This window comes from Oncorhynchus gorbuscha, linkage group LG09, assembly GCF_021184085.1.
Source record: "Oncorhynchus gorbuscha isolate QuinsamMale2020 ecotype Even-year linkage group LG09, OgorEven_v1.0, whole genome shotgun sequence".
In the NCBI taxonomy this organism is placed as follows: domain Eukaryota; kingdom Metazoa; phylum Chordata; class Actinopteri; order Salmoniformes; family Salmonidae; genus Oncorhynchus; species Oncorhynchus gorbuscha.
The window spans coordinates 86,861,980-87,006,158 of NC_060181.1; the positions used below are offsets into that span (position 1 = coordinate 86,861,980).

The 144,179-nt window shown below is 44.1% G+C and overlaps 2 protein-coding genes across 2 annotated transcripts; both read right to left on the reverse strand.

Moving 5' to 3' along the window:
• Positions 1-7,137: 7,137 nt before the first annotated feature.
• On the reverse strand, positions 7,138-8,783 carry LOC124043007 (gamma-crystallin M3-like). The gene is made up of 3 exons (XM_046361184.1): positions 8,654-8,783; positions 7,709-7,954; positions 7,138-7,483 (listed from the first exon to the last, which is right to left on the reverse strand). The coding sequence occupies exons 1-3, from the start codon at positions 8,663-8,665 to the stop codon at positions 7,190-7,192; spliced, it is 552 nt and encodes a 183-aa protein (XP_046217140.1). The 5' UTR covers positions 8,666-8,783; the 3' UTR covers positions 7,138-7,189.
• A 21,359-nt stretch (positions 8,784-30,142) lies between these two features.
• On the reverse strand, positions 30,143-112,453 carry LOC124044229 (amine oxidase [flavin-containing]). Its single transcript, XM_046363819.1, has 15 exons — positions 112,288-112,453; positions 66,560-66,654; positions 66,251-66,388; positions 55,384-55,488; positions 54,209-54,300; positions 53,809-53,950; positions 40,344-40,493; positions 38,707-38,866; positions 37,835-37,931; positions 37,667-37,720; positions 37,452-37,509; positions 35,577-35,674; positions 32,629-32,740; positions 32,463-32,525; positions 30,143-32,321 (listed from the first exon to the last, which is right to left on the reverse strand). The coding sequence occupies exons 1-15, from the start codon at positions 112,337-112,339 to the stop codon at positions 32,166-32,168; spliced, it is 1,572 nt and encodes a 523-aa protein (XP_046219775.1). The 5' UTR covers positions 112,340-112,453; the 3' UTR covers positions 30,143-32,165.
• Positions 112,454-144,179: the final 31,726 nt, after the last annotated feature.

Here is a 144,179-nt window from a genome sequence, read left to right on the forward strand (position 1 = left end):
CCACTCCCTGTCACTCTCATCTCCCTCTTCCTCTCCTCTCCCCTCCTCTTCCTCTCTCCTCTCCTCTCCTCCTCCTCCCCCTCGCTCCACATCGCTTCCCTCCAATCATCTCTAACTCCTCTTCCTCCCTGCCTTTTGCTGCTGAGCCCTGACTCTCCACATCACTTCCCTCCAATCATCTCTAACTCCTCTTCCTCCCTGCCGTTTGCTGCTGAGCCCTGACTCTCCACATCACTTCCCTCCAATCATCTCTAACTCCTCTTCCTCCCTGCCTTTTGCTGCTGAGCCCTGACTCTCCACATCACTTCCCTCCAATCATCTCTAACTCCTCTTCCTCCCTGCCGTTTGCTGCTGAGCCCTGACTCTCCACATCACTTCCCTCCAATCATCTCTAACTCCTCTTCCTCCCTGCCTTTTGCTGCTGAGCCCTGACTCTCCACATCACTTCCCTCCAATCATCTCTAACTCCTCTTCCTCCCTGCCGTTTGCTGCTGAGCCCTGACTCTCCACATCACTTCCCTCCAATCATCTCTAACTCCTCTTCCTCCCTGCCTTTTGCTGCTGAGCCCGGACTCTCCACATCACTTCCCTCCAATCATCTCTAACTCCTCTTCCTCCCTGCCTTTTGATGCTGAGCCCTGACTCTCCACATCACTTCCCTCCAATCATCTCTAACTCCTCTTCCTCCCTGCCTTTTGCTGCTGAGCCCTGACTCTCCACATCACTTCCCTCGCTTCACTGACCAAGAGGAATAGAGTAACAGAGGAAGCGGAGCAACAAATAATACAATTGTGGTCGGGGACATAATCTCTCCCTCTCACAATGTCCCCCTCTTCCTTCCTCTTTCTTTTTCTCATTCAATCACAATAAGGGGTTTCCATAATATAATGTGTGATACCGTTACAGCTTCCCATTCCACATAATATATTGTGTGATACGTTACAGCTTCCCATTCCACATAATATATTGTGTGATACGTTACAGCTTCCCATTCCACATAATATATTGTGTGATACGTTACAGCTTCCCATTCCACATAATATATTGTGTGATACCGTTACAGCTTCCCATTCCACATAATATATTGTGTGATACCGTTAAAGCTTCCCATTCCACATAATATATTGTGTGATACCGTTACAGCTTCCCATTCCACATAATATATTGTGTGATACCGTTATTCCACATAATATATTGTGTGATACCGTTAAAGCTTCCCATTCAACATAATATATTGTGTGATACCGTTAAAGCTTCCCATTCCACATAATATATTGTGTGATACCGTTAAAGCTTCCCATTCCACATAATATATTGTGTGATACCGTTACAGCTTCCCATTCCACATAATATATTGTGTGATACCGTTAAAGCTTCCCATTCCACATAATATATTGTGTGATACCGTTACAGCTTCCCATTCCACATAATATATTGTGTGATACCGTTACAGCTTCCCATTCCACATAATATATTGTGTGATACCGTTACAGTTATTCCACATAATATATTGTGTGATACCCAGCTTTCCACATAATATATTGTGTGATACCGTTACAGCTTCCCATTCCACATAATATATTGTGTGATACCGTTAAAGCTTCCCATTCCACATAATATAATGTGTGATACGTTACAGCTTCCCATTCCACATAATATATTGTGTGATACGTTACAGCTTCCCATTCCACATAATATATTGTGTGATACCGTTACAGCTTCCCATTCCACATAATATATTGTTTGATACCGTTACAGCTTCCCATTCCACATAATATATTGTGTGATACCGTTAAAGCTTCCCATTCCACATAATATATTGTGTGATACTTCCCCCATTCCACATAATATATTGTGTGATACCGTTAAAGCTTCCCATTCCACATAATATATTGTGTGATACCGTTACAGCTTCCCATTCCACATAATATATTGTGTGATACCGTTACAGCTTCCCATTCCACATAATATATTGTGTGATACGTTACAGCTTCCCATTCCACATAATATATTGTGTGATACCGTTACAGCTTCCCATTCCACATAATATATTGTGTGATACCGTTACAGCTTCCCATTCCACATAATATATTGTGTGATACCGTTACAGCTTCCCATTCCACATAATATATTGTGTGATACCGTTAAAGCTTCCCATTCCACATAATATATTGTGTGATACCGTTAAGCTTCCCATTCCACATAATATATTGTGTGATACGTTACAGCTTCCCATTCCACATAATATATTGTGTGATACCGATTCCCATTCCACATAATATATTGTGTGATACCGTTAGCTTCCCATTCCACATAATATATTGTGTGATACCGTTACAAGCTTCCCATTCCACATAATATATTGTGTGATACCGTTACAGCTTCCCATTCCACATAATATATTGTGTGATACCGTTACAGCTTCCCATTCCACATAATATATTGTGTGATACCGTTAAAGCTTCCCATTCCACATAATATATTGTGTGATACCGTTACAGCTTCCCATTCCACATAATATATTGTGTGATACCGTTACAGCTTCCCATTCCACATAATATATTGTGTGATACCGTTACAGCTTCCCATTCCACATAATATATTGTGTGATACCGTTAAAGCTTCCCATTCCACATAATATATTGTGTGATACCGTTAATTCCACATAATATATTGTGTGATATTCCATAATATATTGTGTGATACCATTCCCATTCCACATAATATATTGTGTGATACGTATTCCCATTCCACATAATATATTGTGTGATACGTTACAGCTTCCCATTCCACATAATATATTGTGTGATATATTGTGTGATACCGTTAAAGCTTCCCATTCCACATAATATATTGTGTGATACCGTTACAGCTTCCCATTCCACATAATATATTGTGTGATATATTGTGTGATACCGTTAAAGCTTCCCATTCCACATAATATATTGTGTGATATATTGTGTGATACCGTTAAAGCTTCCCATTCCACATAATATATTGTGTGATACCGTTACAGCTTCCCATTCCACATAATATATTGTGTGATACGTTACAGCTTCCCATTCCACATAATATATTGTGTGATACGTTACAGCTTCCCATTCCACATAATATATTGTGTGATACGTTACAGCTTCCCATTCCACATAATATATTGTGTGATATATTGTGTGATACCGTTAAAGCTTCCCATTCCACAGTGGTCCTGTGTAGCTCAGTTGGTAGAGCATGGCGCTTGTAACGCCAGGGTAGTGGGTTCGATCCCCGGGACCACCCATACGTAGAATGTATGCACACATGACTGTAAGTCGCTTTGGATAAAAGCGTCTGCTAAATGGCATATATTATTATTATTATATTAATATATTGTGTGATACGTTACAGCTTCCCATTACACATAATATATTGTGTGATACCGTTAAAGCTTCCCATATCTGCACCTAGCAAACATGAAAAACCATAACCTAAGCCCAACAGACAAACAAAATGGACTCTAACCTTAATTTCGGTGGCTAGTTAGCTGGTTGTCTGTATGGCTAGCTAGTGAATGTGACTGCAGAGTTTGACGCTTCGTGAGCGCAGCCCAAATTCACCGCTATACACAACTCAACCTGTCTTCATCATAAGGGAGGTTTCTGAGTCAATGGTGAACAAGGTGATTAGCTCACTAAAGAACTCTAAAGCCAAAGATGTGTTTGGGATGGACTCTACCTTTCTTAAAAACTACAAAGAGTCACTCATTGGCCCCATTACTAAGGTCACCAACACATCTATTGGTCTCGGTGTGTTTCCAAGGGTATGGAAGTCGGCCATAATAACGGCCATCTTTAAATCAGGCGACCCTGCTGACGTGAGTAACTACAGGCCCATTAGTATACTACCTGTGGTGTCAAAGGTTGTTGAAAAGTGTGTAGCAGAACAACTGATTGCCCACCTCAACAACAGCCCCTTCACATTACACTCCATGCAGTTTGGCTTCAGAGCGAAACACTCCACAGAAACGGCCAACTGCTTTCTTCTGGAAAATGTGAAGTCCAAGATGGACAAAGGGGGTGCTGTTGGGGCTGTGTTTCTGGACCTAAGGAAGGCTTATGATACTGTTAACCATGAGATTCTCATCACAAAATTGTCCAAGTTCAACTTTTCCCCTGATGCCTTGAGATGGATGAAATCATACCTTGAAGGCAGAACTCAGTGTGTCAGAGTGAGCAATGAGCTGTCGCCCACTCGTAGCTATGAAGTGGGCGTGCCCCAAGGGTCAATACTGGGGCCCCTCCTGTTCAGCCTGTACATTAATGATCTGCCTTCTGTATGTACTGGGTCTAAAGTTCAAATGTATGCAGATGATACATTGAATATATGTGCATGCAAAGAGCAAACAACAAGCTGCACAAGAACTCACTACTGTAATGGTCCAGGTTACAAAGTGGCTCAGTGACTCGTGTTTGCATCTCAATGTGAAAAAAACTGTTTGCATGTTCTTCACAAAGAGGGCAACAGATGCTACTGAGCCAGATGTCTATGTGTCAGGGGAGAAGCTCAAGGTGGTATCCGATTTTAAGTACCTTGGCATCATACTTGATTCCAACCTCTCTTTTAAAAAGCATGTGAAAAAGGTATGTTACGAATCCCTTTTGGCCCGACAGTCTAGGTAATGGTAATGAGACCCGTAACATAACTCATGCAAATTACTATTGTGACAAAGTAAAAGTGTGCACGAAATAACCGCGACAACAGAAATCTACCGTCAAACTCTAGGTTTATTTATAAACACACTGTAATGGGGGGAGCAGGAAAAGGGGCTGAGCTGGACCCAAGGAAAGAAACAATAAATATACAAAAACACACCCCTAAGCTAGACTAGCCTACTTTAACAACAACTAACTAACTAACCAAAAATACAGTGGGTGGTCCGCCCAGTTCTAACTAGTGTATTTAACAAAGTTCACCTACGGGTAGTGTATGCCCATGGGCGACTTGTCTTGGTTTCCCCACCAGCAAACAAACAAACACCATAACCAAAAACAATACTCACAGGTGATGACAAGTGCTATGGAGGTGCTTTAAACAAAAGAGAGGTTAAGACACAAAGCGAGAGTGAAACACATAGACCTAAAGACATGGCATTTACAGAGAGATTGAGCTAGAGATTGAGCTGAGCTGAGCTTTAGAACAAACAAATGATGGGGTTTTTAAACCATGGGGAAGGAACTGTGATAGGTCAGGAAATAGGAGGAGGTGTGTCTTCTGATTGATGATTGATTGTTGACTGATTGGGGAGTGATGGTTTTCACCTGTGAGGGGAGAAGGAGAGAAAAGAAACACACACACAGGATAACTGTATCCGTAACAAGGTAATTCAAATAACTAAATCCAATCTAGCTAATTTTCGATATATACGAAATTGTTTGACTACAGAGGTAGCAAAACTGTACTTCAAATCTATGATACTCCCCCACTTAACATACTGCTTGACTAGTTGGGCCCAAGCTTGCTGTACAACATTAAAACCTATTCAGTCAGTCTACAAACAGGCTCTCAAAGTGCTTGATAGGAAGCCCAATAGCCATCATCATTGTCACATCCTTAGAAAACATGAGCTCTTGAGTTGGGAAAATCTTGTGCAATACACCGACGCATGTCTTGTATTCAAGATCCTTAATGGCCTGGCTCCCCCTCCACTAAATATTTTTGTTAAACAGAAAACCCAGACATATGGCAGCAAATCCACAAGGTCTGCCATGAGAGGTGACTGTATAGTTCCCCTAAGGAAAAGCACCTTTAGTAAATCTGCATTCTCTGTGAGAGCTTCCCATGTCTGGAATACACTGCCATCAGACACACATAACTGCACCACCTATCACACTTTCACAAAATGCTTGAAGACATGGCTAAAGGTCAATCAGATTTGTGAACATGGTCCCTAGCTGTGTGTTGCCGCTTTCCATGTTGTCTGTTGTCTGTAGCTTGTGAGGTGTGGAAACACTTTGTTGCTTTTATGAATTTTGTCTTGCTGCTTTTTGTTCTATGTTGCTCTGTCTGTATGCTATGTCTTGCTTGTCCTATGTTGCTATGTTGCTATGTCTATGGTGCTATTGTCTATATTGTAATTGTTTTTAATAACCTGCCCAGGGACAGGCAGCTGGCTAAAACCGGCACTTTTACTGAAACGTTGATTAATGTACACTGTCCCTGTAAAAATAAAATAAAATAAAATAAAAACTAAACTAAACTTTTCTTTCCTGACAGACTAACATTAACTGGCTAGCTAGCTATAGCAAGCAGCTTGGGTCTTTACCATATGAATTACATTGGTAGAAAGAAGACAAAGCAGTTAATTCTGCGATATTGACGCAAATTATTGCTAGAAAAACAAGGCCGTTCGTGGCCGCAATAGTAATTTAAAGAAAGCTCAGTCAGTTAATATATTAAAGACAACTTTCATTCAACTACAATATTACTGTACATACAGCACATACACATATTGTTATGAAGCCAACTAGCCAGAATCCCCAAACACCTAGGAGCAATCATTCACTTGTCAAGCATACCGGCACTCTCAGTACCTGACCCAGTTTAAAAAAAATGTATTTTACCTTTATTTAACTAGGCAAGTCAGTTAAGAACAAATTCTTATTTTCAATGACAGTCTAGGAACAGTGGGTTAACTAACTGCCTGTTCAGGGGCAGAACGACAGATTTGTACCTTGTAAGGTCAGAGATTTGAACTTGCAACCTTTTGGTTACTAGTCCAACACTCTAACCACTAGGCTACCCTGCCATATATGCACAAACGGTTTCAACTGGTAAGCATGGGACAGGCTTTACCTTCCAGAAGAGGCTGGTGGGAGGAGCTATGAGGATGGGCTTATTGTAATGGATGGAATGGAATAAATGGACACAGACAAACAAGTGGTTTCCATATGATTGAAACCATTCCATTAATTCCTTTCCAGCCACTACCTCCTATAGCTCCAACTCCCCAGCCTCCTCTGTTACCTACCTATTCCTAACAATTATCCTAAACTTTAAAATGTTAAAGTTGTGAGGGTGAAATAGTGAAATGATTAATCAATTATCTACCAGGAAGTGTTCTGAGTAAACGCACCACAAAAACAAGACAATTATGCAAAAATGTAGAATTGAGAACATTATTTTATTCACCATTTTAGTACAACATCTGAGCATATTACATGGACATGTTATCCATGATACGCCTCATGCTCATGAACCTCATGCTGCCGCTCATGCCTCCCATGCCCATCTGACTGAAGTTCCTGTACTCTCCAGGCTTCATGTACATCTGCCTGCCTCTGTAGTGGGGCTGCTCGTACATCAGCCAGTGGCCGTCCATGACGTTGCAGGACTGGCAGTCGGACATACGGTAACGGACCTGGATGGAGTCACAGTCGTCCGTCATCTCGTGCATCTGACCTCCGAAGTTCTCCCTCTCGTAGATCCTCATCCTGAAGTTTCCTTTGTGCTGTCAGGAGCAAAGCAATGATTCAACGAGTCAGAATTATATGTAAATGTGTAAAATACGAGAATACAACCATTAAAACGCCCTACTGTAATGTACTGGCTATTACTACAGGCAGGGAGAGGCCAGCAGGGCCTCTTAGGGGGGCAATGGGCCTCTTGTGGAATGGGGAAATAAAGCATCATTGTTAACTCCCACTATTGAGTGGCGTCCGCTCTCTCCACCTACCATGGGGATCATGCGGCAGGACCTGATGCAGTCATTCATTCCCATTCCCATGCGCTGGTAGTCAGGGTACTCGCCCCTCCTCATGAAGTACTGGTTTCCCATGTAGTTGTTGTGATCGTAGACCATGAAGCAACCGCTGTCAACCCTGCAGGAGTGACACCTGCTCAGGAAGGAGGACATGTCAGCGCAGTCCTGGCTGGTCTCATAGGAACGACCCTGGAAGTTCCTGTCCTCGTAGAAGGTGATCTGTAAGCACAAAAGTAATATATACTATATTATGGAAAATGTATAAAAATATATTTGAATTTGCAGATACAAGCTCCTTTATAACTAGAATTGCTACATGCTCCTAAAATGGCAGCTCCCAAATGCTAGATTATTTATTATAGGTGATGCTAAATAATCGGTTAACAATTAAAACCAAAAAAAACTGTTTTCGCAAAAACAATTAAAACCAAAAAAAACTGTTTTCGCAAAAAACAACACTATAATAAAGTTGAAAAGAAGCTTCACTTTATAAAAGTGAACTATCAGTTAAAAATTGTGATTCACCAGCCACTATACTGGTGAATTAAAGCAGTGTGTGGGATGAAACATTCACTTAACCAGCCACTATACTGGTGAATTAAAGCAGTGTGTGGGATGTAACATTCACTTAACCAGCCACTATACTGGTGAATTAAAGCAGTGTGTGGGATGAAACATTCACTTAACCAGCCACTATACTGGTGAATTAAAACACTTAGTGTGTGGGATGAAACATTCACTTAACCAGCCACTATACTGGTGAATTAAAACACTTAGTGTGTGGGATGAAACATTCACTTAACCAGCCACTATACTGGTGAATTAAAACACTTAGTGTGTGGGATGAAACATTCACTTAACCAGCCACTATACTGGTGAATTAAAACACTTAGTGTGTGGGATGAAACATTCACTTACTTTGCCCATCATGATTGCGGTTGTTCCTGAGAGCTGTGCTGCTGCTACACTGAGGTCCTGCCTGTTTTAGCCTTTACCTTTATACCTGACTATAGTCAAAGGATCTGTGGCATCCCATTGTGTAAAGCCCTGACCTAGCAACATGATATAGAGGCCTGCAGAGTGCTAGAAGACTTTAGAATGGGTTGTTCCACTGAGAAGTCAATACAAATGATCTTTTTGAAGAAGAATACAATAGTCTCTTTGACATGTTTCAAACCACACTAGGTAGTATTCACTGTACAGTAAAAGGTCTCTTTTGGTTTAGTTTGTTTTAATGTGATGATTACACCACCAGTGTATAGAAACAACAACGAGTTTGATTTCACGTTTGGCAACTGTCTATATAGGGTTAATAATATGATAAGAAGTAGGTGTACTTGTCTGCAGGTATCAAGTAAAGGTTTATCCAGATTGTTACTCTTCTGGCAGTTCAGTGAGTCCACTTCAGCAGTACTTCATTCGTGGCAATACATTTACATTTACATTTAAGTCATTTAGCAGACGCTCTTATCCAGAGCGACTTACAAATTGGTGCATTCACCTTATGACATCCAGTGGGACAGTCACTTAATAGTAAGCTGTCATTTCAAACATTACCATGGCAACACACTGACACACATTATTACTATGAGAGGCCATCATTCATCCTGGCCCTGATTATTCACTGTCTGACCTTCTGTCCCTAGCAAAAACAAGATACACACACACACACACACACACACACACACACACACACACACACACACACACACACACACACACACACACACACACACACACACACACACACACACACACACACACACACACACACACACACACACGCTTACCAGCATTTCACTATATTCACAATAACATCTGCTAATGTGACCAATAAAATTTGATTTGATTTGATTTATTGTATTCTACTTAGACATTTACTGTCATTATTGAAAGAGATTGTGATATCTCACATCTCAAAATAGGGCTACTTAATGTTAGATCCCTCACTTCCAAGGCAGTTATAGTCAATGAACTAATTACTGATCATAATCTTGATGTGATTGGCCTGACAGGTTACACTAGTGACCATATCCCCCGTGCATCCAGCAAAAGTGAAGGTGTTGCTAACATTTACGATAGCCAAACGTCGATTTACAACAACAAAAAACGACTGAGCTTTCATCTTTTGAGCTTCTACAGTAGTCATGAAGTCTATGCACCCTACTCAATCACTTTTTATTGCTACTATTTACAGGCCTGAAGTCAGGACCTTGTAGTCATGGCAGAAAAAATTCAGATTTTTGGCAAATTTAATATTCACATGGAAAAGTCCACAGACCCACTCCAAAAGGCTTTCGGAGCCATCATTGACTCTGGACCTAGTCACTGTCACAGTCATACTCTGGACCTAGTTTTGTCCCGTGGAATGAATGTTCTGGATCTTAATATTTTTCCTCATTCCTGGACTACCGGACCACCATTTTATTATGTTTGCAATCGCAACAAATAATCTGCTCAGACCCCAACCAAGGATCATCAAAAGCCATGCTATAAATTCTCAGGCAACCCAAAGATTCCTAGACGCCCTTCCAGATTCCTTCCACCTACCCAAGGACGTCAGAGTACAAAAATCAGTTAACGCCAGAGTACAAATATCAGTTAACCATCTTAGATGCAGATGCAGTCACACCCCTAAAAACAAAAAACACTTGTCATAAGATACTAGCTCCCTGGTATACAGAAAATAGCTTCCAGAAAATTAGAACGGAAATGTCGCTACACTAAACTGGAAGTCTTCCGACTAGCTTGGAAAGACAGTACCGTGCAGTATCGAAGAGCTCTCACTGCTGCTTGATCATCCTATTTTTACAACTTAATTGAGGAAAATAAGAACAAATCTCAAATGTATTTTTGATACTGTCGCAAAGATCATTAAAAAGCAGCATTCCCCAAGAGAGGATGGCTTTCAGTTCAGCATTGATAATTTCATTAACTTCTTTGACGAAAGATCATGATCATTAGAAAGCAAATTACAGACTCCTCTTTAAATCTGCGTATTCCTCCAAAGCTTAGTTGTCCTGAGTCTGCACAACACTGCCAGGACCGAGGATCAAGGGAGACACAAGTTTTTTAATACTATATCTCTTGAAACATTGATGAAAACAATCATGGCCTCTAAACTTTCAAGCTGCATACTGGACCCTATTCCAACTAAACTACTGAAAGAGCTGCTTGCTGTGCTTGTCCCTCCTATGTCCCTCCTAACATAATAAATGGCTCTCTATCCACCGGATGTGTACCAAACTCACGAAAAGTGGCAGTAATAAAGCCTCTCTTGAAAAAGCCAAACCTTGACCCAGAAAATATAAAAAACTATTGACCAATATCGAATCTCTCATTCCTCTCAAAAATTTTGGAAAAAGCTGTTGCGCAGCAACTCATGCCTTCCTGAAGAGAAAAAATGAATATAAAATGCTTCAGTCTGGTTTTAGACCCCATCATAGCACTGAGACTGAACTTGTGAAGGTGGTAAATTACCTTTTAATGGCGTCAGACCAGGGCTCTGCATCTGTCCTCGTGCTCCTTGACCTTAGTGCTGCTTTTAATACCATCAATCACCACATTCTTTTGGAGAGATTGGAAACCCAATTTGGTCTACATGGACAAGTTATCTGTCGGAAAGATATCAGTTTGTCTCTGTAGATGTCCTCTGACAAATCAACTGTAAATTGTGGTGTTTCTCAAGTTTCCGTTTTAGGACCACTATTGTCTTCAAGATATATTTTACCTCTTGGTGAGGTTATTCGGAAACAAAATGTTAACTTTCACTGCTATGCGGATGACACACAGCTGTCCATTTCAATGAAACATGGGGAAACTCCAAAATTGCCCTCACTGGAAGCCTGTGTTGCAGACATAAGGAGTGGATTTTGATAAATTGTCAAATGCTTAACTCAAAACAGAGGTACAGAGGAAGTGGATGGCTGCAAACTTTCTACTTTTAAACTCGGACAAAACAGAGATGCTTGTTCTAGGTCCCAAGAAACAAAGAGATCTTCTGTCAAATCTGACAATTCATCTTGATGGTTGTACAGTCGTCTCAAATAAAACTGTGAAGGACCTCGGCGTTACTCTGGACCCTGATCTCTCTTTTGATGAACATATCAAGACTGTTTCAAGGACAGCTTTTTTCCATCTATGTAACATTGCAAAAATCAGAAACCTTCTGTCCAAAAATTATGCAGAAAAATGAATCCATGCTTTTGTCACTTCTAGGTTAGACTACTGCAATGCTCTACTTCCAAGCTACCCGGATAAAGCACAAAATAATCTTTAGTTGGTGCTAAACACAGCTGCTACAATCTTGACTAGATCTTGACTAGAACAATTGATTATATTACTCCAGTGCTAGCCTCTCTACACTGACTTCCTGTTAAGGCGAGTGCTGATTTCAAGGTTTCTACTACAAAGCATTACATCGGCTTGCTCCTATCTATCTTTCCGATCATACCTACACATACACTACGGTCACAAGATGCAGGCCTACTTACTGTCCTTAGAACATCTAAGCAAACAGCTGCAGGCAGGGCTTTCTCCTATAGAGCTCCGTTCTTATGGAATGGTCTGCCTATCCATGTGAGAGACGCAGACTCGGTCTCAACCTTTAGGTCTTTATTGAAGACTCATCTCTTCAGTAGGTCCTATGATTGAGTGTAGTCTGGCCCAGGAGTGTGAAGATGAATGGAAAGGCACTGGAGAAACGAACCGCTCTTGCTGTTTCTGCCTGGCCAGTTCCGCTCGCTCCACTGGGATTCTCTGCCTCTAACGCTATTACAGGGTCTGAGTCACTGGCTTGCTGGTGCTCTTCCATGCCGTCCCTAGGAGGGGTGTGCGACTTGAGTGGGTTGAGTCACTGATGTGATCTTCCTGTCCGGGTTGGTGCCTCCCCCCCTTGCGTTCGTGCCGTGGGGGAGATCTTCGTGGGCTATACTCTGCCTTGTCTCAGGATAGTAAGTTGGTGGTTGAAGATATCCCTCTAGTGGTGTGGGGGCTGTGCTTTGGCAAAGTGGGTGGGGTTACATCCTGTCTGTTTGGCCCTGTCCGGGGGTATCGTTGGACAGGGCCACAGTGTCTCCAAACCCCTCCTGTCTCAGCATCCAGTATTTATGCTGCAATAGTTTATCTGTCGGGGGGCTAGGGTCAGTCTGTTATATCTGGAGTATTTCTCCTGTCTTATTTTTTATTTGTATTTTTTATTTCACCTTTATTTAAACAGGTAGGCTAGTTGAGAACAAGTTCTCATTTGCAACTGCGACCTGGCCAAGATAAAGCAAAGCAATGTGACACAGACAACAACACAGAGTTACACATGGAATAAACAATAAACAAGCCAATAATACAATAAACAAGTCAATGACACAGTAGAAAAAAAGAAAGTCTGTATACAGTGTGTGCAAAAGGCATGAGGAGGTAGGCAATAAATAGGCCATAGGAGCGAAAAATTACAATTTAGCAGATTAACACTGGAGTGATAAATGAGCAGATGATGATGTGCAAGTATCTCATCCAGTCTTTTTTTGTTGTTGTTGTAAACTAACATGGTTAGTTTGTAAGTCGCTCTGGATAAGAGCGTCTGCTAAATGACTGACTTAAATGTAAAATGTAAATGTAGAGATACTGGTGTGCAGAAAAGCAGAAAAGTAAACAAAATAAAAACAGTATGGGGATGAGGTAGGTAGATTGGGTGGGCTATTTACAGATGGACTATTTACAGCTGCAGCGATCGGTTAGCTGCTCAGATAGTTGATGTTCAAAGTTGGTGAGGAAAATAACAGTCCCCAACTTTTTGCAATTCGTTCCAGTCACTGGCAGCAGAGAACTGGAAGGAAAGGCGGCCAAATGAGGTGTTGGCTTTGGGGATGATAAGTGAAATATACCTGCTGGAACGTGTGCTACGGGTGGGTGTTGTTATCGTGACCAGTTAACTCAGATAAGGTGGAGCTTTACTTAGCATAAACTTGTAGATGACCTGGAACCAGTGGTTCTGGCGACGAATATGTAGCGAGGGCCAGCCGACTAGAGCATACAGGTCGCAGTGGTGGGTAGAATATGGGGCTTTGGTGACAAAAACGGATGGCACTGTGATAGACTGCATGCAGTTTGCTGAGTAGAGTGTTGGAAGCTATTTTGTAGATGACATCACCGAAGTCGAGGATCGGTAGGATAGTCAGTTTTACTAGGGTAAGTTTGGCGACGTGAGTGAAGGAGGCTTTGTTGCGAAATAGAAAGCCGATTCTAGATTTGATTTTGGATGAGTCTGGAAAATGAGTCTGGAAGGGGAGTTTACAGTCTAGCCAGACACCTAGGTATTTATAGTTGTCCACATATTCTAGGTCGGAACTGTCCAGGTTGGTGATGCTAGTCGGGCAGGCGCGTGCATGCAGCGAACGGTTGAAAAGCATGTATTTGGTTTTACTAGCGTTTAAGAGCAGTTGGAGGCCACGGAAGGAGTGTTGTATGGCATTGAAGCTCGTTTGGAGGTTAGTTAGCACAGTGTCCAAGGAATGGCCCGAAGTATACAGAATGGTGTAGTCTGCATAGAGGTGGATCAGGGAATATCCCGCAGCAAGAGTGACATCATTGATATTTACAGAGAAAATTGTCGGCCCGAGAATTGAACCCTGTGGCACCCCCATAGAGACTGCCAGAGATCCAGACAACATGCCCTCCGATTTGACACACTGAACTCTGTCTGCAAAGTAATTGGTGAACCAGGCAAGGCAGTCATTAGAAAAAACAAGACTATTGAGTCTGCTGATAAGAATACGGTGATCGACAGAGTCGAAAGCCTTGGCCAGGTCGATGAAGACGGCTGCACAGTACTGTCTCTTATCGATGGCGGTTATGATATCGTTTAGTACCTTGAGCGTAGTTGAGGTGCACCCGTGACCGGCTCGGAAGCCGGATTACACAGCGGAGAAAGTACGGTGGGATTCGAAATGGTCAGTGATCTGTTTATTAACTTAGCTTTCGAAGACTTTAGATAGGCAGAGCAGGATGGATATCGGTCTGTAACAGTTTGGGTCTAGGGTGCCACCCCCTTTGAAGAGGGGGATGACCGCGGCAGCTTTCCAATCTTTAGGGATCTCGGACGATACGAAAGAGAGTTTGAACAGGTTGGCAATAGGGGTTGCAACAATGGCAGTGGATAATTTTAGAAAGAGAGGGTCCAGATTGTTTAGCCCAGCTGATTTGTATGGGTCCCGGTTTTGCAGCTCTTTCAGAACATCTGCTTTCTGGATTTGGGTGAAGGAGAAGCTGGGGAGGCTTGGGCAAGTAGCTGCGAGGGAGGCGGAGCTGTTGGCCGGGGTAGGAGTAGCCAGGAGGAAGGCATGGCCAGCCGTTGAGAAATGCTTATTGAAATTTTTGATTATCATGGATTTATCAGTGGTGACCGTGATACTTATCCTCAGTGCAGTGGGAAGCTGGGAGGAGGTGCTCTTGTTCTCCATGGAAATTACTTTTAAAGAATGACCAGGCATCCTCGACTGACGGGATGAGGTCAATATCCTTCCAGGACACCCGGGCCAGGTCGATTAGAAAGGCCTGCTCGCAGAAGTGTACCAAAACTTTTTTGAGTTAGAGCTACATGATGCAAATTTCTGCTTGAAAAAGCTAGCCCTTGCTTTCCTGACTGACTGCGTGTATTGGTTCCTGACTTCCCTGAACAGTTGTATATCGTGGGGACTATTGCAGTCCGCCACAGGATGTTTTTGTGCTGGTTAAGGGCAGGCAGGTCTGGAGTGAACCAAAGGCTATATCTGTTCTTAGTTCTGCATTTTCTGAACGGGGCATGCTTATCTACGATGGTGAGGAAATTACTTTTAAAGAATGACCAGGCATCCTCGACTGACGGGATGAGGTCAATATCCTTCCAGGATACCCGGGCCAGGTCGATTAGAAAGGCCTGCTCGCAGAAGTGTTTTAGGTAGCGTTTGACAGAGATGAGGGGTGGTCGTTTGACCGCGGACCCATAGCGGATGCAGGCAATGAAGCAGTGATCGCTGAGATCCTGATTGAAAACAGCAGAGGTGTATTTGGAGGGCAAGTTGGTCAGGATAATGTGTATGAGGGTGCCCGTGTTTTTCGAATTTAGGGTTGTACCTGGTGGGTTCCTTGATGATTTGTGTGAGGTTGAGGGCATCTAGCTTAGATTGTCGAACTGCCGGGGTGTTAAGCATATCCCAGTTTAGGTCACATAACAGAACGAACTCTGAAGCAAGATGGGGGGCGATCAATTCACAAATGGTGTCCAGGGCACAGCTGGGAGTTGAGGGGGGTCGGTAAGCAGGCGGCAACAGTGAGAGACTTATTTCTGGAGAGGCTCATTTTTAAATTAGAAGTGTTTGGGTATAGACCTGAAAAGTATGACATAACTTTGCAGGCTATCTCTGCAGTAGATTGCTACCCCTCCCCCTTTGGCAGTTCTATCTTGACGGAAAATGTTGTAGCTGGGTATGGAAATCTCACAATTGTTGGTGGCCTTCCTAAGCCAGGATTCAGACACAGCAAGGACATCAGGGTTGGCAGAGTGTGCTAAAGCATTGAGTAAAACAAACTTAGGGAGGAGGCTTCTGATGTAGACATGCATGAAACCAAGGTTTTTTCAATCACAGAAGTCAACAAATGAGGATGCCTGGGGACATGCAGGGCCTGGGTTTACCTCCACATCACCCGAGGAACAGAGGAGGAGTAGGATGAGGGTGCGCTTAAAGGCAAGCAAAACTGGTCGCCTAGAGCATTGGGGACAAAGAATAAAAGGAACAGATTTCTGGGTGTGGTAGAATAGATTCAGGGCATTATGTGCCCAGGCACTGAGTGGTGATAAGAGAGGTTGTATCTCTGGATATGCTGTTTATAATGGGTGAGGTCACTTCATGTGTGGGAGGTGGGACAAAGAAGGTATCAGAGGTATAATGAGTGGAACTAGGGGCTCCATTGTAAACTAAAACAATGATAACTAACCTAAACAACAGTACAGAAGGCATATTGACATATGAGAGAGACATACATCGAGGCATAAATTAATCACAGGTGTTGATTTGGAGAGCTAACGAAGCTAACGAAGACAACAACGGATGAAACAACAACAGCTAATCAGCTTAAACAACAACAGGTAAAATGGCGATGACTGGGCAGAGAGGGTCAGTTAACTACACATAGCGTCTGAGTTCGCGGCTGGGGCCGACAAATGAAAATAAATAAATAAATAAACAGAATGGAGTACCGTGATTAATGGACAGTCCAGCAACATCAGCTATGTAGCCAAGTGATCAGGGAGCAGCAATAGAAGGAACAGGGAAGCCGCGGAGTAGTCGCTACCATGCTAGCACGTGGGCGACACTGCGTTTAAAGTTAGTAGCCCGGGGATAGTAGACGCGTCAGCTCCAACATCCGACAGAGGGCGGTTGAAGACACAGCGGATGGAGTATTTGTCAGCAGACCAGTCGTGGTTGTGCGGCGGGGCGCCGTGTTGACTAAGGATCCAAGCCAGATGGCGAGAGCTGTATTGTAGTTGTAGTAAGTCCGTTTTCTATCCGGGAGATGCGCCTGGCTCACGGTTAACTGGTGCTAGCTTCGGGGCAGGGGCATTGGCCACTATAGCCACTCGGTAGCAGCGGTGATCCGGTGCCAAGGTCCAGAGATTACAGCAAGATTCTGGTGGAGTTGTGTGTTCTAGTCGTGTTTGGGTGGAGTCCAGGTGAACAACTGAGTAGGCCGGGAGGTGGGCCTCAGGGATAGCTTCGGTGCTGGGTAACTCGGTGGGTGCTAGCTAGCTGTGAAGATCAGGAGAATGGTCCAGGGATTGGGGCAGGAATCCCCCGTTGTAGTGGAGAGACAGTCTGGTAGGCTGGCGAGTATTATCCAAGCTAAAAAAGGGGCTGGTACCTGTGCAGAAGGTAAAGGCCACTAGCAGTGGTTAACAATGACTAAATAGCTTGTAGCTAATTAGCTGATTAGCTTCTGATGGCTAGGTGGTTCTTGCTATAAGGTTTAAAAATTAAAAATAATAGCGGTTCCGTATCACATTGGGTGAGGCAGGTTACCGGAAGGTATAATTGAACTAAAATAGAGAAGAGATTGAAATAAAATTGAAAAAATACAAAAGTACAAAGAGGACAAACAAAACACGTCTGCACTGCTACGCCATCTTGGAAACGATAATCTGGTCTTATCTGGTGTCCTGTGTGAATTTAAGTATGCTAATTCTCTTTCTATCATTCTTTCTTTCTTCTTTCTCTCTTTTTTGGTTGACCTGAGGTCTAGGACCATGCCTCAGGACTATCTGACCTGAGGACTCCTTGCTGCCCCCAGTCTACCTGATTGTGCTGCTGCTCCAGTTTGAACTGTTCTGCCTGTGGCTATGGAACCCTGACCTGTTCACTGGATGTGCTACCTTGTCCCAGACCTACAGTTTTCAACTCTCTAGAGACAGTAGGAGTGGTACAGATACTCTGAATGATCGGCTATGAAAAACCAACTGACAATTACTCCTGAGGTGCTGACCTTTTGCACCCTCTACAACATTTGAACATCTTGGCCATGTTCTGTTATAATCTCTACCCGGCACAGCCAGAAGAGGACTGGCCACCCCTCATAGCCTGGTTCCTCTCTAGGTTTCTTCCTGGGTTCAGGCCTTTCTAGGGAGTTTTTCCTAGCTAACGTGCTTCTACACCTTCATTGCTTGTTGTTTTAGGCTGGGTTTCTGTACAGCACTTTGTGACATCAGCTGATGTAAGAATTACTTTATAAATACATTGGATTGATTGATTGATTGACTGACTTTGTGTTCGTATTCTTATCTTTCATTATTTATTCTTGTTGTTGCATTGTCGAGAAGAAACCTGCAAGTAAGCATTTCATTGGACGATGTATACCATGCCCCCCACACACACGCACGCACGCACGCACGCACGCACACACGCACACACACACACACACACACACACACACACACACACACACACACACACACACACACACACACACACACATACAAGAGTAGCAGGAGGATTACCCAGAGGTAACTGTGCCCGAGATAATCAGCGAATCAGCTCTCTGCGTTCAGCGTTATTGCACAGCACTGCTGGGACCTCCAAAGGATTTCACGTTAGCCTTCAATTGAATTAGAATGTCTTGATTTGTCACACTTGGAATGTGCATCCCTTCTCGGAGCAATCCGACCGGAAACTCAACTGTTTTCTTTTCATTCATTTTAAGAATTAATTATTCACTGTGGGAACCAAAGGAATATGACATTCTAGCGAATGAGGGGTGTAGTCAGAGTGACACTTGAACCTGCTCAGGTCAGAACTTGCAAAGATAGTCTATATCCTGCATGACCTAAGATGTTAGAGATATGAAAATATTTATATTTTTGTGGGTAACTCGCTCATGATGCAGACAGTCCTGTATGGATACTGTATTGAGAAATAAAGAATAAAAATGTCAGAAAGGAAATCTCTGTTTCAGTATACTGGATGTGTTATTTCCATCCAGTTTTACCAGTGAGATGCGTAGTATGTTCAGTGGTGTGTATTCATGGATGCCAAGGAAAGCCAGGCTTCCCCCCAAAAAATGACCAAAAACAAACAAACAAAAATACATATAAAATAATCGGTGTTTCATAATTTTCCGTCAATTCGCAAAAGGCTGAATGTTTCTCATAATGGAGATGCAAAACAGCGCCCTCTGTCTCTCTACTTGTACGCCGTCTATCTGATGCTGTCTGGTCCAAACAAGTATGACATTGTTGCCGCCCATAGCATTGAATGGGAATGCAAGGGAAGCCAGCAAGCATTTGGCATCCCTTGACAAACAAAGACCGGTTCAGTCCACAAAGTATATACTGTACTCTACATCATCGACTGCATCCTTATGTAACACATGTATCACTAGCCACTTTAACTATGCCACTTTGTTTACTTTGTCTACACACTCATCTCATATGTATATACTGTACTCGATACCATCTACTGTATGCTGCTCTGTACCATCACTCATTCATATATCCTTATGTACATATTCCTTATCCCCTTACACTGTGTATAAGACAGTAGTTTTGGAATTGTTAGTTAGATTACTTGTTGGTTATCACTGCATTGTCGGAACTAGAAGCACAAGCATTTCGCTACACTGGCATTAACATCTGCTAACCATGTGTATGTGACAAATAAAATTTGATTTGATTTGGGGGAAAAGCAAATGAGCAAATCTGCATTGAGCTAAACTGAACAAGCTCAACTGTGAATAGTCCTGGCGCACCAACAAAAAAGTGTAAAGGGAAGCCAGCTTGGATTTCGGTGTCACTCCCAGCAAATCACATTGAGAGGATACGTCATTGACAAAAACAACTTGAATTGTTGCATTTCGTTGTGTTGTTGTCCTCCGGTGGCTAGCTAGCCAGCTACAATTGTCCCTTTCCAAAATTAGCCATGGGTGGAGATAGGGATTTTAACTTGTGGTTGTACTTAATTCTCTGTACTGGCTGATGGTTATAACTGCTATTTTGATCCAATCATTAAGTCATACATTGTTGTGCCCCTGGCCTGACAAGATGTAAATTCAATATGTAGCTAAATGTAGAAGGCTAATGTTAACTAGCTAACGTCGTCCATGAAAAGAAGTTAGTTTCTCTACAAGTATGGTGAGTCAACATATTTTTATACTTGCATGAATGCGCACACACACACACGCGGACACACACAGAAATGAAACCCATTTACATTCACATCCTATTTAGCTTACGTTGATTGGACTAAATTGTTTTTGGTATCTTTTAGTTGTCACTGTATTAGACTAAGCAGAGGTGATTCGATGTTTAAGTTGAAATGGTGCTGGAATATTGAAGGCAGCTCCTGTTTTCTTTGCGTCTTGAGGTAACTCTCTGTGGTTCTAAAACAATAGTTGTTTTGCTTGACCATGCAACTGTCTATTACATGCAATATATTTTTATTTTTTTACCTTTATTTAACTAGGCAAGTCAGTTAAGAACAAATGTTTATTTTCAATAACGGCCTAGGAACAGTGGATTAACTGCCTGTTCAGGGGCAGAACAACAGATTTGTACCTTGTCAGCTCAGGGGTTTGAACTTGGATTAACTGCCTGTTCAGGGGCAGAACGACAGATTATAACCACCATTATAACCACTAGACTACCCTGCTTTGTGGACTGAACCGGACAGCGGTTGCTTTCCAGTTTGTGATGAAACAAATGTGTGGTTGAATTTATTCTGTTCCTGTGTTTTATTTTGCCAGCCTTTAGATGAAGGTTGCAAGGCATATGAACTACCAGGTTATAGACAAAACAACCAATTATCACAACACATAAGTTCTAATATGTTTTTTTTTTTTTTTTTACCCACGCAGTGCTACTGAGTGTGTCTGCTTCTTTAGCTACACAGCTGTGTGGTGACACAGCTCTGATAAAGAACAGAGAGGATCTCTTCTGATCACAGCTTCTTAACGATTCACATCACTCACACTGACACACCTGTCACACACACCAGACAGTTAGAAGACAGGAGAGGAGAAGAGGAAACAAGATATAGAGAAGAGGAAGAAGGTCAAGGAGACTAGGAGAATAGGAGAGAGAGGTACAGCATGCTGAGAGGAGAGTAGGGGAGAGATTAAACTAAAGAAGCAAAGAGAGATTTGCTTAGTCATACTGATGTATTGGTCTGAGACAGACTGCAATAGGACTCTCTATGGCCATGGCCCCTTGGTTTCACCTGGGGAGACCCTAGAGGACATGCAGCTGTTCGAAGGAGCTGATGTTATGCCAGGATACGAGATTGCAAGAGAGCAAGATGGGTAAAACTGAACAGTAACTATGTAGTACTGGGTGAAATGGGGACTGCAGACTGAAACACTAGCAAACAGACAGCATGTCCTTGGAAGACTAGCATCTGTGTCTTTTTGGCCTACAGACCATATATCTGACTGTGTCTTTTTGGTCTACCAACCATCTGACTTCTAACATCTATATTTTCACCTTAAAGAACAAGGAGTCATCTAAGCAGAGAGAAGAAAAGGATTTTCCCCTGACCTCGCAGGAAGTAATTAAAGTGAATTACGCCAGGCTCCTAGTTTTAATTTCAGCCTGGCACTTTGTCACTCTCTCCATCCCTCCATCCTTTCGTAAGAGGCAGAGCAGTAAATAAATAGACGGAGGGAGTAAATCTGTCGCTGGACAGAGAGAGTGAAGTGAGTGAGAGTCCCAGAGTTTAATCCCCTGGGTGGGGAAATTACTGCGGTAAAGTCAAAGAGTCGGGCTTCTAACTGAGAGATATACAGTATGCACAGTATAGTGAAGATTGAAGGGGAAGAGGGAGAGAGAGAGAAAGGGAGAGTGGGGAGAGGGAGAGGAGGAGGTGAGAGAGAGAAAGAGGAGAGAGAGAGAAAGAGGAGAGAGAGAGAAAGTTGTGACGTATGCCCTAGTATCTGTTTTTTTCTGTATCCCTGCTAACTCTCTCTCTCTATTTCTCTTGCTCCCTTCCTCTCTCTCTCTCTCTCTCTCGATCTCGCTTTCTGATATTTGAGACCTAAATACCTAAAGATAAATATTATTTGAGCCCAGATGAACACATAGCCAATATTGCATTGTCATTTACATTACATTTAAGTCATTTAGCAGACGCTCTTATTGTCCCTCCTCATGATACCCCTCTCCTCCTGCGAACCATTTCCTCCTGCTAACCATGTCTTCCTGCTAACTCTCTCCTCCTGCTAACCCCATCCTCCAGCTAACCCTGTCCTCCTGCTCACCCTCTCTTCCTGCTAACCGCCTCCTCCTGTTAAGCATCTCTTCCTGCTTACTTTTTCCTCCTGCTAATCCTCTCCTCCTGCCAACCCTATCTTCCTCCTAACCCTCTCCTCCTCCTAACCCTCTCCTCATGCTAACCCTCTCCTCCGGCTAACCCTCTCCTCCTCATAACCCTCTCCTCCGGCTAACCCTCTCTTCCTCCAAACCCTCTCCTCCGGCTAACCCTCTCTTCCTCCAAACCCTCTCCTCCGGCTAACCCTCTCTTCCTCCAAACCCTCTCCTCCGGCTAACCCTCTCATCCTCCAAACCCTCTCTTCCTCCTAACCCTCTCCTCCGGCTAACCCTCTCTTCCTCCTAACCCTCTTTTCCTCCAAACCCTCTCTTCCTCCTAACCCTCTCCTCCGGCTAACCCTCTCTTCCTCCTAACCCTCTCTTCCTCCAAACCCTCTCTTCCTCCTAACCCTCTCCTCCGGCTAACCCTCTCTTCCTCCTAACCCTCTCTTCCTCCTAACCCTCCAAACCCTCTCTTCCTCCCTAAACCCTCTCTTCCTCCTAACCCTCTCCTCCGGCTAACCCTCTCCTCCTCCTAACCCTCTCTTCCTCCAAACCCTCTCTTCCTCCTAACCCTCTCCTCATGGACTATAACCTCTAAACTCCAGGAGGGGGCTGATGCGCTAGCTTTAGATAGGGAAACAAGTCAATCTACTTTCATCTCACTTAAATGCAATCTCCTGCTTTGGTTATGGTGAGAACTTCCTGTAAATCAACCAAACTCTTTAGGTGTGTGGTGTGTGTGCGTGCCTGCCTGCACGTATAGTGTGTGTGGTGTGTGTGTGCGTCCCTGCCTGCATGTATAGTGGTGCGTGCGTGCATGTACGTTTGTTACAGTATGTGTGGTGTGTTTGGTGTGTTTGGGTGTGCTTAAACATTCCTCTTTTCTGTCTCTTCCACATCTCTTTCATTCCTTTGTTTTTCAGTCCTTTCATCACGAACTCACTGTGCTCCTGGACCCCTACTGGCTTTACCGTAACCATGGTGATTCTAATGTTGCCAACAGTATGTGCTAAGTAAGTGCTAATTGTTCATTTGTATTTACAATGGTGAGCTTCAGAATAGATGAACTTAACACACTCCATCTGATACTCAAACTTTTATATAACTTCCATTTTAGTCAAAATAAACCCCTACTACTACTACTTCTACTACTATTTTTTATTTTTTTATTTTTTTATCTCACCTTTATTTAACCAGTTAGGCCAAGATAAAGCAAAGCAGTGAGACACAAACAACAACACAGAGTTACACATGGAATAAACAAACATACAATCAATAACGCAATAGAAAAAGTCTATATACAGTGTGTGCAAATGGCATGAGGAGGTAAGGCAATAAATAGGCCATAGTAGCAAAGTAATTACAACTTAGCAAATTAACACTGGAGTGATAATGTGCAGATGATGATGTGCAAGTAGAAATATTGGTGTGCAAAAGAGCAAAAAAGTAAATTAAAAACAATATAGGGATGAGGTAGGTAGATTGGATGGGCAATTTACAGATGGGTGTGTACAGCTGCAGGGATCTGTAAGCTTCTCAGATAGCTGATGCTTAAAGTTAGTGAGGGAGATATAAGTCTCCAGCTTCAGCGATTTTTGCAATTCGTTCCAGTCATTGGAAGCAGAAAACTGGAAGGAAAGGCGGACAATGGAGGTGTTGGCTTTGGTGATGACCAGTGAGATATACCTGCTGGAGCGCGTGCTACGGGTGGGTGTTGTTATGGTGACCAGTGAGCTGAGATATGGTGGAGCTTTACCTAGCAAGACTTATAAATGACCTGGAACCAGTGGGCCTGGCAACGAATATGAAGTGAGGGCCAGCCGACGAGAGAATACAGGTCGCAGTGGCGGGTGGTATATGGGGCTTTGGTGAAAAATAAATATTTGGCCTTCCTAAGCCAGGATTCAGACATGGCAAGGACATCAGGGTTGGCTGAGTGTGCTAAAGTGGTGATTAAAACAAACTTAGGGAGGAGGCTTCTGATGTTAACATGCATGTAACCAAGGGTTAGAGAAGTCAACAAATGAGAGCCCCTGGGGACACGCAGGGCCTGGGTTAACCTCCACATCACCCGAGGAACAGAGGAGGAGTAGGATGAGGATGAGGGTACGGCTAAAGGCTGTCAAAACTGGTTGTCTTGTGCGTTGGGGACAGAGAACATAAGGAGCAGATTTCTGGGCGTGGTGGGATAAATTCAGGGCATAATGTACAGACAGGGGTATGGTAGGGTGTGGGTACAGTGGAGATAAACCTAGGCATTGAGTGACGATAAAAGAGGTTGCATCTCTGGACGCACTAGTTATGCTGAGTGAGGTCACTGCATGTGTGGGAGGTGGGAAAAAAGAGGAGGCATGTTGAGTGGGACTAGGGGCTCCGCAGTGAACTAAAACAATGATAACAATCCTAAACAACAATATTCAAGGCATATTGACATTAGAGAGAGACAAAAAGCGAGGCATAAAGCAAACACAGGTGTTGATTGGGAGAGCTAGCTAAGACAACAACGGGTAAGACAAACAACAGTTAATCAGCTAAGACAACAACGGGTAAGACAAACAACAGTTAATCAGCTAAGACAACAACGAGTAAGACAAACAACAGTTAATCAGCTAAGACAACAACGGGTAAGACAAACAACAGTTAATCAGCTAAGACAACAACGGGTAAGACAAACAACAGTTAATCAGCTAAGACAACAACGGGTAAGACAAACAACAGTTAATCAGCTAAGACAACAACGGGTAAGACAAACAACAGTTAATCAGCTAAGACTGCAACAACATGTAAAATGGTGATGAATGGGCAGAGAGGGTCAGTTAACTATACCAGGCCCTGAGTTCGAGGCTGGGGCCGACAGACAAACAAAAAAATGGAGTACCGTGATTAATGAACAGTCCAGCAGGCATCAGCTATGTAGCCAAGTGGTCGTCATTCCAGTTATGATGTGCCTTTTCTGTCCCCAGGAAATAGCACCTTTTGACCATTTTGTTTTCAGTGGATTTAGGCGTGGTCCCCGGATGCTATTCATTGACTTCTATGAGAAATATAAGCCATTAAATAATTCAATAATCAATATATTTATGAATTATTTTATAGTGCTACTTAAAATATCTGACAAAAAAATATGATTGCATTTATTGTTACTGTATTTAAGATTTTCTGTGTGTCCCTGACTTCACTCTCCACGCTGTTAGTTTGTAGTAATACCCCTTCAAAAAACAGTCCCTTCCCACAATGACATCACATTCAGGAAGTGTCAATCATTATTTGGGCGGGAAAACAACAGCGTAATGCTAACTCTGTATCAACACTCAGTTTTATCTATATTTTCATGTTTCAGGATGTTAGTCAGTATTTCTGAATCGTACATTTTCAACATGTTAGGCTACATTAGATGAACATGTTATAACAGTTTATAATATCAAAATATGTTTGACAGAAAAGATTCAATTCTCTTCAAGTGTTCACCATTATGCTAGCTGGATCTTGATCGCTAACATAATCTCCACATTACCACCATGTTAGGCATATATACATAACGGTGGAACATGCAACTAACATGGTGAAACCTCAGAAAATATTTACTTATGGAAATATTTATTACAATTTATATAATGAATTTATATTTTATGTGTATATATATTTGTTTCTAATTACATTATAATTATTAGGCCTAATTTCTTTCCTTCTTAATGCGTTTGAGCCAATCAGTTGTGTTGTGACAAGGTAGGGGTGATGTATAGAAGATCGCTCTATTTGGTAAAATACCAAATCTATATTATGGCAAGAACAGCTCATATAAACAAAGAGAAACGACAGTCCATCATTACTTCAAGACATGAAGGTCAGTCAATACAGAACATTTCAAGAACTTAGACAATGTTTTCAAGTGCAGTCAAAAAACACATCAAGCGCTATGATGAAACTGGCTCTCATGAGGACCAGCACAGGAAAGGAAGACCCAGAATTACCTCTGCTGCAGAGTATAAGTTCATTAGAGTTACCAGGCTCAGAAATTGCAGCCCAGATAAATGCTTCACAGAGTTCGTAACAGACTCATCTCAACATCAACTGTTCAGAGGAGACTGTGTGAATTTTTAATTTAACCTTTATTTAACTAGGCAATCCCTCTTGGCCTTCATAAATCAGGCCTTCATGGTCGAATTGCTGAAAATAAACCACTACTAAAGGACACCAATAATAAGAAGAGACTTGCTTGGGCCCAAAAACACGAGCAATGGACATTAGACTGTTAGAAATCTATCCTTTGGTCTGATGAGTCCAAATTTGAGATTTTTGGTTCCAATTTAAGTGCCTTTGTGAGACGCAGAGAAGGTGAACGGATGGTCTCTGCATGTGTGGTTCCCACCATGAAGCACGCCATCCCATCTGGTTTGCGCTTAGTGGGGAAATCATTTGTTTTTCAACAGGACAATGACACAAAACTCACCTGTCTGTGTAAGGGCTATATAACCAAGAAGGAGAGTGATGGACTGCTGCATCAGATGACCTGGCCACCACAATCACCCGACCTCAACCCAATTGAGATGGTTTGGGATGAGTTGTAGCGCAGATTGAAGGAAAAGCAGCCGACAAGTGCCCAGCATATGTGGGAACTCCTTCAAGACTGTTGGAAAAGCATTCCAGGTGAAGCTGGTTGAGAGAATTCCAAGAGTGTGCAAAGCTGAAGCATCTAAAATATATTTTGTTTTCTATATATTTGTTTAACACTTTTTGGGTTAGTACATGAATCCATGAGTTATTTCATAGTTTTGATGTCTTCAGCATTATTCCACAGTGTAGAAAATAGTAAAAAATAAAGAAAAACCCTTGAATGAGTAGGTATGTCCAAACTTTTGACTGGTACTGTATATGTACATAACCAGACCATATCTATACCGTCTCAGTTATCACGTCAACTATCTTCTTATTAGGCCATATCTCACCATGTGGAAGTATAAACAACCACGTCAACTATCTTCTTATTAGGCCATATCTCACCATGTGGAAGTATAAACAACCACGTCAACTATCTTCTTATTAGGCCATATCTCACCATGTGGAAGTATAAACAACCACATCAACTATCTTCTTATTAGGCCATATCTCACCATGTGGAAGTATAAACAACCACGTCAACTATCTTCTTATTAGACCATATCTCACCATGTGGAAGTATAAACAACCACATCAACTATCTTCTTATTAGGCCATATCTCACCATGTGGAAGTATAAACAACCACATCAACTATCTTCTTATTAGGCCATATCTCACTATGGGATATTTCAGCTGTGAGTGTTGTCATAATTAAATGAATCTGTTAAGATGATATGAATCTTCCAGGTGAGGTATAGAAAAGCTTCATCAACTACAGATGATGTCACATCTAAAAGACTCTGGGAGCAACTAAGGATAAACTACAAGGAGATAAGTGACTAGAAATGATGCAAAAGGGATACAAAAACAAAATAAACCTAAATACAAAATAAAATAAAAACTATTTTTTTGTTTTCGCATTTGTCAGTATAGAAAAAAAGCTGTGATGTCAGTGACATCGACTTGAACATCCATGGATCGGAGCCAAGATGCTTGGAGAAAAAATAAATATACACACACACACAGTCTTGTAAAACTAACCTTGTGGGACACACACAATTCAGTTCCATTCAAAATTCTATTTCAACTATCCTAACCCATAAATAAACCCTTCTTATTAGGCCATATCTCACCATAAATAAACAACCATCAACTATCTTCTTATTAGCTATCACAACCACATCAACTGTCTTCTTATTAGACCATATCTCAACCTAATTCTAACCCTAACACTAATTCTAAGCTTAATCCTAGAAATAGCATTTGACCTAACAAAAATGTCCCCAGTTGGTCAACCACATGTTTGTATCTCACCATGTGGACTATTCTATTAGTATCTCACCATGGGAAGTACTCAACTCTGGTCCCCTCACCAGTAAGTTAAACAACGTCCATCTTCTTATTAGGCACTCACACACCACATCACACACACACATCTCACCACACAACACATCACACACTTACATATCTCACACACAACACACACACTTCTTACATATCTCACCATGTGGAAGTATAAACAACACATCACTATCTTATTAGCCATATCTCACACACAAACAACACACACTATCTTACACTCACCACAACACATCAACTATCTTATTAGGCACATCACACACACACACACACACACACACACACACACTATCTTACACACCATGTGGAAGTATAAACAACCACAACTATCTTCTTACCATATCTCACCATGTGGAAGTATAAACAACCACAACTATCTTCTTATTAGACCATATCTCACCATGTGGAAGTATAAACAACCACATCACTTCTTATTAGACCACACCATGTGGAAGTATAAACAACACATCAACTATTTTCTTACCATATCTCACTATGGGATATTTCAGCTAGACAAATTAAATGACCCAGAGAGAGACCAGTAGGAGGTAAATTCAATGTTTTTATCACCATCTTTGAGGAAGGAGAGGAATCATATAAAGACATCAAAGAATGCAATTAGCCGATTAGAAGGTACAACATTTCACACACAGCCAGCCATTGAGAGAGGGACAGAATAGAACAGACAGTGTCAGGCCTAGATTCAAAATTCTATTTCAGTCTCAACCCTAGCTCCTAAACCTAATTAGACACTGATGATGTTTGACACAAAAATGTCCCCAGGGAACCAGGACACTGATGATGTCACACAGGGAACCAGGACACTGATGATGTTTTTATCACATCTTTGAGGAAGAACCAGGACACTGGTGATGTCACACAGCCAGCCATTGAACCAGGACACTGATGATGTCACACAGGGAACCAGGACACTGATGATGTCACACAGGGAACCAGGACACTGATGATGTCACACAGGGAACCAGGACACTGATGATGTCACACAGGGAACCAGGACACTGATGATGTCACACAGGGAACCAGGACACTGATGATGTCACACAGGGAACCAGGACACTGATGATGTCACACAGGGAACCAGGACACTGGTGATGTCATCCAGGACACCAGGGAGCAGCTGTTTTCAGTTGGTTCCTGTTGTTCCGTTCACTAGTTTTCCCATCAGAACAAACAGACTGTTCTTCTACTATACTTCTTTGAGAATGTTGAGATCTTTCTTGACATCATGGTCCAATCCCTACTCATCTGATTCTGGTTACAACCAGGCCTCTGGGCAAAAGTTACTTTGAGGTGAATCAAATGCAAAAAAGAGAGAAATGCTTGGAGCCTGGGGGTAGGGGTTCAAGTTTAGTGTCACGGTAGAATGTAAGCTAAGCTAAGGGATAGATAGCATATCTGAGGAGTACAGCAATAACAACATTTCAGAACATATAGATAGATAGTTTAGCTAGAGATGTATGGGCGGATTTACACAGTTCACAGTTGGCCATTTTAAGATTCACACATACACAACTGGTGCCAGAAAGCTAACTGTAGCATCATGGATGTTAGCATGATTGTTTGTTCAGCCTCAGACGCTCGCCTGCCGGAAACAGAGCTCAGCCAATGGCCTAAGAAGGTGTCAAAATCAAATGACATTTTATTGGTCACGTACACATTTTTGCAGATGTTATCGCAGGTGCAGCATGAAGCTTATGTTTCTAGCTCCAACAGTGCCGCAATATCTAGCAAAACAGTAACAATACACAAATGTAAAAAAAAATCAAGAACAAGACATTAAGACATATCAGAATGAGCACTCAATCCAAAAGTGACCAATGAGCTCCAGTTAACGCCAAATGAACCAGACAGGGGGGTACAGCGGAAGGGGGGATGGGAAATGAGTGTGAGTTACACAGGCACTTGCAAAAATGTTAAAACACCACAACTTATATTAAGGCAAGATGGACTACACTCACGGCGTACGCACACGTCTTTAGGGACAACATCACAATGTTCCACCACTCACTGTAAGACCGACCGTACAGTATGCTTCAGAACGGATGCTCTCACAGGTTGATCCTCTTATCTACTCAGAGCAGTAATTCTGTTCGTCTATAGATCTAGATATTCATGTTATTTCACTCACATTTGATTTTCTTCCACTGTTTTATTTTTATTTTTAGAGGGATCTTTATTATTGGATAGAAATCTGTTTCATACATATTTGTTAGGAGAAGAGAGGAATATCTGCTGAAAATACTGTGAAACTGGACTTATTCAGTATCATGGGCAAATTAGCTGTAGTTAGAAGCAAGCTCAATACCCTCTGAAAGTATCCACACCTCCTGCTTTACTTCGAGGTGATGTCCCCTAATCTTTTCAATGGGCTTGATATATAATATATAATAATATAATATATATAATATATGCCATTTAGCAGACGCTTTTATCCAAAGCAACTTACAGTCATGTGTGCATACATTCTACGTATGGGTGGTCCCGGGAATCGAACCCACTACCCTGGCGTTACAAGCGCCATGCTCTACCAACTGAGCTACAGAAGGACCTAAAATCAGCAGAGGTAATTAACACACAGTCTCAAACAGTCAATGCAGATTTGTGAATGATAACTTCATTGGGAAAGCTACTGTTTCAATAACTCTGATTTAGTTGTCGTCCTTCATTGGTTTGAGAGTCTGAATCACAGACTTATTGTTAGCTAGGGATTCTCTCTCATCTCCCATCTCAGGTATCAAAGAGCAATCTTAGCAGAACAGACAATATTATTGTGAGCTGGTCTTGATAGATCCTGTGTTGGGACACTGTGGAGGATGGAGGTTTTTAGAACAATGGACGGTACAGTAGTGAATGACAGAGCTGAACAGTCTTTACCAAGGCCTATGACACAGAGTGGTAACGTCTCACATGGCAACCTGTTTCCTATAAAGTGCATTACTTTAGACCAGAACTCTATGTGGTTAAAAGTGGAGCACTACTCTAGCTGTGGTCAAAAGTGGAGCACTACTCTAGCTGTGGTCAAAAGTGGAGCACTACTCTATCTGTGGTCAAAAGTGGAGCACTACTCTAGCTGTGGTTAAAAGTGGAGCACTACTCTAGCTGTGGTCAAAAGTGGAGCACTACTCTAGCTGTGGTCAAAAGTGGAGCACTACTCTAGCTGTGGTCAAAAGTGGAGCACTACTCTAGCTGTGGTCAAAAGAAGTGCACTACTCTAGCTGTGGTCAAAAGTGGAGCACTACTCTAGCTGTGGTCAAAAGTGGAGCACTACTCTAGCTGTGGTCAAAAGTGGAGCACTACTCTAGCTGTGGTCAAAAGTGGAGCACTACTCTAGCTGTGGTCAAAAGTGGAGCACTACTCTAGCTGTGGTCAAAAGTGGAGCACTACTCTAGCTGTGGTCAAAAGTGGAGCACTACTCTAGCTGTGGTCAAAAGTGGAGCACTACTCTAGCTGTGGTCAAAAGTGGAGCACTACTCTAGCTGTGGTCAAAAGTGGAGCACTACTCTAGCTGTGGTCAAAAGTGGAGCACTACTCTAGCTGTGGTCAAAAGAAGTGCACTGTAAAGGGAATAGTGTGCCGTCAGAGAATTGCCCTCTGGAGATGCAGGAGAGGAGGTGGTGGGAGGGGTTTAGGTTTAGCACCGGGTGAGAAGCCCCTTCTGATAGGCCAACATGCCTGCTGCAGTGGCAACAGACAGGACCGAGGCTACGCCCAGGAAGTTGATGAACCCGCCCACAGATGGAAGGTTTCGCTCCCAGAAGGTGGTGACAAACGGGATTGCTGGGACTTCCTGTTAGAGCGAGAGAGGAGATGGGGGAGAGAGTTAGGGGGGAAACTAAGTTAGGTCTACTTTCTATAATGTCCTTTAGATACTTTACATTTGAACCCAAATGAGTTTGGTATGTGACTTAAGTATCCATTGAATCCTTACCACTGACTCAGGCTCTGTCTGCCAGATCTGACTCTGTGGAATCCTGCCCATTTCATACATGACCTGGAACAACAATGAATTCATGTATAATACTAAAACAATACACACGAGGGAGGAGGGTATATGAAATAAATACATGTATTATGATGATGATGGAGGCTCTCACCTCTCTGGCAGCCCTCTCCCCTGCCTGAACAGCCCCCTCCATGTAGCCACTCCACTCAGTAGCTGTCTCTGTTCCTGCAAAGTACAGCCTGCCTACTGGCTCCCTGAGAACCCTACACAGAGTGGAAAGGAGAGGAGGGAGAAGGAGAGATATAAAGGTTAGATAAGGTCACACAGTGTGTATTTGTATTTATTATGAATCCCCATTAGCTGCTTGTTCCATAAGGTCTTTGTGTATATGTTTTTTAAATCTAATTTTACTGCTTTTGCGTCAGTTACTTGATGTGGAATAAAGTTCCATGTAGTCATGGCTCTATGTAGTACTGTGTGCCTCCCGTAGTCTGTTCTGGACTTGGGGACTGTGACTTGGGGACCTCTTGTGGCATGTCTTGTGGGGTATGCATGGGTGTCTGAGCTGTGTGCCAGTAGTTTAGACAGACAGCTCTGTGCATTCTACATAAATAAAAGTAGTGATGAAGTCAATCTCTCCTCCACGTTCAGCCAGGAGAGATTGACATGCATATTATTAATATTAGCTCTCTGTGTACATCCAAGGGCCAGCCGTGCTGCCCTGTTCTGAGCCAATTGCAATTTTCCTAAGTCATTTTTTTGGCAGCTGACCACACGACTGAACAGTGGTCAAGGTGCGACAAAACTAGGGACTGTAGGACCTACTTTGTTGATAGTGTTGTTAATCAGGTAGAAACTAGGGCCTGTAGGACCTACTTTGTTGATAGTGTTGTTAAGAAGACAGAGACTAGGGCCTGTAGGACCTACCTTGTTGATAGTGTTGTTAAGAAGGTAGAAACTAGGGCCTGTAGGACCTACCTTGTTGATAGTGTTGTTAAGAAGGTAGAAACTAGGGCCTGTAGGACCTACCTTGTTGATAGTGTTGTTAAGAAGACAGAGCATTTCTGTATTATAGACAGACTTCTCCCCATCTTAGCTACTACTGCATCAATATGTTTTGACCATGACAGTTTACAGTCTAGTGTTACTCCAAGCAGTTTAGTCATGTCAACTTACTCAATTTCCACATTATTTATTACAAGATTTAGTTGAGGTTTAGGGTTTAGTGAGTGTTTTGTTACAAATACAATACTTTTAGATATATTTAGGGCTAACTTATTCCTTGCCACCCACTCTGAAACTAACTGCAGCTCTTTGTTGAGTGTTGCAGTCATTTCAGTCACTGTGGTAGCGGATGTGTACAGTGTTGAGTCATCTGCATGCACAGAAACTCTGGCTTTACTCAAAGTCAGTGGCACGTCGTTAGAATTTGTTTTTAAAGCAAGGGGCCTAGACAGCTACCCTGATTTTAACTGGATTATATTTGATAGGCTTCCATTAAAGAACATCCTCTGTGTTGTGTTCTATTTGACAAGTAACTCTTTATCCACACTATAGCAGGGGGTGTAAAGCCATAACACATACATTTTTACAGCAGTAGACTATGATCAATAATGTCAAAAGCTGCACTGAAGTCTAACAAGACAGCCCCCACAATCATTTTATCATACATTTCTCTCAGTCAATTGTCAGTCAGTGTAAGTGCTGTGCTTGTTGAGTGTCCTTCCCTATAAGCATGCTGAAATTCTGCTGTCAATTTGTTTACTGTAAAATAGCATTTTATCTGGTCAAACATTTTTTTTCCCAGAAGTTTACTAAGGGTTGGTAACAGGCTAACAAATCGGCTATTTGAGTCAGTAAAAGGGGCTTTACTATTTTTTTATTAAGAACAAATTCTTATTTTCAATGACGGCCTAGGAACAGTGGGTTAACTGCCTGTTCAGGGGCAGAATAACAGATTGACCTTGTCAGCTCAGGGGTTTGAACTGGCAACCTTCTGGTTACTAGTCCAACGCTCTAAACACTAGGTACCCTGCCGCCCCAGGGGCCCTTGGGGAATGACTATAGCTTCCCTCCAGGCCTGAGGGCACATGCTCTCTAGTAGGCCTAGATTGAAGATGTGGCAAATAGGAGTGGCAATATCGTCTGCTATTATCCTCAGTAATTTTCTATATTGTCAGACAGACCTGGTGGCTTTTCATTGTTGATAGACAATCATTTTTTCATCTCTTCCACACTGACTTTACGTAATTCAAAAGTACAATTCTTGTCTTTCATAATTTGATCCAATACACTTGGATGTGTAGTGTCAGCGTTTGTTGCTGGCATGACATCCCTAAGTTTGCTTATCTTGCCAATGAAAAAGTAATTAAAGTACTTTGCAATAACAGTGGACTTTTGATGAATAAGCCATCTGATTCTGAAGGAGCCAAGTTGGCTTTTTTCCCCAAAATTTAATTTAAGGTGCCCCAAAGCTTTTTACTATCATTCTTTATATAATTTATCTTTGTTACATAGTGTAGTTTATTTTTATTTAGTTTAGTCACATGATTTCTTAATTTGCCGTACATTCGCCATTCAGTTGGGCTGCAAGACTTGGTGTGGCAGGTAGCCTAGTGGTTAAAGTGTTGGACTGGGAAATGAAAGGTTGCAAGTTCAAATCCCAAGCTGACAAAATAAAAATAAAATGTCATTCTGCCCCTGAACAAGGCTGTTAACACACTGTTCCTTGGACTTAATTGAAAATAAGAGTTTGTTCTTAAGTGACTTGGCTAGTAAAATTTAAAAAACTAAATTGCCCTACCTTTGGCCTCAACCATACAATTTTTAAATTCCTCATCAATCCAAGGGGATTTAACAGTTTATACAGTCATTTTCTTAATGGGTGCGTGCGTATTAGTGAAATAAAAAGTACATAAAGGTGAAATAAAATCAAATAAATAAATTAATCAACTGGAATAAGTAGTTACATAAATGTGTCAAGTGCAGCATCTGGTTGCTCCTCATTACACACCACAGACCAGCAAATATTCTTTATATCATCAACATATGAATCACTGTGTGTGTGTGTGTGTGTGCCTGGGTGTGTCTGTTACTTACTTGCCGTACTGGGTGAGTATACCAGGGGGGAAGTAAGCAGTGTAGCAGCCTCCAGAATACTCCTCCTCACACCAGTTCTTCTCCTCATAGTGCACAGGCTGGGACAGAGAGGGCTGGGGGTTAGTACTCGTATCGGGCTGGGGGTTGGTACTCGTATCGGGCTGGGGTTGGTACTCGTATCGGGCTGGGGGTTGGTACTCGTATCGGGCTGGGGGTTGGTACTCGTATCGGGCTGGGGGTTAGTACTCGTATCGGGCTGGGGGTTGGTACTCGTATCGGGCTGGGGGTTGGTACTCGTATCGGGCTGGGGGTTGGTACTCGTATCGGGCTGGGGGTTGGTACTCGTATCGGGCTGGGGGTTGGTACTCGTATCGGGCTGGGGGTTAGTACTCGTATCGGGCTGGGGGTTGGTACTCGTATCGGGCTGGGGGTTGGTACTTGTATCGGGCTGGGGGTTGGTACTCGTATCGGGCTGGGGGTTGGTACTCGTATCGGGCTGGGGGTTAGTACTCGTATCGGGCTGGGGGTTAGTACTCGTATCGGGCTGGGGGTTGGTACTCGTATCGGGCTGGGGGTTGGTACTCGTATCGGGCTGGGGGTTGGTACTCGTATCGGGCTGGGGGTTGGTACTCGTATCGGGCTGGGGGTTGGTACTCGTATTGGTTGGGGGTTGTTTTACTCTAATGTTTGTAGACAATGTAAATGTAAGCAAACACAGTATAGCCACAAAACGTGGTTGAAACTGTATAATGGATGGTCAGTCCTTTGAGAGTGGTTATATTTCTCCAGTCCCATCCTTTGGCTTTTTAGCAGAACAGAACAGTTTCAATTAAGCTTTCCAGTTCCAAGCAGTAGTGGTGGTATTACACTGTTAGAAAGGGGTTCCAAACGAGTTCTTTGGGTATTCCCATAGGAGAAACCTTTTTGGATCCATGTAGAACCCTTTCGAGTTCTATGTAAAACCATAAAGGGTTATCCTATGGGGACAGCCAAAGAACCCTTTTAGGTTCTATAAAGCACCTTTTTTTCTAAGAGCGTAGCAGTACTAGTAGTAATAGTAGTACTAATAGCAGTAGTAGCAGCAGAAGCAGCAGCAGCAGTAGCAGCAGCATTAGCAGCAGTAGTAACAGCAGTAATAGCAGTAGTAGTAGTAGTAGCAGTAGTAGCAGTAGCAGCAACAGCAGTAGAAAAAGCAGCAGCAGTAGTAGCAGAAGTAGTAGTAGTAGCAGCAGTAGTAGTAGTAGTAGTAGCAGCAGCAGTAGTAGTAGTAGCAGCAGTAATAGCGGTAGTAGCAGCAGTAATAGTAGTAGTAGCAGCAGTAATAGTAGTAGTAGCAGCAGTAATAGTAGTAGTAGCAGCAGTAGTAGTAGTAGTAGCAGCAGTAGCAGTAGTAGTAGCAGCAGTAGCAGTAGCAGTAGCAGCAGAAGCAGTAGTAGCAGTAATAGTAGTAGCAGCAGCAGTAGCAGTAGCAGCAGTAGCAGCAGTAGTAGAAGCAGTAGTAGCAGTAGTGGTAGTAGCAGCAGTAGCAGCAGTAGCAGCAGTAGTAGAAGCAGTAGTAGCAGTAGTGGTAGTAGCAGCAGTAGCAGCAGTAGCAGCAGTAGTAGAAGCAGTAGTAATAGTAGTGGTAGTAGCAGCAGTATTAGTAATAGCGGAAGTAGCAGTAGTAGTAGTAGTGGCAGTAGCAGCAGTAGCAGCAGTAGCAGCAGTAGTAGAAGCAGTAGTAATAGTAGTGGTAGTAGCAGCAGTATTAGTAATAGCGGTAGTAGCAGTAGTAGTAGTAGTGGCAGTAGCAGCAGTATTAGTAATAGCGGTAGTAGCAGTAGTAGTAGTAGTGGCAGCAGCAGTAGTAGTGGCAGCAGTAGTGGTTCCACTCACATGCAGAGCCTCCTCTGAGCCTAGCACTCTGGAGTAGATCTCACAGATCCTCTTCTTCCTACAGGGGGCAACAACCATCTTTAAGGGTTAAGGAAGGGATAGGGTTAAACTATTAATGCTGATACACATGCGTACTAGCATAGTATACACATGAGGAAGTGATGTAAAACACACTGTAGGGACTGAACATGAGAAACAGCCAGACAGATGTTTACCTCTCCTCTTTCGTCAGTCCACATAGCTTCCTGCACTTGCGGGCCAGGATGAAGCTAAGGCATAGGAACAGGAGAAATAAAGTTACAGTAATACCACTAAGTAAACCACAGTTTCTCATTCTCTATGGGTAATCATGTTGGGATACAGGAAACTAGTTATGTGTTTACCCCATAATGGCGGGCACAGTCCCATCGGGCTTTGTGTCATCCAGAGTCAAGCCAATGGGGGCCTCTTCCTCCTCAATCACCATAGTGCCACAGTACCCTGAGAGAGAGAGAGAGAGAGAGAGAGAGAGAGAGAGAGAGAGAGAGAGAGAGAGAGAGAGAGAGAGAGAGAGAGAGAGAGAGAGAGAGAGAGAGAGAGAGAGAAGAGGGGAAGGATGCAGGAGAGGAGGACAGGAAGAGAGGAGAAAGAGGATCAGGGATGAGGAGAAGAGGGGAGAGGAGAGAGAGGATCAGGGATGCGGAGGAGAGAGAGGATCAGGGATGAGGAGAAGAGAAGAGGAGAGAGAAGATCAGGGATGAGGAGAGAGAGGATCAGGGATGAGGAGGAGCGGAGAGGAGAGAGAGGATCAGGGATGCGGAGGAGAGAGAGGATCAGGGATGAGGAGAAGAGGGGAGAGGAGAGAGAGGATCAGGGATGCAGAGGAGAGAGAGGATCAGGGATGAGGAGAAGAGGGGAGAGGAGAGAGAGGATCAGGGATGCGGAGGAGAGAGAGGATCAGTGATGAGGAGAAGAGAAGAGGAGAGAGAAGATCAGGGATGAGGAGAGAGAGGATCAGGGATGAGGAGGAGCGGAGAGGAGAGAGAGGATCAGGGATGCGGAGGAGAGAGAGGATCAGGGATGAAGAGAAGAGAGGAGGAGAGAGAAGATCAGGGATGAAGAGAAGAGAGGAGGAGAGAGAAGATCAGGGATGCGGAGGAGGAGAGAGAGGATCAGGGATGAGGAGAAGAGGAGATTATCACTCAAGTTCTCTCCATAGTAGACCATGCATTTGATGACAGAGCCCATGGACCTTCCCTCCCTCCTCCCTTGTTACCTTTCTTCCTCCAGAAGTTCTCTCTGTAGTAGACAATACATTTGATGACAGAGCCCATGGGGACCCTGTGGATCAGCTGGTTTCTGAGAGGGGGCAGCTCGGGGTTGAAGTGCATCTTCAAGTTCAGACCAGGAGGGGTTGCCACAATCACATACTTGGCCTGGGAGAAACAAAACACGAGTTGAGGCCTGTGTAGTGTGTAGTGTGTAGTTTCTAACCCACTGGGCACCCACTGTATGAATCGACACTGTTTCCACGTCATTTCAATGAAATTACACTGAACCAATGTGGAATAGGAGTTGAATTGAGGTCTGTGCCCAGTGGGTAGTGTGTACATCTCCAGTCCACCCCGGTGGCTAAGCAGCTCTATGCTACTGCTTAATGGGTTTTATCTGGGGGAGAGGATGTCGCCTGGACAGAGAGATGAAGACCAGCTTACTGACAACAATCCATCTGGCTTACACATATGTGCACGCGCATGCACACAAACACACACACACAAACAGGAAAATAACCTCACACTCAACGTCAACAAAACAAAGGAGATGATCGTGGACTTCAGGAAACAGCAGAGGGAGCACCCCACTATTCACATCGACGGGACAGTAGTGGAGAGGGTAGTAAGTTTTAAGTTCCTCGGCGTACACATGACGGACAAACTTGATTGGTCCACCCACACAGACAGAGTGGTGAAGGAGGCTGAAGAAATTTGGCTTGTCACCAAAAGCACTCACAAACTTTTACAGATGCACCATCGAAGCATCCTGCCTGGTACGGCAACTGCTCCACCCACAACCGGCTCTCCAGAGGGTAGTGAGGTCTGAGGCCAACATAATGACTCAACTACAGCCACTTTAATAATGTAAAAATCGATCTAATAAATGTATCACTAGCCATTTTAAACAATGCCACTTCATATAATGTTTACATACCTTACATTACTCATCTCATATGTATATACTGTACGCTATACCATCTACTGCATCTTGCCATCTTGATGTAATACATGTATCACTAGCCACTTTAAACAATGCCACTTATGTTTACATACCCTACATTACTCATCTCATATGTATATACTGTACTCGATACCGTCTACTGCATTTTGCCTATGCCGTTCTGTACCATCACTCATTCATATATCTTTATGTACATATTCTTCATTCCTTTACACTTGTATAAGGTAGTTGTTGTGGAATTGTTAGGTTAGATTACTCGTTGGTTATTACTACATTGTTGGAACTAGAAGCACAAGCATTTCGCTACACTTGCATTAACATCTGCTAACCATGTGTATGTGACAAACAACATTTGATTTGAACACACACGAACACACACACTGTCAAAAGCTATAGGAATTTACTGACAGGCAAACATGAATGTCTAAGGGGCTTTGTAAGCTCAGTGAGTTGTATGGTTGAATGAATGATTCCTAGAATGTTCCTGGAGTTCTAGAATGCAAATGTACAGCAGTCATAACATGGGCCACATCATGAGGTGCCACGTATTATGAACAAACAAGCTCTAGATGGCAGCATAGGCACAAGCTGAAATCAGTAGGCTCCTACTCAGTGGAATGTGCTCTGACGAGATTGTAATTATGTTGATGGATTGGAGATGGTTGCTCTCTCACTCACCTTGTATGTTTCCTTGTTGAGCGTCTCGACCTCGACCATGTCCCCTGTCTGGTCGATCTTGTAGACAGGAGACTCCATCTTGACCCGCTCACCCAGTTTTTTGGCCATACACTCACTGATCTGGCTGGAACCTCCCAAAAACTTCCTCTCCTGAAATGCAAATACAGTATCATCAGTCATATCAATCAGATACAGGCTAATAAGACCTGTTCCAGGAGGGTGCTACTCTGTGGCTGACCCTGTGCTGCTTCTAGTCTCATCTGTGGCTGACCCTGTGCTGCTTCTAGTCTCATCTGTGGCTGACCCTGTGCTGCTTCTAGTCTCATCTGTGGATGACCCTGTGCTGCTTCTAGTCTCATCGGTGGCTGACCCTGTGCTGCTTCTAGTCTCATCTGTGGATGACCCTGTGCTGCTTCTAGTCTCATCTGTGGATGACCCTGTGCTGCTTCTAGTCTCATCGGTGGCTGACCCTGTGCTGCTTCTAGTCTCATCTGTGGCTCACCCTGTGCTGCTTCTAGTCTCATCTGTGGCTGACCCTGTGCTGCTTCTAGTCTCTCATTTGTGGCTGACCCTGTGCTGCTTCTAGTCTCATCTGTGGCTGACCCTGTGCTGCTTCTAGTCTCTCATCTGTGTGATTTCCAGGGGATTAGCAAAAACACAAGACAGCAGAAGACACATTTCTCACAGTGGACAATAAAGTTGTAACGCTAGGATAAACATCAAATTATACTCTATTCATTATCAGTGTAGTGCATTACTTTTGACAAGATTTTGACAGTGTAAGACTTAGTATTCTCTACGGGCTGAGTGTGTGAAACTTTTTGCATCAGTGCCAGATTTACACCCTATGAGACATAAACTAGCTATTCTGGTCCTTCTTCTGCCTCCACAAAAATACCTCAAACTCATTCTAAGACAGCCAGCCCCCTGGGAGAGTTGATTGATGCAGCTGAGGTGAACAGTAGTTGTACATTTGGGTGGTGGCCCTTTTCTAATATCGGCTGGCTTTAGGATACTTCAGTAGAACAACACGCAGGAAGTGTTTTGGAACCAGTCAGGTAGAGGGGTGGATTGGACTGGAACCAATCAGGTAGAGGGGGTCGATTGGACTGGAACCAGTCAGGTAGAGGGGTGGATTGGACTGGAACCAGTCAGGTAGAGGGGGTGGATTGGACTGGAACCAGTCAGGTAGAGGGGTGGATTGGACTGGAACCAGTCAGGTAGAGGGGTGGATTGGACTGGAACCAGTCAGGTAGAGGGGTGGATTGGACTGGAACCAATCAGGTAGAGGGGTGGATTGGACTGGAACCAATCAGGTAGAGGGGAGGATTGGACTGGAACCAGTCAGGTAGAGGGGGTGGATTGGACTGGAACCAGTCAGGTAGAGGGGGTGGATTGGACTGGAACCAGTAAGGTAGAGGGGTGGATTGGACTGGAACCAATCAGGTAGAGGGGGTGGATTGGACTGGAACCAATCAGGTAGAGGGGGTGGATTGGACTGGAACTAGTCAGGTAGAGGGGGAGGATTGGACTGGAACCAGTCAGGTAGAGGGGTGGATTGGACTGGAACCAGTCAGGTAGAGGGGTGGATTGGACTGGAACCAGTCAGGTAGAGGGGTGGATTGGACTGGAACAAATCAGGTAGAGGGGGTGGATTGGACTGGAACCAGTCAGGTAGAGGGGTGGATTGGACTGGAACCAGTCAGGTAGAGGGGTGGATTGGAAAGTGAGCGTGGGTCTTGGCAAGGCCACATTACAATGTAAACAAAGCTTAGTCCTGGTTAGTGTAAACTTTCCTCAGTTAACTTTATAGACCCGTCATTTCTGATAAATTGACTTGGCTGGAGAGGGAGGAGACTCGAGGCCATATTGTGGCCGAAGTAACACATTTAATACAGAATTCTTCTGGGTACATGCATTTACATTCAATATGCAAGAAGCGAGAGCAAGTTACATCTCAGATGGAAGGACATAATACAACATGAATAGCAGGGCATTTCCTCCTACAGTTTGGTGTCAAAAGCTAATGGTTCAAAGACCTAATGGCTCAAAGACCTAATGGCTCAAAGACCTAATGGCTCAAAGACCTAATGGCTCAAAGACCTAATGGCTCAAAGGCCTAATGGCTCAAAGACCTAATGGCTCAAAGACCTAATGGCTCAAAGACATAATGGCTCAAAGACCTAATGGCACAAAGGCCTAATGGCTCAAAGACCTAATGGCTCAAAGACCTAATGGCTCAAAGACCTAATGGCTCAAAGACCTAATGGCTCAAAGGCCTAATGGCTCAAAGTCATAATGGCTCAAAGTCATAATGGCTCGAATATAAGCCTGGTATATCAACAACTCAAAGCTGGCCAAAGTGGGAGTGACCTACTGAGTAAAGTATTTGTCATCATTTCATTTTAGGGAATCACATAACTGTGAGACGTGGCTCTGTGCTTGTGGTGTGCTAGTGTATGGGATGGGTTAGGGGAAAGGTGTTGCTAGATTAAGCCAATGCCTATGCCCCGGGAGTTTGGTCATAGAGCTCTATTTTCATGTCATCCGACCAAAGCACCGGTTCCAATCCAAGTGCCAATGCTGTTTAACAAACTCCAGGCATTTACATTGGTTGGATGACATGAACATAGAGTTCTTTGGCCACGGACACCAGTGGTGGGTTTGGTGTCGAAATGAGAATGTATGAGCAGAAAATAACCCAATATCTACTGTAAAATATGGTGGTGGATTGTTTATGTTATTTTGCTTCCACTGGTCCTGGGGCCCTTGTTAAGGACATTTTAGCCCAGAATCTGGTTGCCTCTGCCAGGAGGCTGAAACTTGGCTGCAAGTGGCTCTTCCAGCAAAATAACCCCAAGCATCAAAATCCACAATTGGCCACAAAATCAAGAAGACAGTTCATAAGCGCAGACAAAGGATATTACATTTACATTTACATTTAAGTCATTTAGCAGACGCTCTTATCCAGAGCGACTTACAAATTGGTGCATTCACCTTAAGACATCCAGTGGAACAGTCACTTTACAATAGTGCATCTAAATCTTAAAGGGGGGGGGTGAGAGGGATTACTTATCCTATCCTAGGTATTCCTTAAAGAGGTGGGGTTTCAGGTGTCTGGAGGTGGGGTTTCAGGTGTCTGGAAGGATTCTATATGGAGGAATGGTCTAATGTCCCTCTCAGGCTCAGAAAAAGGCTCAGTGCCGTTATCCTCGCAAGGTAAGGTACTGAAAACAGGGTGTCAATCATTTTGCCTCCTACTTTTTGAGAAAAATTGGTTTACTTGTTAAACAATATCTCTTTCTCTGAGCAATTTCATTAGTATAAAATCATATATTTCCAAATGTTTTGAGCATGCAATATAGCTCAGTATTTGAATTGTTTATTTTATACATCATTTGTGCTCATCTTTATCAATGGTATACATTTTTTAAAACCTTTATTTAACCAGGTAGGCTAGTTGAGAACACCTTTATTTAACTAGGCTTGTCAGTTAAGAACAAATTCTTATTTACAATGACGTTCTACCGAGGAACAGGGGCAGAATGACAGATTTTTACCTTGTCAGCTCTGGGATTTGATCCAGCAACCTTCAGTTACTAGTCTAACGCTTTAACCACTAGAATACCTAGAAAGCGCTCCAGTAGGTATATCTCACGGGTCATCCCCAAAGCCAACACCACATTTGGCCGCCTTTCCTTCCAGTTCGCTGCTGCCAATGACTGGAACGAATTGCAAAAATCGCTGATGCTGGAAACTTATATTTCCCTCACTAACTTTAAACATCAGCTATCTGAGCAGCTAACCGATCGCTGCAGCTGTACATAGTCCATCTGTAAATAGCCCATCCAATCTACCTACCTCATCCCCATACTGTTTTTATGTACTTTTCTGCTCTTTTGCACCCCAGTATCTCTACTTGCACATCATCATCTGCACATCTATCACTCCAGTGTTAATCTGCTAAATTGTAATTACTTCGCTACTATGGCCTGTTTACTGCCTTACCTCCTCACGCCATTTGCACACACTGAATATAGACTTTCTTTTTTCTATTGTGTTATTGACTGTAGGCTTGTTTGTTCCATGTGTAACTCTGTGTCGTTGTATGTCTCGAACTGCTTTGCTTTATCTTGGCCAGGTCGCTGTTGTAAATGAGAACTCGTTCTCAACTAGCCTACCTGGTTAAATAAAAGTGTTCTCAACTAGCCTACCTGGTTAAATAAAGGTGTTCTCAACTAGCCTACCTGGTTAAATAAAGGTGTTCTCAACTAGCCTACCTGGTTAAATAAAGGTGTTCTCAACTAGCCTACCTGGTTAAATAAAGGTGTTCTCAACTAGCCTACCTGGTTAAATAAAGGTGTTCTCAACTAGCCTACCTGGTTAAATAAAGGTGTTCTCAACTAGCCTACCTGGTTAAATAAAGGTGTTCTCAACTAGCCTACCTGGTTAAATAAAGGTGAAATAAAAAATAAAACCTGCCGTGCGAAAAACTTTCAATACTTTCAGACCCTACTCTATATGCAGTGCAACCTCATATGCAACTACGCTATGCATAGCATGCATTAAAATCGACTTCAAAAGGGGGAAGCACACTCTTGAGAGCTAACTTTAGCACTCACATCCTTTTCTATTGCTCAACCTTCTATTGCTCTACCACACTGAATCAATACATTAAAAATAGCGAGTCTGGACTCTTGAACACAGAACTGGAGCTTCTGTCAAAACCGGAGCCAGAGAACAGGCAGACCAAACCGGAAATGAAAGTGGGTGACCTCACAACAACATCCTCTAATTACCCCAATGTGTCACAATCCTCCGTCACCTAGGCAATGGGGCCATCCCAAAGTAAACAAGAAGAATGGTGTCTCCCTGGGATCTGAATAACAGCCATGTGGAGGGAGGGATTATGCCTCTAAATGAAGGTGGAAGGAATGCCCTGGAACAGCCATGTGGATGGAGGGATTATGTTCCTAAATGAAGGAGCAGGAACAGCCATGTGGAGGGAGAAATTATGGTCCTGAATGAAGGAGCAGCCACATGGAGGGAGGGATTATGTTCCTGAATGAAGGAACAGCCACATGGAGGGAGGGATTATGTTCCTGAATGAAGGAGCAGGAACAGCCATGTGGAGGGAGGGATTATGGTCCTGAATGAAGGAGCAGGAACAGCCACGTGGAGGGAGGGATTATGTTCCTAAATGAAGGAGCAGGAACAGCCATGTGGAGGGAGGGATTATGGTCCTAAATGAAGGAGCAGGAACAGCCACGTGGAGGGAGGGATTATGGTCCTGAAGGAAGGAGCAGGAACAGTCATGTGGAGGGAGGGATTATGTTCCTGAATGAAGGAGCAGGAACAGTCATGTGGAGGGAGGGATTATGTTCCTGAATGAAGGAGCAGGAACAGTCATGTGGAGGGAGGGATTATGTTCCTAAATGAAGGAGCAGGAACAGTCACGTGGAGGGAGGGATTATGTTCCTGAATGAAGGAGCAGGAACAGCCACATGGAGGGAGGGATTATGTTCCTGAATGAAGGAGCAGGAACAGCCATGGGGAGGGAGGGATTATGTTCCTAAATGAAGGAGCAGGAACAGTCATGTGGAGGGAGGGATTATGTTCCTGAATGAAGGAGCAGGAACAGCCACATGGAGGGAGGGATTATGTTCCTAAATGAAGGAGCAGGAACAGTCATGTGGAGGGAGGGATTATGTTCCTAAATGAAGGAGCAGGAACAGTCATGTGGAGGGAGGGATTATGTTCCTAAATGAAGGAGCAGGAACAGTCATGTGGAGGGAGGGATTATGTTCCTAAATGAAGGAGCAGGAACAGCCATGTGGAGGGAGGGATTATGGTCCTAAATGAAGGAGCAGGAACAGCCATGTGGAGGGAGGGATTATGTTCCTAAATGAGGGAGCAGGAACAGCCATGTGGAGGGAGGGATTACGGTCCTGAATGAAGGAGCAGCCACATGGAGGGAGGGATTATGTTCCTGAATGAAGGAGCAGGAACAGCCATGTGGAGGGAGGAATTATGTTCCTGAATGAAGGAGCAGGAACAGCCACGTGGAGTGATGGATTATGTTCCTGAATGAAGGAGCAGGAACAGCCACATGGAGGGAGGGATTATGTTCCTAAATGAAGGAGCAGGAACAGTCATGTGGAGGGAGGGATTATGGTCCTGAATAAAGGAGCTGGAACAGCCATGTGGAGGGAGGGATTATGGTCATGAATGAAGGAGCAGGAACAGTCATGTGGAGGGAGGGATTATGGTCCTGAATGAAGGAGCAGGAACAGCCATGTGGAGGGAGGGATTATGGTCCTAAATGAAGGAGCAGGAACAGCCATGTGGAGGGAGGGATTATGTTCCTAAATGAAGGAGCAGGAACAGTCATGTGGAGGGAGGGATTATGTTCCTAAATGAAGGAGCAGGAACAGTCATGTGGAGGGAGGGATTATGGTCCTGAATGAAGGAGCAGGAACAGCCACATGGAGGGAGGGATTATGTTCCTAAATGAAGGAGCAGGATCAGCCATGTGGAGGGAGGGATTATAGTCCTGAAATGTGGAGGGAGGGATTATGGTCCTGAATGAAGGAGCAGGAACAGCCATGTGGAGGGAGGGATTATGGTCCTAAATGAAGGAGCAGGAACAGCCATGTGGAGGGAGGGATTATGGTCCTAAATGAAGGAGCAGGAACAGCCACGTGGAGGGAGGGATTATGGTCCTGAATGAAGGAGCAGGAACAGTCATGTGGAGGGAGGTATTATGTTCCTAAATGAAGGAGCAGGAACAGCCATGTGGAGGGAGGTATTATGTTCCTAAATGAAGGAGCAGGAACAGCCACGTGGAGGGAGGGATTATGGTAATAAATGAAGGAGCAGGAACAGTCATGTGGAGGGAGGGATTATGGTCCTGAATGAAGGAGCAGGAACAACCATGTGGAGGGAGGGATTATGGTCCTAAATGGGGGAGCAGGGAATGACCAGGGTCAGCCATATGGAGGGATTATGGTAATAAATGAAGGAGCAGGAACAGCCATGTGGAGGGAGGTATTATGTTCCTAAATGAAGGAGCAGGAACAGCCACGTGGAGGGAGGGATTATGGTCCTGAATGAAGGAGCAGGAACAGTCATGTGGAGGGAGGTATTATGTTCCTAAATGAAGGAGCAGGAACAGCCATGTGGAGGGAGGTATTATGTTCCTAAATGAAGGAGCAGGAACAGCCACGTGGAGGGAGGGATTATGTTCCTAAATGAAGGAGCAGGTACAGCCACGTGGAGGGAGGGATTATGTTCCTGAATGAAGGAGCAGGAACAGCCACTTGGAGGAAGGGATTATGTTCCTGAATGAAGGAGCAGGAACAACCATGTGGAGGGAGGGATTATGGTAATAAATGAAGGAGCAGGAACAACCATGTGGAGGGAGGGATTATGGTCCTAAATGGGGGAGCAGGGAATGACCAGGGTCAGCCATATGGAGGGATTATGGTAATAAATGAAGGAGCAGGAACAGTCATGTGGAGGGAGGGATTATGGTCCTGAATGAAGGAGCAGGAACAGTCATGTGGAGGGAGGGATTATGTTCCTGAATGAAGGAGCAGGAACAGCCACGTGGAGGGAGGGATTATGTTCCTGAATGAAGGAGCAGGAACAACCATGTGGAGGGAGGGATTATGTTCCTGAATGAAGGAGCAGGAACAACCATGTGGAGGGAGGGATTATGGTCCTAAATGGGGGAGCAGGAAATGACCAGGGTTAGCCATATGGAGGGATTATGGTAATAAATGAAGGAGCAGGAACAGTCATGTGGAGGGAGGGATTATGGTCCTAAATGGGGGAGCAGGGAATGACCAGGGTCAGCCATATGGTGGGATTATGGTAATAAATGAAGGAGCAGGAACAGTCATGTGGAGGGAGGGATTATGGTTTTAAATGGGGGAGCAGGAACAGCCATGTGGAGGGAGGGATTATGGTTTTAAATGAAGGAGCAGGAACAGCCACGTGGAGGGAGGGATTATGGTCCTGAAGGAAGGAGCAGGAACAGTCATGTGGAGGGAGGGATTATGTTCCTGAATGAAGGAGCAGGAACAGTCATGTGGAGGGAGGGATTATGTTCCTGAATGAAGGAGCAGGAACAGTCATGTGGAGGGAGGGATTATGGTCCTGAATGAAGGAGCAGGAACAACCATGTGGAGGGAGGGATTATGGTCCTAAATGGGGGAGCAGGGAATGACCAGGGTCAGCCATATGGAGGGATTATGGTAATAAATGAAGGAGCAGGAACAGCCATGTGGAGGGAGGTATTATGTTCCTAAATGAAGGAGCAGGAACAGCCACGTGGAGGGAGGGATTATGGTCCTGAATGAAGGAGCAGGAACAGTCATGTGGAGGGAGGTATTATGTTCCTAAATGAAGGAGCAGGAACAGCCATGTGGAGGGAGGTATTATGTTCCTAAATGAAGGAGCAGGAACAGCCACGTGGAGGGAGGGATTATGTTCCTAAATGAAGGAGCAGGAACAGCCATGTGGAGGGAGGGATTATGTTCCTGAATGAAGGAGCAGGAACAGCCACTTGGAGGAAGGGATTATGTTCCTGAATGAAGGAGCAGGAACAACCATGTGGAGGGAGGGATTATGGTAATAAATGAAGGAGCAGGAACAACCATGTGGAGGGAGGGATTATGGTCCTAAATGGGGGAGCAGGGAATGACCAGGGTCAGCCATATGGAGGGATTATGGTAATAAATGAAGGAGCAGGAACAGTCATGTGGAGGGAGGGATTATGGTCCTGAATGAAGGAGCAGGAACAGTCATGTGGAGGGAGGGATTATGTTCCTGAATGAAGGAGCAGGAACAGCCACGTGGAGGGAGGGATTATGTTCCTGAATGAAGGAGCAGGAACAACCATGTGGAGGGAGGGATTATGTTCCTGAATGAAGGAGCAGGAACAACCATGTGGAGGGAGGGATTATGGTCCTAAATGGGGGAGCAGGAAATGACCAGGGTTAGCCATATGGAGGGATTATGGTAATAAATGAAGGAGCAGGAACAGTCATGTGGAGGGAGGGATTATGGTCCTAAATGGGGGAGCAGGGAATGACCAGGGTCAGCCATATGGTGGGATTATGGTAATAAATGAAGGAGCAGGAACAGTCATGTGGAGGGAGGGATTATGGTTTTAAATGGGGGAGCAGGAACAGCCATGTGGAGGGAGGGATTATGGTTTTAAATGAAGGAGCAGGAACAGCCACGTGGAGGGAGGGATTATGGTCCTGAAGGAAGGAGCAGGAACAGTCATGTGGAGGGAGGGATTATGTTCCTGAATGAAGGAGCAGGAACAGTCATGTGGAGGGAGGGATTATGTTCCTGAATGAAGGAGCAGGAACAGTCATGTGGAGGGAGGGATTATGTTCCTAAATGAAGGAGCAGGAACAGTCACGTGGAGGGAGGGATTATGTTCCTGAATGAAGGAGCAGGAACAGCCACATGGAGGGAGGGATTATGTTCCTGAATGAAGGAGCAGGAACAGCCATGGGGAGGGAGGGATTATGTTCCTAAATGAAGGAGCAGGAACAGTCATGTGGAGGGAGGGATTATGTTCCTGAATGAAGGAGCAGGAACAGCCACATGGAGGGAGGGATTATGTTCCTAAATGAAGGAGCAGGAACAGTCATGTGGAGGGAGGGATTATGTTCCTAAATGAAGGAGCAGGAACAGTCATGTGGAGGGAGGGATTATGTTCCTAAATGAAGGAGCAGGAACAGTCATTTGGAGGGAGGGATTATGTTCCTAAATGAAGGAGCAGGAACAGCCATGTGGAGGGAGGGATTATGGTCCTAAATGAAGGAGCAGGAACAGCCATGTGGAGGGAGGGATTATGTTCCTAAATGAGGGAGCAGGAACAGCCATGTGGAGGGAGGGATTACGGTCCTGAATGAAGGAGCAGCCACATGGAGGGAGGGATTATGTTCCTGAATGAAGGAGCAGGAACAGTCATGTGGAGGGAGGAATTATGTTCCTGAATGAAGGAGCAGGAACAGCCACGTGGAGTGATGGATTATGTTCCTGAATGAAGGAGCAGGAACAGCCACATGGAGGGAGGGATTATGTTCCTAAATGAAGGAGCAGGAACAGTCATGTGGAGGGAGGGATTATGGTCCTGAATAAAGGAGCTGGAACAGCCATGTGGAGGGAGGGATTATGGTCATGAATGAAGGAGCAGGAACAGTCATGTGGAGGGAGGGATTATGGTCCTGAATGAAGGAGCAGGAACAGCCATGTGGAGGGAGGGATTATGGTCCTAAATGAAGGAGCAGGAACAGCCATGTGGAGGGAGGGATTATGTTCCTAAATGAAGGAGCAGGAACAGTCATGTGGAGGGAGGGATTATGTTCCTAAATGAAGGAGCAGGAACAGTCATGTGGAGGGAGGGATTATGGTCCTGAATGAAGGAGCAGGAACAGCCACATGGAGGGAGGGATTATGTTCCTAAATGAAGGAGCAGGAACAGCCATGTGGAGGGAGGGATTATAGTCCTGACATGTGGAGGGAGGGATTATGGTCCTGAATGAAGGAGCAGGAACAGCCATGTGGAGGGAGGGATTATGGTCCTAAATGAAGGAGCAGGAACAGCCATGTGGAGGGAGGGATTATGGTCCTAAATGAAGGAGCAGGAACAGCCACGTGGAGGGAGGGATTATGGTCCTGAATGAAGGAGCAGGAACAGTCATGTGGAGGGAGGTATTATGTTCCTAAATGAAGGAGCAGGAACAGCCATGTGGAGGGAGGTATTATGTTCCTAAATGAAGGAGCAGGAACAGCCACGTGGAGGGAGGGATTATGGTAATAAATGAAGGAGCAGGAACAGTCATGTGGAGGGAGGGATTATGGTCCTGAATGAAGGAGCAGGAACAACCATGTGGAGGGAGGGATTATGGTAATAAATGAAGGAGCAGGAACAGTCATGTGGAGGGAGGGATTATGGTCCTAAATGAAGGAGCAGGAACAGTCATGTGGAGGGAGGGATTATGGTCCTGAATGAAGGAGCAGGAACAACCATGTGGAGGGAGGGATTATGGTCCTAAATGGGGGAGCAGGGAATGACCAGGGTCAGCCATATGGAGGGATTATGGTAATAAATGAAGGAGCAGGAACAGCCATGTGGAGGGAGGTATTATGTTCCTAAATGAAGGAGCAGGAACAGCCACGTGGAGGGAGGGATTATGGTCCTGAATGAAGGAGCAGGAACAGTCATGTGGAGGGAGGTATTATGTTCCTAAATGAAGGAGCAGGAACAGCCATGTGGAGGGAGGTATTATGTTCCTAAATGAAGGAGCAGGAACAGCCACGTGGAGGGAGGGATTATGTTCCTAAATGAAGGAGCAGGAACAGCCACGTGGAGGGAGGGATTATGTTCCTGAATGAAGGAGCAGGAACAGCCACTTGGAGGAAGGGATTATGTTCCTGAATGAAGGAGCAGGAACAACCATGTGGAGGGAGGGATTATGGTAATAAATGAAGGAGCAGGAACAACCATGTGGAGGGAGGGATTATGGTCCTAAATGGGGGAGCAGGAAATGACCAGGGTTAGCCATATGGAGGGATTATGGTAATAAATGAAGGAGCAGGAACAGTCATGTGGAGGGAGGGATTATGGTCCTAAATGGGGGAGCAGGGAATGACCAGGGTCAGCCATATGGTGGGATTATGGTAATAAATGAAGGAGCAGGAACAGTCATGTGGAGGGAGGGATTATGGTTTTAAATGGGGGAGCAGGAACAGCCATGTGGAGGGAGGGATTATGGTCCTAAATGGGGGAGCAGGGAATGACCAGGGTCAGCCATATGGAGGGATTATGGTAATAAATGAAGGAGCAGGAACAGTCATGTGGAGGGAGGGATTATGGTCCTAAATGAAGGAGCAGGAACAGCCACGTGGAGGGAGGGATTATGGTCCTGAATGAAGGAGCAGGAACAGTCATGTGGAGGGAGGTATTATGTTCCTAAATGAAGGAGCAGGAACAGCCATGTGGAGGGAGGTATTATGTTCCTAAATGAAGGAGCAGGAACAGCCACGTGGAGGGAGGGATTATGTTCCTAAATGAAGGAGCAGGAACAGCCACGTGGAGGGAGGGATTATGTTCCTGAATGAAGGAGCAGGAACAGCCACTTGGAGGAAGGGATTATGGTAATAAATGAAGGAGCAGGAACAACCATGTGGAGGGAGGGATTATGGTCCTAAATGGGGGAGCAGGGAATGACCAGGGTCAGCCATATGGAGGGATTATGGTAATAAATGAAGGAGCAGGAACAGTCATGTGGAGGGAGGGATTATGGTCCTGAATGAAGGAGCAGGAACAGTCATGTGGAGGGAGGGATTATGTTCCTGAATGAAGGAGCAGGAACAGCCACGTGGAGGGAGGGATTATGTTCCTGAATGAAGGAGCAGGAACAACCATGTGGAGGGAGGGATTATGTTCCTGAATGAAGGAGCAGGAACAACCATGTGGAGGGAGGGATTATGGTCCTAAATGGGGGAGCAGGAAATGACCAGGGTTAGCCATATGGAGGGATTATGGTAATAAATGAAGGAGCAGGAACAGTCATGTGGAGGGAGGGATTATGGTCCTAAATGGGGGAGCAGGGAATGACCAGGGTCAGCCATATGGTGGGATTATGGTAATAAATGAAGGAGCAGGAACAGTCATGTGGAGGGAGGGATTATGGTTTTAAATGGGGGAGCAGGAACAGCCATGTGGAGGGAGGGATTATGGTTTTAAATGGGGGAGCAGGAACAGTCATGTGGAGGGAGGGATTATGGTCCTAAATGGGGGAGCAGGGAATGACCAGGGTCAGCCATATGGAGGGATTATGGTAATAAATGAAGGAGCAGGAACAGTCATGTGGAAAGAGGGATTATGGTAATAAATGAAGGAGCAGGAACAGTCATGTGGAGGGAGGGATTATTATGGTTTTAAATGGGGGAGCAGGGAATGACCAGGGTCAGCCATATGGAGGGATTATGTTCCCTAATGAAGGAGCAGGGAACTGAAAATCCTACTTTGGAGGGTTGAAGGACAGACCAGAGGTTTAATGGTTCCAATCTAAGTAGGATCCATATGAGAATGTAATCGTTGTGGAATGGTTTGTTTTAACATGGAGGAGAGTTTACTGAGCTCAGTTGAAATGGCTCTTGGATCAGCTCAGTAAACCTAGAACCAAAGCAAAAAATAGGGTTTACCTTATTTCATCGCAATCTTGTCCTCATTATGATTTCCATACACATACACATATTCAGAGAGACATGCTAGGACCCCGTATGGATATGAAAGAGCCATTCCCCAGAGTTAGAGAGACAGCCAGACAGACAGGCAGGCAGGAAGACAGAAAGTCCATCAGTCAGCCAGAAATATAGACAGAGACAGCTAGCCAGGCAGCCAGCCAGTCAGCCAGCAAAGTGTGTACAGTACCTGTCCTCCGTTGGTGGTGGAGAAGATCCTCATGGTCCCTCCACACTGCTTGACGTACCAGAGGAACCACAGGGCAGACACCTCGTGGGGTTCAGAGGTCACATTCACGTTCACAAACAGAGTGGCGAACCGCCTCGCAGAACTGTGGGGAGAGGGAGTCGCACAGACACAGACACACACACACACACACACACACACACACACACACACACACACACACACACACACACACACACACACACACACACACACACACACACACACACACACACACACACACACACACACACACACACACACACACACACAAGAACTCAATTACAAAATTGTACATTACTAAAACATGCTGCATTGAGTTGAATGGTCCTGAGTGTATTGTAAAATGAGTGTAGTACAGCACCTGGTCCAGCAGATCTTATCAAAGAGCTGCTTCATGGTCATCTTGTCCCACTCCTCAGCATGTGGAGCCTTCCATGGAGCCTCTCTGGGGATCTAGAACACATAGTACGAGGGAGGGAGCATCAACAAATTCTCAGAATTAGTGGTTGGTTTGGGATTGGACAAGGGGTTGTGGAGGGGGTGGCTGCCCGGCTTAGACAGAGATAAAGATGCTCAATGTGTTACGAGAGAAACAAACCAAACCAAAAAACCAAAGGCAAAGTCTTCCCATGCTTTGTTGATTTCAAAAAAGCTTTAGACTCAATTTGGCACGAGGGTCTGCTATACAAAATGATGGAAACTGGTGTTGGGGGAAAAACATACATTATAAAGTCCATGTTCACAAACAACAAGTGTGCGGTTAAAAAAGGTCCGGGAGGTGAGACAGGGATGCAGCTTAAGCCCCACCCTCTTCAACATATATATCAACAAATTGGCGAGGGCACTAGAACAGTCTGCAGCACCAGGCCTCACCCTACTTGAATGTGAAGTCAAATGTCTACTGTTTGTTGATGATCTGGTGCTTCTGTCCACAACCAAGAAGGGCCTACAGTAGCACCTAGATCTTCCGCACAGATTCTGTCAGACTTGGGTCCCGACAGTAAACCTCAGTAAGACTAATATAACGGTGTTCCAAAAAAGGTCCAGTTCCCAGGACCACGAATACAAATTCCATCTAGAGCAAACAAAACAAAAACAGTACATACCTCGACCTAAACATCAGCGCCACAGGTAACTTCCACAAAGCTGTGAATGATCTGAGAGACAAGGCAAGAAGGGCCTTCTATGTCCATCAAAAGGAACATAAAATTTGACATACCAATTAGGATCTGGCTAAAACATATTTGCATCAGTTATAACCCATTGCCCTCTGTGGTTGTTAGGTCTGGGGTCTGCTCACCAATCAAGAATTCCCAAAATGGGACAAACACCCAATTGAGACTGCATGAGGAATTTTGCAAAAATATCCTCCGTGTACAATGTAAAACACCAAATAATGAATGCAGAGCAGAATTAGGCCGATACCCGCTAAATATCAAAATCCAGAAAAATAGCAGTTCAATTCTAGAACCACCTAAAAGAAAGAAAGAAAAGAAAGGAAGAAATAAGAGAAAGAGAGATGATGGGTGTGTTTACCTCGCAGCCCATCTCATCCATCTTCCTCCACAGGTTGTTGTAGTCCATCAGGGCGAATGGGTTCCACATGGGGGGGAAGGAGCCTTTGAATGGGTAGGACTTCCCCTGTACGACACAACATGGGACAACATAATGTTGTGTAAAATTGAATTCAAAGATTAAGGCAGAGACTATTTAATTGTATAATATATCAATATTTAATCAAGCAGCTGCAGGAGAGATCTCTCTCTTCACAGGGAAGAAGTCAAAGAGTGAATGGTTCCATGCCCCTTACATTTACACATTGTTTTCATTTTATCTTTATTTAACCAGGCAAGTCAGTTAAGAACACATTCTTACTTTCAATGACGGCCTAGGAACAGTGGGTACTGCCTTGTTCTGGGGCAGAACGACAGATTTTTACTTTGTCAGCTACTAGTCCAACGCCCTAACTACTAGGCTTCCTGCTGGTTACTAGCCCAACGCACTAACTACTGGGCTACCTGCTGGTTACTAGTCCAACGCCCTAACTACTAGGATACCTGCTGGTTACTAGTCCAACGCTCTAACTACTAGGCTACCAGCTGGTTACTAGTCCAACGCTCTAACTACTAGGCTACCTGCTGGTTACTAGTCCAACGCCCTAACTACTAGGCTACCTGCTGGTTACTAGTCCAACGCTCTAACTACTAGGCTACCTGCTGGTTACTAGTCCAACGCTCTAACTACTAGGCTACCTGCTGGTTACTAGTCCAACGCTCTAACTACTAGGCTACCTGCTGGTTACTAGTCCAACGCTCTAACTACTAGGCTACCTGCTGGTTACTAGTCCAACGCCCTAACTACTAGGCTACCTGCTGGTTACTAGTCCAACGCTCTAACTACTAGGCTACCTGCTGGTTACTAGTCCAACGCCCTAACTACTAGGCTACCTGCTGGTTACTAGTCCAACGCTCTAACTACTAGGCTACCTGCTGGTTACTAGTCCAACGCTCTAACTACTAGGCTACCTGCTGCCACATAGTGAGAGGACATAATAAAATTACATTGTTTACACAAGTTATTTTATACGAGCAACAAGTTACAACAGCTCACCCCAAATTCTGCCACTACAACATGGAAGGGGTAGTTATCATCATCACCAACGTATACACGCATGGGACTTCAAAGAGACAATGTCGGCCTCAGTGGGCGTGACCATGGCGTTTTATATTTGTCATCATTTAATTTGAGCCAATCACATGACTGAGGCGTGGCTCTGTGCTTGTGGTGTGCTAGCGTACGGGGGGAGGGTTAGGGGGAAGGTGTGGGAGATGATTGGTTGGTAAAGGATTCCAATCAAGCCAATACCTATGCGCTGGGAGGTTCTCCTGGTCTTTCTGTATGAGTTAATGAAGGCCACGTCTGATGCGTTGGTCCTCCAGACTCTTCAGTTTTTACGCATTAAGGTGGAAGTGACTTGGAATGAAATCACAGCAGCAGTAACAGCATCACCTTCATCATCATCAACCATAGATTGAAGACTCCTAATAGTGAACTGAGAATGCAATCTTTTTCAAACGTCTCAGTTCTACTGACATTCAGGTCAAGTCTACTTTTGAATTGAAATAGACATTATTCTCCTGCCAGCTCCCTGACAGAGGGGACGATGAAGCAACCCCTCTCCTGCAGCTAGCTCCCAAGGACGATAATAACCATACGCCTGCTTGCGTAATGGTCCCCCACAGATGAAGGATTGCAACTGATTGCACATTCAGCAAGGCAGATAACATTCTCACACTCTCAATCTCACACTATTTCTCAACCCCTACAGGGTTATGAATGTGGTCACGGGTAGTGGGAGGTGTCAAAGGTATTAAGGTCATGTCCCCTCCCTTCTAGCTTGGCATCCAACTGATTTCCCTGTGTTTGACTGTTGTTGAAGTGAATGGTGAGTGCAGAATTCGGTGTGGTTTATCCAGGCTAGCCTTGTATACTGGTAATCGTGTAGGATGTCACACTACACCTCTAATAACCCCACAGAGAGAGTTTAGCATCACTGACACTTTCACTGTGAATGAAAAAGCTGTATTTGGCGTTAAGGATCCTAAACGGCTCTATTCAATCCGTATCGTAGGAGTTCAGCGTTATGGCGTGATTGAAATTGAAAGACAATGTTCCCATCCTTAGCGCAGAATGCATTCATGGTGAACGCTGCATGTGTCGGCTCATTCTGAAATGACCTTTACATTTCTATCACGCCTCAGTGATACAGATTGAATACCTTATCTGTGCTTCATTTCCAAGGGGGCGTGTGGCTTTAGAAAAAAGGCTGGGGAAGCCATATCAGTTCATTTAACTGCAAGTGCACTGGGGGATAGTTTGTGTGTGTGTGTTACTCTTACATAACTTGTGTAAAGCACAAAGGTTGACAGTTAAATGGGTCGGTCTGATGGCCCTGACAGCGGTTATTTCATACCCTGGATGACAGATGTGTCACACACACACGCATGCATGAAATACAGGGGGAGAGAGAGAGTCTGAAAATGCATTGCCAAGCGCTGTGGAGAGAGCAACAGGTCTGTTACCATGGAAACGGGGAAAAGAGAGGAGGAGGATATATCACAGCATCTGTTGTGAATTTGCTACAGAGCAGAAAGTGAAACCACATAGAATAGAAAACACAAGGGAAGGGAAAGGGGATGCCAAGTCAGTCAACTGAATGCATTCAACTGAAATATGTCTTCCGCATTCCACCCAACCCCTCTGGATCAAGGAGGTGCAGAGGGCTGCCTTAATAATGTATGCAGTACAGTACATTGTGTTATGTTAAAGTATACTTTTAAAACCGGTGCGACGGCTGTAAACAGGTGTGACGGCTGTAAACCGGTGCGACGGCTGTAAACAGGTGTGACGGCTGTAAACAGGTGCGACGGCTGTAAGCAGGTGCGACGGCTGTAAACAGGTGCGACGGCTGTAAGCAGGTGCGACGGCTGTAAGCAGGTGCGACGGCTGTAAACAGGTGCGACGGCTGTAAACAGGTGCGACGGCTGTAAACAGGTGCGACGGCTGTAAGCAGGTGCGACGGCTGTAAACAGGTGCGACGGCTGTAAACAGGTGCGACGGCTGTAAACAGGTGCGACGGCTGTAAACAGGTGCGACGGCTGTAAGCAGGTGCGACGGCTGTAAGCAGGTGCGACGGCTGTAAGCAGGTGCGACGGCTGTAAGCAGGTGCGACGGCTGTAAACAGGTGCGACGGCTGTAAGCAGGTGCGACGGCTGTAAGCAGGTGCGACGGCTGTAAACAGGTGCGACGGCTGTAAACAGGTGCGACGGCTGTAAGCAGGTGCGACGGCTGTAAACAGGTGCGACGGCTGTAAACAGGTGCGACGGCTGTAAACAGGTGCGACGGCTGTAAACAGGTGCGACGGCTGTAAACAGGTGCGACGGCTGTAAGCAGGTGCGACGGCTGTAAGCAGGTGCGACGGCTGTAAGCAGGTGCGACGGCTGTAAGCAGGTGCGACGGCTGTAAGCAGGTGCGACGGCTGTAAACAAATGCGGCAGCTGTAAACAAATGCGGCAGCTGTAAACACGTGTTGTAGTGTTTTACGTCTCCCAGTGTGTTAGGAACTCTTTTATTAGTCCAATGAATACAGGTCACCATGACTACACTGAAAATGATGATGAAAGACATGACATCAAAGCCGTTCACTGTTTCTCAAAATCTGATCGTGATTTATCATTAGCCAATTAGCAACTGTACTTCAAAAAGTTCCGCATATCAATTTAATAATTACTGCCCACTGGGGGAAAACATATTAAATCAACAATGTTTACACATCATTTCAACAAAAATGTTGATGTAATGACGTTGTGAATCAACTTGGAAAAAACTGATTGGATTAGCAAAGTCATCAACATAAGGGAATTTCTTTTTTTTTTCTCTACCCAACTTTTAACCATAAATCAAACGACATGTTTTCTTGATATCGCGTTGAATTCACGTTAGTTGACACCTCAACCAAATGTAAATCAAAACTAGACGTTGAAATGACGTCTGTGCCCAGTGGGTGGCCTCTTTCTCAATTTCTGATAGCGATTCCTCAGGCATTAACCAAAGCAGTGCTGAGGTTGCAGCAGGCAGCTGATAGACAGTGTAAGGCAGTAGTTTGCTGATATGAGGAACCAGGATTGGCCTTTTGGATTAGTATTAGCACTCGCTAGTAGTAAAGCTGATTAGCAGCTAGTGTGGACGCTATCCCTAATTACACAATGGGTTGGCAAGCAGCTGGATGGATGGACCTTGATTGGCTAATTCTGGCTAATGTGCAGTGTAATATAGTGTAGTTTAGTGGAGTGGAGTGTAGTACAGAGTGGAGTATAGTGTGGTGTAGTGTCCAAGGTTGTGCTATAAAGCCTTGATCAATGACTGAAGGGGTTGAGCCAGGTGCATCCTGTTTCCGTTGATCATCCCTGAGAGGTTTTTACAACTTGATTGGAGTCCACCTGTAGTAAATTCAATTGATTGGACATGATTTGGAAAGGCACACACACCTGTCTATATAAGGTCCCACAGTTGACCGTGAATGTCATAGCAAAAACCAAGCCACGGGGTCGAAGAAACTTTCTGTAGAGCTGGGGAAGGGTAACAAAGGTCCCCAAGAACACAATGGCCTCCATCATTCTTAAATGGTAGAAGTTTGGAACCATCAAGACTCTTCCTAGAGCTGGCCGCATAGCCAAACTGAGAAATTGGGCGAGAAAGGCCTTGGTCATTGAGGTGACCAAGAACCTGATGGTCTGACAGATCTCCAGAGTACCTCTGGGAGATGGGAGAACCTTCCAGAAGGACAACCATCTCTGCAGCACTCCATCAATCAGGCCTTTATGGTAGAGTGGCCAGATGGAAGCCACTCTTTAGTAAAAGGCACATGACAGCCTGCTTGGAGTTTGCCAAAAGGCACCTAAAGGACTCTCATACCATAAGAAACAAGATTCTGTGGTCTGAAACCAAGATTGAATTCTTTGGCCTGAATGCCAAGCGTCACGTCTGCAGGAAACCTGGCACCATACCTACGGTGAAGCACGGTGGTGGCAGTATCATGCTGTGGGGATGTTTTTCAGTGACAGGGACACTAGTCAGCATCGAGGGAAAGATGAACGGAGCAAAGTACAGAGAGATCCTTGATGAAAACCTGCGCAGGACCTCAGATGGGGTGAATATTCACCTTCCAACAGGACAATTTAATTTTACCTTTATTTAACTAGGCAAGTCAGTTAAGAACAAATTCTTATTTTCAATGACGGCCTAGGAACAGTGGGTTAACTGCCTGTTCAGGGGCAGAACGACAGATTTGTACCTTGTCAGCTCGGGGTTTGAACTTGCAACCTTCCGGTTACTAGTCCAATGCTCTAACCACTAGGCTACCCTGTCACCCCAATGACAATGACCCTAAGGACACAGCCAAGACAACACAGTCTTTGGGACAAGTCTCTGAATGTCCTTGAGTGGCCCAGCCAGAGCCCGGACTTGAACCCGATAAAACATCGCTGGAGAGACATGAAAAAAGCTGTGCAGCGACGCTCCCCATCCAACCTGACAGAGCTTGAGAGGATCTACAAAGAAGAATGGAAGAAACTCCCCAAATACAGGTGATTCAAGCTTGATATTTCAGATGTTATTTTTAATACATTTGAAACATTTCTACAAACCTGTTTTTGCTTTGTCATTATGGGGTATTGTGCGTCGATTGATGAGGGGAAAACAATATTTTATCCATTTTTGAATAAGGATGTAACGTAACAAAATATGGAAAATGTCTGAATACTTTCCGAATGCACTGTAGTAATACGTACTGAGTTAACCTTGTATCTTTATTGACCTAATATTTAAATCTTTGCACTGTATCTATGCACACTCCCTGGTCAACCCAAACCCTAGCTTTATCTCCACATCCCTGTTCAACCCTCATTCATTTCCACATCCCGGTTCATCCCTAACCATAGCTTCATGTCCACATCCCTGTTCAACTCTAACCCTAGCTTCATGTCCACATCCCTGTTCAACTCTAACCCTAGCTTCATGTCCACATCCCCGTTCAACTCTAACCCTAGCTTCATGTCCACATCCCTGTTCAACTCTAACCCTAGCTTCATGTCCATATCCCCGTTCAACTCTCACCCTAGCTTCATGTCCACATCCCCGTTCAACTCTAACCCTAGCTTCATGTCCACATCCACGTTCAACTCTAACCCTAGCTTCATGTCCACATCCCTGTTCAACTCTAACCCTAGCTTCATGTCCACATCCCCGTTCAACTCTAATCCTAGCTTCATGTCCACATCCCCGTTCAACTCTAACCCTAGAGTCCTATACACAACCATGCCTCTTTTCTCTGTAACACGTGTCCTTTCCCAAGACATCACATATGAGAAATTAGATGAAAGATGTTGTAATCGCTAGCTAACAGATGTTAGCTGTGCGTTTGGACAATGCATAGGCTAATGACAGTGGGCAGCTGGCATTGACCTAGCATTAGCGGCTATGGTATATTTAGCGCTCTCTCTGTCACTGTGATGGGATAAATGAAGTGACAGGATTTTACGAAGAAACCGGTTGTCTGCCAGAAAAGCATTTAGAACAAATTAGATAGAATGAGAGCCAGAGAGAAGGACAGCGCAAGAGAAGGAGGGAGAGGGAAAGAGAAGAAGTTTCAAATGTTTTATTACATTATCCACAAGTAGAGTGAAATGACTTTCTTGCAAACTCAAACCCCAACAATGCAATAATCAATAACAATGTAATATATAATATATTATATAAAAAACTAAACTTTTAACCTAAAAACACACCTAAGAATAGGAAATACGAAATAAAGGAAGTAAGCATACTATATACACAGGAAATATATATATTATTTTGTTCCAATATCATATTTACATGTGGAGGTACACTATATATACAAAAGTATGTGGACGCCCCTTCAAATTAGTGGACTCGGCTATTTCAGCCACACCTGTTGCTGACAGGTGTATAAAATCAAGCACACAGCCATGCAATCTCCATAGACAAACATTGGCAGTAAAATGGCCTTACTGAACAGCTCAGTGACTTTCAAACGTGACAACGTCATAGGATGCCAGCTTTCCAACAAGTCAGTTCGTCCCGGTCAACTGTAAGTGCTTTTATTGTGAAGTGAAAACGTCTAGGACTAACGGCACAGCCGCGAAGTGGTAAACCTTACAAGCTCACAGAACTGGACTGCCAAGTGCTCTAAGATAAAACTAGGGTTAGGATTGAACAGGGAGATAAAGCTAGGGTTAAGGTTGAACAGGGAGATAAAGCTAGGGTTAGGGTTGAACAGGGAGATAAAGCTAGGGTTGGGGTTGAACAGGGAGATAAAACTAGGGTTAGATGAAAAGGGAGATAAAGCTAGGGTTAGGGTTGAACAGGGAGATAAAGCTAGGGTTAAGGTTGAACAGGGAGATAAAGCTAGGGTTAGGATTGAACAGGGAGATAAAGCTAGGGTTAGGCTTGAACAGGGAGATAAAGCTAGGGTTAGGATTGAACAGGGAGATTAAGGTTGAACAGGGAGATAAAACTAAGGTTAGGATTGAACAGGGAGATAAAGCTAGGGTTAAGGTTGAACAGGGAGATAAATCTAGGGTTAAGGTTGAACAGGGAGATAAAGCTAGGGTTGAGGTTAAACAGGGAGATACAGCTAGGGTTAACGTTGAACAGGGAGATAAAGCTAGGGTTAGGGTTGAACAGGGAGATAAAGCTAGGGTTAAGGTTAAACAGGGAGATACAGCTAGGGTTAGGATTGAACAGGGAGATAAAGCTAGGGTTAAGGTTAAACAGGGAGATACAGCTAGGGTTAGGATTGAACAGGGAGATAAAGCTAGGGTTAAGGTTAAACAGGGATGTAGAGATAAAGCTAGGGTTAGGGTTGAGATCTGAGTCTACTGAAGCTAGGCATACTGTTATTTAACAGCAGTAGACATGTCATAGCCTGGTCCCAGATCTATGTAGCATGGGACCAGGCCACTGTCCCTAAACACACTGTTCTCTGGTTCAATTGCCATAATAAATACACAAATATTATACAGTACAAGACTAATGAAATACATTTCCTTATAACAAAAGGAAGGAGATGAGGAAAGAAGCAAACTATTGAGATGTAGGGGTGGTTCTGGGCATGCCTAGTAGAGCAGGGTTGAATGATGTCATGTGCCAGAGGGCTCTTCCACGAGAAAACCCACGGAACCCTGTGACATCATCCACATGACCACTCTACTGCATTCTACTTTACTGCTGTGTGTGTGTGTGTATGTGTGTGTAGTGGAGGGGGGGGGTCGCACTAGTGTGTGTGTGTACATAGGCTACGTGCGCATGACTGGTCATGTGTGTGTGATTGATAGTGAATGACTCCAAAGTCCATGTTTTTATGGTTTCAGCGTTTGCTAACATCCTCCCTCAACATGCCCCATCACACAGGAAGGGTATTGAGATCAGCCCCATACAGTAGAAACCAGTTCAGAGAGCCCACTGATTTACAGTGGAGGGAGTAGGTTAACCTGGGTGTAAGGCTGAAGCCAGAGGGACCAATCTAATATGGAGGTAGACAATACTGCGTGTTAAGAATAATGCTGCTACTAGTGTAATAATATATGAGGGATATATTGGAGAGAGAGGATAGAGAGGGAGGGGGACAGTTGGAGGGGGGAGAGAAAAAGAAAGAAAGGAGAGAGGGGGGATAAAGAAAGAAAAAAGGGGGTGGCTGCAGGGCTTTCTTTTTTCTCTCACTGTTCTCTCTTTCCTCCCTCTCTCCGGGCCACTCTGGGGAGGAGAAACCACATTAGAAAACTCCTTCAGGCACAGATTAGCATCTCCAGTTGCTAACGCTCACTGCTAATGCTCACTGCTAATGCTCCAGAGAGGCTGGGCACACGGGCGGATGGTCACTAGATGGCCATGCTGGAAATGACCATATTGTCATCAGAACTTATGAGCAACTATGTGGAGTAGAGGTTGTGGTTGAGGCTAAGGGGTAAGGGGGAAAAGGGATACCTAGTCCAGGGTTCTGATACTAGGGATCTGGTACCAGTGCTCCTAGGGCTGTGACAGTCGGTCGGTCTCACGGTAATTGACTGTTATTTAACAATTAACCCATCTCATGGCTTCCACATATAGCATACAGGTCATTTTAAAAAGTCTAATAAATCCATGTAATATAGCCTACACCTTCACAATGAATCCATTATTTGTGTTTTAGACAAGTCTAAAGATGCATGAAATTTAAAAAATTGTCCATTTCAGAAGAGAAGAATATCATCCTCTGTATTGAGCGGTTAGCAAATGCTTAATTTTAGAGTTAATTAATGTAACTTTAGTTGTTCTACATTTACATTTACATTTAAGTCATTTCTACAAACGTTGGGCTATATGTTTAGATTTTTAATACATTGTAAGGCTGCATGATGCGACTCTAATGATGATTTGTTAAAAGGCGTGAGCTCTGCTTAGTTTTTTGTGCAGGCTGTTTACACTCAGATAGTCTCTCATTCACAATTTGACAAGCACGTGATCATGCCTTGAATTTCACGGCAGCATCCCCTTTTTGGCCGTAATGCACCCTAAAACATACATGCCTTTTGCGGCCCGGAATGCTGCGATGTGCCCTTCTCCCTGAGTGTGCTGTGCAATTGGAAGTCCTCTCACTCACATGGCTCTCCGTCCCAGGTCTTTATTAAAGGCTTCAAGTGAAGACAGACACATTGGGGACGCAACTGAATGCGTTCTAATGCAACTCCGAGGTGCATATTGAAGATATTGGAAGAACTGTCCACATTTACTTCTCGTCAGCCAACAAAAAGAGTCGACCTAATGAACAGCAAAAGCAATAGCCCATGTCAATCTACTATCCCCCATAGTACAAAAGTCCACCTATTCTGTGTGAGAAATATTCAAAAGAGTCTGGGACAGTTGTGGGATGCGATAGATCCCAAATTAATACAACCCCTAGCATAAAACAAAATGTTTTATGCAATGTGGCTGATGCAACAGATCAGAACGTTTAGCTTAAAATGTTGATAACCTATTAGGCTATTTCTTCACATTATAAGCACAGCAATGTCCACATGGTAATAGGCTGAAAGCTTGAATCTTCCATTAGCAGAAAAAAACATTATCAAGTGACCGCAAATGCAATTATGCATATAATGTTTTTATTATAAAGGTGCATTTTTATATATATATAAATATATATATTCTGCAGCACCTCACAAGCTGTGCTGCAGTACGCCGCAACTTTTAAAGGAAGAACCACTTCCCCAGGCAGGTAGCAAGTTTGGTACGCTACTAATGACCAGCAGCAGCATCAGATCTTGGAGAAATCTAATTACCGTGACTAAACAGTCATTTAGAATTTGACTGCCTTCGTGACTCTTAACCACTGGTGTGGCAGTAAAATGGTCACCGTAATTGCCCTAGGTGCTGTCTGTATATAGCTTAATTCATTTTTTACTCTGCATTGTTGGGAAGGGCTCGTAAGCAAGCATTTCATGTTAATGTCTACACCCGTTGTTTCCGGTGCATGTGACAAATAACATTTGATTTAGTATTCTGTTCTTTCAAAACATAGTCATGACTGAAAGAGAGACGTGCATTTCCTGTGCATTAGAGTGTGAGATGGCCAGAGCAGGACGTTATCTGTTATCTAATGGAAGTGGTCAATACTGGCCGAAGCAAAGCCCTGCGGCCACAGTGTTTCAGAGAAACCAATGGATCTATGATGGATCTGTCTGTTCAGGCCTCCCTGGATAACAATTGCCACTGTTTTTGAGGGACAGATGTGGCTAATACTGGTCCTACACTGGTTTTCAGCAAACAGGCACACGCGCACACACACCTTTACATAATGCACCAGTCTCTCCTCCTCGTTGACTTTGTAGGTCTTGACTCCACACTCTTTAGCCAATCGGAGGATACGATTCTGAGTAGGCCCGACGTAGGCCCCGCCCAGGTCAACATACTTAGTCTGCTCATTCTGGGGAAGGGGGGGGGGAGAGAGAGAGAGTGCACAATCCTAATCCCATAGATCAATTGTATTTGAATCTATAACCAAATCAGTTGCTTAAAAATGTTTTTGCTATGAACATGTAAAGCTGATTCTTATAGGGATTACACATTGACTGGCCTTTGGTCTGACAGGTCTTACCTGTACGGTGAAGGTCCGTCCACCAACCCGGTCTCTAGCTTCCAAAACCACAGGACTCAGCCCTTTCTCCTTCAACAGTTTAGCTGCACTCAGCCCTGGGAAAGAGACAAACAGCCAGAGAGCGAGAAACAGACAGAGAGAGAGGAGGAGAGGTAAGTGTAAACATGATGCTGATTATATGAAACATTTTGTATATAAACTATCCAACGATCCCCTCTGATAGAGCGAGAGAGAGACATGATGCTGAATATATGATAAAAATATTTTGTATATAAACTATCCCCACTTTTCACATCTGTTTACCTTCCCCTTTCATCCTTCCCCCTCTCATCATTCCCCCCTCTCATCCCTTCCCCCTATCAACCTCTCCCCCTATCAACCTTCTCCCCCTATCAACCTTCTCCCCCTATCAACCTTCCCCCTATCAACCTTCCCCCTATCAACCTTCTCCCTCTATCAACCTTTTCCCCCTATCAACCTTTCCCCCTATCAACCTTTTCCCCCTATCAACCTTTCCCCCTATCAACCTTTCCCCCTATCAACCTTTTCCCCCTATCAACCTTTTCCCCTATCAACCTTTTCCCCCTATCAACCTTCTCCCCTATCAACCTTCTTCCCCTATCAACCTTTCCCCCTATCAACCTTTTCCCCCTATCAACCTTCTCCCCTATCAACCTTTCCCCCTATCAACCTTTTCCCCCTATCAACCTTTCCCCTATCAACCTTTTCCCCCTATCAACCTTTTCCCTATCAACCTTTCCCCCTATCAACCTTTCCCCCTATCAACCTTCTCCCCTATCAACCTTCTCCCCCTCTCAACCTTCTCCCCTATCAACCTTCTCCCCCTATCAACCTTCTCCCCCTATCAACCTTCTCCCCTATCAACCTTCTATATATATTGGCATAGGAAACATTGGTTAACATTGCCAAAGCAAGTGAAATAGATAATAAACAAAAGTGAAATAAACAATACAAAAATTAACAGTAAACATTACACTCCCAGAAGTTCCAAAGGAATAAAGACATTTCAAATGTCAAACCAGGCCAAAGACCCCTCAGTGACACCAATACTCCTTAGCCGACCCACAAGAATGGAATGGTCTACCGTATCAGAAGCTTTGGCCAAGTCAGTAAGAATAGTAGAACAACATTGGTAAGAATCGAGGAGAATGGTGTCATAATTTAGGAACTTTAAATCAAATCATTATTGGTCACATGTATTTAGCAGATGTTATTGCTGGTGTAGCGAAATACTTGTGTTCCTAGCGCCAACAGTGCAGTAGTATTTTACAATTCACAACAATACACACAAATCTAGTAAAAGAATGGAATTAAGAAATATATAAATATTATATTGAGCAATGTCGGAGAGGCATTGAGTAAAATACAGTAGAATAGAATACAGTATATACACACACAGATGAGATGAGTAAAGCAGTATGTAAACATTATTTTAAAAATTATTAAAGTGGCTAGTGTTCCATTATTAAAGTGGCCAGGGATACCAAAGTCTCGGGCAGCAGACTCTAAGGTGCAGGGTTAGGTAACGGGGTGGAAGCCGGGTAGTGATGGCTATTTAAAAGTGATGGCCTTGAGATAGAAGCTGTTTTTCAGTCTCTCAGCCCCAGCTTCGATAAACCTGTACTGACCTCGCCTTCTGGATGATAGTGGGGTGAACAGGCCGTAGCTCGGGTGGTTGATGTCCTTGATGATTTTTGTTGGCCTTCCTGTGACATCGGGTGCTATAGGTGTCCTGGAGGGCAGGTAGTTTGACCCCGATGATGTGTTGGGCAGACTGCACATTCTCTGGAGAGCCCTGCAGTTGTGGGCGGTGTAGGTGCCGTACTAGGCGGTGATACAGCCCGACAGATGCGCTCAACTGTACAAGTTTGTGAGGGTTTTAGGGGCCAAGACAAATTTCTTCAGTCTCCTGAGGTCGAAGAGGCGCTGTTGCGCCTTCTTCACCACTGTCTGTGTGGGTGGACCATTTCAGATCGTCAGTGACGTGTACTCTGCGGAACTTGAAGCTTTCTACCTTCTCCACTGTGATCCAGTCGATGTGGATAGAGGCGTCTCCTCCTCCGTTTCCTGAAGTCCACGATCAGCTCCTTTGTTTTGTTTTAATTAATTAATTAATTTCACCTTTATTTAACCAGGTAGGCTAGTTGAGAACAAGTTCTCATTTACAATTGTGACCTGGCCAAGATAAAGCAAAGCAGTGCGACACAAACAACAACACAGAGTTACACATGGAATAAACAAACATACAATCAATAATGCAGTAGATTTTTTTTTATTCAGTATGTGCAAATGAGGTAGGATGAGGGAGAAAAGGCAATAAATAGGCCATGGTGGCAAAGTAATTACAATATAGCAATTAAACATTTGAATGGTAGAGGTGCAGAACATGAATGTGCAAGTAGAGATACTAGGGTGCAAAGGAGCATGTTAAATAAATGAATACAGTATGGGGATGAGTTAGATTGGATGAGCTATTTACAGATGAGCTATGTACAGGTGCAGTGATCGGTGAGCTGCTAGTGAGGGAGTTATGAGTCTCCAGCTTCAGAGAATTTTGAAGTTCGTTCCAGTCACTGGCAGCAGAGAACTGGATGGAGAGGCGGCCAAAGGAAGAATTGTCTTTGGGGGTGACCAGTGAGATATACCTGCTGGAGCGCTTGCTACGAGTGGGTGCTGCTATGGTGACCAGTGAGCTGAGATAAGGCGGGGCTTTAGCAGAGACTTGTAGATGACCTGGAGCCAGTGGGTTTGGCGACAAGTGTGAATCGAGAGCCAGCCAAAGAGAGCATACAGGTCGCAATGGTGGGTAGTATATGGGGCTTTGGTGACAAAACGGATGGCACTGTGATAGACTACATTCAATTTGTTGAGTAGAGTGTTGGAGGCTATTTTGTAAATGACATTACCGAAGTGGAGAATCGGTAGGATGGGCAATTTTATGAGGGTATGTTGTTCGCAAAATAGGAAGACAATTCTAGATTTAATTTTGGTTTGGAGATGTTTAACGTGAGTCTGGCATGAGAGTTTACAGTCTAACCAGACACATAGGTATTTTTAGTTGTCCACATATTCTAAGTCAGAACCGTCCAGAGTAGTGATGCTGGACGGGCGGGCAGGTGTGGGTAGCGATCAGTTGAAGAGCATGCATTTGGTTTTACTTGCATTTAAGAGCAGTTGGAGGCCACGGAAGGAGTTATGGCATTGATGCTCATCTGGAGGTTTGTTAACACAGTGTCCAAAGAAAGGCCAGAGGTATACAGAATGGTGTCGTCTGTGTAGAGGTGGATCAAATAATCCTCAGCAGCGAGAGCAACATCATTGATGTATACAGAGAAGAGAGAGGTCCCGGGAATTGAACCCTGAGGCACCCCAATAGACTGCCAGAGGTCCGGACAACAGTACCTCCGATTTGACATACTGAACTCTATCGGAGAAGTAGTTGGTGAACCAGGCGAGGCAATCATTTGAGAAACCAACGCTGTTGAGTCTGCCAATAAGAATGTTGTGATTGACAGAGTCGAAAGCCTTGGCCAGGTCGATGAATACGCCTGCACAGTACTGTCTCTTATCGATGGCGATTATGATATCGTTTAGGACCTTGAGCGTGGCTGAGGTGCACCCATGACCAGCTCTGAAACCAGATTGCATACCGGAGAAGGTACGGTGAGATTCGAAATGGTTGGTAATCTGTTTGTTAACTTGGCTTTCAAAGACCTTAGAAAGACAGGGTAGGATAGATATAGGTCTGTAGCAGTTTGGGTCTAGAGTGTCTCCCCCTTTGAAGAGGAGGATGTGACCGTGGCAGCTTTCCAATCTATGGGAATCTCAGACAATACGAGGTTGAGAGAGGTTGAACAGGCTAGCAATAGGGGTTGAAACAATTTTGGCAGATAAATTTAGAAAGAGAGGGTCCAGATTGTCTAGCCCGGCTGATTTATAGGGGTCCAGATTTTGCAGCTCTTTCAGAACATCAGCTATCTGGATTTGGGGAAAGGAGAAGTGGGGGAGGTTTGGGCGAGTTGCTGTGGGGAGCGCAGGGCTGTTGACCAGGGTCGGGGTAGCCAGGTGGAAAGCATGGCCAGCCGTAGAAAAATGCTTATTGAATTTCTCAATTATTGTGGATTTATCGGTGCTAACAGTGTTTCCAAGATTCAGTGCAGTGGGTAGCTGGGAAGAAGTGCTCTTATTCTCCATGAACTTTACAGTGTCCCAGAACGTTTTGGAGCTTGTGCTACAGGATACAAATTTCTGCTTGAAAAAGCTAGCCTTAGCTTTCCTAACTGTCTGTGTATACTTGTTCCTAACTTCCCTGAAAAGTTGCATATCAAGGGGGCTGTTCAATGCTAATGCAGAATGCCACAGGATGTTTTTGTGCTGTTCAAGGGCAGTCAGGTCTGAAGTGAACCAAGGGCTATATCTGTTCCTGGTTCATTTTTTTTTGAATGGGGCATGCTTATTTAAGATGGTGAGGAAGGCACTTTTAAAGAATAACCAGGCATCCTCTACTGACGGGATGAGGTCAATATCCTTCCAGGATACCCAGGCCTGGTCGATTAGAAAGGCCTGTTCGCTGAAGTGTTTTAGAGAGCATTTGACAGTGATGAGGGGTGGTCGTTTGACCGCAGACCCATTATGGATGCAGGCAATGAGGCAGTGATCGCTGAGATCTTGGTTGAAAACAGCAGAGGTGTATTTGCAGGGCAAGTTGGTAAGGATGATATCTATGAGGGTGCCCGTGTTGTACTTGGTGGGTTCATTGATAATTTGTATGAGATTGAGGGCATCAAGCTTAGATTGTAGGATGGCAAGCATGTCACAGTTTAGGTCACCTAGCAGCACGAGCTCTGAAGATAGATGGGGGCCAATCAATTCACATATGGTGTCCAGGGCACAGCTGGGGGCAGAGGGTGGTCTATAGCAAGCGTTAACAGTTTCTGGAAAAATGTATTTTTAGAAGTAGAAGTTTGATTTGTTTGGGTACAGACCTGGATAGTAAGACAGAACTGTAGGCTATGTCTGTAGTAGATTGCAACACCGCCCCCTTTGGCAGTTCTATCTTGTCGGGAAAATGTTATAGTTAGGGATGGAAATTTCAGGGTTTTTGTTGGACTTCCTAAGCCAGGACTCAGACACGGCTAGGACATCCGGGTTGGCAGAGGGTGCTAAAGCAGTGAATAAAACAAACTTAGGGAGGAGGCTTCTAATGTTAACATGCATGAGCTTTTACGGTTACATAAGTGAACAAGTGAGAGCACCTGGGGAGTAGGAGTGGAGCTAGGCACTGCAGGGCCTGAGTTAACTGCTACATCACCAGAGGAACAGAGGAGGAGTAGGATGAGGGTGCGGCTAAAGGCTAACAGGACTGGTCTTTTAGTGCGTTCAGAGCAGAGAGTAAAAGGAGCAGGTTCCAGGGTGTGAGAGAATAGATTCAAGGTGTAATGTACAGACAGAGGTATGGTAGGAGTACATTGGAGGCATTGAGAAATGATGAGAGAGATATTGTCTCCAGAAACATTTAAGCCAGGTGATGTCACCGCTTATGTCAGAGGTGGAACTAAATGGTAGGTTATGGAATATTGAGCAGGGCTAGAAGCTTTACAGTGAAATAAGACAATAATTACTAACCAGGACAGTAATGGACAAGGCATATTGATGTTAGGGAGAGGCATGCATGGCCGGGTGATCAATGGGGGTCCAGTGAGTGGTTGGGCTGGCTGGAGACATGGCGATTCAGACAGCTAGCAGGCCGGGGCTACAAGCTAGCAGACTGGGGCTAGCAAGCTAGCAGAAGGGCCTTAGAGGGACGTTGACGGAGTAAAGTCTGCTTTAGCCTCTGCGTTGGTGATGTCAATAGACCAGTCGTGATTAGTTCCGAGTAGCAGAGGGGTCCAAGTCCAATTGGCAAAATAGGTATAGTGGCACAAGAAATCGCCCAATGGATCTATACAGCTAACAGTCCAATATGCTCTAGACAGCTAGCGGGATGCGGCTTGAGGATGGGCATTCAGGGGTGGTCACGATGTAGAGGCCAGTTGAGTACCCCCTCGAGTAGAATAAGTCGTAGTCGAGTCGTGAATGATCGGCGGGGTTCCGTGCCCCGTACCGGCAGTAGAAGGGGCCTGGGTATTGACGTTGAGTGAGTTTAATTTCCTGACACCACACTCCCTGGGCCCTCACCTCCTCCCTATAGGCTGTCTCGTTATTGTTGGTAATCAGGCCTACTACTGTTGTGTCATCTGCAAACTAGATTGAGTTGGAGGCGTGCGTGGCCACGCAGTCATCGGTGAACAGGGAGTACAGGAGGGGGCTGAGCATGCACCCTTGCTGGGCCCCTGTGTTAAGGATCAGTAAAGTGGAGGTGTTGTTTCCTACCTTTAACCCTTCAGGAAGTCCAGGACGGGTAAGCACATTAAAGTGGGACTAAGGTGTCAGGTAAGCTAGAGGTGATATGAAGCACTTTATGATGACAGAAGTGAGTGCTACGGGGTGATAGTCATTTAGTTACCTTTGCTTTCTTGTGTACAGGAACAATGGTGGACGGAAAACCATTCGCCCGTATTGGGGGGGTCTCTCTCTCTCTCTCTCTCTCTCTCTCTCTCTCTCTCTCTCTCTCTTGTATATGCCACCCTTGACCTCTGTACTCAGTGACCACCTGCTCACCTCAATATCATGTGAGTAAAGAAAGCAGAATAGGAAAGAGCAAAAGACTTCCACACACATCTGAGGAATCGTAGTTCCCTACATGTGCAATAGGGTGTAATTTAAGAGACAACATCCTTTCTCCACAGATAAGACGAGTCTGGTTTTCCTCTGCTGCTCAACAGTCATACTACTCCCATTCATAATCTGGCGGTCTTGTTTCCGGCTTTTCAATATTGTTGTGGACAGATGAGTTGATATTAGGGTCTCCAGCATGGGTGTCCACTGTCCCTCCAGCAGGCTCACTTAGCCAATGGCTGCCTGTTGCATTGACTTCAGACCAGTTTGTCATTGCAGTGTGAGTGCATTATATTCTTTCACAGTTACCATAGTGACCCTAAGGCCATCTCTGTCTATAGCGTGATTCAATAAGACATCACATTTCACACGTGTAATTACAGTTGAAGCTAGGCAAGGTCACAATGGCACACGTACGTACACACACACACACACACACACACACACACACACACACACACACACACACACACACACACACACACACACACACACACACACACACACACACACACACACACACACACACACACACACACACACACACACACACACACACAGTGGATTATCTGTCCTTTGTCAGTCAAGTGGTCATTCAGACAGAAGACGCACAGGCAGCATGTCCCAGAGAGAAAGAGATAGAAAGTACGCAAGAGACAAGAGACAGAGGAACAAAATGAGAGAGAGAGAGATGGACTTGATAAAGAAATACATACTGTATTCCTCTTCACAGTCCATGTTGCAATCTCTCAACAGGTGCTCACATCTGTCTAAATGTTTTTATGGCCCCCATCCCTCTCCATCTCTCCAGAGCACACTTAAGTCTGGAAAGCTACCAGGGTATAAGTAAGTAAGTATACTTTTACCAAGCTTCTACACCCCCCCCACCCCACATACACACACACACACACCACTCTGAGGGAGTACTATTTATTTGAAGTAAATTGATACTATTAGATGTTCTCTATCCAAAGGTCAGACAAGCTCAATTGATACTATTAGGTGTTCTCTATCCAAAGGTCAGACAAGCTCAATTGATACTATTAGATGTTCTCTATCCAAAGGTCAGACAAGCTCAATTGATACTATTAGATGTTCTCTATCCAAAGGTCAGACAAGCTCAATTGATACTATTAGATGTTCTCTATCCAAAGGTCAGACAAGCTCAATTGATACTATTAGATGTTCTCTATCCAAAGGTCAGACAAGCTCAATTGATACTATTAGGTGTTCTCTATCCAAAGGTCAGACAAGCTCAATTGATACTATTAGGTGTTCTCTATCCAAAGGTCAGACAAGCTAGACATCTACAAGGCCATGCTAGGCAAAGCTCCGCCTTATCTCAGCTCACTGGTCACGATGGCAACACCCATCCGTAGCACGCGCTCCAGAAGGTGTATCTCATTGATCATCCCTAAAGCCAACACCTCATTCGGCCGCTTTTCGTTCCAGTACTCTGCTGCCTGTGACTGGAACGAATTGCAAAAATCGCTGAAGTTGGAGACTGTTAATCTGCAATATTGTAATTATTCGCCTACCTCCTCATGCCTTTTGCACACATTGTATATAGATAATTGTTTACTCCATGTGTAACTCTGTTGTCTGTTCACACTGCTATGCTTTATCTTGGCCAGGTCGCAGTTGCAAATGAGAACCTGTTCTCAACTAGCCTACCTGGTTAAATAAAGGTGAAATAAAAAAAAAAAAAATAAAAAGCTCAATTGATGCTATTAGGTGTTCTCTATCCAAAGGTCAGACAAGCTCAATTGTTCAAAACAAAAACAAGCTCTGACCGTTTCACTTTGTTGTTTATGCCAACAGCACTCTGGAAAAATAAGATAACTTCACTCTGAGTATTGCCTTGATAAACAACATTTTGAGGGGGGGGGGTGATGGTGAATCCTTCCTAACATCAAAGGATTTCTTTGTTGCTCAGTTCCATTTGGAGAGAGGTAATTTGTCTGAATTGGACAAACAACAATGATTGTGTGATAAAAGACATGAAATGAGCCTGATGCCATATGCTCTCACACACACAAACACAGACAAAGAGAGACAGAGAAAGAATCGTTTGCAGCTCTGTTGAAGCCTGGGTCTGTACTTTGTCAATGGTAGGTTACGGGGGGACTCTTTGGGGAGATTCACCTACTGCTCATCTCTTGGCCACAGTATAGTAGACTATATGATCACAGACATGAACCCTTTCTCTCTCAAGTCATTCACTGTCAAGTGACTAACACCTCTGTCTGATCAGAGCCAAATTACGTTGTTCCTCAAAAGAACAGACATAGAAACAACCAGACGTACACAGCCCAGTAAGCTGTACAACATCAGACATTCACAGCCCAGTAAGCTGTACCACATCAGACATTCACAGCCCAGTAAGCTGTACAACATCAGACATTCACAGCCCAGTAAGCTGTACAACATCAGACATTCACAGCCCAGTAAGCTGTACAACATCAGACATTCACAGCCCAGTAAGCTGTACAACATCAGACATTCACAGCCCAGTAAGCTGTACAACATCAGACATTCACAGCCCAGTAAGCTGTACAACATCAGACATTCACAGCCCAGTAAGCTGTACAACATCAGACATTCACAGCCCAGTAAGCTGTACAACATCAGACATTCACAGCCCAGTAAGCTGTACAACATCAGACATTCACAGCCCAGTAAGCTGTACAACATCAGACATTCACAGCCCAGTAAGCTGTACAACATCAGACATTCACAGCCCAGTAAGCTGTACAACATCAGACATTCACAGCCCAGTAAGCTGTACAACATCAGAAATTCATACAGATGGGCCCCAAACAGCACAGAAGAATACCAGAAAGCAACCTGGAACCAAAATATCCAAACACTCTAAGATAACTCTCTGGAGACCACTTTCACTCACAGTAAAGAAGGCATCAATCTAGCAGTACAAACATCAACTATATATTCAGGCAAATGGCAAAAATTGATTTAAAAAAATGTTTTAAGATCACAGATGACAAATGGTTTGATGCAGATTGTAAAATTATAATGAATAAACGTAGAACACTATCCAACAAAAGCACAGAGAATTACGCCTTCATAACTGTGAGACTTTAAAACTCTATAAACGTACCACTCAGAACCAAAAAATCACAGTACAACAGCAAGCAGCTGACATTAATTGAGGAGTCCATAAACACAAACAACGTCTGGCAAAATTGGAAGAAAAAATAATCGAAAGAAGAGGAATTAGCAATACAAAATGGTGACATATGGAGCCATGTTAAAACCCTCTACAACACCGTTCAAACAGACACAAACGCAGAAAACGACAAATTCACGAGAAGCTGAATGGATTAGAAAAAGCTACAAAGGACAATCAAAATCCATTGGACTCCCCAATTACTGACCAGGAGCTCTATATGAAACTTCAGGCCATCAAATGTAAAACAAGCATGCGGACCTGATGGCATCCTAAATGAGATGCTCAAACTCACTAGTGCAACATTTCAATTGGCTAAACTGTGTAATTTGATCCTGAGTGTAGGTTATTTCCCTGACATCAAGGACTCATAACCCCAATCTTTAAGAACGGAGACAAATTTGACCCTAACAATTACAGAGGCATTGGTGTGAACAGTAACCGGGGGAAGGTTTTCTGTAGTATTATAAATGTATGAGTTCTAAACTTACTTAATAAGCACAATGCCAAATTGGATTAAAATACCAAAACATCGTACAACTGATCATATTTACACCCTACACAACCTGAGAGATAAACATGTACACCAAAATAATACCAAATACTTATCGACTTCCAAAAAGCGTTTTGATTCGATTTGATTCATACAGGACTGTTCTACAAAGTTATTGAAAGGGGTGTAGGGGGTAAAACATGACATAATTAAATCAATGTATACTGGCAATACGTGCAGCATTAAAATTGGCAAGAAAATAACCAAATTCTTTAACCAGGGGCGGGGCCTTCTTCAGGGTTGCAATCTGAGCCCTGCACTCTTTTAAATGTACATCAACTAATTGGCCACTATTCTAGAAAAATCCTCATTCCCTTGTGTTCGTCTCCACAATTCAGTGGAGTAGGCATTCAGTTAAATGGCTGCTCTTCGCAGATGACCTATGTCTGCTGTCACCCACAGCACATAGCCTACAGCAGAGCCTGGACCTGCTAGAGCAGTACTGCTAGACCTGGGCCCTGGACCTGCTAGAGCCGTACTGCTAGACCTGGGCCCTGGACCTGCTAGAGCAGTACTGCCAGATATGGGCCCTGGCAGTAAACCCCCACAGCACATAGCCTACAGCAGAGCCTGGACCTGCTAGAGCAGTACTGCCAGATGTGGGCCCTGGCAGTAAACCCCCACAGCACATAGCCTACAGCAGAGCCTGGACCTGCTAGAGCAGTATTGCCAGATGTGGGCCCTGGCAGTAAACCCCCACAGCACATAGCCTACAGCAGAGCCTGGACCTGCTAGAGCAGTACTGCCAGATGTGGGCCCTGGCAGTAAACCCCCACAGCACATGGCCTACAGCAGAGCCTGGACCTGCTAGAGCAGTACTGCCAGATGTGGGCCCTGGCAGTAAACCCCAAAAATACTAAAATAATGATTTTCCAGAGAAGATCCAGATCTCAGGGAATTAGACCAAATGTCACGGCTCTCCTCGTAATGAGGATCAGACCAAAGCGCAGCGGGGTAAGCGTTCATGATTTTATTTGATCACAAAACACTCGAACAAAATAAACAAGAGGGAATACCGAAACAGTTCTGTCAGATGCATAAACTATACAGACAACAGAAAATAATATAAAATAACTACCCACAAAACACATGTGGGAAAAAGGCTGCATAAGTATGATTCCCAATCAGAGATAATGATAGACAGCTGTCCCTGATTGAGAACCATACCAAAACATAGAAATAAAGAAGCTAGAATGCCCACCCTAGTCACGTGACACCAAAGTTTTCAATTGGTACAAAATATATAGAGTACTGCACACACTACAACTACTTAGGTTTAAAAATAAGCTCAACTGGACACCTTAATGGGGCAGTGAATGAACTGAGAGGGAAATTACGCAGGGAATTCTACGCCATTAAAAAGCTAATTCAAATTGAAATACCTATTAAAATGTGGCTAAAACTAATTGAATATGTCATTGAACCAATTGCACTTTATGGCAGCGAGGTGTGGGGTCCACTTGCAAAACAAGATTTCATCAAATGGGACAAACACCCCATTGAAACCCTGCATGCAGACTTCTGTAAGATTCTCCTACACGTTCAGAGGAACACTACAAACAATGCATGCAGGGCAGAATTAGGCCAATATCCACTAATAATAAAAACTTTAAAAAGAGCCATTAAGTTTTGGAAACATCTAAAATACAGTGACCCCCTCTCATATCATTACCAAGCCCTGCAATGCCAAGAGCTGAGCAAAGAAAAGAGTCCCCTCACCCAGCTGGTCCTGGGGCTGAGTTCACAAACCTGTTCTACTAACACACAGAAGCCTCAGGACCAGAACATCCAATCAATCAGAATAAACCAAATTACAACACAGTCAAAACAAAACTACATTACTTTTTGGGAAACACAAGCACAAACACAAAGCAAAATGCAGTGCTATCTGGCCCTAAATCAACAGTACACCGTGGCTAAATATTTGACCATGGTCACTGATCAAAACCTTAGAAAAACTTTGACAAAGTACAGGCTGAGTGAGCACAGCCTTGCCATTGAGAAGGGTAGACACAGGAAAACCTGGCTCCCTGTAGAGGAAAGGCTGTGCAACCACTGCACAGCAGCAGAACCTGAGACGGAGCTGCATTTCCTGACAAAATGTCAAAAATATAAAACAATTAGAGTGTAATTTCCCCAGATTTGAAACCCTTATTCAAGGTTTCAAAGACCTCTCTGATGAGGGTAGGCTACCTGTCCTGATGGGGGAGGACGCAGAGAGCTGTGGGTTGGCAGCGCACTACATTGCTGCCTGCCATAAGTTGAGGGACAGTGTCTGACAGACCAATCAACCAGCACATGTACTCTACTGTATGCTTATTGTTATTGTTGAATGTACAGTTATTTTGACCCTTGGTTATTGTTGTTACTGATGTTGACCATTTTGATTCTAATTTTTTTATATTGTAAATATCCAAAATAAACTTTGGCAATATGTACATTGTTACGTCATGCCAATAAAGCAAATTGAATTGAATTGAGAGAGAGGCACATTCTCTGAAAGAGCCTTTTACATTCAATGGGTGTTTTCCCTTTCACTTGGAAGTAGAGACATATCAAGAAGCTGATTAAACAGCATGATCATTACACAGGTGCACCTTGTGCTGGGGACATTAAAAGGCCACTTTAAAATGTGTAGTTTTGTCACACAACACAATGCCACAGATGTCTCAAGGTGAGGCTGCAGGAATGTCCACTGTTACTAGAGAATTTAATGTTAATGTCTCTACTATAAGCCCCCTTCAACATCATTTTAGAGAATTTGTCAGTATGTCCAACATGCCTCACAACCGCAGACCGCATGTAACCATGCCAGCCCAGGACCTCCAGATCCGGCTTCTTCACCAGCTGGATTGTGTGAGACCAGCCACCTAGACAGCTGATGAAACTGAGGAGTATTTCTGTCTGCAATAAGACCTTTTTGTGGGGAAAAACTCATTCTAATTGGCAGGTCTGGACCCCCAGGGGGTGGGCCTATAGCCTTCCAGGCCCACTCATGCCTTTGCCCCTGCCCAGTCATGTGAAATCCATAGATTAGGCCCAATGAATTTATTTCAATTGACTGATTTCCGTATATGAACTGTAACTCAATAAAATCATTGAAATTCTTGCTTTTAAAATTGTTGTTCAGTATACAATGCAGTGAATACTGTATAAAGGTACAAAAGAGACTATTTTGAAGTCTTGATTACAGGAAAGGGTTATAGGGCTAGTGTTTGCAGTAGAACGTGGAGTGGTGCTGGGTTGTTTACTCTCCACTATGGAGTAAGGCATGGAGAATATGGCTGGGTGAACCACGGAGAATATGGCTGGGTGAACGATGGAGAATATGGCTGGGTGAACGATGGAGAATGGCCCTAAAGGGATTACTACCATTGAGGAAAAGGTCAGTGAGTTTTTGAATGAAATGCTAGAAGATAATGACTTCTCTGGGAGAATGAAGGTCTCTGCTTCCCTCTCAATTCCTGTTTCTCTCTCTCTCTTAATAACATTTGAATTTAAGGGCTTTATTGGCATGGGAAACATATGTTTACATTGCTAAAGCAAGTGAAATAGATAAAGAACAATGTAAGGGATTTCCTCCTCTTCTTCCGAATGAATACTCTAATTCTCACAAGGAAGCCCGACCTCCACACCCTTTTTCTCCGTCTTTTTTCTTCATGCAAAGGACAGGGATTTGGGCCTGTTCCCGAGAAAGCAGTATGTACTTCGCTTCGGTCTCATTAAAAGGAAAAAGCTTCTTCCAGTTCGAGGTGAATAATCACTGTTCTGATGTCCAGAATTTATTTTCAGTCATAAGTGACAGTAGAAGCAACATTATGGACAAAATTAGTTTAAAAAAATAAGTTAAACAACTCAAAAAATAAAATAAAAAGATAGCACAATTATTTAGGAGCACGTAAAACGGTCAGACATCCTCTCCGGTGCCATATGGTTCAGTACTACACAAATTGGTTTAATTATATATTTACAAGCTACTTTAAAATGGGAACATACACACTTAATACTTTAAAAACAGGTCCCTAGCGGACTGACAACAATATGGCTGCTTGTTAAAAAAGACATGGAGGGCGAGAGAGAGATGGACAGAAACATATAACATTGGTACACTTAGAAACTACTCTCACATACAGTAATCCTATATTTTGCACACGAACCATCGCCTGCTTGGAGTAAGAAATCATGGATGAAATGCCTTGGTTCACCGTGTATCTCTCTCGGAACCGGGCCAACGTCGAAAGGGGGTTGGGCCTTTTTGCGGCACGCTTGTAAGGCTCTGATTGTCCAAAAAGGTTCCAACAAGTCTTCTGTTGTTCTCCTCTGCAGTTGTCCGGTGACTTGTCGTGTAGTCCTGAACAGAACTACAGAGTTTCTCCCTCCATTCGCACTGGAAGATGCTTCTTTGAAGAAAGGCTAGCCAGCCGTGCCGATGGTTCTCAGTGGGGTGATGAGAGTAACGTAATATGATGGTTTGAACAGAGTAGTAGTATGGTCCCACTTAATATCACTTTCAAAGATAGTTTACTTAAGACAGCTAATCAGCTGTACCAGCGATTGTCCGGGAGGTAAGTTTATCGTCTCTACCTCGTGTTGAGATTCAGAGTTCAGACCACTTTAAACGTAAGCTGCAGCTTTATGGCCATCTGGTCTGATGTGTATTTTCTTAACCCATCATTATATTCAGTTTGTTCAAAAAGGGTGGTTCCATCAGACTGACACACTCAAACCTTATTCAGGAGCGTGACTTGTCACTGTGCAAAGCTTACACTACCGTTCAAAAGTTTGGGGTCACTTAGAAATGCCCTTGTTTTTGCAAGAAAAGCACATTTTTTTGTCAATTTTAAAATAGCCTTTTAAAATGATAATGATCCATTTGTTGTTAACTTGTTGATAACTGATCATTAAACAACCCTTTTGCAAATATGTTAGCACAGCTGAAAACTGAAGGTTATTCCATGTGAGAAATTGTCAAGAAAATATAGATCTCGTGCAACGCAATGTGTGCTACTCCATTCACAGAACAGCGCAAACATAATAGAAAGAGTGGGAGGCCCTGGTGCACAACTGAGCAAGAGGACAAGTGTCTAGTTTGAGAAACAGACGTCTCACAAGTCCTCAACTGGCAGCTTCATTAAATAGTACCCACAAAACACCAGTCTCAACGTCAACAGTTAAGAGGCGACTCCGGGATGCTGGCCATCTAGGTAGAGTTCCTCTGTCCAGTGTCTGTGTTCTTTTGCCCATCTTAATCTTTTATTGGCCAGCCTGAGATACAGTATGGCTTTTTCTTTGCAACTCTGTGTTCACATGAGTTCTCCATCACTACAGTGACTTGCAAAAGTATTCCTCCCCCTTTGCATGTTTCCTATTTTGTTCCATTACAACCTGTCATGTTTATTTGGATATCATGTAATGGACACAAAATAGTCCAAATTGGTGAAGTGAAATGAAAAAAATAACTTGTTTATAAAAAATCGAAATCCAAAACGGAATGTCGTGCGGTTCATATGTATTCACTATGAAGCCCCTAAATAAGATCTGGTGCAACCAATAACCTTCAGAAGTCACAGAATTTGTTAAATAAAGTCCACCTGTGTGCAATCTAAGTGTCACATGATCTCAGTATATATATATATATATATATATATACACCTGTTCTAAAAGGCCCCAGAGTCTGCAACACCACTAAGCAAGGGGCACCACCAAGCAAGCGGCACTATGAAGACCAAGGAGCTCTCCAAACTGGTCAGGGACAACGTTGTGGAGAAGTACAGATCAGGATTGGGTTATAAGAAAATATCATAAACTTTGAACATCCCACGAAGAATAGAAAGAATATGGCACCACAACAAACCTACCAAGAGAGAGCCGCCAACCAAAACTCACGGACCAGCCAAGGAGGGCATTAATCAGAGAGCAACAACAAGACCAAAGATAACACTGAAGGAGCTGCAAAGCTCCACAGCGGAGATTGGAGTATCGGTCCACAGGACCACTTTAAGCCGCACACTCCACAGAACTGGGCTTTACAGAAGAGTGGACAGAAAAAAGATTCACTGCTGAACGTATTATTTTTCTTATATAATAATAATAATAATAATATATGCCATTTAGCAGACGCTTTTATCCAAAGCGACTTACAGTCATGTGTGCTTTGTTTGCTCTTTTTCATATTATATATATATGTTTGTCTCTCTGATAAGCTACTCAGGAAAGGGCTGAAAACAGCCCATATTAATATATGTAGCTTAAGAAATAAAGGTTCATGAAATCAAAAACTTCCATCAGATAACATTCATATATTAGCCAATTCTAATTCTGAGACTCACTTAGATAATTTGTTTTATGATACAGCAGTAGCAAAATAAGGATAATACATCTATAGCAGAGACTGAAATGCTTATGGGAGAGGTGTTGCTGTATATATATATATAAACAAATGAAGTCGGAAGTTTACATACACCTTAGTCAAATACATTTGAACGGTGTTTTCACAATTCCTGACATTTAATCCTAGTACAAAATAACCTGTCTTTTTAAAATTTTAACTTTATTTAACTAGGCAAGTCAGTTAAGAACAAATTCTTATTTTCAATGATGGCCTAGGAACAGTGGGTTGACTGCCTGTTCAGGGGCAGAAGGACAGATTTGTACCTTGTCAGCTCGGGGGTTTGAACTTGTTACTAGTCCAACGCTCTAAACACTAGGCTACCCTGCCGCCCCAAGGTCAGTTAGGATCACCACTTTAATGTAAGAATGTGAAATGTCAATACTAGTAGATGATGATTTATTTCAGCTTTTATTTCATTCATCACATTCCCAGTGGGTCAGACGTTTACATACACTCAATTAGTATTTGGTAGCATTGCCTTTAAATTGTTTAACTTGGGTCAAACATTTTGGGTAGCCTTCCACAAGCTTCCCACAATACGTTGGGTGAATGTTGGCCCATTCCTCCTGACAGAGCTAGAGTAACTGAGTCAGGTTTGTAGGCCTCCTTGCTCGCACACGCTTTTTCATTTCTGCCCACACATTTTCTAGCGGATTGAGAACAGGGCATTGTGATGGCCACTCCAATGCCTTGACTTTGTTGTCCTTAAGCCAGTTTGCCCCAACTTTGGAAGTATGCTTGGGGTCATCGTCCATTTAGAAGACCCATTTGGGACCAAGCTTTAACTTCCTGACTAATGTCTTGAGATGCATCTTCAATATATCCACATAATTTTCCTGCCTCATGAAGCCATCTATTTTGTGAAGTGCACCAGTCCCTCCTGCAGAAGAGCACCCCCACAACATGATGCTGCCAACCCCGTGCTTCACAGTTGGGATGGTGTTCTTCAGCTTTTAAGCCTCCCTCCTTTTTCCTCCAAACATAACAATGGTCATTATGGCCAAACAGTTCTATTTTTGTTTCAATAGACCAGAGGACATTTCTCCAGAAAGTACAATCTTTGTCCCCATGTGCAGTTGCAAACCGTAGTCTGGCTTTTGTCTGGTGGTTTTGCAGTAGTGGCTTCTTCCTTGCTGAGCGGCCTTTCAGTTTATGGCAATATAGGACTCGTTTTACTGTGGATATAGATACCTTGGTCCCGTTTCCTACAGCATCTTCACAAGGTCCTTTGCTGTTGTTCTGGGATTGATTTGCACTTTTCACACCAAAGTACCTTCATCTCTAGGAGACCTGAGCGGGATGACGGCTGCGTGGTCCCATGGTGTTTATGCTTGCATACTATTGTTTGTACAGATGAACATGGTACCTTCAGGAGTTTGGAAATTGCTCCCAAGGATGAACCAGACTTGTGGAGGGCTGCCAAAAAAATTCTGAGGTCTTTATTTGGATTTTCCCATGATGTCAAGCAAAGAGGCACTGAGTTTGAAATTGGGCCTTGAAATACATCCACAGGTACACCTCCAATTGACTCAAATGATGTAAATGATGTAAATCAGCCTATCAGTAGCTTCTAAAGCCATGACATAATTTTCTGGAATTTTCCAAACTGTTTAAAGGCACAGTCAACTTAGGATATGAAACATGAGTTTTAATGATTCCAACCTAAGTGTATGTAAACTTCCGAACTCAGCTGTACGTACGGTCACTGTGGGGACGGGGAACAGTGGGTTAACTGCCTTGTTCAGGGGCAGAACGACAGATATTTTTTACCTTGTCAGCTCAGGGATTCAATCCAGCAACCTTTCAGTTACTGGCCAACGCTCTAACCACTAGGCTACCTTCAGCTCCAATACATGGTAACCCACTTCTCATTTAGCCTAGGGCTCTGCATGGCACTCTGGTCAGAAGTAGTGTGCTATACAGGGAATAGTGTGTCATTTCACTAACTCTTTCATCATGCAGTGGTAGAGAAATCATTTGAACACATACTGTGGCAAGACAAAGTATGTGAACCCTTTGGAGTTACATTTACATTTAAGTCATTTAGCAGACGCTCTTATCCAGAGCGACTTACAAATTGGTGCATTCACCTTATGACATCCAGTGGAACAGTGACTTTACAATAGTGCATTTAAATCTTAAAGGGGGGAGGGTGAGAAGGATTACTTATCCAATCCTAGGTATTCCTTAAAGAGGTGGGGTTTCAGGTGTCTCCGGAAGGTGGTGATTGACTCCGCTGTCCTGGCGTCGTGAGGGAGTTTGTTCCACCATTGGGGGGCCAGAGCAGCTAACAGTTTTGACTGGGCTGAGCGGGAGCTGTACTTCCTCAGTGGTAGGGAGGCGAGCAGGCCAGAGGTGGATGAACGCAGTGCCCTTGTTTGGGTGTAGGGCCTGATCAGAGCCTGGAGGTACTGAGGTGCCGTTCCCCTCACAGCTCCGTAGGCAAGCACCATGGTCTTGTAGCGGATGCGAGCTTCAACTGGAAGCCAGTGGAGAGAGCGGAGGAGCGGGGTGACGTGAGAGAACTTGGGAAGGTTGAACACCAGACGGGCTGCGGCGTTCTGGATGAGTTGTAGGGGTTTAATGGCACAGGCAGGGAGCCCAGCCAACAGCGAGTTGCAGTAATCCAGACGGGAGATGACAAGTGCCTGGATTAGGACCTGCGCCGCTTCCTGTATGAGGCAGGGTCGTACTCTGCGGATGTTGTAGAGCATGAACCTACAGGAACGGGCCACCGCCTTGATGTTAGTTGAGAACGACAGGGTGTTGTCCAGGATCACGCCAAGGTTCTTAGCGCTCTGGGAGGAGGACACAATGGAGTTGTCAACCGTGATGGCGAGATCATGGAACGGGCAGTCCTTCCCCGGGAGGAAGAGCAGCTCCGTCTTGCCGAGGTTCAGCTTGAGGTGGTGATCCGTCATCCACACTGATATGTCTGCCAGACATGCAGAGATGCGATTCGCCACCTGGTCATCAGAAGGGGTAAAGGAGAAGATTAATTGTGTGTCGTCTGCATAGCAATGATAGGAGAGACCATGTGAGGTTATGACAGAGCCAAGTGACTTGGTGTATAGCGAGAATAGGAGAGGGCCTAGAACAGAGCCCTGGGGGACACCAGTGGTGAGAGCGCGTGGTGAGGAGACAGATTCTCACCACGCCACCTGGTAGGAGCAACCTGTCAGGTAGGACGCAATCCAAGCGTGGGCCGCGCCGGAGATGCCCAACTCGGAGAGGGTGGAGAGGAGGATCTGATGGTTCACAGTATCGAAGGCAGCCGATAGGTCTAGAAGGATGAGAGCAGAGGAGAGAGAGTTAGCTTTAGCAGTGCGGAGCGCCTCCGTGATACAGAGAAGAGCAGTCTCAGTTGAATGACTAGTCTTGAAACCTGACTGACTTGGATCAAGAAGGTCATTCTGAGAGAGATAGCGGGAGAGCTGGCCAAGGACGGCACGTTCAAGAGTTTTGGAGAGAAAAGAAAGAAGGGATACTGGTCTGTAGTTGTTGACATCGGAGGGATCGAGTGTAGGTTTTTTCAGAAGGGGTGCAACTCTCGCTCTCTTGAAGACGGAAGGGACGTAGCCAGCGTTCAGGGATGAGTTGATGAGCGAGGTGAGGTAAGGGAGAAGGTCTCCGGAAATGGTCTGGAGAAGAGAGGAGGGGATAGGGTCAAGCGGGCAGGTTGTTGGGCGGCCGGCCATCACAAGACGCGAGGTTTCATCTGGAGAGAGAGGGGAGAAAGAGGTCAGAGCACAGGGTAGGGCAGTGTGAGCAGAACCAGCGGTGTCGTTTGACTTAGCAAACGAGGATCGGATGTCGTCGACCTTCTTTTCAAAATGGTTGACGAAGTCATCTGCAGAGAGGGAGGAGGGGGGAGGGGGAGGAGGATTCAGGAGGGAGGAGAAGGTGGCAAAGAGCTTCCTAGGGTTAGAGGCAGATGCTTGGAATTTAGAGTGGTAGAAAGTGGCTTTAGCAGCAGAGACAGAGGAGGAAAATGTAGAGAGGAGGGAGTGAAAGGATGCCAGGTCCGCAGGGAGGCGAGTTTTCCTCCATTTCCGCTCGGCTGCCCGGAGCCCTGTTCTGAGAGCTCGCAATGAGTCGTCGAGGGGAGGACCGAGCCGGCCTGGAGGATAGGGGACATAGAGAGTCAAAGGATGCAGAAAGGGAGGAGAGGAGGGTTGAGGAGGCAGAATCAGGAGATAGGTTGGAGAAGGTTTGAGCAGAGGGAAGAGATGATAGGATGGAAGAGGAGAGAGTAGCGGGGGAGAGAGAGCGAAGGTTGGGACGGCGCGATACCATCCGAGTAGGGGCAGTGTGGGAAGTGTTGGATGAGAGCGAGAGGGAAAAGGATACAAGGTAGTGGTCGAAGACTTGGAGGGGAGTTGCAATGAGGTTAGTGGAAGAACAGCATCTAGTAAAGATGAGGTTGAGCGTATTGCCTGCCTTGTGAGTAGGGGGGGGGAAGGTGAGAGGGTGAGGTCAAAAGAGGAGAGGAGTGGAAAGAAGGAGGCAGAGAGGAATGAGTCAAAGGTAGACGTGGGGAGGTTAAAGTCGCCCAGAACTGTGAGAGGTGAGCCGTCCTCAGGATAGGAGCTTATCAAGGCATCAAGCTCATTGATGAACTCTCCGAGGGAATCTGGAGGGCGATAAATGATAAGGATGTTAAGCTTGAAAGGGCTGGTAACTGTGACAGCATGGAATTCAAAGGAGGCGATAGACAGATGGGTAAGGGGAGAAAGAGAGAATGACCACTTGGGAGAGATGAGGATCCCGGTGCCACCACCCCGCTGACCAGAAGCTCTCGGGGTGTGCGAGAGCACGTGGGCGGACGAAGAGAGAGCAGTAGGAGTAGCAGTGTTGTCTGTGGTGATCCATGTTTCCGTCAGTGCCAAGAAGTCGATGGACTGGAGGGAGGCATAGGCTGAGATGAACTCTGCCTTGTTGGCCGCAGATCGGCAGTTCCAGAGGCTACCGGAGACCTGGAACTCCACGTGGGTCGTGTGCGCTGGGACCACCAGATTAGGGTGGCCGCGGCCACGCGGTGTGGAGCGTTTGTATGGTCTGTGCAGAGAGGAGAGAACAGGGATAGACAGACACATAGTTGACAGGCTACAGAAGAGGCTACGCTAATGCAAAGGAGATTGGAATGACAAGTGGACTACACGTCTCGAATGTTCAGAAAGTTAAGCTTACGTAGCAAGAATCTTATTGACTAAAATGATTAAAATGATACAGTACTGCTGAAGTAGGCTAGCTGGCAGTGGCTGCGTTGTTGACTTTGTAGGCTAGCTGGCAGTGGCTGCGTTGTTGACACTACACTAATCAAGTCGTTCCGTTGAGTGTAATAGTTTCTACAGTGCTGCTATTCGGGGGCTAGCTGGCTAGCTAGCAGTGTTGATTACGTTACGTTGCGTTAAAAGAACGACAATAGCTGGCTAGCTAACCTAGAAAGTCGCTCTACACTACACAATTATATTTGATACAAAGACGGCTATGTAGCTAGCTATGTAGCTAGCTACGATCAAACAAATCAAACCGTTGTACTGTAATGAAATAAAGTGAAAATGTGATACTACCTGTGGAGCGAAGCGGAATGCGACCGGGTTGTTGAGTGTTGTTGAGTGCGTAAGTTCTATTCGGAAGACGTTGGCTAGCTGTTGGCTAGCTAGCAGTGTCTCCTACGTTAAGGACGACAAATAGCTGGCTAGCTAACCTCGGTAAATTAAGATAATGACTCTAAGACTACACACTCTAAACTACACAATTATCTTGGATACGTAGACAGCAAAGACAGCTATGTAGCTAGCTAACACTACACTAATCGAGTCGTTCAGTTGAGTGTAATAGTTTCTACAGTGCTGCTAATCGGTGGACGTTTGCTAGCTGGCTAGCTGCTGGGCAGAGCAGTGAAGACTACGTTAGGACGACGAAATACGATAATTACGCAATTATCTTTGATACAAAGACGGCTATGTAGCTAGCTAAGAAGAAATTGCTAAGATTAGACAAATCAAACCGTTGTACTATAATGAAATGTAATGAAATGTAATGAAAATGTTATACTACCTGCGGAGCGAAATGCGGATGCGACCGCTCGACCGCTCCCCCCCTACCTGGACTTCTGCATAAATTGGTCAACAAATCTGGTCTGATCTTCATCTCAGTCACAACAATATATAAACACAGTCTGCTTAAACTAATAACACACAAACAAACAATTATACAAACAATTATTCATGTCATTATTGAACACACTGTTCACAGTGCAGGGTGGGAAAAGTATGTGAACCCTTGGATTTAATCACTGGTTGACCCTCCTTTGACAGCAATAACCTCAACCAAACATTTTCTGTAGTTGCGGATCCGACCTGCACAACGGTCAGGAGGAATTTTGGACCATTCCTCTTTACAAACCGGTTTCAGTTCAGCAATATTCCTAGTATGTCTGGTGTGAACCGCTCTCTTGAGGTCATGCCACAGCATCTCAATCTGCTTGAGGTCAGGACTCTGACTGGGCCACTCAGGTTGAGGTCAGGACTCTGACTGGGCCACTCCAGAAGGCGTATTTTCCTCTGTGGAAGGCATTCTGTTGTTGATTTACTTCTGTGTTTTGGGTCGTTGTCCTGTTGCATCACCCAACTTCTGTTGAGCTTCAATTGGTGGACAGATAGCCTAACATTCTCCTGCAAAATGTCTTGATAAACTTTGGAATTAATTTTTCCATCGATGACCACAAGCTGTCCTGGTCCTGAGGCAGCAAAGCAGCCCCAAACCATGATGCTCCCTCCACCATACTTTACAGTTGAGGTTTTGATTTTGTGTCTTTTTTCTCCACACATAGTGTTGTGTGTTCCTTCAAACAACTCAACTTTAGTTCTTGCCTTTTTTCTCCACACATAGTGTTGTGTGTTCCTTCAAACAACTCAACTTTAGTTTCATCTGTCCACAGAATATTTTGCCAGTAGCACTGTGGAACACCCAGATACTCTTTTGCAAACTTCAGGACATGCAGTAATGTTTTTTTGGACAGCAGTGGCTTCTGTAGGGCCCTCCCATGAACACCATTATTGTTTTACGTATCGTAGACTAGTCAACAGAGATGTTAGCATGTTCCAGAGATGTCTGTAGGTCTTTAGCTGACACTCTAGGATTCTTCTTAATCTCATTGAGAATTCAGCGCTGTGCTCTTGCAGTCATCTTTGCAGGACGGCCACTCCTAGAGAGAGTAGCAACAGTGCTGATCTTTCTCGATTTATAGATATATATGCCATTTAGCAGATGCTTTTATCCAAAGCGACTTACAGTCATGTGTGCATACATTCTACGTATGGGTGGTCCCAGGAATCGAACCCACTACCCTGGCGTTACAAGCGCCATGCTCTACCAACTGAGCTACAGAAGGACCATGTCTTACTGTGGACTGATGGACATCAAGGCTTTTAGAGATAATTTTGAAACCCTTTCCAGCTTATTGCAAGTCAACAATTCTTAATCTTGGGTCTTCTGAGATCTCTTTTGTTCGAGGCATGGTTCACATCAGACAATGCTTCTTGTGAATAGCTAACTCTAATTTTGTGAGTGTTTTTTATAGAGGAGGGCAGCTCTAACCAGCATCTCCAATCTCATCTCAATGATTGTACTCCAGGTTAGCTGACTCCTGACTCCAATTAGCAATTAGGGGCGGCAGGGTAGCCTAGTGGTTAGAGTGTTGGACTAGTAACCGGAAGGTTGCAAGTTAATAACCCCCATATGCTTTACAAGGTTTTACAAATCTGTGTGCATACATTCTACGTACCCCCAAGCTGAACAGAACAGGCAGTTAACCCACAGTTCCTAGGCCGTCATTGAAAATAAGAATTTGTTCTTAACTCCTGACTTGCCTAGTTAAATAAAGTTAACATTTGGAGAAGTCATTAGCCTCAGGGTTCACATAAATTTTCCAACCTACACTGTGAATGTTTAAATAATGTGTTCACTGTGTTCAATATAGACAAAGAAAAATACAAGTAAGTAGACTGTGTTTGTCTGTAAGATGTAATTTTAAGACCAATTCATGCAGAAATCCAGATAATTCCAAAGTGTTCACATACTTTTTCTTGCCACTGTACATCTGTTGTCATAGCTACAGACAGTGACCGACATGGGGAAACTCTTTTTGGTGTGAGCCCTATTTTGTTAGTGCCATATATTTGGTCTGTGGTCTGTGAGTGCACCGTCACCCACTCCCTACTGGGTGTGGTGTGTTAAATGTCTGTCAGACTGTGTGTGTGTATGGACAGACAGGGTGACACGTCTCTGAGCCAGGTAACAGTGTGTTGCTCTGCAGAATCAAAATATTTTTTCCCCTTCTCATTTTACATTTGGCTAGAAATTCAAAAGGAAATGATCTTAACAGAGAAATGTCATGTCCCTAGTATGGTTAAATGAGATGACGTGCTATTTTCAAATAGATTACCTAACGTTCATTATTTGATTAAATGAATCAGGCAATAACTACTCATTAGGAATCCGGGCCACCACAGAAGTATGAGCTTACATAGAGTGGCTATCTCCCGAATCCACTCTGTAATAGATCTGAAGATCTTTTATATTAATAGCAGTCAATCATTAATTATTCTTTACCTTCTATCAGTTTCATCTGAACGTCATAGAATTCTTGGTTATCTGCACGAAACCTGGCATAAATTATGAATCAGCCATATACAAACTGGCTTCATTATTTATTTACTAACTAACTAAATAATCACAGAAATACATCACAAACAGTAGATACTGGTTACTAACAATGATAGGAAAGTCCCTAGTGGGCTAAGCTGATATGACGGCTTGGTAGACAAAGGGAATGGGCTGTGGACTGAGAAAGAGCGGGAAAGACACATGGATTCATCACACACAGTCTATAACTATATTAATTGAAATGCTAATCCTTTGCCCCTGAATGGCAACTCATTCAAAAATACATTTCCAATCATATTTACGCCTGGATGTCGTTGTTGTCTTCTCTGTTGGAATCCGGTCCGTCTGCTGGGGAGTTCATCAGTGTCTCTCTGGTTGGTTCATCAGTGTCTCTCTGGTTGTGTTTCCCCTAAGATCAAAGTCTTTTGTGGTTGTTAGAATGGATACTTCAGAGTACCCTTTGGAAATATTCTCATAGAATAGATGTTCTGCGGATGTCTGTATTCTCGTCCTATCTTTACATCATTTCTAGCTACAGACTAGTAATTAGTGTCTAAGATTTTCCTCTTATTCTGTAGGGATCAATAGTCTCAGAGTTTAACCAATTGCAGCTGTGTAGCCAATGTTCCATGTGGAATAGTCTTTTGGTAGAGTTGTAGTTCAACCTTGTGACTAGGGGGCAGTATTTTCATTTTTGGAAAAAAAAAACGTTCCCGTGGTAAACAGGATATTTTGTCAGGACAAGATGCTAAAATATGCATATAATTGACAGAATCCATACTCTCATTTCGAAGGTTAATATCACATTACATATTTTCACAAATAGTTTCATGTTTAATCACATACTTTTCACATTATTTACATGTAAACCTGACAGCTGGGAAATGTACACTTTAAGAGATAACGTTATGTGTGTTTCCTGTACGTCATGAGATCACCAAATGAAAACACACTCGTCGCAACTGTCCCTTAAGTGTCCAAGGACTATTCCCACATTCTCAAAAGTAGCAATAGTGTTTCATCTCCCATTTTGGGGATTTAGGAGTTTGGGCCTGTGAAGTTCTTCATTCTCTCTGTTCTCTCTCCCACTCTTTTTGCATGACCATGGGGTGAGAGTCTCCACCAGGAATTTATGACCTGAGATAACAAAACCTGGGTGTAGGAGAGAGAGTGAAAGAGAGGGGGAGGAGCCACGATCTACACCCAGAAAGGGCAACTTCATGACAGAAAAATGTCCTCCTGTGTGCTACCTATATCCCCCCACTTTAATGAAGACAGCTTCTCCACCCTGGAGGGGGAAACCAATCATTTCCAGGCCCAGTACTAGTCTGTGGTGACCTAAATGCCTGGACAAGAACCTAACACCCTCAGCACACAGGGGGACAAACACCTGCCTGAAGGTGACAGCATTCCCTCCCCCATATGCCACCCTAGGCACAACTAACCAACAACTCCTGCAGCTCTGTCGCACGCTGGGCATGTACATAGTCAATGGTAGGCTTTGAGGGGACTCCTACGGTAGGTACACCTATAGCTCACCTCTTGGCAGTAGTACTGTAGACTACTTTATCACAGACCTCAACCCAGAGGCTTTCAAAGTGTTCACAGTCAGGCCACTGACACCCCTGTCAGATCGCAGAGGCATCAAAGCCAAAGGAACTGAATAATATTAAGAAATGCTACAGATGAAACTACAGAGTTTGTATGATAAATACACAGTCACACACACATACACAGCACCAACACCCATGCACACATGTGCACACCCAAGGAACTAAACCACAGGAGTGCACCGTCATCCCAGCGTTTAAACATGAAAGATCTTGGGTTACAAAACATCCACCGCAACACACAAACATATGCTCATCTGGCTTCTACCAGTGGCAATACACACAGCGCTTATTACTGGGCAACAAGATTGTGAGGACAGCCTCGTTACCATGACAACGGTAAATGTAGAAATGGAGCCACTTGTGTGTGTGTGTGTGTGTGTGTGTGTGTGTGTGTGTGTGTGTGTGTGTGTGTGTGTGTGTGTGTGTGTGTGTGTGTGTGTGTGTGTGTGTGTGTGTGTGTGTGTGTGTGTGTGTGTGTGTGTGTGTGTGTGTGTGTGTGTGTGTGTGTGTGTGTGTGTGTGTGTGTGTGTGTGTGTGCGCAGAGGTAAATGTTTTCATTGTTGTCCGATTGCCTTGCCTCTACTATTCAGAGGACCAAAACCAGCTTACAGCCGGTCCTCCTTAGTAGGGGTTACATAAGCAGCTCAACTTACTACATAGGTACAATGCTATAATAGACTAATAATACACAGCACAAAACACTAGGAGTGTATTTTGTTCAATAGCTTACAAGCTGTCATGACAGTCCCAAGTTGTTGCATCGATAAGGAATTTATTATAGTGTTTAAGATTGTTGAAAGTAGACACATTCAGGCCCCATGGTCATCTCAGGGGCCAAACAAGGCCAGGACCCGTATTCACAAAGTCTCAGAGTGCTGATAGACAATAGGATCCGTTTTGTCTTTCAGATCGTATTGAATAATATGTTATGGACAGGGGGAACCTGCTCCTAGATCAGTACTCTTACTCTGAGATGCTGTTTGAGCACAGGACCAGGAGCCCAACTATGATCGTAAATTATCCCTAGTAATCTACCTGTAATAGATGAGACTCTAGCCTGGTACTAGATTTGACCACTGTCTAACCCAATCAGAGTAGACACATAATCACTCACCTCGTATATCCCTCTATGCTCAACTTTGATCCGTCTTTTTACTCTCCTTTCTCTTTCTCCCACCCCTCTCTTCCCCTAACTACCTCCTCCTTCCTTCCTTCCTTCTCTCCCTCCCTCCTTCCTTCCTGTGTTTGCGTGTGAAACTCAAAGACGTCTCAAAACAGTGAGATGAAACATTTCTTTCTCTGACAACATGGAACATTCTTTCCCTGCTCTACCTAAACAGAACAGCAACACATAACAAAAATCCAAGAGTACCTTCTGTCACTGTCCCTAGGCCCTAAAAACGCTATATATTGATCTGCAGAGGGGAGACATTTACAAGACGCGGCAATCACATTTCCCATCTTGTGTTTTCGGGGCTCAGACAGTGATTTTGCCATTTCAGATCTAACAAACAAAGTGGCCGTATCGAAAAGCAATTATAGGGAGGAGAGATGTGAAATAGCATGTTAGACTGGTCATTTCTGCAGGGTAGAGAGAGAGTAGAACTAGCTACACTAACACAGCATTAATAATAGCCTTTGATTATGCTGCCTGTGAGTCCATCAGAGAACTAATAACCATCTACAGAAAGATTGGCGTGCTCTATGTTGAGTTCTTCAGCTCTATTATTGTATGCCCTGAGTGTAGGTGCTAAGTAGCTTTGGGGAAAAAAAGAAAAAAAATTGAGTCCCACAAAAAAACTGCAACAAAGCCCCTATTCAAAGCCCTCACTCTTTCACTCAGAAACTTATTTCAGTCAGTCTGCCTGCCACTCTGTGACTCAGACTTATTTCAGTAAGAGTCTGGCAGGAAATATGTGTAGGCTACCCCCCCCCCCATAACGTTGCAAACGTTAATTTACTTTTACAATGCTAGTTAGGGGTACTATCGTTATCATGTTTCACATTGGATGTATTAACTACAAAAAGGGAAGACATGTTTCTAATTCTGCTACCGCTCTGCTACCGCTCTGCACACACAAGCTTGTTACCTAGCTTGTTACCTAGCTTGTTACCTAGCTTGCTCTGGTCCAGCCAACTCTCATAAGTTCAAAGAAATGCAAAGTTCCTCCATAGAGGCCGCTCCTCCGTAGGTATAATGATGTGGGTGTAATAAACGCATGTCATCACAAGATGAGCCTCCTCCTCCACCCTCTTTCCCCATCTGCAAAAGGCCCGTCGCATCTAGCTTGTCCGCTCCATAGCAAGTTGCTCTATCCGCACTAATTGAGGAAGTTATCGAATGAGCTAAATTAAATAAAAACACAAAAGAACGATAAGAACCGGTACTTTTTGGAGGGTGAGAACCAGTTCAGGACTTTATTTTGCTGGTCGGAACAATGGAACGGAACAAAAACAAATGGTGGTTATGTCCAGAACGAAACGATTGAGATTATCTGAGATTTGCATAAATCAGAGATCTGCAGAGTCAGAGGCTCTATGATGTCACAATAGCCGAATATATTGACAAAAGTCACCTTGTCCGAGTGACATTTACATGGTTATCAAAAGCCGACATGAAACACAGACCTTATTTGAAGTGTTTCTAAAATTCCCTCAGCCACCCTCATCTATATTCCCTTTCTGTTTGCCCAATTACAATAAAACACACACACACACAGAGTGAGAGAGACACAGACAGAAGCCTGAGATTACCCCCTCTGTCTCTCCAGCTGAGCAAACAAGAAGAAAAGCAATCAACTCACTTTTATCATTAGATAACTCGGTAGTGTGTGTGCGTGTTTATATTTACCTGCTATAGATGAATCAGACTATAGATGTCTCTCTCACCCTAGACACAGTGGCAGCTATGGGTTGGAATACATTATGTTTGAAATACTGTATGTTTGTTCATCTGACTGATTGGGAGAATACATTTTTCTCTAGTCTGTAGCTGATTATTCCTGGGTGAATAAAGCTTCTGGTCCATGAAAGCTGTCCTCCCTAAACATGTTACACTCAGCTCCCCTCCCTCTCCACCTCCCCCTACCTCCAATTCAATTTCAATTTAACGGATTTATTGGTATGGAATACATATGTTTACATTGCCAAAGCAAGTGAAACAGACAAAGAAAAGAGAAATAAACTAAAAATAAATAACAGTAAACATTAAACTCACAAATGTTCCAAAAGAATAAAGACATTTCAAATGTCATATTATGTCTATCTACAGTGTTGTAACGATGTGCAAAGTACAGAACAAAAAAGTAAATAAATAAACAAACAAATATTGTCACGAATCTTGCTGCTGTGATGGCACACTGTGGTATTTCACATAGTAGATATGGGAGTTTATCAAAATTGGGTTTATTTTCAAATTCTTTGTGGGTCTGTGTAATCTGAGGAAAATATGTGTCTCTAATATGGTCATACATTTGGCAGGAGGTTAGGAAGTGCAGCTCAGTTTCCATCTCATTTTGTGGGCAGTGAGCACATAGCCTGTCTTTTCTTGAGAGCCAGGTCTGTCACGTCTTGGTCATTGTATTTTGTGTTTTTGTTATTTGTTTGGGTAGGCCAGGGTGTGACATGGGTTTATATGTTGTTTTTCGTATTGGGGTTTGTAGTATTTGGGATCGCGGCTGATTAGGGGTGTTGTATAGGCTTGGCTGCCTGAGGCGATTCTCAATCAGAGTCAGGTGATTCTCGTTTTCTCTGATTGGGAACCGTATTTAGGTAGCCTGTTTTCGCTTTGTATTTCGTGGGTGATTGTTCCTGTCTATGTGTAGTGTTCACCAGATAGGCTGTAATTAGATTTCTCGTTCCGTTTGTTGTTTTTGTATTGAGTTATTTCATGTATCGTTTTGTTTTCGTTCATTAAAGATCATGAGTAACAAACACGCTGCATTTCGGTCCGACTCTCTTTCTACAAACGAAGAACGCCGTTACGAGGTCTGCCTACGGCGGCCTTTCTCAATAGCAAGGCTATTCTCACGGAGTCTGTACATAGTCAAAGTCACAGTGGTCAGGTATTCTGTCACTGTGTACTCTCTGTTTAGGGTCAGTCATAGTGGACAGGTATTCTGTCACTGTGTACTCTCTGTTTAGGGTCAGTCACAGTGGTCAGGTATTCTGTCACTGTGTACTCTCTGTTTAGGGCCAGTCACAGTGGTCAGGAATTCTGCCACTGTGTTCTCTCTGTTTAGGGCCAAATAGCATCTAGTTTGCACAGTTTTGTTGTTGTTGATTGTTTCCAATGTGTCAAGTAAATTTACTTTTGTTTTCTCATGATTTTGTTGAGTTTAATTGCATTCTTGGAGCTCTCTGGGGTCTGTTTGTGTTTGTGAACAGAGCCCCAGGACCAGGTTGCTTAGGGGACTCTTCTCCAGGTTCATCTCTCTGTAGGTAATGGCTTTGTTATGGAAGGTTAAGGAATCACTTTCTTTTTGGTGGTTGTAGAATTTAACGGGTCTTTTCTGGATTTTGATAATTAGTGGGTATCGGCCTAATTCTGCTCTGCATGCATTATTTGGTATTTTAATTTGTACACGGAGGATACAACACTACACAACACAGTGTCCTCTTTAGAGAGGTTAGCCATGGATGGAATTTTTTATTATTATTATTATTATTATATATTTTATTTCACCTTTATTTAACCAGGTAGGCTAGTTGAGAACACCTTTATTTAACCAGGTAGGCTAGTTGAGAACACCTTTATTTAACCAGGTAGGCTAGTTGAGAACAAGTTCTCATTTACAAATGCGACTTGGCCAAGATAAAGCAAAGCAGTGCGACACCAACAACACAGAGTTACACATGGAATAAACAAAACATACAGTCAATGACACAATAGAAAGGAGGTGAGTTAAGGCAATAAATAGGCCATAGTAGCGAAATAACTACAATACAGCAATTAAACACTGGAGTGATAGATGTGCAGAAGAGGAGTGTACAAGTAGAGATACTGGGGTGCAAAGGAGAAAATTAAATAAAATGAATAACAGTATGGGGGATGAGGTAGTTGGATGGGCTATTTACAGATGGGCCATGAACAGGTGCAGTGATCTGTGGTGCTTAAAGCTAATGAGGGAGATATGAGTCTCCAGCTTCAGTGATTTTCAAAGTTCGTTCCAGATATAGCCAGCAGAAAACTGAAAGGAGAGGCAGCCAAATGAGGAATTGGCTTTGGGTGCTGCTATGTGCTGCTATGGTGACCAGTGAGCTGCGATAAGGCAGGGCTTTACCTAGCAAAGACTTATAGATGACCTGGAGCCAGTGGGTTTGGCGACGAATATGAAGCGAGGGCCAGCCAACGAGAGAATACAGGTCGCAGTGGTGGGTAGTATATGGGGCTTCGGTGACAAAACAGATGGCACTGTGATAGATTACATCCAATTTTCTGAGTCAAGTGTTGGAGGCTATTTTGTAAATGACATCACCGAAGTCAAGGATCGGTAGGATAGTCAGTTTTACGAGGGTATGTTTGGCAGCATGAGTGAAGGGTGCTTTGTTGTGAAATAGGAAGCTGATTCTAGATTTAATTTCGGATTGGAGATGCTTCATGTGAGTCTGGAACGAGAGTTTACAGTCTAATCAGACACCTAGGTATTTGTAGTGGTCCATATATCCTAAGTCAGAACAATCCAGAGTAGCGAAGCTGGACAGGTGGGCAGGTATGGGCAGCGATCGGTTGAAGAGCATGCATTTAGTTTTACTTGCATTTAAAAGCAGTTGGAGACCACGGAACGAGAGTTGTAATGACATTGAAGCTCTAACACAGTGTCCAAAGAAGGGCCAGAAGTATATAGAATGGTGTCGTCTGTGTAGAGGTGGATCAGAGAATCACCAGCAGCAAGAGTGACATCATTGATGTATACAGAGAAAAGAGTTGAACTCTGTCTGAGAAGTAGTTGGTGAACCAGGCGAGGCAATCATTTGAGAAACCAAGGCTGTTGAGTCTGCCGATAAGAATGTTGTGATTGACAGAGTCGAAAGCCTTGGCCTACGGCTGCACAGTATTGTCTCTTATCGATTGTGGTTATGATATCGTTTAGGACCTTGAGCGTGGCTGAGGTGCACCCATGACCAGCTCTGAAACCAGATTGCATAGTGAAGGAAGGTACGGTGGGATTCAAAATGGTTGGTGATCTTTTTGTTAACTTGGCTTTCGAAGACCTTAGAAAGGCAGGGTAGGATAGATATAGGTCTGTAGCAGTTTGTGCTTCTACACCTGCATTGCTTACTGTTTGGGGTTTTAGGCTGGGTTTCTCTACAGCACTTTGAGATATCAGCTGATGTAAGAAGGGCTATATAAAGACATTTGATTTGATTCTAGAGTGTCTCCCCCTTTGAAATGGGGGATGATCGTGGCAGCTTTCCAATCTTTGGAGATTTCAGATCTCAGACGATACGATCTCAGACGATACGAAAGAGAGGTTGAACTGAATTAAAGGGTTTTGGGCACTGGCCAGCAGGGCTAGTAGATTTATACTAGCCCGGTTAACATTCAAGTCCAAATGATGTGTCATGCGATGTTTGAAAATAACCACATTTTACTGGCCTGTCAGGCTAGTTGGGAAAATGTTCTACTAGCCCAGTCTCAAAAGTACTAGCCTCGGGCTAGCTTTATATCCTTCCCTAATTATAACCATTGGCTGCATGGCAGCTACAGGCCACTAAGCCCAGCCCAGTTCTTAGGTGAAAGTTAGAGAGTGTGTGTGTGCGTGCGTGCGTGCGTGCGTGCGTGCGTGCGTGCGTGCGTGCGTGCGTGTGTGTGTGTGTGTGTGTGTGTGCGTGTGTGCGCAAGCTGGTGGTAATTGTTTCCCCTGGCTTTCTTCCAGATTCCTAAATACCAATGCTCTTAAGCAAGACCGACAAGGAATCAAGACACACAAATGGAGCACACACAAAATTGATGAATGAACACACACAGACACGCACTACCTCTCCCCAACCTTCATTGCTTTAGGCCCTGAAGCCCCTGAACCATTGTATAAACAGTACAGCACTACAACACATTTATCCATGTGACACAGTACACTGATCCCAGGGCTCTCTGCCTCCACTAACATCAATACAAAAGGCAACCTGGAGGCCTTTGGAAACATCTACTGTGTCTTGACCCAGGATTTCCATTAAGCGTGATGCAATTACATACCTACTTAACTTTAACACCAACGTTCCAGGGGAAAGGTTCAGCAGAAGTGGAATCCAGCCACTTTCTAGAAACTTCTGGCCCTTAGTCAACGGCCCAGTCGAAGCTAGCCAGTAAAATCTTCTGGGACTGTTTGGAGTCCTGGGTCTATATAAAGCATAAATAGTAGGAGTGCTGATCTAGGAGCAGTTTTGCCTTTTAGATCATAATTTATAAGATTACATGGACGAGGAGGACCTGATCCTAGATCAGCACTCCTACTTCGAGATGCATAGTGAATGACAGCCTGACCTACCACAGTCGGTTGTCAAAAGTTATTAACTTGTTTGCTTATAGTAGAAAGTGGTTTCAGTGGGTTACCCTTCCTAGCTGTCTTTGCTGTCTTCGTATCTTCGTTCCAAGATAATTGTGTTGTTTAAGGTTTAGAGTGTGTAGTCTTAGAGTGATTATCTTAATTTACCGAGGTTAGCTAGCCAGCTATTTGTCGTCCTTAACGTAGGAGACTCTGCTAGCTAGCCAACAGCTAGCCAACGTCTTCTGAATAGAACTCAACAACCCGGTCGCATTCACAGGTAGTATCACATTTTCATTTCATTTCATTACAGTACAACGGTTTGATTTGTTTGATCGTAGCTAGCTACATAGCTAGCTACATAGCCGTCTTTGTATCAAAGATAATTGTGTAGTCTACAGCGATTTTCTAGGTTAGCTAGCCAGCTATTGTCGTTCTTTTAACGCAACGTAACGTAAACAACACTACTAGCTAGCCAGCTAGCCCCCGAATAGCAGCACTGCAGAAACTATTACACTCAACGGAACGACTTGATTAGTGTAGTGTCAACAACGCACCCACTGCCAGCTAGCCTACTTCAGCAGTACTGTATCATTTTAATCATTTTAGTCAATAAGATTCTTGCTACGTAGCTTAACTTTCTGAACATTCGAGACGTGTAGTCCACTTGTCATTCCAATCTCCTTTGCATTAGCGTAGCCTCTTCTGTAGCCTGTCAACTATGTGTCTGTTTATCCCTGTTCTCTCCTCTCTGCACAGACCATACAAACGCTCCACACCGCGTGGCCGCGGCCACCCTAATCTGGTGGTCCCAGCGCGCACGACCCACGTGGAGTTCCAGGTCTCCGGTAGCCTCTGGAACTGCCGATCTGCGGTCAACAAGGCAGAGTTCATCTCAGCCTATGCCTCCCTCCAGTCCCTCGACTTCTTGGCACTGACGGAAACATGGATCACCACAGACAACACTGCTACTCCTACTGCTCTCTCTTCGTCCGCCCACGTGTTCTCGCACACCCCGAGAGCTTCTGGTCAGCGGGGCGGTGGCACCGGGATCCTCATCTCTCCCAAGTGGTCATTCTCTCTTTCTCCCCTTACCCATCTGTCTATCGCCTCCTTTGAATTCCATGCTGTCACAGTTACCAGCCCTTTCAAGCTTAACATCCTTATCATTTATCGCCCTCCAGGTTCCCTCGGAGAGTTCATCAATGAGCTTGATGCCTTGATAAGCTCCTTTCCTGAGGACGGCTCACCTCTCACAGTTCTGGGCGACTTTAACCTCCCCACGTCTACCTTTGACTCATTCCTCTCTGCCTCCTTCTTTCCACTCCTCTCATCTTTTGACCTCACCCTCTCACCTTCCCCCCCTACTCACAAGGCAGGCAATACGCTCGACCTCATCTTTACTAGATGCTGTTCTTCCACTAACCTCATTGCAACTCCCCTCCAAGTCTCCGACCACTACCTTGTATCCTTTTCCCTCTCGCTCTCATCCAACACCTCCCACACTGCCCCTACTCGGATGGTATCGCGCCGTCCCAACCTTCGCTCTCTCTCTCCCCCGCTACTCTCTCCTCTTCCATCCTATCATCTCTTCCCTCCGCTCAAACCTTCTCCAACCTATCTCCTGATTCTGCCTCCTCAACCCTCCTCTCCTCCCTCTCTGCATCCTTTGACTCTCTATGTCCCCTATCCTCCAGGCCGGCTCGGTCCTCCCCTCCCGCTCCGTGGCTCGATGACTCATTGCGAGCTCACAGAACAGGGCTCCGAGCGGAAATGGAGGAAAACTCGCCTCCCTGCGGACCTGGCATCCTTTCACTCCCTCCTCTCTACATGTTCCTCCTCTGTCTCTGCTGCTAAAGCCACTTTCTACCACGCTAAATTCCAAGCATCTGCCTCTAACCCTAGGAAGCTCTTTGCCACCTTCTCCTCCCTCCTGAATCCTCCTCACCCCCCCTCCTCCCTCTCTGCAGATGACTTCGTCAACCATTTTGAAAAGAAGGTCGACGACATCCGATCCTCGTTTGCTAAGTCAAACGACACCGCTGGTTCTGCTCACACTGCCCTACCCTGTGCTCTGACCTCTTTCTCCCCTCTCTCTCCAGATGAAATCTCGCGTCTTGTGACGGCCGGCCGCCCAACAACCTGCCCGCTTGACCCTATCCCCTCCTCTCTTCTCCAGACCATTTCCGGAGACCTTCTCCCTTACTTCACCTCGCTCATCAACTCATCCCTGACCGCTGGCTACGTCCCTTCCGTCTTCAAGAGAGCGAGAGTTGCACCCCTTCTGAAAAAACCTACACTCGATCCCTCCGATGTCAACAACTACAGACCAGTATCCCTTCTTTCTTTTCTCTCCAAAACTCTTGAACGTGCCGTCCTTGGCCAGCTCTCCCGCTATCTCTCTCTGAATGACCTTCTTGATCCAAATCAGTCAGGTTTCAAGACTAGTCATTCAACTGAGACTGCTCTCCTCTGTATCACGGAGGCGCTCCGCACTGCTAAAGCTAACTCTCTCTCCTCTGCTCTCATCCTTCTAGATCTATCGGCTGCCTTCGATACTGTGAACCATCAGATCCTCCTCTCCACCCTCTCCGAGTTGGGCATCTCCGGCGCGGCCCACACTTGGATTACGTCCTACCTGACAGGTCGCTCCTACCAGGTGGCGTGGCGAGAATCTGTCTCCTCACCACACGCTCTCACCACTGGTGTCCCCCAGGGCTCTGTTCTAGGCCCTCTCCTATTCTCGCTATACACCAAGTCACTTGGCTCTGTCATAACCTCACATGGTCTCTCCTATCATTGCTATGCAGACGACACACAACTAATCTTCTCCTTTCCCCCTTCTGATGACCAGGTGGCGAATCGCATCTCTGCATGTCTGGCAGACATATCAGTGTGGATGACGGATCACCACCTCAAGCTGAACCTCGGCAAGACGGAGCTGCTCTTCCTCCCGGGGAAGGACTGCCCGTTCCATGATCTTGCCATCACGGTTGACAACTCCATTGTGTCCTCCTCCCAGAGCGCTAAGAACCTTGGCGTGATCCTGGACAACACCCTGTCGTTCTCAACCAACATCAAGGCGGTGGCCCGTTCCTGTAGGTTCATGCTCTACAACATCCGCAGAGTACCACCCTGCCTCACACAGGAAGCGGCGCAGGTCCTAATCCAGGCACTTGTCATCTCCCGTCTGGATTACTGCAACTCGCTGTTGGCTGGGCTCCCTGCCTGTGCCATTAAAACCCTTCAACTCATCCAGAACGCCGCAGCCCGTCTGGTGTTCAACCTTCCCAAGTTCTCTCACGTCACCCCGCTCCTCCGTTCTCTCCACTGGCTTCCAGTTGAAGCTCGCATCCGCTACAAGACCATGGTTCTTGCCTACGGAGCTGTGAGGGGAACGGCACCTCAGTACCTCCAGGCTCTGATCAGGCCCTACATCCAAACAAGGGCACTGCGTTCATCCACCTCTGGCCTGCTCGCCTCCCTACCACTGAGGAAGTACAGTTCCCGCTCAGCCCAGTCAAAACTGTTCGCTGCTCTGGCCCCCCAATGGTGGAACAAACTCCCTCACGACGCCAGGACAGCGGAGTCAATCACCACCTTCCGGAGACACCTGAAACCCCACCTCTTTAAGGAATACCTAGGATAGGATAAGTATTCCCTCTCACCCCCCCTTTAAGATTTAGATGCACTATTGTAAAGTGACTGTTCCACTGGATGTCATAAGGTGAATGCACCAATTTGTAAGTCGCTCTGGGTAAGAGCGTCTGCTAAATGACTTAAATGTAAATGTAAATGTAATGTCTATATCTCCCTTTTCTTTACCTCTCTTCCCCCTCTTGCTTTCTCAAACTAAGTTCCTCCCTTTCTCGCTCAGTAGGATTATTCTCCACTTCTTCTATTGTTCCTTTCCCTCTCCTGTGCCATTGGTTTAGTAACAGTTCTCTAGGAATGTGCTGCAGCTGTTGCTAGCTCCCCTGGGGACCAATGGGCTGGTGGCTGGGTGAAGGCTGGCAGATGACAATTGCATTTGCAGCCAGAAGAACACAGCTCTCCACTGCTCAGTACATAAGAACATCTCCAAATCTCTCTCCTTTGATTAGAGACAGTGATTGTCATAAGTGGACCTCATTGTCACCTTCTAAAAGAGGAACAGCTCAGATAAATAGAGCAATTTAAACCTTGACCAAGTGTGACAGAGAGAGAGAGAGCGAGGAGAGAGAGGGAGAACCAGGAATTGAGAGAGAAGGAAGCAGAGAGAGAGAGGAGTAAAGATGAACACACTTCTAATCATGTGCAAATTTGTAGTAACATCAACTTGCATGTCTGTCACATGCTTTTATAAACACAAAGGAGTCATTGAGAAATGTGTTTTTCTTCCATAAAAACAACGTCTTTGAGAAGACTCACAGGAGTGAGGAAACCTGGCTTATTCCTCAGAACTCAAAATCTGTTCTGGAACTCTCTCTATGGAATTAATTTCTCAATCATAAATCATTGTAATTCACAGACAGGCCAAAACTACATCAATCACTCCAGTGTTTAATTGGTATATTGTATTTACTTCGCCACCATGGCCTTTTTATTGCCTTACCTCCCTTATCTTACCTCATTTGCACACACTGTATATAGACTTTTTTTCTACTGTATTATTGACTGTATGTTTGTTTTACTCCATGTGTAACTCTGTGTTGTTGTATATGTCGCACTGCTTTGCTTTATCTTGGCCAGGTCACAATTGTAAATGAAAACTTGTTCTAAACTAGCCTACCTTGTGAAATAAAAATAAATGTAAAACACAGGAACCGACCAACCTATCGACCGACCAACAAACAGACAAGACAGTCAGACAGACAGCGATGTGAAAGCTTTTATCCAGAACAATAACAAGACGAGCCATTCAGTACCAATGTTTATACAGGATAAGCTCTAAGCCAGAACATTCTGGCTAAAGACTTATAGGAGTACCAGAAACACAGAATAAGGTCAAATTGTATTGGAGAACAATTGCATGTAAATGCAGCTCTGCTCCCCTACAGAAATACTGCTACGCTCCCCTGTATTTAGCCTCGCTATTGTTATTGTACTGCTGCTCTATAATTACTTGTTACTTGTATTTCTTATTCTTATCTCTTTTTAAAAAACTGTATTGTTGAACTATTTGCACCCCCACATTTTACACCACTGCTACTCTCTGTCGTTATCATCTATACATAGTCACTTTAATAACTCTACCTACATGTACATATTACCTCAACTAATCGGTGCCCCATCACATTGACTCTGTACCGGTGACCCCTGTATATAGTCTCAATATTGTTATTTTACTGTTGCTCTTTAATTTCTTGTTACTTTTATTTCTTATTCTTAGCCGTATTTTTTAAAACTGCATTGTTGGTTAGAGGATCGTAAGTAAGCATTTCACTGTAAGATCTACACCTGTTGTATTCAGCATTTCACTGTAAGATCTACACCTGTTGTATTCAGCATTTCACTATAAGATCTACACCTGTTGTATTCAGCATTTCACTATAAGATCTACACCTGTTGTATTCGGCGCATGTGACAAATACAATTTGATTTGAAATAGAAGATCATTCTACTTCTATGCATGCCCTATCTTCATCAACCAGCTCTTATGTAGTGAGCTGCTGCAGTGGAGATGACTGACACTGTGTGGTATTTTAAAGGGATCGGGAGCCAAGATTTCTGTTGAAAATATGGTGTGTTATGTCAAAACATCTCCTGATCGTCGAGCCTCGAACAGGATCGTGGTTAATTTCACCACAGTGTAGACAATTTAGGATTTCTATTTCTATTATATTGTATTGTATTCTAATTATATTCCGTACTGGAGCTGGACTGTACGCAACTGGACTGAGCTCAAGACAGAAGTTATGAAATCAGGAAGTGGGACTTTGGACGAGTCCCAGCCGTATCATTCAGTGCGGGCCGAGGAAGAGTTATACAGACCCTGATGATGGTTGCATCACCCAAACGTGCCAGTTTAAGCACATTAATGGGGCGGCAGAGTAGCCTAGTGGTTAGAGTGTTGGACTAGTAAACGGAAGGTTGCGAGTTCAAACCCCGAGCTGACAAGGTACAAATCTGTCGTTCTGCCCCTGAACAAGGCAGTTAACCCATTGTTCCTAGGTCGTCATTGAAAATAAGAATGTGTTCTTAACTGACTTGCCTGGTTAAATAAAGGTCAAATTTTAAAAAAAGAAATTAAAATCAAATAGCACCAGGAAGTTTTACTCTTAGAACTAGACATAGCAGTGTGCAGGGAATTAATACAGTAAAATATAGATATGTGGTTAGTACCAAGGATTAGTGTGGTCCTTCTGTAGCTCAGTTGGTAGAGCATGGCAGTTGTAACGCCAGGGTAGTGGGTTCGATCCCCGGGACTACCCATACGTAGAATGTATGCACACATGACTGTAAGTCGCTTTGGATAAAAGCGTCTGCTAAATGGCATATATTATTATATATTATATTATTAGTGGAACTAGTCAATACATAGTAGAACTAGACAGAGCAGTGTGCAGGGAATTAATAGAGTAAAATATAGATATGTGGTTAGTACCAAGGATTAGTGGAACTAGTCGATACATAGTAGAACTAGACAGAGCAGTGTGCAGGGTTTTGTCTTTTGGAATTAATACAGTAAAATATAGATATGTGGTTAGTACCAAGGATTATTGGAACTAGTCAATACATAGTAGAACTAGACAGAGCAGTGTGCAGGGCTTTTTCTTTTGGAATTAATACAGTAAAATATAGAGATGTGGTTAGTACCAAGGATTATTGGAACTAGTCAATACATAGTAGAACTAGACAGAGCAGTGTGCAGGGCTTTTTCTTTTGGAATTAATACAGTAAAATATAGAGATGTGGTTAGTACCAAGGATTAGTGGAACTAGTCAATACATAGTAGAACTAGACAGAGCAGTGTGCAGGGTTTTGTCTTTTGGAATTAATACAGTAAAATATAGATATGTGGTAGTACCAAGGATTAGTGGTCAAGCTCAACTCTGAGTTCTTCTCATAGAAACAGTCTTTGGGTGCAGAGTTCTACACAGGTTCCTCTTGTCAACTGCTGTAGTAGCCCAGTGTGACACTTCCTCAACCACAACATTTGACATCTCATGCGGTCCTCTTTAGCTCAGTTGGTAGAGCATGGCTCAGCTTTGGCTCTTGCAACACCAGGATATTGCTTTCAATACCCATACAGTGCTGTGATAAAATTATAAAAAGAGGGAAAATACTATATCTGCTTTTGCATATGCTTGAAAATCCACAAATGTTGCTGAGTTAAAGCAGCTCTGCATGCAAGAGTGAGCAGAAAGGTTTCGGGGCTGTCGCTGGGCAATACGGACTTTCAGCTCCCTCCAAAGAATTTCTATTGGGTTCAGGTCTGGAGACTGGCTTGGCGACTCCAGGACCTTGAGATGCTTCTTACGGAGCCACTCCTTAGTTGCCCTGGCTGTGTGTTTTGGGTCGTTGTCATGCTGGAAGACCCAGCCACGACCCATCTTCAATGCTCTTACTGAGGGAAGGAGGTTGTTGGCCAAGATCTCACGATACATGGCCCCATCCATCCTCCCCTCAATACGGTGCATTCGTCCTGTCCCCTTTGCAGAAAAGCATCCCCAAAGAATGATGTTTCCACATCCATGCTTCACGGTTGGGATGGTGTTCTTGGGGTTGTACTCATCCTTCTTCTTCCTCCAAACACGGCGAGTGGAGTTTAGATCAAAAAGCTCTATTTTTGTCTCATCAGACCACATGACCTTCTCCCATTCCTCCTCTGGATCATCCAGATGGTCATTGGTAGGGGGACCTTGCGTGCGCTGCAGGATTTTAATCCATGACGGCGTAGTGTGTTACTAATGGTTTTCTTTGAGACTGTGGTCCCAGCTCTCTTCAGGTCATTGACCAGGTCCTGCCGTGTAGTTCTGGGCTGATCCCTCACCTTCCTCATGATCATTGATGCCCCATGAGGTGAGATCTTGTATGGAGCCCCAGAGCAAGGGTGATTGACCGTCATCTTGAACTTCTTTAGTTCAAGAACTTCTCTAGTTGCCTTCTCACCAAGCTGCTTGCCTATTGTCCTGTAGCCCATCCCAGCCTTGTGCAGGTCTACAATGTTATCCCTGATGTCCTTACACAGCTCTCTGGTCTTGGCCATTGTGGAGAGGTTGGAGTCTGTTTGATTGAATGTGTGGACTGTTATCTTTTATACAGGTAATGAGTTCAAACAGGTGCAGTTAATACAGGTAATGAGTGGAGAACAGGTGGGCTTCTTAAAGAAAAATGAACAGGTCTGTGAGAGCCGGAATTCTTACTGGTTGGTAGGTGATCAAATACTTATGTCATGCAATAAAATGCAAATTAATTACTTACAAATCATACAATGTGACTTTTTGGATTCAGAAACACTTCACACTTCACAGTTGAAGTGTACCTATAATGAAAATGACAGACCTCTACATGCTTTGTAAGTAGGAAAACCTGCTAAATCGGCAGTGTATCAAATACTTGTTCTCCCCACTGTATATATTTTTTTTGTAAACGTAGGGTCCCTTTTTCTAATATTTGGTATTGGTTGAGGATTTGATAACATTCCGTATCCAAAATATGGAAAAATAGAGAAAATCAGAAAGGGGACAAATACTTTTTCACTGCACTGTACGTAAAAAATGATGCACACATGACTTAGGATGCTTAGGATAAAAATGCCTGCTAAATCGCATATATTATATAATTATTGATGTCTCCAGGAAAGAAGAGTTAGCTTACTATTTATTACCTCACCACTCTTCTACATCCATAGAAATAGAATGTGTTCAAACGTCACAAAATAACTTGAATGGCAATGTCCGTTCTATAAATGATATTTCTACATCTAAAACACCCACCGAGTGACATTAGGAAACACCGGAGGCTGTATGATCAGTGCCAAAGCTGACATGATCCCCAACAGATTATGATGGATGATTTGCAACTAAATGATTCCCTGTCTCAAAAACAAATACTGTCTGGAGTTCAGACATGACTAGAGACATTATTTCAGCCATAGGATGTAGACATTCAGTATTTCTGTTAACATAAGCATTATTTTCCACCCTGTTTTCATAATAATAATAATAATGTATTCAACTTTCATAGCGCTAATCATTACATAAAGAATCTCAAAATGTTTGAAGCAACAGAAAGACTTGCAATTTAGACAAAACAACATCACAACAACATGAGCTGGATAGTCATTAGAAAGTTCATGGCTTGAGCAGTCATTGGCAATAACATTTGACACGTTCTAATCCAAAATATTTCATGAGGGAGGAGACCCAACCTCAAGCTGCAATAAGCTGAGTTTACACAGGCAGTCCAATTCTAATAGATTTTTTTCATGAATTGGTATTTTGACCAATCACATAAGAACTTTCACATCATAACTTTTTCAGAGCTGATCTGATTGGTCAAAAGACAAATTAGTGTGAAAAAAATAATTGGGTTGCCTGTAAACACAGCCACAGAGAACTAACTCTATGTCATGGGACAGATCTGTACAGTAGCCTATTCTCACTATTTTTACCAGACGCTTAAACATTTTCTCAGGGATCCTTAATTTCTTATGAAAGTGTCCAGCCCTGTATGAGTCTACCCCCATACACGGACAAAAAAAATGCCACACAATTCAGCTGTGTGTAAAATGTGGGGATAGTCAGACTTTCAAATCAGGACACAGCTTTATGTTTCAGATGAGATTAAATTTAATCAGCAACTCAAATGACATCCCAGAGAATGACATATCAGACAAACTGTGATTACTAGTTGTGTTAAATGCTGACATGAGAGTTCCACTTGTTGCATAACAAGGCTATTCCCCTCCTGCCTCAAATAGCCTACGAGATAGCCGTTTGTTTGAGGTGAGATCATTAGAATAAGGTAAGGTATGATTTTTGAAGTTTGTATCTGTAATATGTAGAATTACAGCAACCTTAGTCGGCAAGATGAATGTCCGCCTATAGCCTACTGCGGGGTTCCCCAACTGGCAGCCCGTGGGCGATTATATTTCCCCCCCAAGTTCTGAGCACATTTTTTTATTTTTTATTGTTCGATTTAATACTGTAAACACACCAGCAAATCAACGCCAAGTGATTTCAATATGTGAAATCTGTTCCAAAGTATTCCCACGCATAATATAAGGATACTGTATATGTGATCGTCTACAAATGTAAACAAGTTTTTGAATTGATTCTGTTTTACATTTACATTTTAGCTGACGCTCTTATCCAGTGCGATTTGCAGGAGAAATGTGGGTTACTCTAGCGCATATCGACGGATTGTTTTAGCCAAATCGGCTCAGCTATATTCTAACCAGCAACCTTTCAGTTACTGGCCCAACGCTCTTAACCGCTATTCACATATTATATATGTTTGGGCTTCTTGCAGTCAATTTGCCGTCAACAAACGATTAGAGGATTAGTTCCAGCTTCCTGACCATCCTCGCAAGAACAAATCAGACCGTGACTGAATCTAGTTGATGATCCCTCGCCAACTTCATGTTCATGTGCATAAAAAAACAACACAAAATAGCACGTACAAAGATAAGCCAGTTGTTGTATTGTACGCAATATAGTTTATAATAGAGCAATATTATATTATAATATTGTGGTCCAATATGTTGCATTTGAACACTACTCCCTATAAGGCGACATTTTATCAGGGGATTCAGCATCACGGAGGAGATGTCTATGTCTATGTGCAAAGCAAATTAACTGAAACTGCACAGTAAGTCCGCAATAAGCACAACGCATATTCAACTATGAATCAAAAACAGAGCATGGTTATTGCAGCCTATATTGCATTACAATAACAGCGCACGTTTCGTTTCTGGCTACAATGTTGAAAATATGTCTATGCAACAGTTGGCTACTTACATAAAGCGAAGTGGCTGAGATTCGTGCAATATAACCCTGAGTTGCTTTCAATTCCCTGTCTCGCGTACTATTGTAATATTTCCACTCGTCTATTTGCTAAATGCAGCAAAATCTTTGGAAGCGTTCCTTTAAATTGCACGTACCTGATATTCCTCCTCCAATAACTATAACGTCGTATGTGTTCTGTGCTGTCATGGTGTTGTTATGCGGCTCTCTCTTTCTCACACTGTCACTGTCTATCTCTCGCTCTCTACCAACGCTGCCGTTCGCTCGCCTTGCTCGGTGGTGCTAAACGCCACGAGGACAGAGGATCGCATCTGTATTAAAAGCGGCGGAGACAGGCCCAATTTAGCCGACTCCGCCTACGGGTTGTAGCCTACTCTGCATGATTCTGTGGTGATATGACAGGTGAGAGGCACAATCATTGCTCCTTGTCCTAGAAAGACACCGCTCATTGCCTCCAATAAAACAATAGGCTTCTACTTACTGTATGATATGATTTTGACATTGTACAGACAGACAGACAGACAGACAGACAGACAGACAGACAGACAGACAGACAGACAGACAGACAGACAGACAGACAGACAGACAGACAGACAGACAGACAATCACAGTAATCTATCTGTCTACCCGTGCAAGCTTTTAGGGGCATAAACTGAAAAACCTGTGTTTTTTGTGTCAAACGGTTTTGTTATATTTCAATCTTCTGTGATGTATATAAAGTGTAATATTGGGATGCAAACTGAAAATGTAATACATTTCAACTATATCTGACATGGTACAGCTGCCTTTTTTTTAAGCCGATGTGTGTGAGGTGTAGACTTTAGTTTCAAAGTAGATTTGTTTAAGACTACCAAGAATCACTCTGCGTGACCCTGATTTAGCCCTCTGCAGTAAAAGTCTAATTCTATGTAAACAAAACAAAAATTTGTATTTTTCTGCATATCTAAGCATATTGCTTGAGCTCTCTGTATACTCCTGACTAGAGCTATTTTTTTTTTTTTAACTAAATATGTTTCGCAGCAACTCTGCTGAAATCTGGGTAAAATGTTGAAAGTCAGTACATTTAGTTATTTATTGATTTTCTGAAGTCAACCCACCTTGCCAGCAGCCATGCCACCTAAGATAGTTACATAAGCTAGCTACTCTAACTTGATTGATAGCCTGAAATGGCTTCTGGGTAGCTAGATGTGAGGTTGGGAGATTGGTCACCCACAGTATCTGAGAGTTAGCTAAAGCCAACTTCATAAAATTGCTAGGTGGCCTGTAGTATTACAGAGAAGCAACAACAAAAAAACAATTGTAAAAAAAACTGGGCAAATCTGAGGAGGCACGTGTCTCTGTGCCCCCGATTTGCATGACGCCTCGGGGGTCCAAAACAACCTCCAGCTAACTGAGCCTATTCCTCTAGCCCTGGCCCTTCAGTGACTCTAGATCACTGTGGTAACTACTTGAGGTGTCTGGGGACCTTGCCTTACCACCATACGAATCTAGTCTTATATGGAGGATATCAATGAGAGTGGTATGTGGTATAGAGCACTCTAGTATATAGAGAGTGTGTAGACTGAGATCTGTGTCCCTAGTGGGTGTCCAGAAGGGTGTAGTATATGATTCATAATGGGTATATTGTGGTTAATCCTATAATCCGAGTTGGATCCCATATGAGTTAAGCTAGTAAAGCTCCACACTAGTACATCACTGTCCACTCTCTCTAGGTCAGTGGGGTTGAGGGGGGTTGAGAGGGTTTAAGGGGTTGAGGGGCTGGGGGGGTCAAGGGGAACCTACACTGGAAGTGGTCAGCGTGTGTCTGATGAATTTAGTTCTTATGTGTTCACTAACCAATTCAATTAAAACACTCTGTCCGTTTCTAAGGATTTGTAAGGTTCTTATTTGCATAATTTCTCCTTCTCCCCAATCCAGTCAGCTGATGTTCTGAAAGAGCTGCAAAATCTGGACCTCTACAAATCAGCCGGGCTAGACAATCTGGACCCTTTCTTTCTAAAATGATCTGCCGAAATTGTTGCCACCCTCATTACTAGCCTATTCAACCTCTCTTTCATGTCGTCTGAGATTCCCAAAGATTGGAAAGCAGCTGCGGTCATCCCCCTCTTCAAAGGGGGGGACACTCTTGACCCAAACTGCTACAGACCTATATATCTATCCTACCCTGCCTTTCTAAGGTCTTCGAAAGCCAAGTCAACAAACAGATTACCGACCATTTCGAATCTCACCATACCCTCTCTGCTATGCAATCTGGTTTCAGAGCTGGTCATGGGTGCCCTTCAGCCACGCTCAAGGTCCTAAACGATATCTTAACCGCCATCGATAAGAAACATTACTGTGCAGCCGTATTTATTAATCTGGCCAAGGCTTTCAACTCTGTCAATCACCACATCCTCATCGGCAGACTCGACAGCCTTGGTTTCTCAAATGATTGCCTCGCCTGGTTCACCAACTACTTCTCTGATAGAGTTCAGTGTGTCAAATCGGAGGGTTTGTTGTCCGGACCTCTGGCAGTCTCTATGGGGGTGCCACAGGGTTCAATTCTTGGACCCACTCTCTTCTCTGTATACATCAATGATGTCGCTCCTGCTGGTGAGTCTCTGATCCACCTCTACGCAGACGACACCATTCTGTATACTTCTGGCCCTTCTTTGGACACGGTTTTAAACAACCCTCCAGGCAAGCTTCAATGCCATACAACTCTCCTTCCGTGGCCTCCAACTGCTCTTAAATACAAGTAAAACTAAATGCATGCACCTGCCCGCCTGTCCAACATCACTACTCTGGACGGCTCTGACTTAGAATACGTGGACAACTACAAATACCTTGGTGTCTGGTTAGACTGTAAACTCTCCTTCCAGACCCACATCAAACATCTCCAATCCAAAGTTCAATCTAGAATTGGCTTCCTATTTCGCAACAAAGCATCCTTCACTCATGCTGCCAAACATACCCTTGTAAAACTGACCATCCTACCAATCCTCGACTTCACCAATGTCATTTACAAAATAGCCTCCAATACCCTACTCAACTAATTAGATGCAGTCTATTACAGTGCCATCCATTTTGTCACCAAAGCCCCATATACTACCCACCATTGCGACCGGTACGCTCTCGTTGGCTGGCCCTCACTTCATACTCGTTGCCAAACCCACTGGCTCCATGTCATCTACAAGACCCTGCTAGGTAAAGTCCCCCCTTATCTCAGCTCGCTGGTCACCGTAGCATCACCCACCTGTAGCACGCGCTCCAGCAGGTATATCTCTCTGGTCACCCCCAAAACCAATTCTTTCTTTGGCCGCCTCTCCTTCCAGTTCTCTGCTGCCAATGACTGGAACGAACTACAAAAATCTCTGAAACTGGAAACACTTATCTCCCTCACTAGCTTTAAGCACCAGCTGTCAGAGCAGCTCACAGATTACTGCACCTGTACATAGCCCACCTATAATTTAGCCCAAACAACTACCTCTTTCCCTACTGTATTTATTTTATTTTATTTATTTTGCTCCTTTGCACCCCATTATTTTTATTTCTACTTTGCACATTATTCCACTGTAAATCTACCATTCTAGTGTTTTACTTGCTATATTGTATTTACTTTGCCACCATGGCCTTTTTTTGCCTTTACCTCCCTTATCTCACCTCATTTGCTCACATCGTATATAAACTTGTTTCTACTGTATTATTGACTGTATGTTTGTTTTACTCCATGTGTAACTCTGTGTTGTTGTATGTGTCGAACTGCTTTGCTTTATCTTGGCCAGGTCGCAATTGTAAATGAGAACTTGTTCTCAACTTGCCTACCTGGTTAAATAAAGGTTAAATAAAAAATGTAAAATAAATAAAATGGATAGAGACCAACCACCAAAATGAGCCAATAGTGTTTATTCTCGAGAGCTCTGATCATAATACCATTTACAGTGGTTTATATACCTCACATTTCATCATAAATGTCCCTCCTCCTCTCAGATACAATGGCAATATAGTTCACAAGCCTCCTCACATTGTCTGCCACCTGTTAAACAATCTACTACAAGCCCAAGGTCTCTCCCTTCCCTGGGAAGGGATAGAATTTCCTGTAAGGAACATAGTATTCCAGCCGGTCTGACTATAGCTCCATTAGTTTCTAACAAGGAACAGAAAGTCCTTGTTCTAATTCTTGACTAAAACCACACACATTACAGTATATACAGTATTATGATTATAATAAGATTCATACATTCATACAGTAACAGAGTAGTATTCTGTTTAGTTTTATAGTTCCAAGTTAAATGTATACATAATTTAGTCATTATTCATAAAAATCCCATAACAGCGTGTGTGTATGTGTGTGTATATTTGTGGTGGTTTACCCAGACACAATGACCAGAATAGCTGCCCAGTAGTTAGCCAATGCCATTCCCATATCTGTATTTGATATGTCACAGTGGTTGACATGGGCAGGAGCTGAGTACCAGCACCTCTGATATGTCACAGTGGTTGACTTGGGCAGGAGCTGAGTACCAGCACCTCTGATATGTCACAGTGGTTGACTTGGGCAGGAGCTGAGTACCAGCACCTCTGATATGTCACAGTGGTTGACTTGGGCAGGAGCTGAATACCAGCACCTCTGATATGTCACACTGGTTGACTTGGGCAGGAGCTGAGTACCAGCACCTCTGATATGTCACAGTGGTTGACTTGGGCAGGAGCTGAGTACCAGCACCTCTGATATGTCACAGTGGTTGACTTGGGCAGGAGCTGAATACCAGCACCTCTGATATGTCACAATGGTTGACTTGGGCAGGAGCTGAGTACCAGCACCTCTGATATGTCACAGTGGTTGACTTGGGCAGGAGCTGAGTACCAGCACCTCTGATATGTCACAGTGGTTGACTTGGGCAGGAGCTGAGTACCAGCACCTCTGATATGTCACAGTGGTTGACTTGGGCAGGAGCTGAATACCAGCACCTCTGATATGTCTCAGTGGTTGACTTGGGCAGGAGCTATGTTCAGCACCTCTGATATGTCACAGTGGTTGACTTGGGCAGGAGCTGAGTACCAGCACCTCTGATATGTCACTGTGGTTGACTTGGGCAGGAGCTGAGTACCAGCACCTCTGATATGTCACAGTGGTTGACTTGGGCAGGAGCTGAGTACCAGCACCTCTGATATGTCACAGTGGTTGTTTTGGGCAGGAGCTGAGTACCAGCACCTCTGATATGTCACAGTGGTTGACTTGGGCAGGAGCTGAGTACCAGCACCTCTGATATGTCACAGTGGTTGACTTGGGCAGGAGCTGAGTACCAGCACCTCTGATATGTCACAATGGTTGACTTGGGCAGGAGCTGAGTACCAGCACCTCTGATATGTCACAGTGGTTGACTTGGGCAGGAGCTGAGTACCAGCACCTCTGATATGTCACAGTGGTTGACTTGGGCAGGAGCTGAGTACCAGCACCTCTGATATGTCACAGTGGTTGACTTGGGCAGGAGCTGAATACCAGCACCTCTGATATGTCACAATGGTTGACTTGGGCAGGAGCTGAGTACCAGCACCTCTGATATGTCACAATGGTTGACTTGGGCAGGAGCTGAGTACCAGCACCTCTGATATGTCACAGTGGTTGACTTGGGCAGGAGCTGGTTGCACCTCTGATATGTCTCAGTGGTTGACTTGGGCAGGAGCTGAGTACCAGCACCTCTGATATGTCACAGTGGTTGACTTGGGCAGGAGCTGAGTACCAGCACCTCTGATATGTCACAGTGGTTGACTTGGGCAGGAGCTGAGTACCAACACCTCTGATATGTCACAATGGTTGACTTGGGCAGGAGCTAGTTCAGCACCTCTGATATGTCACAGTGGTTGACTTGGGCAGGAGCTGAGTACCAGCACCTCTGATATGTCACAGTGGTTGACTTGGGCAGGAGCTGAGTACCAGCACCTCTGATATGTCACAGTGGTTGACTTGGGCAGGAGCTGAGTACCAGCACCTCTGATATGCCACAGTGGTTGTTTTGGGCAGGAGCTGAGTACCAGCACCTCTGATATGTCACAGTGGTTGACTTGGGCAGGAGCTGAGTACCAGCACCTCTGATATGTCACAGTGGTTGACTTGGGCAGGAGCTGAGTACCATCACCTCTGATATGTCACAATGGTTGACTTGGGCAGGAGCTGAGTACCAGCACCTCTGATATGTCACAATGGTTGACTTGGGCAGGAGCTGAGTACCAGCACCTCTGATATGTCACAGTGGTTGACTTGGGCAGGAGCTGAGTACCAACACCTCTGATATGTCACAATGGTTGACTTGGGCAGGAGCTATGTACCAGCACCTCTGATATGTCACAGTGGTTGACTTGGGCAGGAGCTGTACCAGCACCTCTGATATGTCACTGTGGTTGACTTGGGCAGGAGCTGAGTACCAGCACCTCTGATATGTCACAGTGGTTGACTTGGGCAGGAGCTGAATACCAGCACCTCTGATATGTCACAATGGTTGACTTGGGCAGGAGCTGAGTACCAGCACCTCTGATATGTCACAGTGGTTGACTTGGGCAGGAGCTGAGTACCAGCACCTCTGATATGTCACAATGGTTGACTTGGGCAGGAGCTGAGTACCAACACCTCTGATATGTCACAGTGGTTGACTTGGGCAGGAGCTGAGTACCAGCACCTCTGATATGTCACAGTGGTTGACTTGGGCAGGAGCTGAGTACCAGCACCTCTGATATGTCACAGTGGTTGACTTGGGCAGGAGCTGAGTACCAGCACCTCTGATATGTCACAGTGGTTGACTTGGGCAGGAGCTGAGTACCAGCACCTCTGATATGTCACAGTGGTTGACTTGGGCAGGAGCTGAATACCAGCACCTCTGATATGTCTCAGTGGTTGACTTGGGCAGGAGCTATGTTCAGCACCTCTGATATGTCACAGTGGTTGACTTGGGCAGGAGCTGAGTACCAGCACCTCTGATATGTCACTGTGGTTGACTTGGGCAGGAGCTGAGTACCAGCACCTCTGATATGTCACAGTGGTTGACAGGAGCTGAGTACCAGCACCTCTGATATGTCACAGGAGCTGAGTACCAGCACCTCTGATATGTCACAGTGGTTGACTTGGGCAGGAGCTGAGTACCAGCACCTCTGATATGTCACAGTGGTTGACTTGGGCAGGAGCTGAGTACCAGCACCTCTGATATGTCACAATGGTTGACTTGGGCAGGAGCTGAGTACCAGCACCTCTGATATGTCACAGCGGTTGACTTGGGCAGGAGCTGAGTACCAGCACCTCTGATATGTCACAGTGGTTGACTTGGGCAGGAGCTGAGTACCAGCACCTCTGATATGTCACAGTGGTTGACTTGGGCAGGAGCTGAATACCAGCACCTCTGATATGTCACAATGGTTGACTTGGGCAGGAGCTTGATATGTCACAGCGGTGACTTGGGCAGGAGCTGAGTACCAGCACCTCTGATATGTCACAGTGGTTGACTTGGGCAGGAGCTGAGTACCAGCACCTCTGATATGTCTCAGTGGTTGACTTGGGCAGGAGCTGAGTACCAGCACCTCTGATATGTCACAGTGGTTGACTTGGGCAGGAGCTGAGTACCAGCACCTCTGATATGTCACAGTGGTTGACTTGGGCAGGAGCTGAGTACCAACACCTCTGATATGTCACAATGGTTGACTTGGGCAGGAGCTATGTTCAGCACCTCTGATATGTCACAGTGGTTGACTTGGGCAGGAGCTGAGTACCAGCACCTCTGATATGTCACTGTGGTTGACTTGGGCAGGAGCTGAGTACCAGCACCTCTGATATGTCACAGTGATTGACTTGGGCAGGAGCTGAGTACCAGCACCTCTGATATGTCACAGTGGTTGTTTTGGGCAGGAGCTGAGTACCAGCACCTCTGATATGTCACAGTGGTTGACTTGGGCAGGAGCTGAGTACCAGCACCTCTGATATGTCACAGTGGTTGACTTGGGCAGGAGCTGAGTACCAGCACCTCTGATATGTCACAATGGTTGACTTGGGCAGGAGCTGAGTACCAGCACCTCTGATATGTCACAATGGTTGACTTGGGCAGGAGCTGAGTACCAGCACCTCTGATATGTCACAGTGGTTGACTTGGGCAGGAGCTGAGTACCAACACCTCTGATATGTCACAATGGTTGACTTGGGCAGGAGCTATGTACCAGCACCTCTGATATGTCACAGTGGTTGACTTGGGCAGGAGCTGAGTACCAGCACCTCTGATATGTCACTGTGGTTGACTTGGGCAGGAGCTGAGTACCAGCACCTCTGATATGTCACAGTGGTTGACTTGGGCAGGAGCTGAATACCAGCACCTCTGATATGTCACAATGGTTGACTTGGGCAGGAGCTGAGTACCAGCACCTCTGATATGTCACAGTGGTTGACTTGGGCAGGAGCTGAGTACCAGCACCTCTGATATGTCACAATGGTTGACTTGGGCAGGAGCTGAGTACCAACACCTCTGATATGTCACAGTGGTTGACTTGGGCAGGAGCTGAGTACCAGCACCTCTGATATGTCACAGTGGTTGACTTGGGCAGGAGCTGAGTACCAGCACCTCTGATATGTCACAGTGGTTGACTTGGGCAGGAGCTGAGTACCAACACCTCTGATATGTCACAATGGTTGACTTGGGCAGGAGCTATGTACCAGCACCTTTGATATGTCACAGTGGTTGACTTGGGCAGGAGCTGAGTACCAGCACCTCTGATATGTCACAGTGGTTGACTTGGGCAGGAGCTGAGTACCAGCACCTCTGATATGTCACAATGGTTGACTTGGGCAGGAGCTGAGTACCAGCACCTCTGATATGTCACAGTGGTTGACTTGGGCAGGAGCTGAGTACCAGCACCTCTGATATGTCACAGTGGTTGACTTGGGCAGGAGCTGAGTACCAGCACCTCTGATATGTCACGGTGGTTGACTTGGGCAGGAGCTGAGTACCAGCACCTCTGATATGTCACGGTGGTTGACTTGGGCAGGAGCTGAGTACCAGCACCTCTGATATGTCACAGTGGTTGACTTGGGCAGGAGCTGAGTACCAGCACCTCTGATATGTCACAGTGGTTGACTTGGGCAGGAGCTGAGTACCAACACCTCTGATATGTCACAATGGTTGACTTGGGCAGGAGCTATGTACCAGCACCTTTGATATGTCACAGTGGTTGACTTGGGCAGGAGCTGAGTACCAGCACCTCTGATATGTCACAGTGGTTGACTTGGGCAGGAGCTGAGTACCAGCACCTCTGATATGTCACAATGGTTGACTTGGGCAGGAGCTGAGTACCAGCACCTCTGATATGTCACAGTGGTTGACTTGGGCAGGAGCTGAGTACCAGCACCTCTGATATGTCACAGTGGTTGACTTGGGCAGGAGCTGAGTACCAGCACCTCTGATATGTCACGGTGGTTGACTTGGGCAGGAGCTGAGTATTTATGTAACTTCTCACTCATCATTATTCATGATTCATTCGGATTATTCGTAATCATGGTAGCATCCACATTCATCTAGAAGTGATTAGAAACATATTCTATTCTTATTTACAGTAAAAGTGACTCCAAAATGACACTACATTCTTTACCACCATTTTTCACGAGTTAGATTCTTTCGTTTTTTTCTACCATTCATTTTTCCAATAGCGGATGTTTTTAAACACTTCAAATAAGGGCTGTGTTTCTGTCCGTGCTGAAGGTGGAAGAGACCTACAGGGATTTCCAAATGTTGGATAAACCACTGGTGGCCTTCTTTTCCCATCAACCCTGAAACTGATTGCGCAAAGATGTCATCACACCAACCACCCTTCTTGACAAGCGCTCTCTAACTGAATATCCAATAGAGACAGAAAGCAAAAACATCATTTTATTAAATAGTTTGGAGTATGGCCTCGTCTCCCAGGAATGATGCAGTAATAATGTAGTGTCAGACTAACACTACCATAACCATTATCATCTAGCACTACCATAACCATTACCATCTAACACTACCATAACCATTACCATCTAGCACTACCATAACCATTACCATCTAACACTACCATAACCATTACCATCTAACACTACCATAACCATTACCATCTAACACTACCATAACCATTACCATCTAACACTACCATAACCATTACCATCTAGCACTACCATAACCATTACCATCTAACACTACCATAACCATTACCATCTAACACTACCATAACCATTACCATCTAGCACTACCATAACCATTACCATCTAACACTACCATAACCATTACCATCTAACACTACCATAACCATTACCATCTAACACTACCATAACCATTACCATCTAACACTACCATAACCATTACCATCTAACACTACCATAACCATTACCATCTAACACTACCATAACCATTACCATCTAACACTACCATAACCATTACCATCTAACACTACCATAACCATTAGCATCTAGCACTACCATAACCATTACCATCTAACACTACCATAACCATTAGCATCTAGCACTACCATAACCATTACCATCTAGCACTACCATAACCATTACCATCTAACACTACCATAACCATTACCATCTAGCACTACTATAACCATTACCATCTAACACTACCATAACCATTACCATCTAGCACTACCATAACCATTACCATCTAACACTACCATAACCATTACCATCTAACACTACCATAACCATTGCCATCTAACACTACCATAACCATTACCATCTAACACTACCATAACCATTACCATCTAACACTACCATAACCATTACCATCTAGCACTACCATAACCATTACCATCTAGCACTACCATAACCATTACCATCTAACACTACCATAACCATTACCATCTAGCACTACCATAACCATTACCATCTAACACTACCATAACCATTAGCATCTAGCACTACCATAACCATTACCATTTAGCACTACTATAACCATTACCATCTAACACTACCATAACCATTACCATCTAGCACTACCATAACCATTACCATCTAACACTACCATAACCATTACCATCTAGCACTACCATAACCATTACCATCTAACACTACCATAACCATTACCATCTAGCACTACCATAACCATTACCATCTAACACTACCATAACCATTAGCATCTAGCACTACCATAACCATTACCATCTAACACTACCATAACCATTACCATCTAACACTACCATAACCATTACCATCTAACACTACCATAACCATTACCATCTAACACTACCATAACCATTACCATATAACACTACCATAACCATTACCATCTAACACTACCATAACCATTACCATCTAACACTACCATAACCATTACCATCTAACACTACCATAACCATTAGCATCTAGCACTACCATAACCATTTGTAACGCCCCTGTTGAATGAAGAGAGTCGGACCGAAATGCAGCGTGTAGGTTACTCATGACTTTAATGAAAGAATCGCGGTACATGAAATAACTGAAACTAAATACAAAAACAACAGAAGGGAACGTGAAACTTATTACAGACTATCTGGTGAATAAAACACAAAGACAGGAACAAACACCCACGAAATACAAAGCAAAACTATGGCTCCTAAATACGGTTCCCAATCAGAGACAACGATAAGCACCTGAGTCTAATTGAGAATCGCCTCAGGCAGCCAAGCTTATACCACACCCCTAATCAGCCGCGATTCCAAATAATACAAACCCCAATACGAAACACAACATATAAACCCATGTCACACCCTGGCCTACCCAAACATATAACAAAAACACAAAATACAATGACCAAGGCGTGACACCATTACCATCTAGCACTACCATAACCATTACCATCTAACACTACCATAACCATTACCATCTAGCACTACCATAACCATTACCATCTAACACTACCATAACCATTACCATCTAACACTACCATAACCATTACTATCTAACACTACCATAACCATTACCATCTAGCACTACCATAACCATTACCATCTAACACTACCATAACCATTACCATATAACACTACCATAACCATTACCATCTAACACTACCATAACCATTACCATCTTGCACTACCATAACCATTACCATCTAGCACTACCATAACCATTACCATCTAGCACTACCATAACCATTACCATCTAACACTACCATAACCATTACCATCTAACACTACCACAACCATTACCATATAACACTACCATAACCATTACCATCTAACACTACCATAACCATTACCATCTAACACTACCATAACCATTACCATCTAGCACTACCATAACCATTACCATCTAACACTACCATAACCATTACCATCTAACACTACCATAACCATTACCATCTAACACTACCATAACCATTACCATCTAACACTACCATAACCATTACCATCTAGCACTACCATAACCATTATCATCTAGCACTACCATAACCATTACCATCTAACACTACCACAACCATTACCATATAACACTACCATAACCTGTCCGGTTGGAGCGAGTGGTCGCATCTGCACGTCGCTCCAACGGGTAGTATAACTTTTTCATTATATTTCATTATATTTCATTATATCACAACGGTTTGATTTGTCTTATCTTAGCAATTTCTTCTCAGCTAGCTACATAGCCGTCTTTGTATCAAAGATAATTGCGTAATTATCGTATTTTCGCCGTCCTAACGTAGTCTTCACTAGCCAGCTAGCTAACGTCCACTGATTAGCTGCACTGGGAAAACTATTACACTCAACTGAACGACTTGATTAGTTTAGTGTTAGCTAGCTACATAGCTGTCTTTGCTGTCTTCGTATCATCGTATCATCGTATCCAAGATAATTGTGTTGTTTAGGTTTAGAGTGTGTAGTCTTAGAGTGATTATCTTAATTTACCGAGGTTAGCTAGCCAGCTATTTGTCGTCCTTAACGTAGGTGACTCTGCTAGCTAGCCAACGCTAGCCAACGTCTTCTGTATAGAACTCAACTACCCGGTCGCATTCACAGGTTGTATCACATTTTCACTTCATTTCATTACAGTACAACGGTTTGATTTGTTTGATCGTAGCTAGCTACTTAGCTAGCTACATAGCCGTCTTTGTATCAAAGATAATTGTGTAGTCTAGAGCGATTTTCTAGGTTCGCTAGCCATCTATTGTCGTTCTTTTAACGCAACGTAACGTAAACAACACTGCTAGCTAGCCTGCTAGCCCCGAATAGCAACACTGCAGAAACTATTACACTCAACGGAACGACTTGATTAGTGTAGTGTCAACAACGCACCCACTGCCAGCTGGCCTACTTCAGCAGTACTGTATCATTTTAATCATTTTAGTCAATAAGATTCTTGCTACGTAGCTTAACTTTCTGAACATTCGAGACGTGCAGTCCACTTGTCATTCCAATCTCCTTTGCATTAGCGTAGCCTCTTCTGTAGCCTGTCAACTATGTGTCTGTTTATCCCTGTTCTCTCCTCTCTGCACAGACCATACAAACGCTCCTCACCGCGTGGCCGCGGCCACCCTACTCTGGTGGTCCCAGCGCGCACGACCCACGTGGAGTTCCAGGTCTCCGGTAGCCTCTGGAACTGCCAATCTGCGGTCAACAAGGCAGAGTTCATCTCAGCCTATGCCTCCCTCCAGTCCCTCGACTTCTTGGCACTGACGGAAACATGGATCACCACAGACAACACTGCTACTCCTACTGCTCTCTCTTCGTCCGCCCACGTGTTCTCGCACACCCCGAGAGCGTCTGGTCAGCGGGGTGGTGGCACCGGGATCCTCATCTCTCCCAAGTGGTCATTCTCTCTTTCTCCCCTTACCCATCTGTCTATCGCCTCCTTTGAATTCCATGCTGTCACAGTTACTAGCCCTTTCAAGCTTAACATCCTTATCATTTATCGCCCTCCAGGTTCCCTCGGAGAGTTCATCAATGAGCTTGATGCCTTGATAAGCTCCTTTCCTGAGGACGGCTCACCTCTCACAGTTCTGGGCGACTTTAACCTCCCCACGTCTACCTTTGACTCTTTCCTCTCTGCCTCCTTCTTTCCACTCCTCTCCTCTTTTGACCTCACCCTCTCACCTTCCCCCCTACTCACAAGGCAGGCAATACGCTCGACCTCATCTTTACTAGATGCTGTTCTTCCACTAACCTCATTGCAACTCCCCTCCAAGTCTCCGACCACTGCCTTGTATCCTTTTCCCTCTCGCTCTCATCCAACACCTCCCACACTGCCCCTACTCGGATGGTATCGCGCCGTCCCAACCTTCGCTCTCTCTCCCCCGCTACTCTCTCCTCTTCCATCCTATCATCTCTTCCCTCCGCTCAAACCTTCTCCCACCTATCTCCTGATTCTGCCTCCTCAACCCTCCTCTCCTCCCTCTCTGCATCCCTTGACTCTCTATGTCCCCTATCCTCCAGGCCGGCTCGGTCCTCCCCTCCCGCTCCGTGGCTCGATGACTCATTGCGAGCTCACAGAACAGGGCTCCGGGCAGCCGAGCGGAAATGGAGGAAAACTCGCCTCCCTGCGGACCTGGCATCCTTTCACTCCCTCCTCTCTACATTTTCCTCCTCTGTCTCTGCTGCTAAAGCCACTTTCTACTACGCTAAATTCCAAGCATCTGCCTCTAACCCTAGGAAGCTCTTTGCCACCTTCTCCTCCCTCCTGAATCCTCCGCCCCCTCCCCCCTCCTCCCTCTCTGCAGATGACTTCGTCAACCATTTTGAAAAGAAGGTCGACGACATCCGATCCTCGTTTGCTAAGTCAAACGACACCGCTGGTTCTGCTCACACTGCCCTACCCTGTGCTCTGACCTCTTTCTCCCCTCTCTCTCCAGATGAAATCTCTCGTCTTGTGACGGCCGGCCGCCCAACAACCTGCCCGCTTGACCCTATCCCCTCCTCTCTTCTCCAGACCATTTCCGGAGACCTTCTCCCTTACCTCACCTCGCTCATCAACTCATCCCTGACCGTTGGCTATGTCCCTTCCGTCTTCAAGAGAGCGAGAGTTGCACCCCTTCTGAAAAAACCTACACTCGATCCCTCCGATGTCAACAATTACAGACCAGTATCCCTTCTTTCTTTTCTCTCCAAAACTCTTGAACGTGCCGTCCTTGGCCAGCTCTCCCGCTATCTCTCTCTGAATGACCTTCTTGATCCAAATCAGTCAGGTTTCAAGACTAGTCATTCAACTGAGACTGCTCTCCTCTGTATCACGGAGGCGCTCCGCACTGCTAAAGCTAACTCTCTCTCCTCTGCTCTCATCCTTCTAGATCTATCGGCTGCCTTCGATACTGTGAACCATCAGATCCTCCTCTCCACCCTCTCCGAGTTGGGCATCTCCGGCGCGGCCCACGCTTGGATTGCGTCCTACCTGACAGGTCGCTCCTACCAGGTGGCGTGGCGAGAATCTGTCTCCTCACCACGCGCTCTCACCACTGGTGTCCCCCAGGGCTCTGTTCTTGGCCCTCTCCTATTCTCGCTATACACCAAGTCACTTGGCTCTGTCATAACCTCACATGGTCTCTCTTATCATTGCTATGCAGACGACACACAATTATTCTTCTCCTTTCCCCCTTCTGATGACCAGGTGGCGAATCGCATCTCTGCATGTCTGGCAGACATATCAGTGTGGATGACGGATCACCACCTCAAGCTGAACCTCGGCAAGACGGAGCTGCTCTTCCTCCCGGGGAAGGACTGCCCGTTCCATGATCTCGCCATCACGGTTGACAACTCCATTGTGTCCTCCTCCCAGAGCGCCAAGAACCTTGGCGTGATCCTGGACAACACCCTGTCGTTCTCAACTAACATCAAGGCGGTGGCCCGTTCCTGTAGGTTCATGCTCTACAACATCCGCAGAGTACGACCCTGCCTCACACAGGAAGCGGCGCAGGTCCTAATCCAGGCACTTGTCATCTCCCGTCTGGATTACTGCAACTCGCTGTTGGCTGGGCTCCCTGCCTGTGCCATTAAACCCTTCAACTCATCCAGAACGCCGCAGCCCGTCTGGTGTTCAACCTTCCCAAGTTCTCTCACGTCACCCCGCTCCTCCGTTCTCTCCACTGGCTTCCAGTTGAAGCTCGCATCCGCTACAAGACCATGGTGCTTGCCTACGGAGCTGTGAGGGGAACGGCACCTCAGTACCTCCAGGCTCTGATCAGGCCCTACACCCAAACAAGGGCACTGCGTTCATCCACCTCTGGCCTGCTCGCCTCCCTACCACTGAGGAAGTACAGCTCCCGCTCAGCCCAGTCAAAACTGTTCGCTGCCCTGGCCCCCAATGGTGGAACAAACTCCCTCACGACGCCAGGACAGCGGAGTCAATCACCACCTTCCGGAGACACCTGAAACCCCACCTCTTTAAGGAATACCTAGGATAGGTTAAGTAATCCCTCTCACCCCACCCCCTAAGTTTTAGATGCACTATTGTAAGTGACTGTCCCACTGGATGTCATAAGGTGAATGCACCAATTTGTAAGTCGCTCTGGATAAGAGCGTCTGCTAAATGACTTAAATGTAATGTAAAATGTAATAACCATTACCATCTAACACTACCATAACCATTACCATCTAGCACTACCATAACCATTACCATCTAACACTACCATAACCATTACCATCTAGCACTACCATAACCATTACCATCTAACACTACCATAACCAATACCATCTAACACTACCATAACCATTACCATCTAACACTACCATAACCATTACCATCTAGCACTACCATAACCATTACCATCTAACACTACCATAACCATTAGCATCTAGCACTACCATAACCATTACCATCTAACACTACCATAACCATTACCATCTAACACTACCATAACCATTACCATCTAACACTACCATAACCATTACCATCTAACACTACCATAACCATTACCATCTAACACTACCATAACCATTAGCATCTAGCACTACCATAACCATTACCATCTAACACTACCATAACCATTACCATCTAGCACTACCATAACCATTACCATCTAACACTACCATAACCATTACCATCCAACACTACCATAACCATTAGCATCTAGCACTACCATAACCATTTGTAACGTCGTTCGTCTGTTGAATGAAGAGAGTCGGACCGAAATGCAGCGTGTAGGTTACTCATGACTTTAATGAAAGAATCGCGGTACATGAAATAACTGAAACTAAATACAAAAACAACAGAAGGGAACGTGAAACTTATTACAGACTATCTGGTGAATAAAACACAAAGACAGGAACAAACACCCACGAAATACAAAGCAAAACTATGGCTCCCTAAATACGGTTCCCAATCAGAGACAACGATAAGCACCTGAGTCTAATTGAGAATTGCCTCAGGCAGCCAAGCCTATACCACACCCCTAATCAGCCGCGATTCCAAATAATACAAACCCCAATACGAAACACAACATATAAACCCATGTCACACCCTGGCCTACCCAAACATATAACAAAAACACAAAATACAATGACCAAGGCGTGACACCATTACCATCTAGCACTACCATAACCATTACCATCTAACACTACCATAACCATTACCATCTAGCACTACCATAACCATTACCATCTAACACTACCATAACCATTACCATCTAGCACTACCATAACCATTACCATCTAACACTACCATAACCATTACCATCTAACACTACCATAACCATTACCATCTAGCACTGCCATAATTACCTCGTCCCGTCTCTGTAAACAGACCCATTAAGCCTACAGCTATCCTCTCAAAAGGTCTGCTTGTGACAGAACTTGTCATGGGTGCTCTGGGGCTGGACCCTGTAATTTACATGCAGTGCAGCTATTACACCACTGCATTATGGCTCTCTGTCAGCCTGGCCAATAAAATCTTGCTCTAATTTTACTGGTGAGTTTTTCAACAACTAAATGGCCTCCTGTTCCATCATTGTGGATAAAGGTAAGTATCTCGTAGCTCATCTGCTACAACCCCTGTCCAGATGGTGTCATCTGTCTCATAGTTCTGACTCTTAAGGAATAACACTCCATTATTCACATGTAAAGCCCACCACACTTGTTTGAAAGGCGTGAACTTTGGCTCCAATTGCAACTCCACAGGGAGCTCTGCTCTACCCTCTTTTGTCCATGTCTTTAACTGGGAGACCACTGGGTATCTATCCTGTGCTTCCAAAAGGAAAGCTGCATTTTTGGGTACTGTCTGGCTTGTCTGAGCTCCAACTACAGGCTCAATAGTGACATCCTGAGGCTTGTTTATGATGGCTTTCAGACTGACAGCGGCCTCCTGTGAGACGGCTGTGTCCACACTCTCTGTCTGTGTGTGTAGATGTGAGACACCATCCGCATTACTGTGCAGTGTCCCTAGCCTGTGGACGATATCATAGTCAAACTGATCCAGTTTCTCTAACCATCGAGCCAACTGTCCCTCAGGTTGTTTTAAAGTTACTCAGCCACCTCAGTGAGATGTGATCAGTTAAGAATGTAGAAATGTCCTCCCCAGCAAAAAGTATCGGAAATTTTAAACTGTTTAGTGATGCCCCTAGTATTCAGAAATTCGGATGAATGACATGCCCAAAGTAAACTGCCTGTTACTCAGGCCCAGAAGCTAGGATATGCATATATTTGTAGTATTGGATAGAAAACACTCTGAAGTTTCTAAAACTGTTAAAATAATGCCTGTGAGTATAACAGAACTGGGCAGTTTCCACCCAGGTTACGTAACCCTGCACCTTAGAGGCTGCTGCCCAATGTGCAGTGGGGAGAACAGGTGTTTGGTACACTGCCGATTTTGCAGGGCAAAGCATGTAGAGGTCTGTCATTTTTATCGTGGGTGCGCTTCGGCTGTGGGAGACGGAGTCTGGGATGGAAATCCAGAGAGTCACATTTGTGTGATTTTTGAGTAGTTCGTTTGAATTTTGTTGCATGACATAAGTATTTGATCACCTACCAACCAGTAAGAATTCCGGCTCTCACAGACCTGTTAGTTTTTCTTTAAGAAGCCCTCCTGTTCTCTACTCATTACCTGTATTAACTGCACCTGTTTGAACTCATTACCTGTATAAAAGACACCTGTCCACACACTCAATCAAACAGACTACAACCTCTCCACAATGGTTTCTGTACCAAATATTAAGTTCTGCTTTTCTGATGTATCAAATACTTATGTCATGCAATGGGGTGCAGATTAATTGCTTGGAAGTCATGCAGTGTGGTTTTCTGGATTTTTGTTTTGGATTCCGTCTCTCACAGTTGAAGTGTACCTGTGATTTTTAGAGATGCGGACCTCTACATGCTTTGTAAGTAGGAAAACCTGCGGGGTCGTCAGTGTATCAAATGCTTGTTCTCCCCACTGTACATAGACTTGAAATCGCTGGCCACTTTAATAATGTTTACACTACCGTTCAAAAGTTTGGGATGACTTAGAAATGTCCTTGTTTTCCATGAAAACATACATGAAATTTGTTGCAAAATGAATAGGAAATATAGTCAAGACGTTGACAAGGTTATAAATAATGATTTTTAATTTAAATAATTGTGTCCTTCAAACCTGGTTTTTGTCAAAGAATCCTCCATTTCCAGCAATTACAGCCTTGCAGACCTTTCGCGTTCTAGTTGTCAATTTGTTGAGGTAATCTGAAGAGATTTCACCCCATGCGTCCTGAAGCCTCTCCCACAAGTTGGATTGGCTTGATGGGCACTTCTTACGTACCATACGGTCAAGCTGCTCCCACAACAGTTCAATAAGGTTGAGATCAAGTGACTGTGCTGGCCACTCTATTATAGACAGAATACCAGCTGACTGCTTCTTCCCTAAATAGGTCTTGCAAAGTTTGGAGCTGTGCTTTGGGTCATTGTCCTCTTGTAGGAGGAAATTGGCTCAAATTAAGCGCCGTCCACAGGGCGTTGCAAAATGGAGTGATAGCCTTCCTTCTTCAAGATCCATTTTACATTGTACATATCTCCCCCTTTACCGTCACCAAGGCACCCCCAGATCATCACATTGCCTCCACCATACTTGGACAGATGGTGTCAAGCACTCCTCCAGCATATTTTCATTTGTTCTGCGTCTCGAGAATGATCTTTGTGATCCGAACACCTCAAACGTAGATTCGTCAGTCTATAACACTTTTTTTCCAATCTTCCTCTGTCCAGTGTCTGTGTTCTTAATCTTTTATTTTTATTGGCCAGTCTGAGTTATGGCTTTTTCTTTGCAACTCTGCCTAGAAGGCCAGCATCCCGGGTCGCCTCTTCACTGTTGACGTTAAGTCTGGTGTTTTGTGGGATTATTTAGAATTGAGACCCTACTATTTATTGAATCTGCCAGTTGAGGACTTGTGAGGCATCTGTTTCTCAAACCAAACACTCTAATATACTTGTCCTCTTGCTCAGTTGTGCGCCGGGGCCTCCCACTCCTCTTTCAATTCTGGTTAGAGACAGTTTACCCTGTTCTGTGAAGGGAGTAGTACAAAGCGCTGTATGAGATCTTCAGTTTCTTAGCAATTTCTCGCATGGAATAGCCTTCATTTCTCAGAACAAGAAAAGACTCACGACTTTCAGAAATAAAGTTATTTGTTTCTGGCCATTTTGAGCCTGTAATCGAACCCACAAATGCTGATGCTCCAGATACTCAACTAGTCTAAAGAAGGCCAGCTTCTTTAAAATCAGCACAACAGTTTTCAGCGGTGCTAACATTATTGCAAAATGGTTTTCTAATGATCAATTAGCCTTTTAAATGATAAACTTGGATTAGCGAACACAATGTACCATTGGAACACAGGAGTGATGGTTGCTGATAATGGGCCACTGTACGTCTATGTACAGTTGAAGTCGGAAGATTACATACACCTTAAACTGAGTTGAAATGTGTTTGGTTTTCACAATTCCTGACATTTAATCCTAGTAAAAATTCTGTGTCTTAGGTCAGTTAGGATCACCATTTTATTTTAAGAATGTGAAATGTCAGAATAATAGTAGAGAGAATGATTTAATTCAGCTTTTAATTATTTCATTACATTCCTAGTGGGTCAGAAGTTTACATACACCGAATTAGTATTTGGTAGCATTGCCTTTAAATTGTTTAATTTGGGTCAAATGTTTCGGGTAGCCGTCCACAAGCTTCCTACAATAAGTTGGGTGAATTTTGTCCCATTCCTCCTGACGGAGCTGGTGTAACGGAGTCAGGTTTGTACAGTTGTACTCCTTGCTCGCACACGCTTTTTCAGTTCTGCCCACACATTTTCTATAGGATTGAGGTCAGGGATTTGTGATGGCCACTCCAATACCTAGACTTTGTTGTCCTTAAGCCATTTTGCCACAACTTTGGAAGTATGCTTGGGGTCATTGTCCATTTGGAAGACCCATTTGCGACCAAGCTTTAACTTCCTGACTGATGTCTTGAGATGTTGCTTCAATATATCCACATGATTTTCCTCCCTCATGATGCTATCTATTTTGTGAAGTGCACCAGTCCATCCTGCAGCAAAGCACCCCCACATCATGATGCTGCCACCCCCGAGCTTCCGGTTGGGATGTTGTTCTTCGGCTTGAAGGATCCCCCTTTTTCCTCCCAATATAACGATGGTCATTATGGCCAAACAGTTCTATTTTTGTTTCATCAGACCAGAGGACATTTTTTTCTGAGGTCTTGGCTGATTTCTTTAGATTTTCCCATGATGTCAAGCAAAGAGGCGCTGAGTTTGAAGGTAGGCCTTGCAATACATCCACAGGTACACCTCCATTTGACTCAGATGATGTCAATTGGCCTATCAGAAGCTTCTAAAGCCTTGGCATCATTTTCTGGATTTTTCCAAGCAGTTTAAAGGCACAGTCAACTTAGTGTATGTAAACCTCTGACCCACTGGAATTGTGATACAGTGAATTATAAGTGAAATAATCTGTCTGTAAACAATTGTTTGAAAAATTACTTGTGTCATGCACAAAATAGATGTCCTAACCGACTTGCCAAAACTATAGTTTGTTAACAAGAAATTTGTGGAGTGATTCCAACCTAAGTGTATGTAAACTTCGGACCAAGGCTTTAGAAGCTTCTGATGGGCTAATTGACATCATTTGAGTCCATTTAAAAAATAAGCCGTTTCCAGCTACAGTAGTCATTTACAACATTAACAATGTCTACACTGTATTTCTGATCAATTTGATGTTATTGTTATGGACAACAAAAAAAATACATTTCTATGGGACCACAAACTTTTGAACGGTAGTGTACATATTTGAGCTTTACTCATCTCATATGGGGCGGCAGGGTAGCCTAGTGGTTAGTGTTGGACTAGTAATCGAAAGGTTGCAAGTTGGTGGTCCTTCTGTAGCTCAGTTGGTAGAGCATGGCGCTTGTAACGCCAGGTTAGTGGGTTCGATCCCCGGGACCACCCATACGTAGAATGTATGCACACATGACTGTAAGTCGCTTTGGATAAAAGCGTCTGCTAAATGGCATATATATACATATATATATTTTTGTTTCCTCAGACCAGCGGACATTTCTCCAAAAAGTACAGTCTTTGTCCCCATGTGCATTTTCAAACCGTAGCCTGGCTTTTTTATGGTGGTTTTGGAGCAGTGGCTTCTTCCTTTCTGAGCAGCCTTTCCGTTTATGTCGATATAGGACTCGTTTTACTGTGGATATAGATACTTTTGTATTTGTTTCCTCCATCATCTTCACAAGGTCCTTTGCTGTTGTTTTGGGATTGATTTGCACTTTTCGCACCAAAGTACGTTCATCTCTAAGAGACAGCGTCTCCTTTCTGAGCAGTATGATTGCTGCGTTGTCACATTCTGACCTTAGTTCCTTTGTTATGTCTTTGTTTTAGTATGGTCAGGGTGTGAGTTGGGTGGGTTTGTCCGTTTTCTATGTTGTGTTTGCGTTTGGCCTGGTATGGTTCTCAATCAGAGGCAGGTGTCGTTAGTTGTCTCTGATTGAGAATCATACTTAGGTAGCCTTTTCCAACTTGTGTTTGGTGGGTGTTTATTTTCTGTGTCTGTGTGTTCCACACAGAACTGTTTCGGTTAGTTATTTCACGTGTCATTTATTGTTTTGTTTCAGTGTTCGCTTGTTTTAATAAAGAGCATGAACACGTACCACACTGCGCATTGGTCCTCTGATCCTTACTACTCCTCCTCATCGTCGTCATCGGAAGACAGCCGTTACATGCGTGGTCCCATGGTGTTTATACTTGTGTACTATTGTTTGTACATGTGAACATTGTACCTTCAGGTGTTTGGAAATTGCTCCCAATGATGAACCAGGCTTGTGGAGGTCTACGATTCTTTTCTGAGGTCTTGGCTGATTTCTTTTAATTTTTTCCATGATGTCAAGCACAGAGGCACTGAGTTTGAAGGTAGACCTTGAAATACATCCACAGGTACACCGCCAATTGACTCAAATGATGTCAATTAGCCCATCAGAAGCTTCTAAAGCCATGACATAATTTTCTGGAATTTTCCAAGCTGTTTAAAGGCACAGTCAACTTAGTGTATGTAAACTTCTGACCCACTGGAATTATGATACAGTGAATTATAAGTTAAATAATCTGTCTGTAAACAATTGTTGGAAAAATGACTTGTGTCATGCACAAGTAGATGTCCTAACTGACTTGCCAAAACTATAGTTTGGTAACAAGACATTTGTGGAGTGGTTGAAGAGTTTGCTGTGATGGGAGAGTACAGCAGCTAGCTAGAATCCTGTAGGCTAGCAATGATAGTGTCTTCATTACCCTTCTCCCAGATAGAGAAACCCCACAGTTCAGTGCCATCTCTCAGTAACTGTGATTCCGGAGTAACATTCATCACACAAACGATCAGTTTCTCCTTCACTGAGATACCAACGCTACATGCCAGCAACAGGTTGCTCTTGTCAAATATTTCAACACCCTCAGTTTTGTCATTGGTTACTGTCCCCTCAACTTAACCAGTTATAAACATTTCACTTCTGGAGGGAATAAACGTGTCATTAATCACCACTTTACACACTCCCCCTGCCCTTCCCCTGAAAATCAACGGAATCTGCTTCCCCAAAACACAACATGTTTTTCTTTCTCAAATCAAGTACAACCCCGTATTTTACTAGGAAGTTCGTCCCTATCGGTGCACCCTGGTTTGCGTCGCTAGCGACTACAAAATCCCAGGTTAGATTCAAACTGTCAATGTTCATGACTGTGGACCAGCTCCCCAGAACTGAGAGAAACTGTCAATGTTCATGACTGTGGACCAGCTCCCCAGAACTGAGAGAAACTGTCAATGTTCATGACTGTGGACCAGCTCCCCAGAACTGAGAGAAACTGTCAATGTTCATGACTGTGGACCAGCTCCCCAGAACTGAGAGAAACTGTCCATTTGCCACTTTAACTGTGCTGTGCTATGGTTGCAGTGAGTGTTGGGGTGTCAGTGTTAGTATGTGTGAGTGCGTGGTTAGAGTCCAGTGTGTGTGCATAGAGTCAATGCATAGAATAGTCCGGGTAGCCATTCAATGAGCTAATTAGCGGTCTTGTTATGCAGTCTTATTGCTTTGGGGGTAAAAGCTTTTCACGGTCCTGTTGGTTCCAGACTTGGTACTGCTCCCGCACAGCAAGCAGAGAGAACAGTCTATGGTAGTATAGGTTGATGTTGGTTAAAGAAGCCATGGATTGGCAAGAAGAGAGGAGATGGAATGTAGCTATCAGTAACTGGATTTGGAATGGATGGAGTTGGCCCAAACTGCAGGCAATTATTGAGAGTAGAGTTTATTTAACAGGGTGTGTGTATTCCAATGGCCCAACAGAGGGCGACAATGTCACACAATACCTTTTACCCTGGAGCAGGGTTCCCCAAACTCGGTCCTGGGTGCACATTTTGGTTTTGCCATAGTACAACACCACTGATTTAAACAACTAACTCATGAAGCTTTGATGATTTTAATCAGCTGTGTAGTGCTAGGGCAAATACCAAAAGGTGCACCCAGGTGGGGCCCCAGGACCGAGTTTGAGAAACCGCGCTCTGGAGGACAGGGTTAATTTCATGTACCCAATCCAAAAATTACCCACAGTCCTATACAGCTTTGGGGTCACCAGATCTGAAAGGACCAGATAAGTGGAAGAAATATGTTATGTTTGGTGATGGCTAATCTAAGGCTCCCAATGAATCTAGAGGAGCTTTACACCTATAACAACAATAATGGGCTCCCAAGTGGCAAAGCGGTCTAAGGCACTGCATCTCAGTGTAAGAGGTGTTGCTACAGTCCCTGGTTCAAATCCAGGCTGTGTCACATCTGGCTGTGATTGGGAGTCCCATAGGGTGGGGCACAATTGGCCCAGCATCATCTGGGTTTGGCTGGGGTACGTTGTAATTGTAAGTAAGAATTTGTTCTTAACTGACTTGCCTAGTTAAATAAAAACCTGAGGGATTGGGTTGTATAAATACATTTGATTTTAGAAGGCATATTGTAACTTGTTTTTGTTGTTGACTGTGTTCTGGAAACACAGTTAAAGATTAGTGTACGTTTTCAGTAACTACAAAGGATGGTGATGGATGGATTGATGCTTTACTGTAATAAAGAGGATATTACACTATATTCTGTGACTTTGGAGAGCAACAGAAAATGAGAAAAATAATAACTGTAAGTTATTTTGCTCAAGTTTAATAACATCAACATACTTGATCCATTTTCTCTCTCACGTTCAGCAGTGCCTCTGTTATCTTCCTATTGATCCACTGAATATTACTGTGTGTGTGTTCCTGTGTTTTTGTTTATTTTCTTTCGCAGCACATAATGTTGGTCTACAACAGGCCTGGGCAAAGGCCGGCTCGGGGGCCGTATGCGGCACGCAACCTGATTCAATACGGCCCGCGGAATCATGCTCAGATCACATAAAGAATTTGCGATAGTAAAGTTTTGAAAAATGTATTTGCTATTAAAATTAAAAGCCCATTGAATATTCTCCTTTGTGTAATGATTTTACTCCCACCGCTTGGGGGACATTTATTTTGAAGGTGCCTTGCAAAATAATTCATTTCCCTTGGTGTTTTTCCTATTTTGTTGCAATACAACCTGTAATTTAAATGGGGTTTTATTTGGATTTCATGTAATGGACAAAATAGTCCAAATTGGTGAATTAAAATGAATAAAATAACTTGTTTAAAAAAATTATAAAAAATAAAAAATGGAAAAGTGGTGCGTGCATATGTATTCACCCCCTTCGCTATGAAGCCCCTAAATAAGATCTGGTGCAACCAATTACCTTCAGAAGTCACATAATTAGTTAAATAAAGTCCACCTGAGCGCAATCTAAGTGTCACATGATTTCAGTATATATACAACTGTTCTGAAAGGCCCCAGAGTCTGCAACACCACTAAGTATGGGGCACCACCAAGCAAGCGGCACTACGAAGACCAAGGAGGTCTCCAAACAGGTCAGGGACAACGTTGTCGAGAAGTACAGATCAGGATTGGTTATTAAAAAATATATGAAACTTTGAACATCCCACAGAGCACCATTAAATCCATTATTTCAAAAATGGAAAGTATATAGCACCACAACAAACCTGCCAAGAGTGGGCCGCCCACCAAGACTCACGGAACAGGCAAGGAGGGCATTAAAAAGAGAGGCAACAAAGAGACCAAAGATAAGCCTGAAGGAGCTGCAAAGCTCCACAGCAAAGATTGGAGTATCCATAAGCTGTACACTCCACAGAGTTGGGCTTTTCGGAAGAGTGGCCAGAAAAAAATAAGCAAACATGTTTGTTGTTTGCCAAAAGGCAAACATATAGAAGAAGGTACTCTGGTCAGATGAGACTAAAATGTAGCTTTTTGGTCATCAAGGAAAATGGTATTTCTGGCGCAAACCCAACACCTCTCATCACCCCGAGAACAACATCCCCACAGTGAAGCATGGTGGTGGCAGCATCATGCTGTGGGGATCTTTTTCATTGGCAGGGTCTGGGAAACTGGTCAGAATTGGAATGGGAATGATAGATGGAGCTACATTTTTAGTTTTTTATTGAACCTTTATTTAACCATGTAGGCCAGTTGAGAACAAGTTCTCATTTACAACTGCGACCTGGCCAAGATAAAGCATAGCAGTGTGACAAAAACAACAACACAGAGTTACACATAATCAAACGTACAGTCAATAACACAAAGGAAAAGAGAAATAGAAAGATATGTGTACTGTGTGTGCAAATGTAGAAGAGTAGGGAGGTAGGCAATAAATAGACCATAGAGGTGAAAAATAATTACAACTTAGTATTTATACTGTAGTGGTATATGTGCAGATGATGATGTGCAAGTAAAGATACTGGGGTGCCAAAGAACAAGAGGGTAAGTAATAATATAAGGATGAGGAATACAGGGAAATTCTTGTTTCAGTCTTCCAGAGATTTGAGACTGGGAGGGAGGGTAACCTTCCAGCAGGACAATGACCCTAAGCATACTGCTAAAGCAACACTCAAGTGGTTTAAGGGGAAACATTTAAATGTCTTGGAATGGCCTAGTCAAAGCACAGATCTCAATCCAATTGAGAATCTGTGGTATGACTTAAAGATTGCTGTACACCAGCGGAACCCATCCAACTTGAAGGAGCTGGAGCAGTTTTGCCTTGAAGAATGGGCAAAAATCCCGGTGGCTAGATGTGCCAAGCTTATAGAGACGTACCCCAAGAGACTTGCAGCTGTAATTGCTGGAAAAGGTGGCTCTACAAAATATTGACTTTAGGGGGGTGAATAGTTATGCACGCTCAAGTTTTCCTTTGTTTTGTCTTATTTCTTGTTTGTTTCACAATAAAAAAAATATTTTGCATCTTCAAAGTGGTAGGCATGTTGTGTAAATCAAATTTTACAAACCCCCTAAAAATCCATTTTAATTCCAGGTTGTAAGTCAACAAAATACGGAAAATGCCAAGGGGGTGAATACTTTCGCAAGCCACTGTATAAGTAACAACAGCACGAGGACAGACAGTGACTGATAGGCTGAGTTGTTCAAAGAAAAGGAAAGTAGACAAAGTTTTTTTATTACCCTTTTTGCACCTCAGATGTACATCCTTGTCAAAGCCTTCAAGGGAAAATTACTCCTCCTGACCTGCCAAGTAGAAGCAAACAATCTCACCCACTTTCCGACACTGCAGGTGTGTTATCTGTCAAATGTTTTCAGCATTTTCAAAGTGAATTCAAAGTGTTGGAAAATGACATGCTGTTTGTTTCCTCTCCTTTCACCTTCAATGTGCATAACGCTCCCACTGACCTGCAACTTGAGCTTATCCATCTTCAGTCTGATGCAGTGATTGGAGAAATATTCAAAACAATGTCACTGATGTGGTTCTATGCATCTCGATTAACAACACTTTCCAAAGATTAGGAGTCATGCTCAGAAGATGTTTGTACTGTTTGACCTATGTATGTGAACAGACATTTATAGTGATGAAATGTAACAAGTCAAGGCACAGATCATCTCTTACTGACTCTCACCTCTCAGCAATCCTGCGCATAGCGACATCAGAAACTATACCTGACTTCAACTGCTCCAGTCGACGCCCATCTGAGACTTCACTCCTCACACTGATGTGAGTAGTTTATATGTAATGTTGAGCTCTCTCTCTCTTTCTTGTGTTTTTGTGCATACCAGTTAACAAGAGTTCTGTCCATGGTGTTGAATGCACAGTGTACTTTTGACTCGGTGTAGTTCATTGCATGTTTATTAATGAAAATACCCACCAAAAGGAGAACATGGACGTGGTTTATTTCTGTGCATGTTAAACAAGTAAAATAAGTAGTACATCTGGATGTGATTTACAGTAGATATATCTGTCAACACAATCATACACCTGATGTATAATCCTGTAATATGATTCTGGCCCTCGATGGCAAAAAATGTATTCTCACGTGGCCCTCCTGTCACGCCTTGGTCATTGTATTTTGTGTTTTTGTTATATGTTTGGGTAGGCCAGGGTGTGACATGGGTTTATATGTTGTGTTTCGTATTGGGGTTTGTATTATTTGGGATCGCGGCTGATTAAGGGTGTGGTATTGGCTTGGCTGCCTGAGGCGGTTCTCAATTGGAGTCAGGTGATTCTCGTTGTCTCGGATTGGGAACCGTATTTAGGTAGCCTGAGTTCGCTTTGTATTTTGTGGGTGTTTGTTCCTGTCTCTGTGTTGTAGTCACCAGATAGGCTGTAATTAGTTTCATGTTCCGTTCTGTTGTTTTTGTATTTAGTTCAGTTATTTCATGTACCGCGTATTTCTTTCATTAAAGTCATGAGTAACCTACACGCTGCATTTCGGTCCGACTCTCTTCTTTCAACAGACGAACGCAGTTACACCTCCATGGAAAATAATTGCCTAGGCCTGGTCTACAATAACAGTGTGTGTAGTGTCCAGTACATAAAGTTGGTCTACATTAACAGTGTGTGTAGTGTCCAGTACATAAAGTTGGTCTACAATAACAGTGTGTGTAGTGTCCAGTACATAAAGTTGGTCTACAATAACAGCGTGTGGTGTCCAGTACATAATGTTGGTCTACAATAACAGTGTGTGGTGTCCAGTACATAATATTGGTCTATATTAACAGTGTGTGTAGTGTCCAGTACATAAAGTTGGTCTACAATAACAGTGTGTGTAGAGTCCAGTACATAAAGTTGGTCTATATTAACAGTGTGTAGTGTCCAGTACATACGTTGGTCTATATTAACAGTGTGTGTAGTGTCCAGTACATAATGTTGGTCTATATTAACAGTGTGTGTAGTTTCCAGTACATAATGTTGGTCTATATTAACAGTGTGTGGTGTCCAGTACATAATGTTGGTGTACATTAACAGTGTGTGTAGTGTATTGTATCTATACACACAACTCTCGACACATCAACTTTTTACCTTGCATGGTTCACCACTAGTACAGGTAATCTTCATGTCTAATATAAAGACCTGAAATGCGCTATATGATTAAAACAACGTAGGATATTCCTTCCAACCATACTTTACCCAGCAGCAACAGGTCAAACTGATCATGTTGTGTCTTGCACCGTTCTAAAGAGCATCAGACTGTGAAGTCATCATCCGTCCTTATAGCTCATTGGTCAACACCATAGTGTCCACAAATCTCATCACTAAGCTAAGGATCCTGGAACTAAACACCTCCCTCTGTAACTGGATGCTGGACTTCCTGAGGGGCTGCCCCCAGGTGGTAGGTAGCAACACATCTGCCGCGCTGATCCTCAACACAGGGGCCCCTCTGGGGTTCGGGCTTAGTCCCATCCCGTACTCCCTGTTCACCCACGACTGTGTGGACAAGCACGACTCCAACACCATCATTACATTTGCTGACAACACAACAGTGGCAGGCCTGATCACAGACAACAATGAGACAGCCTATAGGGAGGAGGTCAAAGACCTGCCAGTGTGGTGCCAGGACAACAACCTTTATCTCAATATATGCAAGACAAAGGAGCTGATCATTGAACTATAGGAAAAGGAGGGCCAAACAAGCCCCACATTCACATCGACGGGGCTGGTGGAGCGGGTTGAGAGTTTCAAGTTCCTTGGTGTCCGCATCACCAACAAACTATCATGGTCCAAACACACCAAGACAGTCATGAAGAGGGTACGACAACACCTTTTCCCCCTCAGGAGACTGAAAGAATTTGGCACAGATCCTCAAAAAGTTCTACAGCTGCACCCTTGAGAGCGCTGTGACAGATTGCATCACTGCCTGCTATGGCAACTGCTTAGGATCCAACCTTAAGGCGCTACAAAGACTCCAGCCACCCTAATCATAGACTGTTCTTTCTGCTACTGCACGGCAAGCAGTACCAGAGCGCCAAGTCTATGTGCAAAAGGCTCATTAACAGCTTCCACCCGCAACCCATAAGACTGCTGAACAATTAATCAAATGGCCACCTGGACTATTTGCATTGACCCCCCCTCTGTTTTTGCACTTCTGCTACTCTCTGTTTATTATTATCTATTCATAGTCACATTACCCCTACCTACATGTACAAACTACCTCAACCCACCTGTACCCTGCACATTGACATGCTAGCAGTACCCCCGTATATCGCCTCTTTATTGATATGTCATTTTAGTGAGTTCTTTTTTATTTTTTACTTTAGTTTATTCAGTAAATATTTTCTTAATATTACTTCTTAACTGCATTGTTGGTTAAGAGCTTGTAAGTAATACTTTCACAGTAAGATCTAGCTAGACCTCTTGTATTCGGTGCGTGCGACAAATGCAATTAGATTAGATTTGAATAGATTTGACAAATGCGTTTGATTTGATATAGAAACCCAGGGCTGTGCGTAATCAAACCATTTCCTTTGGATGATTTGTATTATTATCACTCTTTTTGAGAAAAGTAAAGGTCTGTGTTATAATATGGATGATTTGAGACGTTATGAAAATACTATATGCGCCTTATTGTGTCACCTGGACACGAGCCAGGAACTGAAATTATTTCTAAAGCTGATATTTGAGGGTGTTGTTTCTGTTATTAGAATGACTACTGTGTGTGTGTGTGTGTGTGTGTGTGTGTGTGTGTGTGTGTGTGTGTGTGTGTGTGTGTGTGTGTGTGTGTGTGTGTGTGTGTGTGTGTGTGTGTGTGTGTGTGTGTGTGTGTGTGTGTGTGTGTGTGTGTGTGTGTGTGTGTGTGTGTGTGTGTGTGTGTGTGTGTGTGTGTGTGACTAACTCAAGACACACACAGAGAGAAGACAGGCAGAAACAAAAGGACTGTTTATTAGGTTGACGTGTGAAGCAGCCAGTCGCGCTGTCAGTCATGATCTGCATTAACAAATCAAACCAGCAATTTGTATGATTTCCTAGAGGACGGCACAGTTAGAGGCCATAGCTAAGAACAAAGGTGTGTGTGTGTGTGTGTGTGTGTGTGTGTGTGTGTGTGTGTGTGTGTGTGTGTGTGTGTGTGTGTGTGTGTGTGTGTGTGTGTGTGTGTGTGTGTGTGTGTGTGTGTGTGTGTGTGTGTGTGTGTGTGTGTGTGTGTGTGTGTGTGTGTGTGTGCGCGTGCGTGCGTGTTTGATCTCTTTCTCAACAGGATTTCGAAGCACTTCAGTCATCACATCTGTGGGACTCTGAGGTCTTTTCTT

What these genes read in the sequence shown, in the direction of transcription:
- LOC124044229 (XM_046363819.1), bottom strand. Translation starts at nt 112,339, where the DNA reads ATGACAGCACAGAACACATACGACGTTATAGTTATTGGAGGAGGAATA. An exon ending in GACTGGTGCATTATGTAAAG is followed by an intron (nt 55,489 to 66,250) that starts GTGTGTGTGCGC and finishes TGTGTCGTACAG; the next exon opens with GGGAAGTCCTACCCATTCAA. An exon ending in GGGAGAGGGCTGCCAGAGAG is followed by an intron (nt 32,526 to 32,628) that starts GTGAGAGCCTCC and finishes TTGTTGTTCCAG; the next exon opens with GTCATGTATGAAATGGGCAG.
- LOC124043007 (XM_046361184.1), bottom strand. An exon ending in CCTGCCGCATGATCCCCATG is followed by an intron (nt 7,484 to 7,708) that starts GTAGGTGGAGAG and finishes TGCTCCTGACAG; the next exon opens with CACAAAGGAAACTTCAGGAT.